The 140,221-nt window shown below is 49.7% G+C and overlaps 6 protein-coding genes and 1 long non-coding RNA gene across 17 annotated transcripts in view; 4 read left to right on the forward strand and 3 right to left on the reverse strand.

Moving 5' to 3' along the window:
• Positions 1–8,374, forward strand: part of TPM2 (tropomyosin 2) — an 18,855-nt gene extending 10,481 nt beyond the window's left edge. For 2 of the 11 annotated variants that reach the window (XM_063295925.1, XM_063295929.1), the window contains 7 exons: positions 1,365–1,498; positions 2,181–2,298; positions 2,403–2,473; positions 3,222–3,297; positions 4,529–4,591; positions 5,725–5,794; positions 8,138–8,374. In XM_063295925.1, coding sequence (XP_063151995.1) covers positions 1,365–1,498; positions 2,181–2,298; positions 2,403–2,473; positions 3,222–3,297; positions 4,529–4,591; positions 5,725–5,794; positions 8,138–8,220 — 615 coding nt within the window. In that variant the 3' untranslated portion in view covers positions 8,221–8,374. Of the gene's footprint in view, positions 1–1,364; positions 1,499–2,180; positions 2,299–2,402; positions 2,474–3,221; positions 3,298–4,287; positions 4,364–4,528; positions 4,592–5,724; positions 5,795–6,019; positions 6,536–7,262; positions 7,450–8,137 lie in introns of those variants that run through there. The other 9 variants (XM_063295927.1, XM_063295931.1, XM_063295926.1 and 6 more) reach the window with 6 other exon arrangements.
• Positions 8,375–20,319: 11,945 nt separating this feature from the next.
• Positions 20,320–29,483, forward strand: LOC134491889 (gamma-secretase subunit Aph-1b-like). The gene is made up of 7 exons (XM_063295937.1): positions 20,320–20,470; positions 20,543–20,713; positions 27,211–27,284; positions 27,664–27,786; positions 27,856–27,983; positions 28,568–28,691; positions 28,796–29,483. The coding sequence occupies exons 1-7, from the start codon at positions 20,358–20,360 to the stop codon at positions 28,825–28,827; spliced, it is 765 nt and encodes a 254-aa protein (XP_063152007.1). The 5' UTR covers positions 20,320–20,357; the 3' UTR covers positions 28,828–29,483.
• A 2,330-nt stretch (positions 29,484–31,813) lies between these two features.
• On the reverse strand, positions 31,814–53,243 carry CA9 (carbonic anhydrase 9). The gene is made up of 13 exons (XM_063293205.1): positions 52,493–53,243; positions 48,688–48,726; positions 47,714–47,884; positions 41,637–41,785; positions 41,038–41,130; positions 40,680–40,746; positions 39,900–40,057; positions 39,609–39,741; positions 34,272–34,316; positions 33,392–33,460; positions 32,636–32,724; positions 32,159–32,373; positions 31,814–31,926 (listed from the first exon to the last, which is right to left on the reverse strand). Exons 1-13 carry the CDS (start codon positions 52,911–52,913, stop codon positions 31,857–31,859), a joined length of 1,719 nt encoding a protein of 572 aa, XP_063149275.1. The 5' UTR covers positions 52,914–53,243; the 3' UTR covers positions 31,814–31,856.
• A 13,906-nt stretch (positions 53,244–67,149) lies between these two features.
• On the forward strand, positions 67,150–87,167 carry ARHGEF39 (Rho guanine nucleotide exchange factor 39). The gene is made up of 9 exons (XM_063295960.1): positions 67,150–67,312; positions 69,743–69,837; positions 71,891–72,011; positions 72,190–72,308; positions 72,586–72,656; positions 72,833–72,961; positions 85,514–85,743; positions 85,981–86,069; positions 86,357–87,167. Exons 1-9 carry the CDS (start codon positions 67,163–67,165, stop codon positions 86,400–86,402), a joined length of 1,050 nt encoding a protein of 349 aa, XP_063152030.1. The 5' UTR covers positions 67,150–67,162; the 3' UTR covers positions 86,403–87,167.
• A 466-nt stretch (positions 87,168–87,633) lies between these two features.
• Positions 87,634–88,316, forward strand: LOC134488807 (uncharacterized). The gene is made up of 2 exons (XR_010067053.1): positions 87,634–87,834; positions 88,167–88,316. It is a non-coding gene; the product is annotated as an uncharacterized LOC134488807 (long non-coding RNA).
• Positions 88,317–93,689: 5,373 nt separating this feature from the next.
• MRPL17 (mitochondrial ribosomal protein L17) lies at positions 93,690–94,511 on the reverse strand. The gene is made up of 3 exons (XM_063291147.1): positions 94,300–94,511; positions 94,128–94,196; positions 93,690–94,044 (listed from the first exon to the last, which is right to left on the reverse strand). Exons 1-3 carry the CDS (start codon positions 94,504–94,506, stop codon positions 93,772–93,774), a joined length of 549 nt encoding a protein of 182 aa, XP_063147217.1. The 5' UTR covers positions 94,507–94,511; the 3' UTR covers positions 93,690–93,771.
• A 2,783-nt stretch (positions 94,512–97,294) lies between these two features.
• Positions 97,295–97,822, reverse strand: LOC134490288 (FANCD2 opposite strand protein-like). Its single transcript, XM_063293206.1, has one exon. It carries the CDS (start codon positions 97,820–97,822, stop codon positions 97,295–97,297), a length of 528 nt encoding a protein of 175 aa, XP_063149276.1.
• Between the last annotated feature and the right edge of the window lie 42,399 nt (positions 97,823–140,221).

A 140,221-nucleotide genomic window follows, 5' to 3' on the forward strand; every position in this document is an offset into this window, starting at 1 on the left:
TGTGACACCACCATTATGCGAGCTGCATTGGGTACCAGTTTGCTTCTGGGTCCAATTCAAGGTGTTGGTTATCACCTTTAAAGCCCTACATGGCATGGGACCAGGGTACCCAAGGGACTGTCTCATCCCCATAACATCGACCCGTGCCACCCAGTTAGGCAGGGAAGGCATGCTACAGACCCAATCTGTAAAGGAATTTCATCTAGCGGGGTCCAGGAGGCAAGACTTCTCTGCAGTGGTGCCCGCCCTTTGGAATATCTTGCCCCCGGAGTTGAGATGGGTTTCCTCCTCCTTGGACTTCCGGAAGAAACTGAAGACCTGGTTCTGCTGCCTTGCTTGGGAGGGGGAGAGTGATAGCTCCACCTGGGGATGGCTGGTGCCATAGCACCTCTTAGTGATTGTGTTCCATCTCCACTTGGATTTTACATTTATTTTTATTTATATTTTAATGGTAATTTAGGTGGTAATGTTTTTAGCGTCATTTTATTGTAAACCGCCCAGTCTCCCACTGGGAGAGATGGGCGGTGATATAAATTTAATAAATAAATAAATAAATAAAAAGATAAATAAAAGCGCTAAGTCATGGAGCATGGGGGTGGGGGGCTGGGGCATTGTCAGACCCTCTAGATAGACCATACTAGGAAATCAACTTCACAGGAAGGTTAAAACTATTTTTATTGAGATTGGCTATAATAATGGAATCTTGCAAGCATGCTTGTGGGGTACCTCCCCCCCTTCTTATACTCCTGTGAATTAGTGTCTGTCTGAGCCTCTTCCGAATATTATCGGCTGTTGTGGACTTAAGACGTGTTCTACCCCTTTTCACTTTGCCATATCTCCATCAAGGTCATCTTCCTTACTGTCTACAGGAATGCAGGCTTGGTGTGATTGGGGCTTGCAAACCAGGGGTAGTAATGGAGTTCCTCAGCCCACTCTGAGGCTGGCCCTTGCTAAGTGAACAAAAAAACTGGGAGGGCAGCACTCAGGGTCAGGGCTGATATTCTGGGTGTAGACCTAGGTTTAATCCTGGAAGTTTCTCTGGGGAGGGCAGAAAATATGCTTCTCTGGGATCCTGTGGTGCTGTTGTTGCTCATCAGAAGGGACCTTGCCAGGCAGTTTCCAACATTCCTAGAAACCAGTCATCTTTCGGGCATCTTGTGTTTGACGGCTCTGGGGTGGGACTGCGGGGTGGTGGAATGGCCAACCTGACCTGGATCAAGGCTGGTGTTGGGTCCACGACTGGATGTGGAGGGAGTGAATCTTCTGAGTTATGAGTTGTGATGAGACTAGAAAGGCCCTCTGGTGGCAGGTGTAAGTCTTAAGGAGGGGCAGCAGCTGACCTTGGGGCACTAATTTCTTTGCAGGCCGAGTCAGATGTGGCATCTCTGAACCGCCGTATCCAGCTGGTGGAAGAGGAGCTGGACCGAGCGCAGGAGCGTCTGGCCACTGCACTGCAGAAACTGGAGGAGACGGAGAAGATGGCTGATGAGAGTGAGAGGTAGGACTGATGTTCATTTGGACGGGAGTGAGGACCCTCAAGCACGTGCTTTGATTTCTGTTGTGGACTACACATGTCCTGCAGGGGAAATGTTTCAGAGACATTTTAACTAGCACTCCATTTGGAGATGCTGGCTATCCTTCTACCTGAAGGGTGATAAATCCACATGAAGCTGCAGGGCCTGACTTCAGGACCCATAGGGGTGCTGGGAAGGACTGGAGGGTCCTGGCTGCTACTTAAAATATTCGGAGAAAATCATTGCAGCCCAAGAAACCTGTTTCCAGGAGAAGGCACATGTAATAATCCAAGTCCAGCCCAGTGTCCAGCCCCATTCTACCTGCCTAGCTGGCTGCAGAGAGTGATGTTGGGTAGGTAGAGATGCTTGGACTGAACCCAGGGCTTTTTATGCACAAAGCGTGTGGCCTGCCCCTGTTCCATGTGACAAAGGAGGGGGGTCGAAGGTGAGGCAGGAGCTGTGGGGACTGCAGTTGAAGCCCAGGAGACCCATATCCAGGGGTTGGGCATTGCCAGTCCAGGTTGTGAGCAAGGCAGGAATGAATGGCAAAAACAGGGCGGGCCCACGTGCACAGATACTGGTGCAGAAGTTGTAGTTGATCTGAAGGCCAGGTCTCGAGCCCGGGAGCTGCAGGACAGCTTTCTTGACCGGTGGTGGTTCTCCTAGAGGTATGAAGGTCATCGAAAACCGAGCCATGAAGGATGAGGAGAAGATGGAGCTCCAAGAGATGCAGCTGAAGGAGGCCAAGCACATTGCTGAAGAGGCAGACCGCAAGTATGAGGAGGTGAGCCGTGACTGGGGGAGGGGGAAGGTGGCAGTGGCTACGGCTGCCTTTCAGGCGGTCCAATCTTGCCCGCCCACCTGCCTGATGTTGCCTTTGTTTGTCAGGTTGCCCGTAAGCTGGTGATCCTGGAGGGGGATCTGGAGCGCTCCGAGGAGAGAGCAGAGGTAGCTGAGAGGTGCGTACAGCCACAGGAGCCGCCAGCTGCTTTTTCTGGCCTTGGGGTTGGGGTGCAGGAGGGACCACGTGCACCAGCCCATCATCTGGGGGAATAAGCCTGCTTCTCTTTCCTCCCGTCCTGGATGGTGGGGATAACACATGGTGGGGCGGGGCTGCCTCTCTGGCAGCCAGTCAGCTTCTCTGCTCCATTTTTAGAAAACGTTCCAAGCCATTGCTCAGTGGGTCCACCCCTTCTGTCCCATGAGAGCAGCCATCTCCTCCCCTCCCTTCCCCTTTGATCTGCAGGGAAGATATGGCCAAGGGCCAAGGTGGGGCTGGGAGGCAGCCCCTGCTGTCCATCAGGAAGGTGGGGCCTTGTCTGCAAGTGGAGAGTGTCCACTGTTTCTTCACACGTTTGGCCCTTCCATCTCCTCTTGTCTTGCTGTCAAGAAGACTGACTGCAATAAAGTTGTTCCAAGGCCATTTTTTTCCTCCATGTTAACTGAGGACCTGAATTCAGATGATCTCTTCTGGGTCTGTAGGAAGAAGCAAGAAAAATGGGGCCGATAGGATTGGCTCTCCAGAGGACCCAGGTTGCTTCTGTCTTCCAGAGTTGGCACATACATAATTTTTGCCCCTTTGATGGCATCTGCGTATTTTGGGCTCTGTAGACAGCCCATCCTTGGCCTACGCTGCAGGGGACCAGCCCCGGCTGGGTGGATCGCACTGGCATTCTCCTCTGGCTAATCCTCACATTGCCTCCCCAGCCGTGTGAGGCAGCTGGAAGAGGAGCTCCGCACCATGGATCAGGCCCTCAAATCCTTGATGGCTGCAGAGGAAGAGGTACTGAGTAGGGGGCTCTCGCCCCCTCCTCTCCCTCCTCTCTTTCATGCCCTTATGTGCTCTCCTCCTGCTTCTTGCCTAGCCCTGGTTCTTCAACTTCAAGTCCTCCTCCTCTCTTCTGCCTCACCCTGCTGAGTTTCTCTGGCTGGCATTTGTCTCCCCCCGAATGGAGCCTCGGAGCTGGGCTGGGTCCCCGTGGTAGAGACGGCAAAGGGGACACATGGAGGATCTGCCTAGCCTGTTTCTGTACCTCCCAGCCTGGCATGACTGCAACGGGGACAGTCCCTTGCTGCTGCCTGGGGCTGCCGCTTCTGTCCTGGCAGGGAAGGCAGACCAGCACTTTAGGAGCAACCAGGGGGCGGGGCTGGGCAGACTCAGGGCCCTGCTCATCCTTCAAGGGTGCAGAAGCAGCCGGGACCTCTGGACATCAGCATTCCCCCAGCAGAAGCCTGCATCAAACTGGGAAGGCGGGGCAGCCTTGTGTACGTGTGTTAATTGCCCCAGGTGCCCCCCCCCCGAGTAGAAAGGCAGGTCATGCTCCCACCTAGTTGCAGGCAGTCGATAGATGGGGGGTGCGCTCCCTGGAGTCCCTTGTGCTGAACTGGGGTGCCTGAAGCTACTGGTTTGGGGGAGACTCAGGAAGAAGGCTCTGCCCCTGACGAGTGGCTGGCTGGCTCACTGGGAGTGGTAAAGCCTGGTGTTTAGGTGGCCTTGCCAGGTACAGGCTCAAGTGCAGAGGGCTCCCAGGCTCCCGGTGTGGGCTGCCACCAAGGGCATGCCACCGTCTGCCAGAGAGGAGTCCTCCCTTTGCTGCCACCTGATCCGGCTGGTTTCCCTGCACCTCAGACTCCAGCCCCACAGAAAGCATGTCAGTGTCCCCCTTCCAGGGAGGGTCCCCCTTTTCTCTCCACTGATTCTTGCCCCTCCTCTATTTCTCTCCCCTTCCTTCCTTCCTTCTCCTGCCTCTCTCTCTCTCTGGCTGGGATACAGTAAATGTGGGGACCTTGAGGAGGAACTGAAAATTGTCGCCAACAACCTCAAATCTTTGGAGGCCCAGGCTGATAAGGTAGGGGGCGGGGCCAGGCTGGGGGGCGGGACTGGGGGGCCTTGAAGAGAGAGGGTCTCTCTGCGCACAAATGCTTCACATAGGGACCGTCTGTGGCAAAGAGGGGTGGGGGGGGCAGGCTGCTACATCTCATGATTCACCCCCTCCCTCTTTCTTCTCGCCAAGTATTCTACCAAGGAGGATAAATATGAGGAGGAGATCAAGCTGCTGACAGATAAGCTGAAGGAGGTGAGGGGCTTCCGAAATACTGCCTCTCCTCGAGGAGGGTGCACACGCATGGGGTGGACAACAGCGGAGGGTCCGGCTCCAAGGGCACTGCAGTCAGCCTCAGTGGCTGGACCTTTGCAGCAGAGAGGACAGGCGGCCAACGGCCCCCGCCTGCCCTGGAAAGTGGTGGGTGGCCGTGGCTTGCAATGGAAGAGAGCAGTGTCACAGCACCCAGCAAGGATGCAGAAAGGGATGAACCTGTCCTTGCCAGGGATTCTTCACCAGGAGAGCTGCTGAACCTCTTCTGGAGGGGGGGTGCTTTAGACAGAGGATCACCTGCACTGACCTCCTTGGCTCGTACCTCCTCTGTTGCCGTGGTCTCCTTCCTGTGGCCCGGCCATCCAGACCCACTGCTCTCTATTCCCCCTTGCCTAGTTTCTGCTGTGGGGAGACTCTCCCCTCCCTCCTTCTCATGAGCCCCCAGCCCTTTCCAGATTCTAGGCAGCCCACATCCCCATGGATGAGGTGGGTCATTCCCTGCTGTGGGCAGTGGAAGCTCTGCCTTCACCACTTAGCTCCAGATCTCTCTGGGAAGCACCTGCAGGGGCCAGCTTGGCAGGGATGGCTGCGTTAGGCCCCAGGCCCCCTTCGACCTTGTTCTGTTGTGGATGAACGGCACCCTTGCCCTCACCTCGAATGGCTGGGATGCTCGTGGCTGAAATGCCGGTGCAATCGCCTCCCTCCCCCCGTGTCACTGAGTAGTGCTGGTCCATCAGCAGGAGTGGAGGGGAGCCCCAGAGTCCTGTTTCGGAATGGGGCGAGCGTGGCAGACCATAGACTGGCAGCGCTGGGAACCGCAACTGTCGGTGCATTTATTCCCTTCAGCCGTACCCCTGCTTAGATGCTAATAAAGGGCAGCGGGGGGCAGGCAAGGCCGAGTGAGAGTCAGGGGAAGGGAGACGGGGGTCACTGGTCTGCTTTGGGTGTTCAGAGGAGGCAGAATGGGAGACAGGAGTGCCCCTTTCTCCAGCGGCTCAGGGTGGCTTCTGCCTATAAGGACAACGCCTTCATTTCTGGGCCGTGGTAAAATCTCCCCCCACCCTTGCCCCTTGCCCTTTGCCCCTTTTCTCTTCCCCCCTGTTCCCTCTCCCCAGGCTGAGACTCGGGCAGAGTTTGCTGAGAGGTCTGTGGCAAAGTTGGAGAAGACCATTGATGACTTAGAAGGTAAGCCCCCCTCCTCCCCCCGGACTGTTTGGCCTCTGGGTTGGGGGGGTCAATTCCCACAGGCAGCTGAGTGGGGGCTGTGCTGAGAGATCAGTGCCTCTGTGCAAGAGTCCCCCCCGTCTCTTTTCTTTCCTCTCACCGTCACTCTTTTCTCCCCCCCACACCATGGCCTGGCTGTGCCTCACCCCCTGCATTGTGTCCACCCCCCCTGCACGCTGGCTGCAGACGAGGTCTATGCCCAGAAGATGAAGTACAAGGCCATCAGCGAGGAGTTGGACAATGCACTGAATGACATCACCTCCCTCTGAGCCCCAGCATGGCTCCCCCCTGCCCTGCCCTGCCCTGCCCAGCCCCCTTCTCAGCACCCCCTAACCCTTCTGCAGATGCATGGCTGGCTCCTTTCTCCTCCCCACACTTGTCCAAGTCCACCCCGGGGGGGGGAGGGCTTTCCATGGAAGGGTTGGGCTTTTCCATGCCCAAGTGCCTCTAGAGCTGCAGTATTGGGGAGCTGGCTGTGCTGGCAAAGCAGCCTGCCTTACGTAGGGCAGGGGGACTTCGTGGGCAGAAAAAGGCCCCTGCCTGGGTGGGAAGGGAGGGCCGACAGGCAGCTTAGACCCCAAGCCCCTGCGGGACCCTCTTGGCTCTGCTTGTCTGTCTCCCTTGCCTTTCTCCCGTGGTGCCTTCCATGTTCTGTTCTCATTTTCTTCAGCCTTGGTTTCAATAAACATCTCTCAAGCTCTCCTTCTTCTCTCTCCATCTCTGCCTCTTCATTTAAGCACTTTGGTTGTGCCCATCACTCATCATCCCCATCGGCCCTGCCGCCTCCTTGCCCCTGAAGGTCAAGCAGAGGTTGGGGGAGGGACAGAGCCACGTGTCCTTGCCAGTGGTTGAGGCCTCACATTCCTCCGCCTTGGGAGCAGGATTCCAGGCATGGGGGGAGGGGGCTGAGCCCTCCTGTCTCCCCGAGCTGAGCAAGGAAGGGTCAGTAGGTGCTGGCCCTTTACTCATCTGGCTTCCAGGCAACGTGAATGGAGCAGCTCCAGGTCGTCCTGAGCTCAGCTGTTTTCCGGGGGCACCAAAGGCGGGACTGGGGCTGTCCTCCCTCCTGCAGGTTCAGCATCAAAAATCAGGGCTTTTTCCGGGGTGACCCCTCCCCCTCTGTAAGCAGTTGCTGCATTATGAATGTGCTCCTGCGCCTACCTCACCAGGCAGGTGTTTCTGTGCCCGCACTTGTTCGAGGAGCACAAGGCAGAAACAAGGGGCTGGAGTCGGCTTCCGCCATCCGTCCCAGGAGAGCAGCATCTGCCTTCTCCGGTGGTCTGGGGAGAGACTTCGGGGGACCGAGTGCCCGGCCTCCCTGGTTTCCATTTCCTCTGCATTGACAGCTGTGTCTTCCTTCCTTCCTTCCATCCTTTCTTCTCTCTCTTTCTTGCCGCTGCCACCGCCGACGTCTCTGCCTCCTCTCTAGCACGCTGCCAGCAGGAGTCAGAGAAAAACCGTCTTCTTGCTAGAGAACTCCAGCTGGTCCTCAACGGCCTCCACAACTGAGTTAGCGCCGCCATGCCCTGCCCTCTGGCATCCCCTTTCTTGGGAGGGTGTTTCCTTGTGTGGCCCACAGGAAGGTCCCACCTGGTCACATGGGAGGAGGGGGCTGTACAACACTTTGCAGTGGGAGGGGACGGGGGTTGGCATCCTTTGCTCGCTGGGATGCCGCTGCGGGAGGGAAAAGGGTTCGTGCCCAGGCTGCATCCAGGACAGAGGGCAAGCCCTTGTCCTCCACCACCCTGGCAGCAGAGGCTTCTGGGGTGCCCAGGGATGGCCTGTTTATTGGGGGGGGGGGCTGAACTCTGCACACCATTGCTACTGCTGGGAACTGAGGGGAGTTGAACCACGAAGCACTGGAGGGCCCCTGGGAGCCTCTCCATGGGCTACAGAACTTGGGGGGTGGGGCCCAGGCCTGGTTGGCAGTGCCTCCTCTCTGTCTTCCCACCTTCTCTGAGCTGCTGCCAGCCTCTCGCTCTCCTGGCACCCTCAACCAGCTGTGATGCATCTGGTTGGTGCTGTGGGCTTGGCCTGGCCCTCTCTTTGCAACCGAGGGCGAGAAGGCTGCGTGCTGGCATCTGGGGCAGCCCCATCCTAATTTGCCTGGCGTTCTTGTAGCTGCTGCTCATTCTTGGGAAGATGCATTCTTGTACAGGAGCAGCTGGACTGAAGTGCCCCCTGGGTGCATGTGTGTCTGTGTGCCCTCCCTCCCTCCCTCCCTCCCTCCCTCCCGGGGTGGTCCCGCAATCTGGCCGCGTGTGTGTTTGGATGCGTGTGCCGCTGCCCGCCTTGTGTTTGCAGAGAACCTGGCCAGTGCCAAAGAAGAGAACGTCGGCATTCATCAGGTCCTGGACCAAACTCTTCTGGAACTGAATAATCTCTGAGGGGCCAAGCTGTGCCTCCCCAACTCCCATTGCTCCTACCTGCAGCTCTGGGAGGAAGGACGGAAGACCTCCTGCAGCCCAGGCTCATGCCGGTCCCCGTACAGCTGTGTAATGCCGCACCCTCCACCGCAGATATTAAAGCAAGCTAAATAGCATGGGTGGCCTGTGCCTGTGTCATCCTTGGGGAGGTGCATTGGGGCCAGGGGGGCCTCCGGGGTGGGTGGCTGTCCCATGATCTGGAAGGGCGATCTGCAGGGGGGCTCCTGGCCCTGTGCTGTTGACAGTCCACTGGGTTGCTGGTGGCCAGTGCTGCCTTTGCCATCAGAAGGAGGGCAGCGTCTTGCTTGTGAGGTGACAGATAAGCGATCAGGCAAGGCTTGGGGTCCAGTCCTTGGACCATCTTCAAGATGAAACAGCTGTTACAACCGTTCAGTCCTGTGAACCAGAGTCGGCGTTCTTGGCATTTGACACGTGAAATGTTCCTGTGTGCTGAAGCGTCGTGCTGGGGTCCGACAAACTTTTTGCCATCCCATGCCTTTCAGGGTTGGGATCAGCCCACATCCCGCCCCCACTGTGACCCTAACCCACCTTTAACAGGGCAGGCATTGGCTTTTCCACTGTGGTCCGGGAGGGCGTGGATCGCCTCAGTGCCCTCCAGGCCACAGCCGAGAAATGGCTCTGTGCCTGTCTCCCTCCAGGAAGCAGATGTGGCGTGGCTGGGTCCTCTTGCTGGCATTCTCCCCCTCTAACCCTGACCCTAACCCTAAAGGCACTGGATCCTGGCGGAGGAGCCCCTGCCAATATACCCTTGTGCTTGAAGAGCGCTAGCCCTCCCTTCTTTCCGTGCAGAGAGGGGCAGTTGCCCTTCTGGATGAGCAGCGTTATGGAGAGCGCAGAAATGGGGTAAGAAAGGTTAAGCCAAAGGATTAGAGGCACAAGAGGAGAAACCTAGCTAAAACTGACTGGCTGACAGCAACGCCATTCTCTCCTTGCGCATTGCCCTTTTTTTCTCTGGACACCCCAGCTGGCCCTTGAGGATCTCCTCACCTGCATCCAGCCATGACTTTGTTGGTCTTCCCCTTTCAACCTGTTTCAGTGGGTTTACGAGCCACAAGTACTGTATGCACCCCGCGTGCTCTGAGTATTCAGTGAGGGCAGGAGCTACAGCTGTTGCCTTCTTTCATCCCCAGCCAGTGGCCCAGCCCTGCATTGGGGAGGGCCCGTCCTGCTCCTCTATCAGAAATAAGGGTATGTCAAAGGAAGCAAACACGGCCGTTAGGAGAATGCATCCCTGTCTCTGTGTAATATGGACGTGAGAAGTGGATATAACAGCAACGCGTGGCAGTTGAATAAAGCAGGAGAGGGATACGTAAGTGTGTGGGGTAAAAGAAGGGAAAGGGTCAAGAATGAACGGGTGGATTGAATTTAAGTCATGAATGTCTTAAAGTCATGTTATACACGAATGTGGATTGAACTTAAGTCAGTGACCAGTTTGAAGAAGGACGTTCAGTCGTAGGGCACTGAATTGGAAAGCAAACGTAGTGAAAGAATGGCTGAGAAAAGACAATTGAATGGAATTGATGAGATGTTCAGAGACATGAGAAACGTAAAGAGCACAAAGGGACTCATGAATCTGGCTGGATCTGGTGGGTGCAAGGGTAGCTTGGAGGGTAGATACAGAGATGTAAAGTGAATGGTGTCTAAATGTGCTTATCTGCTTCCTTTTTCTCATGGCTTTCATTTCTTCATTGTAATACTGCTTACTGTGAAAAAAGTGTGATGGCTATGTACAGAAAGTGCAATACATGAGAAACTCATCACAGATTTGTGATGTAGGGTATTCCATTCCACAATAGCTGTGGGCCACTAAGCATTACATCAAATGCACCCTTTAGGTTAAGGAACTACGACTTGTCAGATCCAAAGTTTTCTGCATGCAGGCGATACCAGTAATAGTGTTGTGAAAAGTGGTCCAATCACATACAGTCACTGAGACATGGGGGTACATAGTTTGGGGTGACCAAAAGCTGTTTTGGGATTCAGAGGTTCACAGGTTCATTTCTGCCCATTTTATTCAAAATTAACTTGGTGTCATGCACATACAGAGAACTTTGGACCAGAAAATATGTCATCCATCTCCTAGACTTTTTTCAGTGGCAGGTGTTTGATTTGGGGGGCAAAAGCTGCTTCGATGCAGAAGCCCATTTACTTATTCATTTCTACCTATCTGAAGAAAATAAGTGTTTGTCCCAAACTTACCAGTACCATGGACATAACAGTTGTAATTGAAATTATTCAACCCACATTGCAAATCAGGTTGATTGTCAAAATGTACAGACTTTCAGCTGTTTGCAATGAACAAATCAAACTAAAGCAATTGAAATAGCTCAACACAACCAATGCTTCAAGGGGTGTCCCCAAATTCAACTGAAAATGCAACTTATAGTGACTTCTCCAGTCTCAAAATTATTCAACCTTCATGGCAAGCATCTTCAGTACTTAGTAGAGCACCCTTTTGCTGTTATGACCCGCTGCAAACCAGATGCATAGCCAGACACCATCTTCTGGCAGTGTTGCTGAGGAATTTTAGCCCATTCCTCATGAGCAATGGCCTCCAGTTCAGTAATATTCTTGGGTTTGCGTGCTGCAACCGCCTTCTTCGAATCCCACCAGAGATTTTCTATGGGATTCAAGTCAAGTGACTGTGATGGACACTGTAGAATCTTGCAGGACTTCTGCATCCAAGCCTTAGTGGAATTTGAGGTATGCTTGGGATCATTGTCCTATTGAAAGGTCTAATGACGCCCAAGCTTCAGCTTCCTTAGAGACGGCATGACATTTTCTCCTAGGATTTCCTGATACTTCACTGAATCCATCTTGCTGTCCACACGCTGCAGGTTTCCAGTGCCAGAGGATGCAAAGCAGCCCCAGAGCATCACCGAGCCACCGCCATGCTTAACTGTAGGCAGAGTGTGCTTTTCAGCGTATGCGTCATTCTTCTTCCTCCAGACATACCGCTGATCCATCGGGCTGAAAAGTTCCAGTTTTGTTTCATTGCTCCACAGAACAGAATCCCAAAACTTCTGTGGCTTATTTACATGATTTTGAGCATATTGGAGCTGACTTTTCTTGTGCTTTTGGGTCAGTAGTGGTGCACATCTTGGCGTTCTGGCATGGAAACCTTCTATTTAGTACGCGCCTTGCTGTGCTCACTGAAACCTCAGTGCCTGTTGCCACCAAGTCTTGCTGCAGGTCTTTGCAGTCACTCAAGGGTTTCTCTCCACCTGCCTTCTCAGAAATCTGGTTGCAGCCATTGACAGCTTCCTTTTTCTGCCCTGTCCAGGTAGTGTCACCGCTGTTCCTTCAACTGTGAACTTGCGAACTGTGCTTCCAACGGTGTCTCTAGGAACGTTCAGTGCCTTCGCTATCTTTTTGTATCCTGTTCCTTGTTTGTGAAGGGCGATGATCTCTTCTCTTACCTTTGTGGACCATTCTTTTGACTTAGCCAGACTGTATTTCTAACATGCAGTCAAACGTGACACTCAACAAACCCTTAGCCACTTCAGGTTTTTCGTGTGTTCCAGTTCAGGCACACCTGGTGCAACTAATGAAGCCACTAATTAGTTGCATCAGGTGTGCTTGAGACAACATCAGGGAGTTGACTAATTTTGAGACTGGAGAAGTCACTATAAGTTGCATTTTCAGTTGAATTTGGGGACACCACTTGAAGCATTGGTTGTGTTGAGCTATTTCAATTGCTTTAGTTTGATTTGTTCATTGCAAACAGTGGAAAGTCTGTACATTTTGACAATCAACCTGATTTGCAATGTGGGTTGAATAATTTCAATTGCAACTGTACCAAAAACTTTGGGTTGGACAAAATGCAGCCCTTTCACCTCAAGGACAGTCTGCTAGTCTATAGGAGTATGGTTTGTCAGAGTGTGCTGGAAAGCATTTGGCCTGATTTCTGAGCTGCAAGGCTACAAAAGCGAAACTAAACAAGTCCAGAAATGTGGGTCAGAGCCATGGCATGTGAAACGTTACGATGTATACTGTACATTGAAACAGTGAACATGACAAATATAGACAAAGGAAGAAATTGATGAACCATGTTGGTATTTGTTTTTTTTCCCTGCTTTTGGCTGTAAAGTCTTTAAGGTTACATGGTAATTGAGTACTTTCTTAAGTATTGGCAGGGTGAAGAGGTCGAACTTAATTGTCCTCAGTTTGGGTGTTAATAGCTGCATTGCCTGGAGGAGGGCAGCTTGCCTGGACTTGTTAAGTTTCGCTTTTGTAGCCTTGCAGCCCAGTTCCTCCCTGTCCTCTCTGAGCACATGTGAATGCACAGCTTGAAAATATGTTTTTGTGCTTTCTGTAAATAAATTTATTTTTATAGAAATGCCTGGTGTGTGATTTTTCTGATCTCTCGGGCCAAACTCTTTCCAGCACATTCTGACAAACCATACTCCTATAGACTAGTATACTGTCCTTGAGATGAAAGGGCTGCATTTTGTCCAACCCGTTACATGATTTCCCCCTTTATTATCATATTTTTGATATATTGATATCTGATATCTATATGTTTTGTTCTATTCTTGCAAGCTTCAGATTTTGCCATTGCAATGCAAGCTTGATTATCCTCATAAATAGGATAATCCTATAAATAGGATTATCCCCAGTTATAGGCTGGTTCATTTCCATGCCTATGTCTTTTAACAGCTGTTTAAACCATACAACCTCATTACAGGTTTGTGCTAGGGAATAAAACCCCACCTCTGCTGTGGAAAGAGCAACAAGTGTTTGCCTTCTAGAATACCAACCTAAGCTTGACCCAGCAAATTGAATTAAAATCCCAGAAGTTGATTTCCTGTCACTGACATCTGCTCCCCAGTCAGAAATGGCAAAAGCCTGCAATTTTTCTATTCCATAGGCATTTAGCTTCAGGCAATAATTCTTTGTTTCTTGTAAATACCTCATTAACCTCTTCAATGCTGCTTTTCCAGTAGATGTAGGCTTTTCTACCTGTGCTGGCCACAAAGTGTGGTAAAGTATATAAGCCCAAAGCTCAATCTAATAAGACTCTGGACACGAGGAAACTTTTCTCCATTTTATTTGGTACCAAGTGAAATGGGTTTCCTCTCCCAAAAGAGGAACCCTGAACTTCTCAAAAACCAAGCAATTTATACTTTTTCAAGAAGGAGTGGTTACAAGCAAAAAGCAATAATTGGATAATTTTTGCTGCAGTGGTCTCAGGTATCTCTTAGGTATGCATATATTTGTGTTTTTACCTAATATAGTTATATTTTCTACTTCCTAAGAATCATCTCCACCTTAAGGCAGGAAATTACCTAATGGAAGGCGTGATTTTTTACCATGCTAATAATCTGTCCGGCTACTTTCGGACAAGATATTTCTTATATGCTCATACTTGCATTCTTTCCCATCTCTCTACTGGGCTCTATTTTATTTCACCCTTGCTATCTCCCCTCTGTGCCATCTCTGCTGCCCATATTATCTCTACTGTCATCATAAATCAGCATTCTTCTACAGGTTTCACAATTGCAACACTCATTTTTCTGTTCACCGCTCTCACCTGTCTACTTAAAATGGACACAGAATTTGAGATATCTGGGCAAGAATGATTTGCAATGTAGAGTAAGCTTCCAATTGCAGATCTATATTTCTCTGCCTCAGTTAGTTGAATTTCTCCTATTTTTTTCTGAAAATCTGGTATCATAAGGGTAGAGACTGGCTTACAGTCTTTCATGTTAAAATGCACTAGGAGCTTCTGAATTTTACTGTGTTGGCTTAACAAAAAACTACCATCCTTCTCTCTGTGTATTTCCAAGCCTAGATAATTGGTTACTGTTCCAAGGCTTTTTAATGTGAAATGGCTTTTCATGCAGGCTTCAAATTCAAGCCTTTGTTTATCTGTTGATGTGAACAGCAAATCATCAACATAAATGCAGATACATACAGCCTTGTTTGTCTTTCTTAACATAGACACATGGATTTGCTTTTCCTTTTTCAAAACCAAAACTTTGCAGTTTTTCATCTAATTTTTGGTTCCAGGATCTAGCAGCCTGTTTTAATCCATAGATTGACTTCTGCAGTTCACAGACCAGATTCTCCCCTTTTTCATAGCCAGGGGGCTGCTGCATATATAATTTGTTGTCTAAATCACCATAGAGAAATGCAGTTTGAATGTCATAGTGGTGAACTGACATTCCTTGAGTGCAGCAATTTTTAACAGTAATCTAATTGATTCACCTTTAGTAACTGGTGCAAAAGTCTTATCAAAGTCTAAATTTTTCCTCGGAATGAACCCTTTTGCAACCAACCTTGCTTTATGTTTTTGGATTTTACCATCAGCATCCCTTTTCAGTTTGAAAACCCACCTACAATCTAAACAGCGTTCATTGAGAGGTAGATTTCCCAGTTTCCATGTTTTATTTTCTTTCAAGGATGCTAGCTCCTGTTGCATGGCAGAATGCCAATTTTGTGCAATCTCAGGTGGTAAATCATTCACTTGTTCTAAGGACTCAGGTTCTGTAAATATGTGAAAAGCCTTTACTGTTTCAGCCTGAAAACATGATGGAGGAATGCCTTTATTACTCCTCTGAGATCTGCGAGGTAATACAGGGCTTAAATTTTGACTCCTATCACTTTCCTGAGAAGCATCTGTCTCATCAGACAGATCTTCAGTTTGCTTTTCTGGTTTAATGTCCTCATCAGGCAGAATATTGTCAGCAAGTCCTTGCTGTTCCCTTGTAGTTCGATCAACTGGAGAGCTAGAATTTAATCTCCCCCAGTTTTGTTCTGCAAAAGAAGTGCTTTTGCTAATTATTAATTTATCACCCACTATGAACCTGTAGCTCCTTTGGCTTTGTTCATATCCAACAAAGGTGGCTTTCTTTGTTGTGGGGCCTCCTTTCCTTCTCTGCTGTTTTGGTATATGAACCCAAACAGTGCTACCAAACACTCTAAGATGGTTTACCTTTGGTTTCACACCATAAAACAAATGGAATGGAGTGTCCTGAATCACACAGTTATACAGTCTGTTTTGCACATAACAGGTAGTGGAGATTGCTTCAGCCCAAAATTTAAGGGATAATTTGGAATCTTTAAGCAAGCATAACATTGCCTCTTGCAAGGTTCTGCCCTTTCTTTCAGCAACTCCATTTTGGTGAGCGGTGGAAGGGTTAGAAAGAATTTGTTCTATCCCCTTTTCTGCCAGGAACCTTTTGAATTTGTGAGAAAGGTACTCTCCTCCTCTATCTCACTGGAGTGCAGATACAGGCCTTGGGAATTTTCCATTCACCCATGTCACAAACCCTTTTAAATTTCTTAAATGCCTCATCTTTGTGTTTTAACAGATAGATAAATGTGTATCTTGAGAAATCATCAGTTATGGTCATTGCAAACCTGGCTTGTCCAAAACTCGGAGCAAAAGGACCAATAATGTCAGAGTGAACAATTTCTAGAGGTCTAGTTGTAACTCTGTCACTGTGCTTACTCACAGGAGCTTTTTGTATTTTGCATTCTTTGCAGACTACACAGTCTAAGTATTTATCACAGGGTTTCAACTTCAGGTCAGCACACAGCTGTGGCACTTATGCTATATACTTGAAATTAGCATGACCAAATCTCCTATGCATCAGGTGTACACACTGGTCATGAGTTGGAATGTTGCCAACTGCAGTTTTGCAGCTTGGCTTTTTTGCATTCTTCACAATGTACAAAGAATCTTTTTGTACACAAGTTGCACACAACTTACCATTCTTTCGTATTTCACAAGCATTTTTCTTAAATATTATGACATATCCAGTTGCTACTAATTGTGCCACAGATAAAAGGTTTGACTGTAGATTTGGAACATACAACACACCTTTCACAGTTTCTCCCAAGCAGGATAGATACATGTCACCTTGTCCCATAATTTTGGTCACAGACCCATCAGCCAAAGATACACTTTGTCTGTCAGTTTTGGACAGTGATACAAAAGAGCTTTTACAATTACATAAGTGACAATTGGCCCCAGAATCTAACACCCATATATCAGAATTACCCTTCTCAGCAACCTGTGCAATTTGGGTTGTCTGAAGTGCCTTCTTCTATGTTGCCCTTGTGTTCTTCTCTGTCTTTCTACTCTTGGGTCTCAAGGCACAGTCTTTCTGCAAATGTCCAACTGAACCACAGGTGAAGCATTGCTGGCTGGCTAGTGCTGTTGCCTCAGCTTCATTCCCCTTCCTTTTGCTTGCTTTCTGGTGCTGTAGCTTCCCAGAAGAGTTGGGGGGGGGGATCTTTCCTGTCTCTTCTCCCATTCTGCGAGTAAACACCCAGTTATATATGATGGGGTGAGGTCCACTTCAGGCATAGCCTCTAGGGTACAAACTAGTGTGTCCCACGTTTCATTCAGTGAGGACAGAATGATGTAGGATTTTGTCAGAGGTGCAAACTCCAAACCTCTCTCTTGTAATTCGACAAACAGCTGCTGAATATGATGCAGGTGTTCAGGAAGGCTATTTCCCTCTGCTAGGGAGGCCTTATACAGCTTTTTTGTCAGGATAACTTTACTCCCTGCTGTTGCCTTCACATACAAGTCTCAAAGCATCCCAAACTTGCTTTGCAGACTGCATGCCATGCACATTCACTAGCTGATTGTCCTCAACTCCCAAAATAATGGTCGTTCCGGCCCACTCATCCTGTCTAAGCCATTCAACACTGGGATTTTGGGGGATTTGCTTGCCGATTGGACTCCAAAGATCTTGGGTGTGCTGATACATTTCCATTTTGAGACTCCAATTTAGGTAGTTGGTCTCTGATAGACGCTCAAGTGGCATCGCTGAGGGCTGGTAGGCAGCCATGGCTTCTTTCTTCTTTCACAAGTCTCCTCAGCTCAGCTTCTTTGTCCTGCAGACCGGCAGCAGATAGAAAAGCCTCCAGGCGGCTCCAAGAAGAATCTTCACAGGTCTTTGTTACTTGCCTTTAAAATGTGAATGAGGTGCTGAGCTGATCTCTCTGCTCTCTCTGGGTTGCCTGGGTCCATAACCTGTTGGAGTTTGTGCAGAGTGCTGGAAAGCATTTGGCCCGAGGGATCAGAAAGAAGACACCAGGCATTTCAGCAAAAATAATTGTATTTAAAGAAAGCATAGAACATAAACAGTTTCCTCATCCAGAGCCTGGATGGGCAAAATCCCTAAATACAAAAAAGCATATTTACAAGCTCACACACATGCTGAGCAAAAGCCAGGCTGCTGAGCTGGGCTGAACAGAAACTGAAACCTCTGGTAGCAAGTCCAGGCAAGTTCCCCAAGTGTGCAGCAGCTTTTCCTTATTTGGTCATCCTTTTCCACACCCCAACCTGGGAACAATTAGGCCTGACCTGTTCACCCTGCTGACACTTAAGAAAATGATTTGTTACGATGGTAACCAGGGCATCTTTGAGTCTTACTCCAAGCAGAAACAAACAAATACCAGCACTCCTGAGCTCCTGATCATAGGCTGGAAACTAAAAGCTGGAAAAGTCCACAGAAGCAAGCAGAGGACCTTTGCTTCATGAATCCATTTGTTTCTGAGAATTAGGTAAACAAGTTTAGCCAGAAAACTGTTAGAATTTTAATATTTTTCTATGTGATGCTGTTTAAAAATTATTATTTTTCTCTATATAAGCTCAGGCTTTTATTCCTATTTCAAGTTATGCATGAAGATCTAGAATTTTCATTATGATCATCTTTATGTTAATTTGAAATTCTCTATCTTGTATCTTGATGGAAGATTTATAATGATTTATAGCAGCATCTTGTGGTCGATTTGGACCATTATGTTGTATTTTTTTAAAATCAAGCTACTGTTCTCCCATAAACTGCATACCTCTGCTATTCTGTTTTCCACATTAAATAATTGCATTTTAATAGTTAAAGTTTAACAAGTGATTTTTATATTTTGCTTTTATTGATGTTTGATTTTGTTTATCTTGAGAGATTGGCCTGACTCCCAAAAGGAGGGAGCCCAACTGGCACCCACTGGATTCTTTTAGGATTTTGTGCAGTCTCTAAAAGATGTTCCCAACCACATTGTTGTTGCCACAAGCTGCAGCTTCTAGTTGTCTTCAAGGCCTGATCCCAGATCCAAACATCTTTCAGGATAAAAAACCCAGTTTCTATTCCTTTACTTATTTTGAGTAAGATAGGCATGTTGACTATCATTTCTGGTGCCCAACACCACCAAAATCTTTGGACTAGACAAGATGCAGTTCCTTCTCATGAAGGACCATCTGCCAGTCACATGGATGTCCCAAAGCTACTGATGGGACGGAACACCCCAGTGTTCTGCTTATCATACAGAGCTGTTATGATGCACTACATCTACTTTTACAAAGACATGCATGGGGTGTTTCTCCTCTTGTGATAAAATATAGTCTTTTCTCCCTCCCAATTCAGGGAGAGCCATTAAATTTGCAGGACATAGTTCCCAAAACCTACACATCACTGAGACAGTACTATGGCCTGGGTTTTTATAACCCTCTTGGCCAAAACAGCTTTGGTTCATTTGTGGCTCAGGCTGACCTGCAAATCCAAGGATCTGGGCTAAGCGGTTACATCAAATAAGGGGCAAGTGTCTTGTACAAACGAAGCTTTTTCAAGGGACATATTTATTTATTTGATTTATCGATAAACTGTCCAGTTCCAGAATGACTGCATGGCTTATGCGTAGAACCACCTATGGGTCCAGTGAACCATACATCAAATAGCCACCCTACCCCAACAGGTTTTTTAAGAGTTCTGGAACACTGTCAGGTGTGCTATCCTGGGGGATAGCATTCCAGAGGGCAGGCAATGCAATGCAGAAAGCATACTTCTGGAGTCCCAAAAGATGGATGGCACTGTTTAATCAAGGGGACAGAGTGCGCCAATTCTGCCAATTTTACCAGGTGGGCAGAAATCATGGGAGAGAGGTGGTCCCTCAAATAGCCTGGCCCGACGGTGTGAAGAGCTTTGTAGGTGATAACTAGCACCTAGAATTGCACCTGGAAGCCAGCTGGTAACCAGCACAGCTTGCAGAATAGTGGGGTCAGGGCATATTGTGGCATGTCCACTACTGCTGCATTCTGTGGCCTCTGAGGGCAGCCCCAGGTAGAGTGCACTGCCCTAGTGTAACTGTGACCAGGGCTTGAGTGACTGGCTGAAGGGCCTCCCAATCCAGAAATGGGTGCCACTGGCACAGCGGATGAAGCTGCAAAGGGCTGCCTTTGCCACAGCTGCTGTCTGCTCCCTGAGTCGGAGCTGTGATTCCAAGATACTCCCCAGACTCTGCCCCAGTCTGGAACGGAGAAGTGCAACCCAATCTAAGTCCAGATGTGGAAAATCCCAGGTCCAGGGGCCCCAAACCCACAGCCATTCGGGTTTGGCAGAATTAAGCCTGAGTCTCTTCTCCACCAAGGCCTGTGCCGCCCGCGGGCACTGGGAAAGGACACTGGCCGCGTCTTTTGGCCAGCCTGGGGTCAAGATGCACAACTGGCTATCATCTGCATATTGCGGATGCCAGACCCCAAATCGATGGATGGACCGACGGTCTCACCCAGTGGCTCCATGCGGAGGCTGAACGCTGAGCCCCGAGTGAGGGGCGAGTGACCTCTTCCTCACAAACTCCAGCTGGAACCGGCGCCATCCTAAGAGGTGCCCCACTCCCAAACCCTGCAGCGATGCTGGAGGATGCCCTGCTCGAGCGGCTCAAAGCCACCGAAAGGTCGAGGAACATCAGGACGGGCGCTCCGCCCCCCCCCCCCATCCAGCTGCATTCCTTCCACGCGGGGAGCGCTCAGACAGGAAGGGGCGTCTAGGCGCGTTTAGCAGCCCTGCCGCTGCGCGTCTTTGCCAAGAGTGCCGTGCGCTTGTCTCCGCTCAGCACCTTCGCGTGGCCCGACGCGTGTCCTGCAGCAGAGCCCGGGTCCAGCCACGGCTTTTCGGGTCAGCCCCGCCTCGCCCGGGCTCACCCGCGGAAACGCCCGCGGGCGCCGTCCCCGCGCCCCGCCCACGGCCTGGCTGCTGGCCGGCGGGGCGCGGCGGGGCGCGGCGGGGCGGGGCGTCAAAGGGCGGAGGCGGAGCTGGGGGGCGGCCGCGCGCGCGCTCTCCGCCATGACGCTGCCGGTCTTCTTCGGGTGCGCCTTCGTGGCCTTCGGGCCGGCGCTGGCGCTCTTCCTGCTGACCGTGGTGGCCGAGCCGCTGCGGGTCATCATCCTCATCGCGGGGTCAGTCCGGGCCCGGCGGGGGGGGCGGCGGGGGGGCGGCGGGGCGGGGCGCTGACGGAGCTCTCCCCGCAGGGCCTTCTTCTGGCTGGTCTCGCTGCTGCTCTCCTCGCTGGTCTGGTTCGTGGCGGTGAAGGCCAGCGACCCGGCCGACCAGGCGCTGCAGAAGGGGCTGCTCGTCTTCGGGGTGCTCTTCTCCGTGGCGCTGCAGGAGGCCTTCCGCTTCCTCTATTACAAGCTGCTCAGGTGCGTCCGCGGCTGCGCCGGGGAGGGCGGCGCCGGGGAGGGCCCCGGAGCGGCCCCGGAGGCCTCTTCTGGGCCGCCGGCGGGCAGCCGGGACTACCCCCGCCGGGCCGGGCCGGGCCGGGAAACGGCGGCCATCGGAGTCGGCTCGGGCCGGCGTGGCCGGGATGGGAAGCCGGGCGGCCGCCCTGCTCCGAACATGGGTGCCTGGCGTTGCTTTTGCCGCCGGGCCTCCGGAAGAAGCGGGCCGCTCCCCTGAAGACTAGCGAACGTCGTTCCAAGCAGAAGCGTCGGCGCAGGCCCGGGCGGCTGACCCCCGCCCCGTCCGCGCCCCCCTGCCGAGCGCCCGTCGCGGTCGCCTTCGGGCTGCCCTGGAGGCAGCCGGGCGCTCGCGGGACGGACCCCGGCAGGACCGGCGCCCAAGTCGGTAGAGCCGGCTGGATTCCCAGGGAGGGAGCGCAGCAACAGAAGCCGCTACCGGTTCTCCCCCGGAGCTTCCGGCTTTGGCCACTCAGGCGCCTTATTAATAAGCTCCAGTCTGTACTGAAAAAGGACAGTGCATTTTCTCAGGTCCCTCTTCACAGTGCGGTCTCTTCCCTTGTTGAACAGCTTTTGCTGTTAGAGATTTCTTTCTGATGCCCAGCCAAAATCTGCCTCCTTGCAATTTAGGCCCACTGTTCCTTGCCACTCTCCTGGCACACCCTGGAACCACTCTGCCCTGTCTTCTGCATGACAGCCCTTCAGATGCCTCTTCTCCAAGCTAGACATACACAATATCATCTCCAACTGTTCCTAGTACCGTCAGTTTTTTTTCTTTCCAGGCCCCTCATCATTTTGGTGCAGTTTGTCAGTGTCCTCCTTAAAATACAGAACCCAGAACTTAGGGCATTGATGCACCCTAAGTTTGCATTTGACCTTATTTACAGTTGCATCATACTGTTGGCTCCTATTCTGCTTGGGATGCACCAAGGCCCCCAGATCCTTTTCACATACACGGCTGCCTAGGGTGATCCATCCCATCCTGTACTCCTTCCTTATTCTGTGCAAATGTAGGGTTTTGCGAGTCTGCTTCCCACCTCCAGTCCTCTGACGTTACACCCATCTTTTATCAGAAAGGGGCTCTAAGATGACTCCCACAAGCTTCTTCAAGAGCCTGAGGTGTAACTGGCCTGGTCCTGAAGCCTGGAGGTCCTTCTTCCCAGTAGCCACATGCTTCCTTTGGGTTGCTGTTCACCTCTTATCAGTTGTTCTGCTTTGGACCACGTGAGCCCAGATTGGACGATGGATGACTTGAACATGTGACAGAAGCCGAGGAGGAGTGGAGGAGCTCTGCCCTCTCCCCATCACCATTTACTGCATGTCATCATTTCCTCTCCTGGCTGACTTGCGCTGTTTTGACTTCCCATTTGAGCTATGTTCCTTGTGTGCCTTGGCCTTTCTGACTTTTATTTATTTATTTGATTGATTGATTGATTTCTGTAGCCGCCCATCTCAGCAAGTGACTCTGGGCGGCTTACAACAAATATTTTGGCAGATTTTAGCTATTTGCCAGCACACCTCCTTGGTGGACACATCCATTTCCTGTTCTTCTTTCTTTTAACTCTTAGTCAGAAACTCCCCATTTACCCAAAATGGTTTCTTAGTCTACCCTCATTTTTTCCCCTCAGTTGATGGTGTATTGTAGGTAGTCCTTCCTTACTGACTGCAACTGGGACTGGCAACTCCATTGCTAAGCAATGTGGTTGTAAAGTGAAATGTCACGTGACTGCACCAACTTAATGACGTCAGTTCCAGCTGTGGGTGTTAAGCAAATCACCCGTGGTGGATAAGTGCAATGTCGTGTGCCTGTGACTTGCAACTTCCTGCTGACTTCCGCATTGACTTTGCTTGTTGGAAGCCAGCTGTGGAGATTGCAAATGGTGATCACATGACCACAGAATGCTGCAACTGTCATAAATGTGCACTGGTTGCCAAGTGCCCAAATTGCGATCACGTGACGGGGGGACTTTTAGGACTGGTCATAAATCTGTTTCAGCGCCATCATAACTTTGAACGGTCACTGAACAAGTGGTTGGTAAACGAGGACTACCTGTATTGTATTTTCAGTATCTTATTTTTGAGATGTTCCCAAGCTGCCTTGCTCCCTGAGGATTCAATGTGTGGAATCATACCTGTACTTCTTCCCCTAAGCTTGTTGAAATTGGCTGTCTTGAAATCAAGTCTGCATGTATGACTGTGCTCCAGTTCCTTTCCTGTTGTGGTTTGAACCCAATGGTTGATTCTTCTCAGCATTTCTACTGCACCTCCTCAGCCAGATCCTCCCTATTGGTTAGGGTCAGATCCAAGAGAATTGATCTCTGCATTTCTTCTTCATCCTTCTAGACAACGGAGGAATCAGCAAGACCACTGAGGAATTTATGTGATCTTGCAGACTTGGTTTTCCAGTTACGTATCTTCTTCCTGGAATTTCTGTAATCTGGTCCCAGAGGGCATTACCCAGATCTTCTGCTCATCCCCTACTCCCCAAAATATTTTCTTTCCAATAGAAGAGAATATATGTAGTGCAGGGCTGAACTGAGGAGCCCTTGGTACCCTCTGAGCTTGGTGGTTGGCTTGCAGACCTGGGTAACATCATCAGTGCTAATGAGTGTGGGGTTTGCTCCCTGTTTATATACAGCAGTTTGCCTTGACAGTCTGTGGTTTTCTGCTTGGTGATTCCATGATTAGGGTATTGTTTTCTGCTTGAGTGTTGGTGTGGTTTTAATCCCTGCTTATGGCAGCTGGAGAGGATGCGTTCTGGTCTTTTTGCTTCCTTCCTTCTTATTGTCTCTTTTGAATGGTATGTAAATGTGGTTTATCTCTTTATCTTCTTTGTTTCCCCTTCCTGGACTGGACCCTTCTGCTCCTGGATCTCACTAACTCTGTGTGCCCTTCTTTCACATATAATGGCACTTCTCTTTCTCTTTTGTCTGGCTTATTCCTTCCAAATAAATTGTACCTTTTAATTAAAATCTCCCATCTCTACAGTTTCAGGCCACTTTGAAGGATCTGCAACTTACTTTTGGAAAGGTCAGTGTTCCCTAACCCACATACTCTCCTTGGTTGAGAGGTTGATAGTGGACATCAACACGTTGCAGTTGTCCCACCACTTGTTGTAATTCTACAGCATTGCCAGGTTCATGCATTTGATTCCCAAGCAGGAATGGAATGGATTTGGACATGCAATCATCTTACCAGGTCCTTGTTATTCATATAATATTGGCCCTTCGGTACTAAATGCTCGTGCTTATCGTGTCTATCTCCCATATTCTGAGCATTGTATATAGACAAGGACGTAAGATTTATGAACCAACGTCCTGTCTGACTTTTCACTGAGTAGTTCCAAACATGTTACAAGATATACCAGATCTTATGTGCTATGTCAGTGCATAGATGGCAGAGTGCCACTATACATGCCAGGAGGGCAGTTCCTCATTTCTATATTATTAGAACTTATTCTCCAAAGTAAAAATAAAAAAGTGTCAATACTTTTCTTCACCTGCTTCTTCAAAGTCCAACTCTCACTTCCGTACAGGATCTCAGGGAAGACCATGGCTTGCATGATTCTGATCTTTGTAGGCAGAATACATCACAGCATCTGCGTATTTCTTCCAAGGCCTTCGTGGCTGTCCTACCAAGTGCTAGTCTGCAGTGTATTTCTTGACCGCTGATTCCTGTATTGTTGACAGTCAGTCCTAAAAGGCAGAAGCTGTCCGCCACCAGTATTTTCTTTGCTGATTCTAAAGTTGGTGGCTCTACCTGTTGTCATTATTGGTCGTCTTTATATTTAATTCTAGTCCCATTTTTTCACTGCGCTCCTTAACTTTTATTAGCAGACTTCGCAGATCCTTTGAATTTTTGACTATTAGAGAGATGTCATCAGAGTCGGTTATTGATGTTTCTTTCTCCAGTTTTAAAACCATGCCCATCTTATTCCAATCCAGCTTCTCTTAATATATAGTATATAGGTTGAATAAATAAAGGGAGTATGCAGCCTTGTCTCACTCCTTTGCCAACCTGGAGTCAGTCTCTTTCAATATGTTCTGTCTCTACTGTGGCTTACTGACCTGTGTATATATATATATATATATATAATGAGGGCAATGAGATGTTCTGGGATTTCCATTTTTCTGAGCAGATTTCACAACTTGACGTGATTGACATCAAGACTCCAAAGGTCTTTCTGTTATACTGACTTCTTTTTTGCTATTCTTTGGCTTTCTCAGTTATCCAATGTGCATCAGCAATAATGTCTCGTATTCCTTGGCCTTCTCTAAAGCCAGCTTGAACATCTGGCATTTCCTTTTCCATGTATGATTCTAATCTGCATTGGATGATCCTAAGCATTATTTTGTTAGTGTGTGAAATTAAGGATGTTGTACAATAACTTGCACACACTCTTCAGTCTCCTCTTTTTTTTAAAAAAGTATTGGAATATAGATTAACCTCTTCCAAGCTGTTGGCCGCTGTGTTGTTCTCCAGATTTGCTGGCACAGTTTGGTTAGAACCTTCACTGATGCTTCTTCTGTTGCTTGCCTTATTTCAGTGGGTATTCCATCAGTCCCTGTAGCCTCCTGACTTTGTAATGACCAGAATGTTGATCTAACTGCATCTTCTAGTACTAGAGGTTCTTGTAAGTAGGGAATATCTTCTAAGGTATCTTGGATGTTGGCATCTCTACTATATGGTATTTCAGTATACTCTTTCCATCTGTTTCTGATCTTCCTTGAATCAGTTACTATCTGTCCATTGGTGTCCTTTTGAGGATGGAACCTCCTCCTGAGTTCAGAGATCTTTTGAAAGACTTTCCTTGTTTTCCCATGTCTGTTTCCATCCTCAGTGTCTTTGCAAATATTGTTGTAATACTGTTTCTCGTCTCTTCTAACAGTTCTCTGGAACTCTTTGTTAAGTTCCTGAGATTTTTTGTCTTTCATGGCTTTGGCTTCTCTTCTCTTCTTGGCAATTTCCAGTTTGTTCTGACATCCAGTTTGCCTTCTTCTCTCTCTTCATTTTTGGAAGTCTTTTTTCACATTCATCCTTAACGACTTCTTTAAGTTAATTCCATAATTATTCTAGTTCTCTATCCATGAAGTTTAGGACATTAGGATTCCTGATGTTCTCCTAGAAAATGGTGGGCATATGTTCAAGATCACATAGAGGAAACTGACTGGCTTTCTGCATCTTCTTTAGCTTAACTTGAGCAGTTTGAGCTTCTTGAGCTTGCACGTGAGCAATTTATAATCCGATCCACAGTCAGCACCAGTGTCTTTGATGCTATAATTGAGCTCTTCCACCTTCACCTGTAATACACACCCACGAAAGTGTCCCTTTTGTTTCTTTTGCCCTTAATATTCACCCAGATGCTTTCAGCAGGGTTTTCACCCTTGGGCTCACAAATTTCCTTCCAAATGCAGTCAGTCTTTATATATAATGCAACCCCCTCTCCTTTTATGAGTTTCTTTCAAACAAGTTATTCTTCTAGTTCTGTGTTCCAGTCATGAGTTCTATCTCATCAGGTAAGAATTGAATTGATGTGAGTTTTCTAATTGATTTAGGAATTTGGATCAAATTGTGATTTTAGCTTCCACTTTAATACTAATGTTAGAAATCTACTGACTTCTGTAATTCAGCCTCACCATCCCCAGGCCCACATCCTTTAAAAAAAAGCTTTCTATTGTTTGGCCTCATTTATTTAACTAAACAGAATAAACAGAAAAAAGAAAACAAAAGTTTTATATACAAGAGCATCTTTGTGTGTAATTTTACACTTCAGTAAAGTGTGATGGTATTTCATTTTAATTGTCCATGCATAGTCTGCTTCTGTAGGCAGCTGTTATACACCACATCGGGTCTTCACTTCACTGAAGAGTAATCGGGACCCTAAATGTACCTTTCCAATGCTGAAGAACAAGTCTCTTAGCAGTAAGACTGCCTTATTTACAACTTTGGGTAAAACTTTCTCAGAGTTTGTGTGCAGAGTAGCCCAGGAGAATTTCCTCCTGAGGAGAGGATGGTTTTGAATTCATCATCTGAAAAGTGTGGATTTTTTTCCCTTCCTAGCTAATACTCTCACTCCTGTCTTCATATCTTCAAGTTGACTGGATTCATTGTAGGGATCTGAAATTCCCCTGCTGGCTGTGGGCAGAAGCTACTACAAAGCAAGGGGGAATCCTTGGCCCCGTCTCCTCTCTCTTGGAGGCAGGGATGCCGCTGTTCAGCACAGATGTTGCCCTTCTGGGGCTGACCAGGGGCAACGGCACAAAGCCAAAAGGCAAGCCGGTACCCATGGCCAGCGCCCACAGCAAGGACGCTCCTTGTGGGCCTGTGGGGAGATGGGCTTGTCTTAAGAAAGAGGAGGCCTGCAGGGGATGCCGCCCCTCCCCATATAGCCAGCTTATGCCCTCGGTCGTGGAGGCGGCAGGGTGGCGCTCTGAAACACAGCCTGTGCTTCTCCTTCCCAGGAAGGCGATTGAGGGGCTGCTTGCCCTCAGTGAAGATGGCTGCTCCCCCATCTCCATCCAGCAGATGGCCTATGGTGCGTTTCCGGAGGGGTGGGTCAGCGGTCCCCGGGCAAAGAAAGCTGCTGCCAACTGTTTGTCCCAGGCGCTGGGGGCTCAGAGACCTCGCTGTGACTCCTGCGGAGGGAGGAGTTGGGTGGGAGGCTAGCGGCTCCTGGGGTGCTGGAGGGTTTGGTGGCAGTGGAGGGAGGAGGGCTTCATGCTGGTCCTCACTGATGGGCACATCTGCCAGCCCAGAAGGAAGCCCCCTCCCTGGGCAAGACTGGGTGGGGGAAGAGGAGGAGGCCAGGAGGTGCCTGATACTGAATTGGGCCAAAAGTCCTGCTGGGTGGGGGGATGGGCAGCCAGACTGGCCCCTCTGGCCCCTGCTCAGGGCAGGGCCTTCTGCCCCCACAGTGGCCGGCCTGGGGTTCGGACTCATGAGCGGCGCCTTTGCCATGATCAACCTGCTGGCAGATGCTCTGGGGCCTGGTGTTGTGGGCATCCACGGAGACTCCCAGCTCTATTTCCTGACTTCAGGTACAGCTGTCCCGGCTTGGGGGGGGAGGAAACCTCTGGCCCCTCCCCTGACTGTCTGTGTCCCCACAGCGTTCATGACTCTTGTGTTGATCCTACTGCACACCTTTTGGGGCATCGTCTTTTTCCATGGCTGTGAGACACGGCGCTGGTGGGAGGTGGTGGCCGTGGTGCTCTGCCACCTTGTCATCTCTGCCCTTGTGAGTAGCACCCCTAAAAATGGGGGAGGCGAGCACAGGGGCTGCTAGGCAGCAGCAGGTACACGACCCCGCTGGCACCCCAAGGCCCCTCTGCTTTAGCTGCCCCAGTTAATTGAGCCCTGTCCCCTGTGGCACCGTTGTGCTTGTGAGGTCTTCATGCCACTTTAGTATTGTGATGGTTCAGGTGCCTGCTTCCCACATGGCCCCAGCCAGACAAGGCACCCCCCAAACTGCCCACTGTTGTGGGCTCTTGCTGCAGGGGAGGCTTGAGGGCATTCAGCCCCCCCTCAACCAGCGGCATTCAGGTCACGGCCGGCTTAGGCCACTCCGCCTCCTGGTTTGGCAGCTGTGGTGACCCTGCCACTCAGCTCTGCTGGTCTCCAGCCACAGGGGAAGAAGGCAAGAGAGCTCCCCATTTTGCTTATGTGGACACCCCCCCCCCCCAGCATGGAGGGTGAGGGGCAGAAGAGATGGCTGCTTGAGGTGGGAAGGCCTTCTCTCTGCCTTCCCTGTGCAGTCAGAGGCCGGCTGGGGGCAACCTGGGCCTGCCTGGCGGAGGGCTAACCCTGTGTTTTGGCTTGCAGACCTTTTGGAACCCCCTCTACCTGGGCAGCCTTCTGCCGGCATACCTGCTCATGGTGGCCATGGCGGTGTGGGCCTATCTCCTCTCAGGAGGCTCAAAACAGAACCTGCAGCACTTCCTCCCATGTGAGTAGTGGTCCCCCACCCTGCTGGGTGGGTTGTCCCAGGGTTAGCCCCTTGCCCTGACCAGCTGGCTCGGCCCTCTCTAAGCACTCTTCTCCATTTTACAGGCCTACGGACCGCGCCACAGGCGGGATCCTGAGCCCTCCAGCCACCCTGCAAGGAAGCCGGGCCCCGGACTCTGAGCCTGGTGCTGCCCTGGAGGGCACATGATGTTTGTGCCTTCAGCATATTGGGGGCCACAGATGGGACCAGGACTGTGGAACAGCTATCCCCCGACTGATTCCAGGAGATAATGCTGCGAAGCCTCCAGGGGCTGTCCTCAGTTTGTGGTGCCGCCTTCCTGAATCCTGCCATGTCCCCCCTTTGGCTCCTGATGCTCGTTGGGGTGGGAGGGGAAGGGCCATTGGCTGAGGGCCAGGCGGAGGTGGCCAAGCGCCTCTGCAGGGTGCAGAGAAGAGCCGCTGACCACCTGCTGCTGCTGCTCTTGGGAGATGGGCGCAGAATGGAGCCATGGCTCCCCTTCTTAAGTAGTACTAATAAAGAGACTGGAGAAAAGCTCATGTGTGTTGCGGGGGGTGAGGCAGGTGCCCCAGCCTTGGCCTCCCATGGGGTTCCTGCTTGGTCAGCTGGTGTGGCCATAACTTTGCAAAAGAGCCATCTGCCTGTGGCTGGCGAGCTGGATGGGTGAACAGGGAGTGTTTGGCAGCCTCTGGGAGGCAGCAGCAGTGCGGCCCCATTCATGGGGAGCCCTTGGAACTGGGGGGGGGGGCGGTCACAAGAGAAACGACCCTGTGTGCAGCGGGGGCGGGGGGGAGCTGTGGCTTTTTGTAAGCCAAACCTGTACGGCCAGTTGTAGCTTCAGTGTATTGCAGGAATTCAAGCCAGGTTGATTCTGCCACCACGTTGGCCTGTTCTGCAGAGACAGCCAGGGGTATCTCCCCGGCCCTTTCCCTCCCCAGGCTGGACAGCCTGAGTCCCTTTCACCTGGCTTTGTTGGGTTTCCTTTCTGTGCCCTGGTCACCCCTGTGCTGGGAGCTGCTATACTGGTGAAGCGGAAGGTGCACTTCGGAGTTTGTGAACCAGAGCCAGGCTGCTGTGTCCAGACCCCCACTGGCTTTCTCTGCGAACATGACCGTTGGGGTCACTTGGCCTGGCCTAGCCCTTCCTCTGGGCAGTGCAGCTGCCACGTCAGCAACAGAACCGAGTGCCGGAAGCCTGAGTGAAGCTTAAGGCAAGCAACTGTTGCACTGGTAACCCCCCAACTCCCCCCCCCCATTCTGAGACATTCAGCATGAAGAAGCACTGTGGAATTTGGGTGGGGGAGAGCAACATTTGCCCTCCCCAGCCTGCTGCTGCACTTTCAAGGCCATGGATGCCAAGCCAAAGCTTTCCAGATCTCTCTGTGCGATCGGGGAGGGGGGGAGGAACAGCCAGTGGGGATGCCCAGTGTCCCAGTTAATGCCATTAACAGTGGGGGGGGGGTGGCAGGGTACAGGGGAGGAGCCTGTTGCAAGGTGGCAAGCCTGAGGGCCTCAAATTAGCCCAGAGAGCTTGGCTTCTGCTCGCTCAGGATCTGTTAGCCTGCATCCTTGTTCTGCAGCTCAAGAAGATCCTGCCTCTTTCTCTGGCATTGAGAAGCAGCTGCCCTGGAGATAAACGCACTACTATTACTGCCCTCCATGGACCTGCCAATTTCCCTTTCAAGACCTTCACCTCATCATATCTGGTGGCAGTAAGTTCCACAGGAGAACTCTGTGGCATGTGTGGAAGGCCTTCCTTTCTGCCAGTAGGCCAGAAATGCCACACTGCCCTGTTTGTTTGCACATCAGCGTTAGGGGGCAGAAAGCCTCTTCATGCGTCATGCACCGTTTTTGATGTTTTTTCCCTGTACATCTTCAGGGGATTTTTTTTCTTTTTTCAAAGTGAACCCAGCATTGGCCTCAGGTTGCATTTATCCACAGCTGCTTGGGGGGTGGGGGTCATCCTTAGCCTGTAACTCCTTAAGACGTGCCTCTGCCCGCCTGGGGGCAGGGAAGTTGTCTTTAGTCATGTGTGAATGTTCCTTGTGGCTTCTGCTGGAAAGGTGGCTTCAGCTACTACAGGTGGAGGAAGCCTCGTCCTCCAAATCAAGCGGGGTGGGGTGGGGGTGGGCAGGCCGGCTTCTCCCTATGTCTTGCCTACTGATCTCACTGGCTTCCAGGAGCACCTTGGCAGAGCCAATCAATGCCAACTGAATCTGTCCCACAGCACCTGCTTCCCAAGTGACTGCACCCCAACAGCTCTGCCTCCTTTAAAAATCATGTTTAAGTGGGTTGAGGAAAGTAGCACATTCTTTAAATAAACCTTTTTTAGAAATGAGAGAAAAATGTTTCAATTGGGATCTGTGTGAAAAAGGCTGAGCGTAGACAAGTTTCAGGCCACTGTCATTCAACAGCCACCATGCCATTGAGCTTGGTGTTCAGCTTCAGTCAAGGTAACAGCAGACCGGGTGAGGCTGCCGGTGTTTGTGCACGCCATAAAGAACCCATTAATTGGGCCAGCCCAACTTTTGGCCAATCAGACTTCCTAACAAGAAGGGAGTGCAAGTGAGCGACTGAGCAAAAGGGCTCAGCTCTCAGGAAACGACACAGAGTCCGTTCCCTGACCACCTGTGCACCAAAGCTCTTCACAGCAGCTGGGCAAGCCTTGTGCCAGGATGGCTTCCTGGGCAACCAGGCAGAGGTGCCGTCATGCTTGGAACAGCACACGGTTCTTTCCTGCTGAAGAGCCTGTGGGTGGGCCTGAAGGTAGGTGATGGTTTGCTGGCTGGATACACCTCAGGACCACAGTAGACTCTGCATTTCAGGGGCTGGAAGCTGGTCCTCTGGCAGTCCTGGTGTCATGCAAGTTCAAAGGGGGGGTCTCTTGCTGAAGCCCAACCCAGCTCTGCTGAGCAGGCCTCGTCCTGTAGCCCCTTGTCCTCTGCCAGGGCCAGGCTGGGGACCCTCCAGGCGCTTCAAACCCAGCCCTTCTCGTCCCTGGGCATGCTTTTTCTCAGCCTGGCCTGAGCACCACGCCAGCTGCTAGTGGGTAAGAGGCACGGGGAGTCTGGTGAGGCTGGGGCAGGAAGGAGCTCCGACGGGATGGCCAGAGGTTTCAAGACATGGAGAATAGGCGCTGGGCTGCAGACTAAAGCACGTTCTCATCAGTGGTGGCGGGTGTGTAGACAGCAGTCAGCTTTGTGGCCTGGGCCCTGAGCCTGGCAAAAGAGAGGAGGGAGCGGGTTGCGTCGTGATGGGCATCATCCTCCCTCTTACCCCCTTGGCCCTTCTTGGAGGTCCTCGTACCCTAGGCAGGAGGGAAGAGGAAGAGGGGCTGGGGCTGGGGCACCAAGTAAGAGGAAGGACCCTGCAGGCCTCCCCTCCAGTGGCTTCTGAAAGTTTTGCTGGCCTGAGAGATGTGCTGCCTCCTGCTCTGGATTGGTCTCCCACCTGGGTGTTTGGCTCCGGTGCTTGTGCATGTAGAAGAGGAAGGCGAGTGCTGTGACAGCAAAGAGAGATCCAAAGAGAATCGCCAGAATGTCCCCTGCCAAAAAATGTGGTGTGATAAATCTCACCAGGGAGTGAGTGAGGAGACCACCAGCGGGCCTTACGACGTTGGCATACTGTAGCGCTTGAAATGTTTTGAGACTGCGGCCCCCGCCAACCTGGCCAATATGAGAAATGCTGAGAATTCCTGCGCAGCAGCTGCTGAAGGGCCACTGCCCCACCATCTGTGGCTGTCAGTCTAGCCCCCCTTCCTGTGCTCAGGCTTCAGAAGCAGGAGAGTCACAGCCTCTGCTGACGGTTCGGGAAGCCGAGGAGCCTCAGGAAAGGGCCCTGTGAAAGGAAGCGTTTTCCTGGGCACAAGAGCTGCCACCTATTGCTGTTGGCATCGCCTTCTACTTGGGATGGGAAGGAAGGGCTGACGTGGCCCAGTTGGCGAGCAGGGAGTGCCCATTCTGCTGCCCAGGCAGTCTTACCTGTGTGAAGGGAGGAGCCCACCTGCTTCTCAGCACCTGGAAGCAAAGCAGAGAGGATGCCAGAGGGGCTCAGGAATTGGGAAAGAGCAAATCCGAAGGTGGTCTCCAAACTGCCTTTCCTGGGTTGGAGGTGCCCAGAGCATCCTCAGCTGGCCCCCTCAGAGTCGCTGGGAGTTGGGCAGCATATATATGTAATAACATATTGTTATTTGCAAGACAGAGACAGTGCACTGGGATGGATGGGTGTGTGGCAGCTCCACATGCTGCTCCCTGAATTAGCTTCTTTCCAGTCAAGCTTTGTGGCCGTGTCATTCGCACTGTGCTCCCCAGGAAGCCTTTTACTCCCCGGCCTAGCCTCTACCCCACTTAGCTCCAGAGCCTAGCTGAGGGTGACCTGGGGCTGCCAGCTGTTGAGACCCGCCCTGCTCCTCCCTATGCCCAGCAAGGGCTTTTGTCTGAAACAGACACACCACATCCAGAACAGCAGAGGGAGGCAGCCCAGGGCCTGCCAACACAGCTCGCGGGGGAAGGGGGACCTGCTCACTCCTTCTCCCCCTCTCCCCGGACCAGAACAGAAGGGTTCGACCCAGAGTGGCCACAGACAGCTCAGAAGGCGCTTGGCAAGACTCTGGCTCTCCCACCCCAGCCTCAGAGACTCTCGCTGAAGCAAAGCATGAGGAGGCCAGCTAGCCCAGGTGCATACCTTTTCCAGAAGTCGGGTCAGAGCCTTCTCTTGGGGTGCTGTCTGGCACAGAAGAGGGGAGACCTCTGCCTGGAGTGAGACCACAGGGACTCAGACCTGCTTCTGCAGCCAGCTCCTCCCTTGCCCCTTCCTCTGCTCCTTGCCTGCCCTCCCCCCCAGCAGAGACATCCATGTCCAGCTGCCTACCAGGAGAGCAGGGGGTGGGGGGGTGGAGCTTCCTACCATCTTGCCTACCAGGTTGCAGCTGAGAGGCATGTTCTTAACCAGCTTGGATCGAGGCTAGTGGCTGCATTCCCACATGAGTTTGGAAAGTTTGGGGGTGGCTTAGCATGCAGGTTTGGTCTGTTTACTGGTCAGTGGCCCATACAGCTGACCTGGCTGGCCAGCAGCCTCCCATCCCAGCCAATACTGTCTCCTTTAGTCCTCTTGGTGACTACCAAGGGGGCTGGAGGAGAAAAATGGGCAGAGCAGCCTCTGTGGAGAGGGTTGGGGAAGTACCTCCCACTGCCTGCTTCTGCCACTCCTCCAAGATTGGAGGACTGAGAGTAGGTCCTAGCCTGCCCCCCCATACATTGACATGTGTCTAGGGGGTGGGACTTAGCCCCCAACAAGACAGTTTCTGTGGATGGGCTTCAAGCTAACCCCCTCCGGCTTAATTAGCTGGAGTGGGGACTTCGCCTGGCGCAAGCTTGTCAGGCAAGCAGGATCAGTACTCTGCACAAAACGAAACACTAGGTTAATTTAATAACCAAATTAAAATTTAAAAATCAGGCCTCACCTTCCCTCCACAGACAAGAGGGATACCTCAACTCTGAACCCGCCAAGCAAAAAGCAGCCCCCGAGGCACTGCCAAGGAGAGCCAGGGTTTCTGCAACAGTACCTGCTCCAGGTTCTGGCTGGTCGCCTCCCTCCGAAGGCCCTCCACCTGCAAGGCACAATTGCAGGAAGGGCAATTGCACACCCACAGACACCCGTTGGATCTCTGCCATGCTCCTCCCAGTTCTGCTAGATCCTCTAGGGATTCCCTTCTTCAGCCCTCCTTAGCCCAGTGACCTCTCAGGAGTGTAGACTTCAGCTCCAGACCCCCGGGCCCTTTGGCCATTGTTGAAAATCCTGGGAGGGTGCCCCCACTGGGCAGCTGGCTCTCAGGAGCGTTGATCACAATGGGGAGGAATACCTTTACTCATGATCAGTCTTGCAATACCAACCCCCCACCCCACCGCAAAACCATGCAAACCAGGTTTGCTGTCATCACTTGCTCTCTTACATGTGCATGTGTCCTAACGTGTGCACATGCACGCAGAGCCAGCCCAGGAGTGCTTCAGCTCCCCATTTCAAACACTTCAGCCACGGGCACAAACACCCCTGCCCTGCCCTCATGGGGGGTGGTGGTGGCGCGGGGGGGGGGGTGGCGGCCCAGTCGGCTGCCTGTCCGAACCTCAGCAGGAAAGGGTGTGACCGGGCGCTCCCACGCAGACTCAGCCCACCCTCCTCCCCGTCTGGTGTAAAGGCCAAGTTAAGCCAGCGCTTGCTTCGCGCGTGGCCCTCATGGCCGTTTGGGGGATCCGCGAGGTCCAGAGCTGAGGCTGGGAGGCCCCGAGAGGGCTGCCCCTCCAGGCTCTCCCGCCGGTCAGACGCGTCCGCCCTTCTGCTGTCCTCGCGGGGACGGAGCCTGGCCGTTCTCGCCCTGGGGGAGGAGCCGGGCAAACACTCCCTTCGGGACTCCCCCCTCCCCGCGCCTTCGCCAAAGGAGCCCCATGCCCTGGATTCCGAAGGCCGGCAAGCTCCCGGCGACGCTGATAAGGACAGGAAAGGCACCTCCCGCGGAGGGAGCGGCTTGTGTGCTTTCCAGGGCCTGGCAGCGACCGGGCACCCACAGGCGCCCTGGCCGGCGGGCCTCGAATCGCAGGCGGGGTGGGGTGGGGATTTCCCCGGTGATCCAAGGAGAGGCCACAGAAGTCCAGCCTTTTCCTAAACCGAGTTTCTATCCAGCCGCAAGTGATTCCCTTTTGGGGGAGCAAGTTATGCAGAGTGCAGAAGAGAAGTAAGAAATAGCAAGCCAAAGAAATTAACGGAGGCAAAAGGAGGAAAAGAAAGAAAACAAAATCGAGGTTCTTCCAACACTGCCCCACTCTTCCCTATTCGTCTTGCTCAAATTTTTAACCATCTCTGTAAAAATTGCCATTTTTCATTCCTTTTTCCCTGTCAAGCACAACTCCTTTGCCTTTGATACCTTGACGTGCATTCTCTCTGCATCGTATACTCTGTCTCCCATTTGCAGCAAATCCTCTGGGTTCTCAGCCAGCAGGGCATGATGTCCTCAAACAGTCTTTCTGTGGCTGCCCTGCCCCACAGAACAATGTCCCCTCAGAGGTCCGTGTGGCCCCAGTTCTGATGTACTTTTGCAATCCATTAAAACCTGGCTTTAACAAGAGGCCTGATGCTGAGTGAGCAGCAAGACTCCCTAATACTGGACTGTGATTGGATTTCATTTTAATTTTTTCCACCAATGCTCAGTGGGTATTATTGTTTATTGGTTTTCTGTTTATTATTACCTTATTGTTTTTAATCCTAATATGTAGACTGCTTAGAGCAGCCTCCGTCATTGCAATGACATACCAATTGATCTGGCTTTCCCCATACATACGTCACAACTAGGGGACCCTGTATATGCAAGTCTTACTCCTGCTCAGTGAGGAATCATTTGTCAAGCATGCCATTTACTCTTTTGTATGCTCTCATCACTTGTGAACTGCTCAGAGTCGTGGGGAGTCGGGCAGTACACAAATATAATAAATCATCATCATCGCTCTTACCACATTCAGCTGTGAACCTTCAACCCCACCACATTCATACACAGCTCCATAAGTTGTGGGCACTGCAGGGTTTAACTTTCTCCCCCCACCCCCACCCCATTTTACACCTACATGAAGCCATTGGGTGAGCTCATCTGCAGGTTTGGAATTGGTTATCATCAGTATAAGAGAGCTGGTTTGGTGTCGTGGTGAAGGCACCAGGTTGGAAACCAGGAGACCCTGAGTTCTAGTCCTGCCTTGGGCACAAAGCCAGCTGGGTGACCTTGGGCCAGTCTCTCTCTCAGCCCCGGGAAGGAGGCAATGGCAAACCACTTCTGAAAAATCTTGCCAAGGAAACTGCAGGGACTTGTCCAGGCAGTCGGCAGGAGTCAAGATTGACTCAAAGGCACTATAAATAGGAGGAGGAAGGAGTATAAGGTATGTTTGCCACCTTGTGTTATTGATAAAAAATAATAAAGGCAGGATAGAAAATAAATAAATACATTGTATACTGCACAGATGGCTCTCAGTTATGTATCTTGACTGGGTCAAACAGGATGTGATTGAGGTGCTGTTCCAGTGTGAAGGTCTGGGTGGGGATGAACAGTTTTAGAGTCAATTGCAGAAAGACGGAATGGCCTTGGGTGTGGAAGCTTCTCATTCCAGAAATATTCCATCTTTGGTTCTGGGTGGGTCATGCTTCCCTATGCGGAGCTGGTTTATAATTTAGAAGTCCTCCTAGACTCACAGCTCCTGCTTGAAAAGCAAGTGGCAGCTGTGGCCAGGACAGCCTTTGCCCAGAATCGTTGTGTGTGCTGATTATGACTTTCCTTGGGCCAGAACTTTGTTCGCTGTCACTCATGCCTTAGTCACCACCTGTTTGGATAACTGGAGTGTGCTTTACGTGGGTCTGCCCTTGGAGGCACTTCAACTGCTCCAGAATACAGCAGCTTGAGCAGTTACAAGCATAGTTGATTTGCCCATGTAACACCTCTGCTCTGAAACTGCACTGGTTGTGACTTTTTGGGGGGGGGGAATGCAATTCAAGATCCTGTTTGTTACCTGTGAAGTCTGTGAAGTCTGTCTGCTGAGGACTGGATATCTGGGATGGTGTCTGGAAAACAAAGCTTCCTCTGGGTCTGGTCCCTTAGGAAGTATCTTCTACAGGGTCCCCAGAGTTGGGTCTTCTCAGTTGCTGACCCCTTAATATCCAATAGGCCCTGACCCTTTCTTAACACCATTAAGTTGTGGCCTTTCAGTAGGACTTTGAGGACTGAGAGTCATTTTAGTGTCTCCTGATAAGGAGGGTATTGTGGTGGTTCTTTTAGCATGTGGAATGTTACTTATTATGCCGCTATATTATTATTCTTATACCATTAAGTTTAGTTTAGTCCCAGTGAGTCATTGCCCCCCTTTCCCTCCCCTGTGCAGACTTTGGAAGATAGTGCAAGCATACTCCCGACCCTTTGTGCACCTGCCTGTGCACATTTCTTGGGGAGAAGGTGCTGGCAACGGCCTCCCATGCCCCTTACAGTTTCACAGGTGGATCACCGCATCTCACTCTACATGAGGCTGCCCTTGAAGACAACGTAGAAACTACAGCTGCTCCAAAAATGTAACTGCCCATTGTTGCCTGGTCAGTACCAGTCCAGTAGGAGAACACTTGTTTAGTGGAGGCTGTAGTGGTGGCCAGCCTGCTTTCAGGTGCTGGTTATTAGAAATCCCTTTTTGGTCTGGGTCCTCTAATCCGGACAGAATCTGTGCTTCCATTATATTCTCAGTGGGAATCCCACCTCCCATGATTTTGGAATAGCCTGCCTCCTGGGGTTTTAGAATGCAATGAAAATGGCTGTCTTCCAAAAAAGGAAGATGCCTATTAATAAATGGAGGGAATGTCTGGGGGCATCCCAATCCCTTCTGGAACAGACTGTTGGAAGTCCTGGCAAATCCAGCATGCCTCGTTAGCATGTGAATTAGCATGTAAATTGAATTGTCCCACCATGCAACTCTGAGGAAGCTGTTTGTTGCCACTTCCACTTCCTCTTTCTCTCTTTCCCCTTCTTCCACCCAGGGAGAAGCAAGCATGCTGCTCTGCTCTCCATTCATCAGGGCCACATGCTCAGGCCTTGATGAAGGATTCTGCCCTTTTCTTCCACACGGCTCTTGGCAGCTGTTGGGCTGAGAGTTTAGGGCAAACTAAGTATTTAGAAAGAACAGAAGAACAAAGGAACTTCATCTTTTCCACCAAGATGGATGTTACAGAACAACAAACAATAAAGTCAGTAAGAATTCTTTTACTTATCTTAACCTAATCTGTCTAAGCATGTGATTCTTTATGCTTGGGAGGGCTGAATGTGTAAGATCAATGACCTGTGTTTCTCTGGCATGCTCACTGAAGCTATCTAAGATAATTTTCTTTTTCTGTGCCAGCTTCTCAGCTGTGTTATAAGCTCAGCTCCATTTTAGTGGTTCTAGCAGGCCACTAAATTGGCTTTACAGACCCAACATCTGCTTCTTCCAGGCATCTCTACAAATCCTACAAAGGGACATAGATGTAACCTTCCCTGCTCTGTGTTTGTCAGCTTTGGAGAGTGTTCAGTGGGCTTGAAGGCCCCATCTAGCTTGGGACTAGTAATTGTTGCACCATCCCACCTTCTGCTCTGCCTACGAAATTCTACTGCAGTGTGGCCTGCTTGTGGAACCCTGAGAGGCATCTCACTTGTCATGTGGAAAAGACAGAACTGATCCCATTCCCAAAGTACTTCTGCTGATTACTGACATTGCCTGGACTTCAAAAAATTATGGAGTCATATTCTCTACTACAAGCTCATGAAAGACTTCCTTCCTGAGACACTCTTGCCATGCCATGCCTTTTCCTCACCCAGACAGACCTGATCTTGTGAGAGCTGAACCGTCTGATTAAAGACTGTACAGTTTACCATCTGATATTAAAACAAAGGCAGACCAAAAATGGGAGATTCATCTCCAAAACCTGAAAGACCAGTTAACCTTTAAGCAAATAAAAAAAAAAGATGGAGCAATGAGGGTGGATTACGATGAAACTACCAAAGACAGAGATAGAAGAGGAAGAAAAGGCAGGTCAAGCTGAGGAGAGAGTGCAATGTGGCCCAAGGAAAGAGAGCATTTCTAACTTCAGGGCCAGGATTACCACTACCTCCCATTCCACTAAGTGCTTGCTATATAGGATAGTAGGGTTTGATCGGGCCCCAAATGTGCCACACTAGAATCATACTGGGACAATTCTGGAGTAGGCTTGAATTGGACTAGATCATCTCCAAAGATATCCTTATAAATGTGACATTCTTGGATTCAGTGATTCTTGTATGTGAGGTCTACCTTACAGAAAATCAATTTTGGTCCAAACACCTGCTCTGAAAACAGGTGGTGCTTAGCTCACTTACCAGGTGGCTGAACCCTTTCAAGGCTGTGAAAACTTGAAAGGATGCTCCGGCCATAAAGACCCTGTGGCAGGCGGAAGTTACTCTGAATAGGCTCATCATCATCTCCTTGAAGGGTATCCTCCAGCACTGAGATCTGCAGCAAGAAGGGCCACCGATGGTCACCCAGATGGAGCAAAGTGTTATTTGGAGGATTCAAAGGAAGAGGATCAGGAAGAACACAGGAAACCAGAACAACCCCTTCCTTCCTGAGACACCCCTGCCACACCATGCCTTTTCCTCACCCAGACAGACCTGATCTTGGGAGAGCCGAACCGTCTGATTAAAGACTGTCCAGTTCACCGTCTGATAGCAAGGTGGGGTGGTCAATGAGCCATTGTAGCGGAAATAGCGATCAAAGTTGTCAGGGAGCAGCTTGGCTACATCAAAGCCAGCGACTACGGTTTCCTCTCCTAAGAAAGAAGAACCCTCTATGAGGATCATCCAGGAAGGGTGTACAGGAGTATGCAGACATAAGCCATCTAGCAGGACACTGCTGCCTAAATAGAAGGGCACCCCCAGAGGTCCCTGGAACAGCCACTAGAAAAATATCCCCAAGAGCATCCCATTCAGTGGAATGGGAGTTGGTGGCAATGCGGTGATCAGAGACACTGGCGGCACTCAGCTTGCACAAGGGGCAATGCTTGTGCTTAATCCAGACCATGTTGATGGGTCTGCTTCTTCCTTCTGCTGACTTCAGTTCTTTGCCCCATCAGCTCACCTAATATACTAGCTCTGCTTCTCTGGTTAGCAAGGGTGGGTGTGTCACATAGGTAACATGCTAAAAGAAGCCAGGGGCAGAGGCTGAGAGCCAGTGCAGCAGAGTCTGCTGGTCTGATCACAGCTAACTGTTATTTGCTGTCCTTGGGAGGCCCCCTGAATGTGGCCGTGCACCACGGAAATAGTGGCGTTGCCAGCCGGTGCCACTGGCCTTTCTCCTGCCTGGCTCCAGAACACCCAGCTCTACTGCAGGGGAATATTCTGCTGGGCCTAAAGCAGGAAATGGAGGGGAAGCGGCCCCCTACCCTTTTTTACCTTCTTCCTTGATATTATTCAGATGTTTGAGGATGTGCTGATAGGGTTCATTTGTTTCCAACCCAACCTGGAACAGGAGACAAAAATAACACTGCTGTGTGTGCACTCAACTTCATGTGATCAAGGGCCTGACTTCTCTAGAGTGAGAGTCAATGACCCCTGGTTTATTTACAAACAACATCACCCACTATAAATAAAAACACAAAACTAATATCTTCAAAAACAACAATAGACATTTCTGGGATCCTTCCTGCGGGGCAGCTGGTGGAAATGCTGCCCGTAAGCCAAGTGTGAGCCCAGCAGCACAAGCATTCTGTACCTGTGCTGCCCACCCCCCATCTCTTCCCACCCTGGTCACCTGCAGGAACGCAGCCAGCACAGCCAACCCTCCTGGCTCACTTGCAGCCTCCTGATAACTGTCAAAATGGGAGCTGTAATGGACCACATGAATCTGGAGGCAAACACAGAGGACACCACTGAGCATGCTCAAGGATGTGCCCCCGTGGTCACCTGAGGCACTCCCTGCAGATCATACATATATAACATTGTAGGATAACCCAAAGCATCTGTTTTATACGACCTGCAACAAAACCTAGGGAGGGATTAATGTCCCATCTATGTGCCCCCTATGAGGCAGAGGGAGAAAACTCTGTTTGAGCTCCTGAAAAGTAACTTTTGATCACAGAGCTGTGCCTTCTCAGCCACAGATAATTTGGAGGGCCTCACTGCGACCCTTCTGGGGTCTTCATTCTTCTGAATGAAAAGGCCCTCTACTACTCATCCCCAACCCCACACCTGTGTTTGGCTCCATGACCAGCAAAGCACCTTAACTCTACCAGCTGTGTAAGAGTAAGGACCTGGGAAAGTCCAGATGGGAGTAGATGCTGAGCAAGACGACATTGCTAATGCCAGCTGGAAAGCAGTGGCAGGAGCTACAGACAAGAGAATGGGATTTACCTCACCAGTGTAACGGTGCCCATCCACTGTGTGTTCAGAGCCAGGCCTGGTGTGCCCAGTTCCCCAGTGCAGGTGCAATTGGACCGCTTGGTATGGCTGTGGGAAGCCACCACCACTGAGTGTCATTTTCTTGGGCAGGCCTAGAAGAACTGGGGAAAGGAGGGGATGATTGTCAAGAGTCAGGGAAGCAAGGGGATTCTCCTGCTCATATTCTCCATGCAGGAGAGCAGCACGTCTTCATCAGCATCTCTTGCTTGCAAGGATGCTGTATTCACTGTACCCTTACTGTACTAACCTGACTGCAGGGCTGAACAATCAGGTTTTCCCCTTATACTTTCACACCTGTCCATGTCCATGACATCACTCAGCTCAGCTCAGTTCCACTCCTCTTCCTCTTCTCAAACCAGAGGGGATGAAAGACAGGGGGAGGGGGGAGATCCTCTAGCTAACTGTGGGAACGCCTGGCCTGGATTCTGGCAAGCACTGTGGGCAGCATTAGGGGAAGTTACTGGAGAGACCTTGAAGGGGGGGCCTCTAGCTGGCACATCCTTAACTCAGGTCAGGGCTCACCTCCTAGGGCAGAATGTATATCTTTACCAATGTGATAATCTGGAAAATCTTATTTTAAGATCTAATCTTTCCAGTTTCAGTGTCCCCAAGTAGGTGGCTGTTACCACCCAAAGAGCCATTGCTGGAAATGGGAGTTAGTAAAGGTAAAGGTTTCCCTTGACGTAAAGTCCAGTCGTGTCCGACTCTAGGGGGCGGTGCTCATCTCCGTTTCAAAGCCTTGGAGCCGGCGTTGTCCATAGGACACTTCCGGGTCATGTGGCCAGCATGACTCACGGAACGCCGTTACCTTCCCGCCGAAGCGGTACCAATTAATCTACTCACATTTTGCATGTTTTCGAACTGCTTGGTGTGCAGGAGCTGGGACGAGCAACGGGAGCTCACCCCGCCGCGCGGTTTCGAACCGCCGACCTTCCGATCGGCAGCTCAGCGGTTTAACCCGCAGCGCCACCGCGTCCCTAAATGGGAAATGGGAGTTAAACACCCAATAATGCTTTCTGACTGAAGACATCATCAACCATGCAGAATTTCTTCTTCAACTTGCAGAAGGCAGTGGGCAATGGAGCAAGATCCCATCTGCTAAAAGCTGTTGACACACACAAGGTACTGAGTCAATTGTCAGGCACAAAAAGTTTTTCATTTTGTGGAAGTGTGCCAGTTCTCAAAGCAATCTTAAGATTTGTACTTGCACTGCTGTAAAGTCCAAGTGGCACACCTATGCTGCCAGCAGAGGTCTTGACTGCTGAGGATCAAAGAGAATCCTCAAGGAATTCTATTCCTATGGAAGAAAGGAGGAGATCTGCCTGTGGGAAAGTAGATCCAACTGTTGGAATTATCAGGGATTAACTCAGCATTGTCTCATAAGCATAAGGGGGTCCCTCTAGCAAATCGCATCTCTATTGTGCTTGTGGGATGTCACATGGGTCACCTGACTTCCCCTTCCTCCTCCTTCTTGGGCTTGGGGATTAACAATCTCCATTACCTCATGGGCAAACATGCAAGCAGAGGGGCTGCAGAATGCAGCTCCTCGCCCTTTCTATTCCACATAGAAAGTGTCTACAAAGAACCAGTAATGATTAAGTGCTTTCTGCTATGAATCTACTTGAATCCAGATCTGGATAAAAGTAAGCAATCTCTATTTTCTTCATCTAACCACAGTGTGAAGACTGAATTTATTTCTGAACATAAGTAAGCTTAATGTGCAAGTTCCCTTTGGGTCATGCTTCTACTCTGCAAGATTGCTGTTAGTTACTTGGAGTTCTTTTATTAACCTTTAAAAACTCCATCACCAACTGCTGACAGGTTCCTTGTTAGTCCAGCTATCAGGGCCTTGAGTAGCCTGGGGCCTTCCAGGATTCCTTGGGCTAGTGAGGGGGAGGCAAGATGGATGGACTCTGTTACATTGGCAATGGGGGTACCATTGGAAGATCTGAAGGACCAGGATGGGGACTGGTCCTCCTGGAGAAAATCAGTCTGCGTGGTCACTAAGAATCAACATTAACTTGATGGCACATAATCAACCAATCAAGTGTAGGGAAGAAAACAAAACACGTTTTCTTGGATTCCAGGCTGTAAAAATCAGGAAATCCCTGCATTTGGGTTCACTAGCCTGTCAGGGAACCCCCTTGACTCCCATTTCCCAGGACAATTTATACTACTCTTATAATGCAGGGCAAACTTCATCCTTTGATAGAAGTGGGGCCATGCGCACCCGTCTCTGAGAAATGGTAAGCACAGCATCCTTACACTGGGGGAAATGAACATGTGAATGAGCCCTGAGTTGAGAAAATGCAAGTAGCAGGAACACCAATAGAAAGTGATCATGTAATGCAGCCATTCTTGATGCTTGGAAGAATCAAAAGCGATTTAAAAAGAGACCACCAGAAGACAAAGTGGTGAGATGCTATCACTGATTACGATGATGCTTACAAGAAGTCAAGGGAACAGTTACTGACAGACAATCCAATAAGGAGTTTCATAAGGATGACTATAGCCTCCTTCTTGATAAACTCGAGAAATGTGGAATGGATGGTCCCACTATCAAATGAATTTGCTGCCGAACAACTGTAGCCATCATATGGTCCTTAACGGATCTATGTCTACATGGAGGGAGGTGTGAAGTGGGATACCTCAGGGTTCTGTCCTGGGCCCAGTGCTCTTCAACATTTTCATAAATTACTTAGACAAGGAAATAGAAAGGATGCTCAGCAAATTTGCAGATGACACAAAGCTGGGAGAAAGGGATTGCTAACATCTCAGAAAACAGGCACAACATTCAAAAGGATCTCAATAAACTTAAATATTGGGTCTTACTTAACAAAATGCAGTTGAATAGGGAGAAACATAGGGTTCTGCATTTTATTGGAAAAATGAGATACACAGGTACATAATAGGAGACACATGGTTTGGCAGTAGCATGTATGAGGAGGATCTAGGCATCCTGGTAGACCACTGATTAAGCATGAGCCAGCAATGGGCTGCAGCTGCCAAAAGAATTAATGCAATCTTGGGTTGCATCAACAGAAATATAGTGTTGAGGTCACTGACAATTCTGCTCTATGCTGCCCTGCTCAGTCTGCAGCTAGAATACTGTGTCTTGCCACCACAGATGCTGAGAAACTGGAAAAAGAGCAATAAGGATGGTGAGGGGCTTGGGTCTAAATCATACAGACTGGTTAGAGAAACTTGGTATGTTTAGTGTACAGGAAAAAAAAGCTAAGGAGAGCCATGATAGTAGTCTTCCAATACTTAAAGGGGTGTCACAGAAAGAGGATGTAGATTTATTCTCCATAGTGCCCGAGGGTAGGACAGGAACCAGTGAAAGGGAGCTTTACAGAGGGAGATTCAAACCTGAAATGAAGAATTTCTTGACTGTGAGAGCTCTAAAGCAGTGGAACAGCCTGCCTCGTGGAGCCATGGAACCTTCATCACTGGAGGTTTTTGAGCAAAGGTTGGATAGCCACGTATCTGGGATGGTCCGAGGACCCCTGCCCTGGGTAGGGAGGTGAACTAAAAGACCAACACTATGATTCTATAAAATGCCATCCATTGGATCATAAGCATTGAAAGCAACTGAATGATTGCTGTGTGTAGTCAAATATATATCTTGGACTACCCCCCGCTCCCCAAAATAGATTTTAATGAACTCAGAGCAATGAGAAGTGAGATTCCATGGCAGGAGAAGCTAATGGAAAAAGGAACTCAAGAACAGACATTCCAAGAAAGGAGATTCTAAAAGCACAATGCAAATAATTCAAGTGAAGAAAAAAAAAAGGAAGGCAGCAGAACTAGTCAACGTGGATGTACAAAAAGCTTTGTGAAGTTTCGCAAACAGAAATAAAAGAGTCCCACATCACATGGAAGGGCACATACCTGGTTGAGAGGTGATCAGGGAAGTGAAAGCTCAGAATCTGCTGTGGCTGGCAAAGGGTGCCAAGAACAACAACTTTGGATAGATTCAAAATAAAAGGAAAAGCAAAGAAGGCATACAGGCTCAGTAAATGCTGACAGGTGAAAAAAGGCCAGAGCTGCTCTACTCCTCTTTTGGTTCAATCTTCACCAAGAAGGATGTTGGTGTTCTGCCAGAAAATGGAGAAGAGCAGGATATCGGGGGAGGAATGAAGCCTGAGATCAGAGGGTATCTATTTTACATGGAATATTTTAAAATATCCAGGATCAGAGTTCTGTGTCCTAGCTGACCACAGAAACTTATTGATTGTCTTGGTCAAACCCTTATGGGTGATCTTTGAGACATTCTGAGGTGCCAGGTGATTGGACAACAAATATCTGCACCTTCAAAAAGAGGGGACAGAAAGGAAGAGCCAGCAAGCTACAGACCCATCAGCATCACATCATCCCTGGGAAGACAATGGCCAGACAGGCTGCAAAGAGCCTGATCGATGAGAACCTCAATAACGATGGGGTAAGTACCTGAATTCAATGGGGAGTTCCCAAGAACAAGTCTTGCCAGACTAGTGTCATTTTTTTTTGATGGGGGATCGTCTGTAATAGATTGTAGGAAGGAGCTTGGATGTATTCAGGCCAAGACAGGGATGCTTTCAACTGAGCGGCCTGGACTTCACAATTCTAGGGTCCTTCTAAGATGGGTGGCAAGATTGCAAGAGGCTCTTTCCCATACATTGTGGACAGAGCATTTTCCTTTTCCTTCCTTTAACAAATATATTCATGTTTGCTTAATTGTAAAATGCTTAGCAGTCACTAAAGCACACTCTTTTGGCCTCATTCCAGTGCCAACCAAATGCCATCACTTGTCTGGGGGCTTTGCCTTCTGGCTAGTGACCAGTGTGTGGGAATCAGAAGAGGAGGCCATCAAACACAAAGATGGTGCTTTTTCCTGGCATTTATCACAGATCAACCCATCTTCTATCTGACGGAGTTTTTAAAGGTTAGTAAAAGAACTCCAAGTAGCTAACAGCAATCTTGCAGAGTAGAAGCATGAACCAAAAAAGGAACTTGCACATTAAGCTTAATTATGTTCAGAAATAAATTCAGTCTTCACACAGTAGTTAGATGAAGAAAAATAGAGATAGCTTACTTTTATTCAGTAGATCTGGATACAGGTAGGTTCATAGTAGAAAGCACTTAATCATCACTGGTTCTTTGTAGACACTTTCTATGTGGAATAGAAAGGGTGAGGAGCTGCATTCTGCAGCCCCCCTGGTTGCATGTCTGCCCATGAGGTAATGGAGGCTGTTAATCCCCAAGCCCAAGAAGAAGGAGGAAGAGGAAGTCAAGTGACCCATGTGACATCCCACAAGCACAATAGAGATGCGATTTGCTAGAGGGACCCCCTTATGCTTATGAGACAATGCTGAGTTGATCCCTGATAATTCCAACACTATCAAAGGACTAATATATTAAGCAAGGCAGCTTGAACAGTGGCCAGGAGTCCCCTGGGGGTAGTGGGGGGGTGGTAGTTAAAAGAAAGATGGCTGTGGTAGCCATGCAATCAGAGCCTCACCCTGTTACTTGTGATGCAAGTGACCCTGCCCGACAGCAGCCACTTTCTGTGAAGCAGTGAGTCCTGTAGTCTAGTTAAGTCCTTCTATCTTTCTGCTTGAGAGTTCTTTCCTATGTGGACTAGCCTACCAAGCAAGTTCATCTGTTTGCTCTCATGCTACAACCTCACAATCCCTTTCTAACTCCCCCAGTTTGGAAGGATTCCCTAGGTGATCCTGGGGAAACTGTAACCTTGGAGTCTGGGCCATCGTTTGTCAGGGAGCCTCCATGGGGCAAGAGCAGACTAGACTCAAGAGCTCAAGCTTAAACCTGGCATCAGGCACAACCCTCTCCCGCTGCATCACTAGCAGGCCCAGTTATGGGAAGATAAGGCCAAGATGAAAATGAGGTGGCCCTTGTCCAAAGAAGCAGGAAGAACTCTGAACGAGGAAGCAGCATGGTCTGCCAGTCACCTGCTGTGACCTTCCTGGGACCCCTGCCCAAAGATGCTGGCCCCAGTCAACCATTCTCATCAGCCATGTGATGCTCACGAGTGTGACCGTTGTTCTTCAGGGGAAGCGTCTCTTTGGGAGGCACATTGTGGCCAGACAGTAGGAGAGGCTTCAGCTTGGAGCTGAAGCTGGCAGCTGCTGTGTCGATGTTGATGGGAGATTGCATGTGACCCCTGCAGTTGGGAAACATGGATGCCCACTCTGGCATATCTGAAAGAAACAAGCAGGCTTTAGGGGCCTTGGAGCCATTCTTCTGACTCAGAGGGGTGGGAATGCTGGGTGGGCATCAGGGATGAGGAGAAAGCTCGATGAGGAAGAAGTGGAGGTTGGTCATCCTCACTTCTGCTGCCCTTCCAGCAAAGGCAGGATGGGGTGGGAAGGACACCACAGGCACTTCCGGGTGGTTTTTCTGGGGTAAAGGCTTTACATGCCTCTTCCTAGCTCTGGCTTTAAAGCAGGATGTGCCACCTCTCAACTGCTGCATGAACTGGCTGAATCTGGGAAGCAGCTGTTCCCCAGGATACAGGGCCAGCGAAGCAGCCAGATCTTGGGGTGGGTCTGGGCAGAGACCAGGAGGCTTGCCTCGAGCCTGTAAATGCAGGTGGGCTGACAACTCTGGGATGGGAGGGCGGGAGGGTGGAGGGAGCTACCGTGGAATGTAGTCAGGTGCTCTTGGGCACCGGTGTGTGTGTGTGTGTGTGTGCATGGTGGCAGCAGCAGCAGGGGGCTTAGTCCAAGGACAGCTCTTGCCTCTCCTCTAGGGATGAATGTGGGCAGGTGGGCATGAATGACGACCTGGCATTGGCTAAGAAAAGGCTGCAGGAGGGTGGGGAAGGGATAGCTATGGGTGTTCTCCACTGCCACAACCTCAGGCCCAGATATGCCCATGCAGGCTTTGGGCCAGGAATCAGCAGCCGAAGAGGGCAAGGCAGCAGGTGTGACCAGAGCTGGCTAATCATTAACCAGCGTGCCACCTAGCTAGGGGCCCAGGGAAGGGAGGCCAGGGCCTTTACCTCTATAGCTCCAGTGATGGTCTTTGTGGCCAGGAAGACCTGGGAAGGGGAGAAACGACGTGTGAGAGAAAGCTGCATCCAGCTGCCGCTCCCTCTCTGCTCCCCACAGAAGCAAAAGGAGGGGGTTCTCCTTGCCTCCCCCCACCCCATTTTAACTCTAATATGGGAGACAGCATGGTTTGGTCTCATACAGACATGGAAAAAATGGCCTTGAACAAAAGCCTGGGCCAGAGGTCGGATTATGAGCTGGTGAGACAGGGCACCCGCCTCCATCCTTGGCCAGGCCCCTTTCCCCACCTTCACCTGGCAACAGCAGAGGAGTCCTCAGGCTGGATCTGGAGCCCCCCCCCACCCCCGCAAGAGAAGCTGCTCCTTCTAGACCTCATTCTGCTTTGTGCAGATGTTTGGGTCTCAAAAGATTAGGCAGCTGCTTCCACCTGGGCACCAGTTGGCAGGGGCACAATTGTTGTGCTGCTGCCCCAGCAAAGCTGCTTTCTGCAAGATGGGGCGGGGGGCGGGGGGCAGGGGATGAATGATCCCAGTGTATGAAATCACGCACAGTATATAATGAGGAAAGTGCAGCTATAGATCTCCACGTGGCGCATAATAAACCTGGCAAATCATTTCTGTAAGAGGTAGAGATGGACTGGAGAAATTCATGGGGAATGGGCCTTGAAGACTCACTGTCACCTCCAGCGGGGGGGGGGGGGCAACTTGTCTCTCAGTGGCTGGGGAGCAGTGGCAGGCAGGGGCCACGTCTCCAATCTCCTGCTTGCAAACTCCCAACAGTATCTGGGTGGCCACTGTGAGACAGCCAGACTCAGGTGGATCTTGGTTTGATCCAGCAGGGCTGATCTCGTGTAAAGAAAGAAATGAAATGCCAATTGTGATATGGGCTCCCTTTTTCCTTCATGCCTTTATGACTGTACTTTTCCCTCCAAGAAGGCAGGGTAAGGGACATGCTGTCTCCTACAGGGCTTGGAATGCTTCTGACAGACAGCCTCTAGCTGCATAGCAGCCTTTCTGTCCATCCCATCTTAAAACTTTTGGTTTTGCTGGCAAAAAATGCCTGGGTGAGTTACAAAATAGAGGTGCCATCCTTGGGTCCCATAAAATCCCTGAACCAAGCAGAGCAACTGTGCACTAAAGACTCATCTGGAGGCCCTCTCCTGCTGGACTCCCCCTCCCCTCACGCCAGAAGTCTAGGCTGATCTGTGATGCTGGTCAGCCCTTGGAGCAGCTGCACACCCTCTCCAGAACAGCCCCCAGCTGCACTTGGGAGGGGAGTGCTGGCAGAAGCAAAGGGTGAATTTAGGCAGATGGTTAGGAGGCAGAAAGGGCAGTCCAAGATACCCCCCCCCCATTGGGAAGTCTGGGAGGTGCCCCTGAATTTAGTTATTTATTTAAAATATTTCCAAATCTTAAACCAAACTCTGGGTGGCTTACAATCAAGAATAAAATGTTGCTGACAGAACCCACCCATTTTCTCCCACTCTGACCTCACCCTACCCCAGTGCCTGGGGGAAGAGCCACTTCTCAAGTGCTCTCCTGAATGCTAGAAGGGTGGAGGTCTGTCAGAGGTGTTCCATAGGGCAGGGGCTCAGCAGAGAAGAGCGAGATTGGTTGGGGGAATGGATGGAATCATGAAGGAAGCATGGCAGAAAGAGGCCTTCTTGTCCTACTTGCCTTCATAAATCAGAGCTACCTTCTGAGATATTTTGCACGACCTTCTGCAGAGAGCAACTCCTGACCAAGATAATCCTCTGCTGGCAGCCTGGCCTGGCTGCGGAGCTGGAAAGTTCAGGCACCCAGCCTGCTGGGGAGAGTGGTGCTGTAGGCCTGGGCTGGGGCCAACTTCCTGCAAGGGTTCTTGCTGTGCTCAGGTGGGGGAGGCAGCAGAGAACTTGCAGCCATTCCCCCACCCCCCCTCCCAGTTTCCTCATGCAGGGTTTAGAACTCCCTGGCCTGCTTTGCTACTGAATTTTAAAAGAAGGTGAGGGGAGGGATCCGCGAGGAGTCTGAACTGGGCCAGAGGTCGTGGAAGGAAGGCAGCATTTCTCAGCACAGCCGCAGGGAGGGAGGGGCCTCCTGTGAAGCCCAGCATCCTCTTTGTGCAGGGAGTGGGGGGGGGGCACCTGCCCTGTTTTTGGGGATGTGGGTGGGAGAAATTGTCTAGGAGCTTCAGAGGCATGAAAGAGGGAGGGCAAGAGAAGACCTGGCAGAACCTGGTGTGTCCATGGTGGTCCAACCAGAGAAAAACCGCTCAGTCCCAAGCGGGGGTGGGAGCTTTTAAAACAGAGTGCTTCACCTGAAAAACTTCTGCCTTTGTCTCCCTATGAATGTTTGGGAAACAGCCCTTTCCAACTTCCTTCGGGTGTATCCTAACCATACACAGCAATGCAAATTCAACCAAGCACCATCTGTTTCCAGCAGATGCCAACGCAAACATAGCCGTATCATTCTACTGAAAAGAACAGAAATTAAATCAGAAGGAAAACCTGTGTTAAACCTTTTCTTGAGGGCTGACTCACGGTATGGCAGGATAAGCCAGGCCAATTAACCACTCTGCAATTAAGTCTTTAGGCTGCAATCCTATACCTGTTTACCTGGAGCTCAATAATATTGCTTTTCCAAAACCGCTGCACTAATGATGTTACCTAGTAGGACAAGGAAACATCTGCAATCCAAAAACCAAGATAAGAGAATCTACATGATGCAACAGACTTACTTTTGAGTCTTTTGGGTCCCTATGTATGCAACTGACCTATAAGTTGATTCCTTACTTAATCGGACTCAGACTAAGCACCATAAATTGCTCTGCCCCCGACCAGTGACAGAAGACAGACACTCAGTGGTAAAAGCTAGTGGGACTACATCGCTAGAGTAAGGGCCCTCATTGTGTTACCCAGCATGGAAAGTGGTGGGCGCTGCTCTAAGGCAAGACTTAGATCTAGAAATGGAGATGGCAGTGCCCAACCTTAGGAAAAGGCTCCCAACAGAAAGAGGCCTTCAGCTGCACGAACCGAATGGCCACCTGCATTCTGAAGCTCAGATTCTGCACTCCTCAGAGCTACAGCCGCGTAGAAAAGGGTACTATATTTTAAAGAGCGCGCGCGTGCGCACACCCCCCCCCCACACACTGAAGAAATCGCGTCCTTGGCCCCCATCGCAGCTGAGGGCGGCTGAAGATCCTAACACTAACACTCCAGGGGGGAACCAATGACCCAAGGTGGAGCTGGGGACGCTTGGCTCCAAGCAAAAGACAGGCGACCACCTACCACCAAGGTTATTTTGAGGCATAGAGTCCATAGTCCCCCTCGAGGGACCCTTTTGCTGTCGCTCTGTTCGCCTTGAAGCGCACTGCCAGCTTAGAACTTCGGCTTCGGAGCAGACTTTGCTCCAGACTCGCCGGGAAAGGGAGGGAGTCGCCGGCGGTGCCGGAGCAGCCAAGGGCATTCAGATGCCCTGGCAGTCGGCCTCGCCCGAGTCCTGCCTGCCGTTAGTGCTGCACCACGACAACCCTAATTCCTAGCCGGTGCAACCATACGGGGCGGCCGAGGCAGAATTTTCTAGTGCTTCCTGGGGTCGAAGGAGCGGGTCGGTCTCCCCTGTCTCTCCTCCACTGACCGGATTGACGGAGGGGTGTTGCGGGAAGGAAGTTGCCACCTCAGGCCGTCCAAATCAGGACTTGGAGCAGCCAATTCATTTTGCCCGCGGCCGCTGTGGAAGCCACGGGAGGAGTTGCCCCGAAACGAAGCCCGGGAGGGGGTGGAGGGGGGTCCTGCCGCCTCCTCCTCTCACCCACCTGCGTGGGACTCCTCGTCGTCCGTTGCGCAAGCTCTCCGGGCGGCCCGCAACAGCAGCAGCAGCAGCAGCAGCAACAGCAGCGAGGAGAACCGGAGCCTCTTCGCGGTGCGCATCTTCGTTTCCACCGAGGACGCGCCTCGGAGCCAACCAAGCCGAGAGTCTGTCGGAATGGCGTGTTTCCCAGAGATCGAAGGGACGCGCTTGCCCCCTTTTATAGCTGGGAGTTGCTGCGCCGTGGCCGCCCTGCCGTGGCCTGCGGAGGGAACCCCGAGCGCTCCGCGGGAAGAAGATGCCCCCTCCCGGCCCGGCCGAGGCTTCTCGCGTCTCCGCTCGACCTCGCTTGTTGCTGCTGTGGGCCTTCCACCCCCACTTTGCTGGCTATCTGTGGCAATCGGGCATCCACGCCCTCGCCGGAGCATGGCTCAGTCCGTCCTCAGACGCCGGCTGGCCTGGGCACGCCCCTCTACCCCCCTTGCTCTTTACTGGACGACGCGTCCTCTTGGACTTGACGCTGGTGTCCCCGGCCTGACAGAAGAGCCTCCTCCAGCACCTGATTTGGGCCGGGCCATTTCTGGAACCTTCCACCGCCAGCAGCAGAGGCGATAAAACCTCCCCAAGGCTTTGGGCGGATGCAGTTCTGAACCGGACCCCCACGGCAGCGGAGAGGCAGGAGGTGCCCGCGTTTCAGAGGAACGTTTGCCCCTTCCCCGGCAGGGGCCGGCGTCTTTCGAGGCAGAAGGAAAGTCACCCGATCCAATCCGGGAGATGCAGAAACCGAGAAGGATGCGCTCCGGTTCAGCAGTCCAACCCCCAAGCGGGACGGGACCTCCTGCCTGAGTCAATGTAGGCTCGGGGCGGGGGACTACTGCAATCCTCCCGCGCCCGGTGGCTTTTCCTCGCGCTCCACCATTTTCTGTAGGCAGAACCGCCCTACTGCTCCTGATGCGGCATTGCGGGCTTGAAGCCACCATCCCCTGTACCAAGACTGTCCAGTTGCCTAGATGCCGGGCGCTAGAACCTGCTTCTGGGTCGGAGGGCGCTGAGTTGAACCCAGCTCCCACCCTCCCCCTCCCAGAGCACGCTCAGAGACCACCCACCCACCCTGGAGGAAGGGGCGAGACAGTGTAGCAGTCGAGACGAGGCTTCCTAGCCTCGGATCCCGTGGGGGACTTGATTATGAAGGATCCCTCGAAGGCTAATCCAGCAAAGAATTTCCTTTTCTTTGCGGCGGCGGGACACTTGTTGCTTTCTTGGATGCGAGGAGCTAACTATAGAATGGACCCGAGACGTTCAACAGGACAGCCAAGGCCTCGGGATCCCCTAGTGGTTGATCCGATCCCGATCCCGGTTGCTTGGATTTGAGTAGGATTAGGCACGCTCAGAAAGAGCACAGGCAAAAATCTCCAGGAAGTGACCAATTCTCAGCCCTTCTTCCCGTGTCACAGGGCACACCAGGCAGTTCACCAACCCTCCAGAAGAGGCAAGAACAACCCTCCAGACTACCATGTACAATGTTACCAATCAATATAATTTATAAACTCTAGTTCCCTGCTGGGGTCAGCCTTAGTCAGGACAACAGTTTAAATCCGACAGCCCTGTCATGAATTAACCAATTTGACACTAGCGAGGCACCAGTCCTGATTTAACAGGATCTTATCTGGCATCTTTAAAGCCTCCAGGTTGGCTGCTACCACGTCGTGTGGCAGAGTGCTCAAGGTGAATCCTGCTTTGTCCGAATAACTGTTCTGAATCGATCCTGGATACCATCGGTGTTGGGCGAGGCTACAGAAAACCTCTGGCCGCGCCTTTTCCACATCACCCTAAGTTACTGGACCAGTTATTGAACTCCTCACCCCCCGCCCCTCCAAGTATGTAACCTTTTCCAGTGGAAGCTTGGCTTTAGTCCTTTGATCATTGGCGATTGCCATTTCGGCACTTGCCCCAGTCGTACAAGATCATGTCATTTCCGGAGTTCGGGTCAGCAGCAAAAGCCCTACTGTCCTCACCGGGGTCTTCCCGGAAGGCGCCTAAAGGCACCGCGAGCCGAGGGGCTTTCTCCCTGTGCGCTGCTGCCCGGCAGTGCCTCGCGCAAGAGGGGCTGCCGCTCAAAGTTCTCCGGGCCGGGCCGGATCTGGCGCTCCAGCCACACTAGCCTCAGTATCCGCGGGCCTGTTCTGGGGGGTCGCGTCGCGCCCCCCCCAGTCAGGTGTTTTCGATGGGGCCGGAAAGGGCTTCACCCAGCCGGCTCCTCCATGCCGCCCCGGCGCCCGCCCCCCACGGGCTGGTCGCGTAGGTGTGAGTCTGGGAAGGCGGGGGAGTCCCGGTCTAAGCGCCGCGAGTGACGCACCGACTGTGCCGCAGTCCTGCGGACGCCTTTCGGGGCCAGTCTTTATCTTTGCTGGGAATTGCCCCGCCCGGGAAATTGGCCGTCCCTTCGGGCAGCGGCTCGGCATTCAGCAAAGTAGACTCGGCAGTCGGGGATTTGCAGCCGAGTAGGCGCAAGGATGACCGAGGGACTCGGCTGGCTCGCCAAGAAAGGCCCTCCCGTCTTCTCGGGCTCGGGGAGAATATTCCCCAAAGACGACTTGCTGACTGCAGCCTCCAAGGTCCGCCCCAGCGGCGGCATTTCCCGCGCGCGGGCGCTTTCCCGCCTCCGTTCCCCCGACATATGGGTCACTCCTGGCTCCAAGTCAGGGACTGCGGTGAAAGAGAGCGATCTTCTTTTCTTCTTAGCGCCAGGCCTGTCCTTGGAGGGCTGGCTGGGGACCCTGGGCAAGATCCTGCAGGCTCTTGCCCAGAGAAATGAGAGGCAGTAGTGTAGGGTGGAAGTGACCTGCTGGCTTGGCAGTGGCCTGTATGAAAAGGCTGGAGCTCAGAAGAGGGCTACCAAGCGGGTGAAGGGTCTGAGGGGGGACGTCCAAGGGTCTGGTCTGTTTGGGGTACAACGGGAAGACTGCGGGGCTGGGGGAGGTAGGCAGTGGACTTCTGATCCCTCAGGTGTTATTCCACAGAAGAGACTGTGGCCTTTCTTTCTTTCTCACCCGGCATGGCAGGACCGATCCTGTAGGTCAAAGAGGCAGTGGTGGGGATGTGGGAGGGGGGAGGGAGGGTCAGGTATGTGGCTGATACTCCTTCTCCATCCAGGCTGAATAGGTAATACGAAGGAAGTCCTCTTCTGGGTCTTGGAGGCTGCTGTTATGTATTTATATATCTAATGTACTCTGTCTTATTGGCCTTTTGGTTTGGTTTGGCTAGCTTTGTTTTTTTGGGGTGCGAGTCAGTCTTGACTGTACGGACTGCCTAGACAAGTCCCTGCAGTTTTCTTGGCCACGTTCTCAAGTGGCTTACTCTTTCCTCCTTCTCAGGGCTGAGAGAAAGTGCCAGGTCCAATGTCACCCAGCTAGCTTCATGCCTAAGGCAGGACTAGAACTCAAAGCCTCCTGGTTTCTAGTCTGGTGGCTTTAACTACTACACCAAACTGGTTTTCTACTGGACTTTTAGGCTGGTCCAGTCCCCAGCTTCGGCATTCCAATCTCCAATTACAAGCAGCATTGTAAAACTCATCAATATCCTCTTCTTCTGCATCATTGGTTAGAGCATAAACCTGGAAGATCGTCATATTAAAGGGTTGTCCACAAAGTTTAATTGATATTATTTGCTCACTGATTGCACTGTAATCATATATTGTTCTTGCTATACCCTTCCTAGCTATAAAAGCAACACTGTTACTTCTTTGTTTTTCATGTTCTGAGTAATATACAGTGTCAACTTCTGACTGAAAGTGTCCAGTCCCAGTCCATCTCCATTCACTGATGCCTAAGATGTCAATTTGTAGTTGTTTCATTTCATCTTTCACTGAGCTGAGCTTTCCTGCATTTATGCTGGGAATATATATACTTATATATATACTCTTGGCATACACTCCTGATGTTCTTTGCTCATCCCTCCCAGCCCACCCTCCGCGCCGCCGCCAGTTAAGTAGCACAACAGGATTTGGTAAGGGGGTGGGGGTGGGGACTCTAGAGCAAAGCAAATAATCCTTAAAGAATAAAGCAATTATTCAGCACAGATTTGCCAGACCTTATTGCATTGATTAGGTAACTTCCTTGGTAGATAGTGAGAATTCTGTAGACATAACATAAGTTGTTTTCAACAAAGCATTTGAGAAACTAGCCTATGGTATTCTGGTTAGCAAGCTCTTTATGTATTTATTTGATTCAGAAGGCTGCCCAGCTCCATAAGAATTTGGGTAGCCTACACCATCTTTGTGGGCTAGATGGCATGATAATTAAATGGATACATACCTGAGTCAAAACTCATACTCAAGAGTGCTCATCAGTGGTTCCTCGTCAAACTGAATGGAGGTATTGAGTGGGTGCTACAAGATTCAGTCCTGAGCTCTACAGGCTTCAACATTTTTATTAATTTCTTAGATGAAGAGCTGGAGGGAATGCTTGTTAGATCCATAGATAGTATAAAATTGGTTGCAATAACTAATATTTGGGAAGTCAGAAATCAAATTCAAAATGATCTTGATGCGTTAAAATGGAGTAAAAGAATGAAATCATAGACAAATGCAAAATCCTTTACAGGTAGTCCTTGTATAGCAACCACAATTGGGACTGGCAACATGGTTGTTAAGCGAACTGGTTGCTAAGTGAAAAATCATGTGACTGTGACTGTGCTTACAATTCAGCTTTCCTTTGCTTTGCAGCATCAGAAGGATACGACCCCAAGTAGCCTGGTGAGCCCAAACAGCAGGGAACGTTTCTGGAACAGGTAAAAAGGAAGCTGGGTAAAAGGGCAAATCTTATAGCCCTTTTCCCACACTCCCCCCCCTTGGAATCCTCACCTTGACACTGGGATGATTAGCAAGAAGAGATTTAATGTTTGTATTTATGTGTATTGGAGAGGAAGGGATTACAAAACAGTACGCAGGCACACAACGGGAAAACACATGGAAAGGAATGCACTGACACCAGCTGTCTGCTTAGCCTGCTCCTTAGGAAGCAAACAAAAGCCTTTAGTGTGAAATTGATTAGGGTCTTGCAGGTCAGGCAGGAGGATTCTAATCAACTAATTAAGGTTACAGAGCTGAGCTTGTTAACTTGCCCCCTGCGCGGGGGAGAAAAGCAGCTCAGGAAGAGAGAGCTTTTTTAGGCAAGTGTGAAAGGTGAAAGGCCCCCTGTGCAAGCATTGAGTCATGTCTGACCCTTTGCGGGGACACTGTTTTCATGATGTTTTCTTGGCAGACTATAGTGGGGTGGTTTGCCATTGCCTCCCCAGTCGCTACCTTCCCCAGCAAGCTCAGTAGTCAGGGCCACAACTAGGGTCTGTGTCACCCAGGACAAACATGGATTCCGTGCCCATTTTGGCACCCCCCAGCGCGGCACCCGGGGCACATGCCCTGCTTGCCCCCCCAGTTGTGGCCCTGTGGGTACTAATTTTACTGACCTTGGAAGGATGGAAGGCTGAGTCGACCTGAGCCAGCTACCTGAGAATCCGGCTTCCGCTGGGATCGAACTCGGGTTGTGGGGAGAGTTTCAGCTGCAATACTGCCGCATAACACTCTGCGCCACACGAGGCACATTAGGCAAGTAGCTGATTACAAATATGTAACAGATAATAATATTCTATATGTAATAGATAATAGATCTGTTACATATTACAAATAATATTCTATAATTTTCTAATTAATAATTAGAATTAATTCACAGGACTCCACCTCCACCTGGTACTTACGAAACACTTCCTGAAATGTGAATGTTCCTTAATCTTTGATTGGATCAACAGTTGTATCTTACAAGGTTGCTTTTGCATCTTGGTGCTGCTTTTTAAAATGTTGCGTAATACCTACTCAGCTACATCTAATTTTTAAAAATCTACCACCACCAGCACCATCATTTGGTGTGACCTGGAGACCAGCCGCTAAGGCAAGCAGGTGAACAGGCTTCCAGGTTCAGATAAATGCAGAGAGAACAGAGGTTAGAGATTAATTGGAAACCAGGAAAAGGAACTCTCTGGAGAGGTCAGGGAGACCTTGGAAAGAACAGTAAGCGGGGAAGGAAGCTGTGAGACAGGAAGCTGGATTCTGGTCCTTGGTTTGTTAGATTTGTATTCCACCTTTAGTTCAGAAGCACAAGGTGGCATCCACAGCTTGTTCTCCTTCTTCCACACCACCAGAAGCCTGAGAGGTGGGCTTAAAGTCACCCAGGGAGCTTCTGTGGCTGAGAGGGGAGCTCTATGACAGGAAGACCAATGACACTGAGGTTTCACTATCTGTGAACAGATCATGAATATTAACCATGATATCTCCTAAGCTTGTCTTCCCAGCACAGTGCACAATGAATGAAGACAAAATTGAGTCCCACTGGCTTTTGAGAAAGTTAGCTTAGGATGGGCCTTCACAACTGTTTTGTGTATTCCACTTCATTTTGGCATATGGCCGTCCTCCTCCTCCTCCTTTTTTCCACTTATTACAATAAATATTTCAATAAATGGAAGCCATAATTTGTTAGTCATTCATAGCTAATCTATATTAATCAATTCTGCAGACCACTGAATAGTTGGAGCCATGTGTTTGTCTTTCCAATGCTGAACAGTAAGTCTTTTGGCTATAAATAAGGTACAGAAATCCGATGTTCTAAGGATCAACACACCATTGGAACCTGGAATGTAAGATCTATGAGCCAGGGCAAATTGGATGTGGTTATTGGTGAGATGTCAAGATTAAAGATAGACATTCTGGGCGTCAGTGAACTGAAATGGACTGGAATGGGCCACTTCACATCAAATGACCACCAGATCTACTACTGTGGACAAGAGGACCACAGAAGAAATGGAGTAGCCTTCATAATTAATAGTAAAGTGGCTAAAGCAGTGCTTGGATACAACAAAAAAAACCGATAGAATGATCTCAATTTGAATTCAGGGCAAGCCATCTAACATCACAGTGATCCAAATATACACCCCAACCACAGATGCTGAAGAAGCTGAAGTAGAGCAGTTCTATGAGGATCTGCAGCACCTACTGCACAACACACCTAAAAGAGATGTTATTTTCATCACAGGAGACTGGAAGGCTAAGGTGGGCAGCCAAATGACACCTGGAATTACAGGTAAGCATGGCCTGGGAGAACAAAACGAAGCAGGACATAGGCTGATAGAATTTTGCCAAGACAACTCACTCTGCATAACAAACACTCTCTTCCAACAACCTAAGAGACAGCTTTATACATGGACTTCACCAAATGGACAACACTGAAATCAGATTGACTACATCCTTTGCAGCCAAAGGTGGAGGACATCTATACAGTCGGTAAAAACAAGGCCTGGAGCTGACTGTAGTTCAGATCACGAACTTCTTCTTGCACAATTTAGGATCAGACTAAAGAGATTAGGGAAGACCCACAGATCAGCTAGATATGAGCTCACTAATATTCCTAAGGAATATGCAGTGGAGGTGAAGAATAGATTTAAGGGACTGGACTTAGTAGATAGGGTCCCGGAAGAACTCTGGACAGAAGTTCGCAACATTGTTCAGGAGGCGGCAACAAAATACATCCCAAAGAAAGAGAAAACCAAGAAGGCAAAATGGCTGTCTGCTGAGACACTAGAAGTAGCCCAAGAAAGAAGGAAAGCAAAAGGCAACAGTGATAGGGGGAGATATGCCCAATTAAATGCAAAATTCCAGAGGTTAGCCAGAAGAGATAAGGAATTATTTTTAAACAACCAATGCATGGAAGTGGAAGAAGACAATAGAATAGGAAGGACAAGAGACCTCTTCCAGAAAATTAGAAACATTGGAGGTAAATTCCAGGCAAAAATGGGTATGATCAAAAACAAAGATGGCAAGGACCTAACAGAAGAAGAAGAGATCAAGAAAAGGTGGCAAGAATATACGGAAGACCTGTATAGGAAGGATAACAATATCAGGGATAGCTTTGACGGTGTAGTCAGTGAACTAGAGCCAGACATTGTCCTGGTCACCGTTGCGATGTTCGCTCCATCGTAACGGTTCGCATGCCAGAGTGTTGATACGTGTTCCTGGCTGGGAGGGTGCTGCTGATAAACCTTGTATGGGGAGATGTGTGGGGCTGTGCCAGGAAGGAATGTGTTTGGGTTATCTCTTAAATGTCAAGGTCTTTTTGCCCGGATCAGCAGAGCTCGTTAAGAGCACCTGGGAATGTGGGATTGTTCTGTATGCAAAGGGGGGGGGGTCGTTGTTGGAAACGGAGCTATTTAGTTTGAGTTTAGGCGCACTTTTCTCATTCTCAGCTTTCTCTCTGTTTGCACCTTATCCTAAATAAAACCAGACCTTAAACTTAGATTTGGAGTCTGAGCATTTTGTTTGAGTAGGGCAATCGTTACAGACATCCTGAAGAGTGAGGTTGAATGGGCCTTAAGAAGCATTGCTAATAACAAGGCAGCAGGAGACAGCGGCATCCCAGCTGAACTGTTCAAAATCTTGCGGGATGATGTTGTCAAGGTAATGCATGCTATATGCCAGCAAATTTGGAAAACACAAGAATGGCCATCAGATTGGAAAAAATCAACTTATATCCCCATACCAAAAAAGGGAAACACTAAAGAATGTTCAAGCTATCGAACAGTGGCACTCATTTCACATGCCAGTAAGGTAATGCTCAAGATCCTGCAAGGTAGACTTCAGCAGTTCATGGAGCGAGAATTGCCAGATGTACAAGCTGGGCTTAGAAAGGGCAGATGAACTAGGGACCAAATTGCCAATATCCACTGGATAATGGAAAAAGCCAGGGAGTTTCAGAAAAACATCTATTTCTGTTTTATTGACTATTCTAAAGCCTTTGATGTGTGGACCATAACAAATTGTGGCAAGTTCTTAGCGGTATGGGGATACCAAGTCATCTTGTCTGCCTCCTGAGGAATCTGTATAACGACCAAGTAGCAACAGTAAGAACAGACCACGGAACAACGGACTGGTTTAAGATTGGGAAAGGAGTACGGCAGGGTTGTATACTCTCACCCTACCTATTCAACTTGTACGCAGAACACATCATGCGACATGCTGGGCTTGAGGAATCCAAGGCTGGAGTTAAAATTGCTGGAAGAAACATTAACAATCTCAGATATGCAGATGATACCACTTTGATGGCTGAAAGCGAAGAGGAACTGAGGAGCCTTATGATGAAGGTGAAAGAAGAAAGTGCAAAAGCTGGCTTGCAGCTAAACCTAAAAAAAACCAAGATTATGGCAACCAGCTTGATTGATAACTGGCAAAATAGAGGGAGAAAATGTAGAAGCAGTGAAAGACTGTATTTCTAGGTGCAAAGATTACTGCAGATGCTGACTGCAGTCAGGAAATCAGAAGACGTTTAATCTTTGGGAGAAGAGCAATGAGAAATCTCGATAAAATAGTTAAGAGCAGAGACATCACACTGACAACAAAGGTCCGCATAGTTAAAGCAATGGTGTTCCCCATAGTAACATATGGCTGTGAGAGCTGAACCATAAGAAAGGCTGAGAAGATAGATGCCTTGGAACTGTGGTGTTGGAGGAAAATTCTGAGAGTGCCTTGGACTGCAAGAAGATCAAACCAGTCCATCCTCCAGGAAATAAAGCCAGACTGCTCACTTGAGGGAATGATATTAAAGGCGAAACTGAAATACTTTGGCCACATAATGAGAAGACAGGACACCCTGGAGAAGATGCTGATGCTAGGGAGAGTGGAGGGCAAAAGGAAGAGGGGCCGACCAAGGGCAAGATGGATAGATGATATTCTAGAGGTGACGGACTCGTCCTTGGGGGAGCTGGGGGTGTTGACGACCGACAGGAAGCTCTGGCGTGGGCTGGTCCATGAAGTCATGAAGAGTTGGAAGTGACTGAATGAATAAACGACACAACAAGGTACAGAAAATCAATTTCTTTGTCTGGATGTCAACTCCTATGTGATAGAGATAAACCTCAGAAGAATATAAACATCTGAAATATTAAATCTCAAAGTTGAGTTAATGCATATCATAACTTATTTTATTGTAAAGCTATAGTAACAAATCTTGCAAGTCTGAATGTGCTTCTCCCTTCCCTCCCTTAATCTTTGTGAGATCTAGGGAGGGTCTGAGCTGTTTACTCAGGTTACAGTCCTGCCCCAGACTCAGCCCTCTTTTATCTGACCTTTGTTTTGGTAGTGGCTCTTCCTCCTGTCCCTCAAGGCCATTCCTTCTTCCCTCTACAAATATAATTTCTTGTTGAAAAAGATGTAATCTAAAAATATATTGATGGTTTTGACTTTTAAAAACATTTTTATTCATTAAGTAAAACATGCAAACAAAAAAAGCAGAATCAAAAATGATGTACATACACAAATGATAGTTGTAAAAGATTTTGAAAAAACAGTTTTAAAAAAGGCAAAACAAAAAATATTAAAATATTACAAAAAGGGAATTCTGGTAGACCCCTCTCTTTCTCTCTCCCTCCCCATTCTCCCCCCAGCCACTAATTGCTTCTTGGCTATATTTTATACTTTATATTGGACATTGTTTGGATCATAATTATTAAACAGTGTTTTTTTCTTCAAAAAGTGTTTTTTTCTTCAACACTTTTCTTCTGAGTGTTTTAGCTTGCCTTGCTGTGTGGTATGTTGTATATAAAGGAACCATTCCTGCTCGAATTTAGACTTTTGCTGTGAATATATGCAGTCAATTTTTCCATTGTCAGGTATTCTTCAATTTTTGTCTCCCAATCCTGTATAGATGGCAAGGTTTCTCTTTTTCATTGTGGCAGATTGATTATTGCCACTGTAAATATATATCCTAATAAATTGTGATGCTTTTCATTTGTATTCTCTGGGAACATACCCATTTAAAAATGTTCATAGTTTTAATCTGAATTTTATTTTCAGAATTTTCTGAACGTTTTGGTATACTTTTGAAACTTTTTGCATACATGATAAAACATTCCTTCTTTGTTGTGGCATTTCTAACATTTATTGTTGTATGAGTTATCCATCTTGGCAATTATTGACAGACTTATATACTATCTGCAGAACATCTGTGCTACAGACTGCCCCCACCTTCAGACATGGTTGCCAAAGGTCTCTGAAGGCAGTTTTTCTTGGGACAGAACATTCAATATTTTTATGTCCACATTCAACAGAGAGGTTGGACAATGGCTTGGAGAAAGAGCATGGTCTTGGTCAACTTTCAGTCACAGTTATATAGGCCTCATTAAAAGGGAGCGGGAGAAATAGAGTATTATTTTTTAAAAAGCTTTGTTATAAATTTCCAGTAAAATCGGGGCAAAGAATCACTGCTTTTTATAGATAAGACATTTGGGGGTTGGACGTTTCCTGATTTCATGAATTTAATGACACTGATTATTTCTTGGAGAGATAAGTGTATTTTAGGAATACGCTTGATTATCTTAGGAAAAGCTACTAACTGAAAAGTTACTAATTTATCGTTGATTCTGTTCTACAAAACCTGGAATAACAATTGTACACATTGTAATGGTTGCCTAATCCCAAACACTCAGTCTCACAAGCTCGGGCTTAAAGATAACTGATTTATTAAGGAATAGTATGCAAATACAGAGAAAGCTGAGAATGAGCAAAAGCGCGCCAAATACAAACTTAAAAGCCTTGCCTGTGAGCAAGTTCCACCCCATCCCTCGTCAGGGCGCTCCCCCTCCCAGGTGCTAGAAGCCGTTAGACGCGCCTGGGAAAGTAACCTTGAGCAGGAGCGCAAACCCAAACATACATTCCAAGCCCTCAAAACAACGGAGGGTGAAGGAATGGAAAAACCCCGGGTGAAGGAACACGGAACAGAAGATGACATGTGAAACGTTACAATGTTAGCAGCACATTGAAATGAGAACATGACATATTGCTCCTCCAAAAAAAAAAAAATTATGGAGCAGGTTTGTCAGGATAGGCAGAGTGGAATTGGGCTACCAGACGAGGGGAAAACATGTCTGGAGCAGCAATCCATTCAGGATGAGGGAAATGTTTCCAGCGGACGAGGTACTGTAAAGCGGAGCGCTGGCGTCGGGAGTCGAGGATGGACGTCACCTCGAAGTGTTGCTGGTTGTCGATCATGAGTGGAGGTGGTGGAATGGGTTGTGGATGCCAGTGGTCCGACGACAGGTAGGGCTTGAGCAAACTACAATGGAAAACAGGATGTAAACGTTTAAGGTTGTGAGGCAAATCAAGTTTAAACGTAACAGGGTTGAGTTGAGCGATAATTGGAAAAGGTCCGACAAATTTAGGGCCAAGTTTCTTAGAGGGTTGTGGGGATTTGATAAACTTAGTTGATAAGTAGACTTTATCCCCGACAGCAAAGGATGGTTCTGGGGAACGCTTTGCATCGGCATGGCGTTTATAAACAGCCTGGGCATGGAGAAGAGCTTGTTGAATATTAGACCAGGAGTTCTTGAGAGAGTCCGCCCAGTCAGCAAGGGAGGCTGGCAGCGGTTGTGGATGGGGAAGTTCAGGAATAGGAACAAACTCACGTCCAAAAACTGTTTTAAAAGGAACTTGACCAGTGGTTTGATGAACGGCATTGTTGTAAGCGACCTCAGCAAATGGGAGTAGGTCGACCCAATTGTCCTGTTGGTAGTTAACAAAAGCCCTGAGATATTGTTCCAGTGTAGAATTAACCGCCTCTGTAGATCCGTCCGTTTCCGGATGCCACGCGGTGGAAAGTGACTGTTTGGTACCCAAAAGTTTTAAAAATGCCCGCCAGAATTGTGACGTAAATTGTGTGCCTCTGTCACTCACCAAACGGGCGGGGATACCGTGGAGGCGGTACACGTGGATGAGGAAGAGGCGTGCCAGCTGTTGTGCGGTGGGGATAGAAGCGCATGGGATAAAGTGGGCTTGTTTGGAGAAAAAGTCTTTGACCACCCAAATGACAGTTTTGCGTTGACTAGGGGGTAGATCAACGATAAAGTCCATGGAAATGTCCTGCCAGGGGACAGATGGGGTGGCAACGGGTTGAAGGAGACCTTGGGGTTTGCCTGTTTTGCGCTTTATCGCGGCACACACAGGGCACGCAGTAACATATGCCTTGAGGTCTTTGAGTAAAGTTGGCCACCAGAATTGTCGGCGAACAAGGTGTAGAGTTTTTACATAGCCAAAATGTCCAGCCAGCTTGTCATCGTGGCAACGCTGGAGTACGGTTTTACGCATAGCATCGGGTACATAGAGGCGATCGTTGTGCCAGGCAAGATCGTCAGTGAAGGTTAAAGTGTTTCTATTGGTTTGTAACCAAGTATCTGTTTTAAGGTGGAAAAGCAACTGTTGTTGCAAATCGGATGGAATTGACAAGCGCGGCGAGCGGCTGGAAGGCAGAGCGGCTGGAGGTTGCGTTGATTGCGTTCGGGTCTGGCTGCGAGTCACCGCTGCCAAACTTAATTGTTTGTCGGTCCAGACGGTGCCTTGGACCGTTGGCCCTGGGCCAGCATCTTGGGGTCTGCGGGAGAGTGCATCAGCTAAAAAGTTTTTCTTGCCTGGTATAAATTTAAGGGTGAAGTCGAAGCGGCTGAAAAACTCAGCCCAGCGAAGCTGTTTGGGACTGAGTTTTCGACTGGTGCTTAGAGCTTCCAGGTTTTTATGGTCAGTCCAGACTTCAAAAGGGTTGGAAGTGCCTTCCAATAGGTGTCGCCATGTTTCTAAAGCCGTTTTTACAGCAAAAGCCTCTTTTTCCCAAACGTGCCATCTTCGCTCAGTTTCAGTGAATTTGCGAGAGAGGTAGGCACAGGGTTTTAAGGCGCCAGAGTGGTCAGATTGTAACAAGATTGCTCCTATGGAAAAATCAGAAGCATCGACTTGTACAACGAAGGGTTTAGAGGGGTTTGGATGCTGTAAAAACGGGTTTGAAACGTTACAATGTAACGTGAAACGTTACAATGTTAGCAGCACATTGAAATGAGAACATGACACACATTGTGACTGAATTCGCCACCAGCAGTTCGCGACGGCAGCGTACGGCACAGCACTCTCTTCCAACCTAGAGGCCACCGGTGGGCTCTTCGCACCGTTCTCGAGGTTTTCGCTTGGCACCAGCCGGGATTAAATGCAGCGAGGAAGTGAACTCAGAAAAGCGAAGCCACTCTTGTGGGCAACGAGGCTCGCATTCAGCCCAAGACGAGCACAACGCGGGGGGAAGAGGGCGCACTTCCAGGGGGAGGCGAGGCTGGCCCAGCTGGATCGTCTCCCAAGCTCGGGTCTGGCTGGAGGCGAGTCGGACTTCTACCGGCCAAGCTTAGAGCCCCCACTTTCTCCGAGCGGGGGGGGGGCGCCAGGACCGCGCCGCCCCCGCGCGGAGCGCCCCGGCTTTCCCGGTGCCCTCCCAGGCCCCTCGCACGGAGCCAGCTGCTCGACGCCCCTTGACAACTTCAACAAAGCCCCACCTCCTTCCCTCCCAGCGGCTCCGGGCGTGACTCCGGAAGGGGCGGCGCTGGGTGACCGTTTGAATGCCAGGCGGGAGTTTCGGCGGCGCAGCTCCGGGGCCGACTCAGCTACCTTGCCCGAGAAGGGCGGCGGCACAGGCAGCCTCCCACTTCCAGGCTCCCGGCCAGTCCAAAGCCGAGCCCGGGACGGAACCCCCTTCCCGGTCCGGTGCGCGGATAAGGGCGCCGGGCAGAGCCGAGGTCGCGGCGACCCTTCGGGGTCCTCCTCTCCACGTTCCCGATGAGCGCCGCCGCTCTGGGCCTTCCCGAGCCCGGCTCCAGCCCTGCGCAGGAGCGGAGAGCCGGCTGGGAGCGAAAGCGCTGCGGGGGAGTTGAGGCGCTGCTCCGGACGGAAGGGAAATACCTCGAGCAGCTCGAAGGGGTTGCCACGGTGAGGAGGCGCCGGGCGCGTGGCCGCAGGCCAGCGGGGCGCAACGCTCCCGCGCCTCTTTCTGCGGGGCCGCTGGCTGCGGGCTTTACCCCACCGAGCCACGCTCGAGCCGGCATGCTAACTAGGCGTCCGTGGGTATGGAGGTCGCGGGAAATGCGTGTTGCAAGCGCGGCGCGGGGAGCGGTATGTCAGGACGCCTCTACCCACCCGGGGAGATGGGGAGGGCGCCGGGAAAGCCCTTGGTGAGGGCTCACCCCCGAGCGAGCGAGCGCCGGTGTCTTGGGATCTCTCCCTTGGAGCAGCGGACCCCCAGATATCCAAACCACCTTCCGAACTGTATTTTCCGGGAAGGTGCCTCCTCAGAAAAACATTAGAAGATGAGTAAGATCACACTACCCCAAAGGGGTGAGCGGACTGATTGATTACAGTTAATTTGATAGGTGTTTTTAATCTTTATTAAGCTACTCAGTCTCTGGAAATGCAGTAACATACAAGTTGCACCAGTAAATAAATGCATTTATGTCTAATACATGTCTACTTCCACTTATGTAAGGCCACTGAAAACAGCAGTTTACTGAAATGTTTAAAGCAGAAAATAAAGCAAAAATAAATTTAATAGCAGCAGTTTCTCTCCCTCTCCCAGGTCTATAAATATTCCTGCTAGGAAGAGCAGGAGCCCAAAGAGAGGGCTAGCCCATTTCAGAGGGGATCCTTTCAGAGTGGAGGGTGGAGGGGGCAGAGCAATCCGGGTGCTGGCTCAAATCCTGGTGCCTTGAACACTGGGCTTGGATTGGTCAGGCAACATTGCATCTGGGGAGATACATTACAGAGGAGACTTCAGGTAAGAAAGAAAATAGGGAAGTTTGCACCAACAGTATTTATTTATTTTCTACCCCTTTATTATTTTTATAAATAAGGCGGGGAACATACCTATTCCTCCTCCTTCCTCTTTTCCCCACCACCACAACCCTGTAAGGTGAGTTGGGCTGAGAGAGAGTGCCTCTCTATTTTTGCAAGCCATCTTTGCCTCTACCACTTCATGCATTGTTTTTCTACTTTAAACTTAGTTCATTCTTTTTCAGGATCTCTTCAACCATCCAGTCATGACATTCTCAGTGTTCCCCTTCCTTTTGAAACATTCACTCTTCTTTCATATATTTATTTTGCAATTTGATCCTTGTTCATTCTTTCTATTAAGACATGCTGAGCTGTGGAGTCCTTGATGCTCTCTGAGCTTAATTGTTTGCTTGCAGATGTTTCATTAGGTAATGTCAGTGCTAATGAGTGTGGGGTCAGTGCTAATGAGTGTGGGGTTTGCTCCCCGTTTATCTACAGTGGCTTGCCCTGCCGGCTTGGGTGGGGATGTGGTTTTCTCCTTGGTAGTTCCTTGATTAGTTATTATTTTCTGCTTGATTGTTTGGTGTTAATCCATGCCAGACAAACAAGCAAGCACACAGAAAACAATACCCTAATCAAGGAAGTACCAAGGAGACACACAATCAAGCAGACAAACAATACCCTAATCAAGGAACTACCAGGGAGATACCACACCCCCACCCATGCTGGCAGGGCAAGCCACTGCAGATAAACAGGGAGCAAACCCTACACTCATTGGACTGATGAAGCCTGCAAATATTTTAATGGATACAGTTAGGATTAAGGTATTGTACTGGGTACCACTGAAACACTGGGGACTTCACCAAAATTGGAGGACCTGGTGTGTTCTTCCTAACGATTGCTTTCTAATTAAAAAGAACCCCCTCTTCTTTGCTAAGACATATGAACAAAGCTTGGATTTGAATTTCTTCCACCATTTCACACAATCAGATTTCCTTCCACAATCAGATTTATTATGCATTTTTCTTTTCCCTTAATTTCACAGATACACATATCTATTTTGATTTCTTGCATTTTATTTGGTAATTCATGCTCTTTACCATTTACTCTTATGTTCTGAGTTATAATCTTCCAAACAGCATGGTCATCACCAAATGGGCCCATGGATTTGACTTCCACTGCCTGCCATGGCTTTAGTCAGTTGAGGCTTTCACTAAGTTACCAGCCTTAGTTGTACCTCTGCCACACACAGCATTCTAAAGAGACAACTGGTTGGCTCAGCACATTTTAGCTAATATATCATAGCGTAACCGAAGCCCAGTTTTACCTTAAGCATGCTCAAGTAATTCTGTTTAAGACAGGCTTTCTAAAGTTTACCTTGCAAGATACCATAGTGTTGCTTGCATCACCTACAGAGTATATGCACTGTGTAAACTATTCTGAGATTCATTTGACTAAAAAGCAGTATTAAAGTAAAGAACCAAACTGTAGATATCCAGCAAAGCCAGATTTTTCCTTGCTGCAGGAAAAGTGAAAACAGGAATGTTTTATTCAATTGCAACTGAATAGTAATGGTGGTATGTCCCTTTTCAGTACTTTGTGGTCATCCTGAAGGCCAAGGGGATCTTGAAGCCAGAAGTACATGAGGCTGTCTTTGGATCCTGGGAATCCATCTGCTCTGCCAGCCGGTAAGATCTGCAGTGAAGCAGTGGTGCAGGTTGGGGTGGGGGGCAAGAATGATGTGCTTTCATCTGCCTTCCTCCTGTACTTCATCCATTCCTTTAAACCGAAAACTGAGTGTTCATACCCAACGCTGGACTGATTAATCAGCTACAAGAATACTCCACAGTATTTGGATGCTGCTATGTGCAGACTAGAGCTGTTATGTGCTGAATATGGCTTGAAAAACTAAAGTTGCAGAACTGTAAATTATTTAAAGAATTTGTTTTTCACATGAAAACAAATGCATACAATGTACACAATTCCTTAGCTAAACACCTTTGTGCAGTGAGTGGAGTTAGCCAACATTTTGTTTTGAAGAAACATACTTTCACATCCTCTAAAATGGAAGCAGTTCCCTCTTCCTCCAGCCCACCAGAAGCAGCAAGTGCCTGGAAAAGTATCTGTCTGTCTCGAATAGGATATTCAGGGTCCTTCCTTTTGTGGAAAAACAGGAGTGTTTTGAGGGCTGGCAGCAACTCTCCCCAGGGAGGAATGACACCCACGCAGGGCTTTGGAGCTGTGGCCGCTGAAGGCAATTGAGTTTGGTGGGACTTTTTGCCAGATCTTTTGCGGAGGTAGTGCCAGAACCAGACAAGTTGAGAGCGCCAATCAGAAAAGATGCTTATCACCAAAAGCAGCAGCCAAATAAGGATTTGGGTTTGTTTCTCATATCCTTACCTTCGGTCTAGATTGCCCTATCTTATTTGTGATCTAATTCTACTTTAAATTCTTTTGCAGTCTGTCCATGTACTCTGGTTTTGTATTTTAAGTACAGCCTGTTTTACTATTAGGTCTCTTTTCAAACTAACCCAATCTGTTCTCCCATTTAATCTGGATGGCGCTGCTGCTTCTGAGCCTTCTACCTCCCCACCCGCTCTGTCTTGCATGACCTCGGCAGCTGGGCACTGAGGGACATTCTCCCTTGCTTCTGGACAGGTGTAGCTGGGCCTTTAGCACACCTGGCTGTTGGTGGCTGCGGAGTTGCTCGGGACCCTTCTGGTGGCATTTTCCCCCTTGCTGGGTTCGTTCAGTGACTGTTTGAAGTTACAATGGCACTAAATGAATAGTGGTTACTATTGATCCTTGGATGTCCCAACATCCCCATGGTCACGTTTGCACTTGTGACTGGTTGCCAAGTGCCCTGTGATCACATGATCACCATTTGCAATCTTCCATGCCAGCTTCCCCAGAAAGTCAAAGGGGAAGCTGGCCGGGTAAGTCTCCCCCACCTGTGCACCCTTTCTCAGCCCCTCTGCGCTTGCGCTGCATTGGCTACTCACACAGCCCCGCGCACCCTCCTTGACCAGCGTGGTGCCTCCTCTGCACTCTCGCACACTCTCCCCCACCCCCTGCCCACCCCCTCGCTCCCTCCCCCATCTGGCAGCATCCACTTACCTGCCTCCGAGTAGGGCCTGGAACTTGCAACTTCCTCCTGGGTGCCCCACTGACTTTGGTTATGGGAAGCCAGCAGGAAGTTGCCTTGCCTAACAACTGTGGGATTCAGTTAATGATGGCAACCGGGACTGCAGGGGTTGCTGTCGCTAAGCAGTGTGGTTACATTTTATGACTGCATCGCTTAGTGATGGAAATTCTCATCCCAATTGCCATTGTAAGTCAAGGACTACCTGTACTAACTTTGGTCTGAACTGAATGGGACTTGCAGTAAGCTGACTGCAGAGAGGCAGGTGCAAAGTGGCTGGTTGAGGAGGGAGTGTGCTTTCTTCTGTCAGATGGTAGATTCTGCCCTGAAAGGTGTTAAATGGCTTTTTCTTTAAAGCAAGTGTAGTCGGTCAGGTTCAGCTAAGAAACTTTAGAGAGCCTCACAAGGAAGCAGGGTAGATCGAGTGGAAGAAGTTGGACTTCTGAGCAGTTTCTGCTTCTCTTTATGCCTTAACCTTAATTCTTGCACACCCTGTTGGGCAGCTGCCTAGGATGGCCTCTTTTCTCCAGGAAGGAGGTGGGTAGAAAAAGGCCACTGGCCCTGGCCATTTCCTTCAAGGCTCCTCTCTGTGCCTGCAGGACACTCCTTTTTCACCTGGCAAGGGGTCATTTTGCACTTGGACTACAGGGTTTCTGCCACCAGCTGGTGTTCTATGTCCACCATGCAGAAAATCTGGAGCAGGCTCAGAACACCCTGGAGGTATGCCTGTATTGCTTACTGCAGGTTCTTCCAGCAATCTGCTCTTGGCAGTCAGGAGCATCTTTGGGTTGCTTTTTGCCCAAGACCTTGGGATGGAGGTGAGCTTGGGGATCTGTTCTCAGAACCTCCTGGCCGGCCACCCTTACCCGCTTCTCCCTCTGCTGGGCTGCATCTGCAGAAACTGGTAAAGAAGAACCAAGCTTTTTCCCGCTTTAAGAAACTTCAGGAATCCCGCCCAGAGCTTAAAGGTCACCGGCTGGAAGAGCTGCTGCTGCTACCCCTGCAAAGGCTCCATCAGTAAGTGGCAGAAGCTCTGTTCCCAGAGCTGAGTCTCCCTTCTCTAGCTGGGAAGCCATCCTGCAAGGGGATGCTGACCCACCACTCCTCCCTGAGCTCCAGAGAGAGGCTGCTGGGGGCCACGGCAGAAAAAGGTGAAGCAGAAGAGCCTCACCTCACAGCAGCCTTCTGCTTGGCTTGCAGGGCGGGGAGATGTGCGGGGGAAGGCTGGGGCCTCTGATATGCAATTGAGAGGCAGTTGCTTGCATCTCCCCCACCCCTGGTATCTGTTTGTCAGGTATAGGCACCTGCTGCAAGATTTGGTGAAGCATACTCCCCCAGAGAGCTCTGGGTTTGATCAACTTCAAGGTAGGACTTTTGGCAAGCCCACGATGTGCTCCTGAAGTTGAGTCTTCAGCTGTGCAGCTCTTGGCCACAGATTCTTGCCTGGCAGCATTTTGCAGTGGTGGCTCTCCTCCTCCTCCCCATTACCCAGCCAGGAGAAGAGGTTACTGTGTGCTTGGGTGATACGCTGTCACTTGCAGGGGCTCTAAAGTCTGTCTTGGAGGTCCTGCACCGAGTCCAGGAAATTGCTTGTGTCCGTGAGAACTTGGAGGTGATGAGGCAGGTTCAGAAACGGCTCAAGGGACAGAAGACCCAAGTGCTGGCTCCAGGTGAGTCCTCTGAGTTGGTTGTCAAGTACTTATTCTAGTCAACTAAATACAGTTCAGATGTAGAATAAAACCAGCAATTAACACTATTTATTTATCTATTTATATTTCAAATTTTGTCATTGCCCATCTCACTCAAGAGTGACTCTGGGCAGTTTACAATAAAACTAAAATAAATATAAGTTAAAATACAATAAAAACAGTATTTTTAAATAGCAATATAAATATAAAATCCAAGATGGGGATGTTAAAAAGTTCTTAATTAAATTCATGTAATTCATGGGGGTGTCTTCAAGGCGCTAACCACCCCCCAGGATTGATTACCCCTCCTCCCACCCCAAGCAAGATGGCAGAGCCAGGTCTTCATCCCTTTCCGGAAGGTCAGGAGAGTGGGGGCCTGCCTCACTTCTGGGGGAAGAGTGTTCCACAGGGTGGGGGCCACGGCAGAGAAGGCTCTCTTCCTGGGCCCAGCCAATCGACAGTCCCTCATGGATGGGGTCTGCCTTACCAGGTTGGATGGGTTGATGTAATGGGGATGATCTGCTTCAGATTAGTGGGTAAGTTGGCAGTAAGAAAAAGGGACGCGGTGGCGCTGCGGGTTAAACCGCTGAGCTGTCGATCGGAAGGTCGGCGGTTCGAAACCGCGCGGCGGGGTGAGCTCCCGTTGCTCGTCCCAGCTTCTGCACACCAAGCAGTTCGAAAACATGCAAATGTGAGTAGATTAATTGGTACCGCTTCGGCGGGAAGGTAACGGCGTTCCGTGAGTCATGCTGGCCGCATGACCCGGAAGTGTCCTATGGACAACACCGGCTCCAAGGCTTTGAAACGGAGATGAGCACCGCCCCCTAGAGTCGGACACGACTGGACTTTACGTCAAGGGAAACCTTTACCTTTACCTTTACCTTGGCAGTAAGAAGGTGCTGGCTTGGGCATTCAGAAAACTAGAAAGTCTTGACACATGGAGCTCCCAAGGGTTCTTTTTGCAACCTGTGTCCCCTCACACACTGCCTTTCCAGAGCTGGCTGTACCCTTCACACCCAGCATCTAGAACAAGGAGGACTTTTTCAAAGAAACACTGAATTTCTAGTGTCCCATTAGGTTGCGGTTTTTTTTTTACAGTCTGGTCAAGGACCAAGTTCTGTAGGAGAGCTTTGGAGTAGTTTGTGGGTTATTTTTGTTTTTGGGCTGCATGTGGCTTTTAGGAGTTGAGAAGCTACTTCAGTTACCATCTTTGGGGAGACAACTTCCAAGAAATTCCTGACTTGGCTTGCTGACAACTTTCTCCATCAGAGGGTGGAGGAAGGCAGAAGATCAGCTCACCTTGACACTAACCAACAGAAAATATTTAGCTGAGGAAGTAGACATAGCAGGAATACTGGGGAAAGTGGCCATATAATGGTGGAGAACTTCATTTTAAAACTGAATTGTTGGGAGTTGGGTGGTGTCCAAGTTTAATAAATAATAATATAATAGTAATATTGTATAGTTAAATGCATATAATATTGGACTATAAAAATGTGGATCTAACTTACAGCACTGATAAGTCATGGCAGGAGAAGCTAATAGGGAAGAACAAGCACAACATGGGCGGGAGGTCCTAGGCACTATAAGCACCATTGCAAACAATTCCCATGAGGAAAGAAGACAGCTGTAGAAGCCAGTGTGGCTGCACAGTTTAGTGAAGCCCATGGCCAGTCACCCAGAGAGAGTATGTACCAGTACCCTCGTGGCAGTTCTGGAATTTCTGGAGACCAAAGGTTCAGGATGAGCTGAGGGGAAGGATGCTAACAGCAGCAGAAGGGCTTCTTTAAACATGTTCCAAATAAAAGGAAAGGGATCAGTATACAAGCTGCCCCATGTCAGATGTAAAGTGCTGACGGGTAGCCAATACCAAACAGCAACACAGTACCTGTTTTGTCTCACAGGTGGGTGAGTGTTCTGCCGTGTACTTGTGAGGAGAACTAGGGACACAAAACACGTTGTGTGCATGAACCCTTCTGTATATGGAGCAGCTGTTTTGGGTGAGCAGTGCTCAAACCAAGCCAGGCACGTTTGGATGTTTTGGTCTATTTTGTTCCAGGTATGGACAGAAGTGGTTGTTCTGAGCAGAAGGGAAGGCGGGGGGGATGGAAAATAACCAAGATTGAAGGGTTTGCTTAACAATGTTGCTTGTGGATATTGGTGGCAGATGGGGGAGAGAGAGGGAAAATACTGGTAAGATTAGCAGGAGGACTCATGAGATATGCTGCACAGAGTGCAAGGGAAGGAGCTGGGAAGATGGAAAGATAGTGGGCCAGCACATAGTCCATGTGGGGAAAGAGGGTGACAAAAGGGATGGCATGTTCCAGCCTTACCCTACACACCTAGTAAATCAATTCAGGATCTCAAGTTTGTTTTGTATGAAACCAGAACAACCAAAATGTTCTGGGTTTTGTTTCTGTGAAACTTTGGCCAATCCAAAACAGTTTGGCAGAACATCTGACATAGTATGGTTTGTTTCGGGTTCTGAAATAGAACGTATTTCCCATTTTGTGTGCCATTAAAAGAGGAGCAGGATGGAAGCTTGAGACTGATAGAAATAAGTTGAGGAAATGAATTTAGATCTCCACGATGAGATGAATGGCATCCTAGGGCACTGTTTGGCTCAGCTTTATGGATCAAGAAAGCCTGGAGAATGGATGATGGGCCCAGACATCAGAGGAAGGCAAATGCCCCTGACTTCAAACAGAGGGAAAGGAAGGCTCTGGGAAACTATAGAGCAGAAATACCAGAGGAGACTCTAGAGCATATCCTAAAACAATATATTTTGATTTCAGCAATGGATTTGAAAAGTACCGTTTGACATTTCTACTAGCAAACTAGGTAGATGTGGGCTGAGGGACATGATGACTGGGTGGATATCAAATTGCCTTGCAAATCTTTACTTAAGAGTGCTCATCAGAGATTCCCCATCAAAGATTCAGCTCTATTCTGCAAACTTCTTTACTTAATAATCTGAAATCAAACATGCAATATAGAATAAAGGATACTTTAGAGTATTATTAGTATTAAAGTACTAGTGAAAAAGATTCTGCAATAATAATTGATTGAAAACGGAGTCAACAATGTGATGTGGTTGCAAGAAAAGAGAAAGGCAATTTTAGACTCTACCAACCGAAGTATAACTTTTAGGGCGTACAGCACTCTGGATCTGAAGGGAGAAGGTCCTTTGAAATGCTCGTGCACAATGTGTACTACCTATGGGCAATCCTTTAACCCAAAAGAGCTTTTGCAGGATCATGCCACAGCTGTTGAGATCCTGGTAAAAGAAGCAGTTGTTTAAGGAGTTGCCCACAATTGATGTGTGTGTACCCTGCACGTTTGTGCTGTTTGAGGCCAAAGCAACTTTTTCCCACTGAATCTGAGGCACCAGTACACTAATAATTACAGGAAGTAATAATGCCAATTATGCCTTGCCAATTATCAAGGTCCTGGAAACTAAGTACAATAAAGAGAGCTTGAAGCTTGGCTAATCTCTGAGAAATGAGAGCAGATATAAAACACGCAAAGAAGGTGATCCAGACCTGCTCTCCATCCAGAGTGCAGGACACGGAATGCTGGGTTGGCCTTAACTCCACCCTTTAGCTTTGCCTTCCAGAAAAAAGGCTATAGGGGATGAGAAACTACAACAATAGTAATAATACAACCACTATATCCAGCAAAGAAGAAAATGGAAGAAGAGGAAGGGTGTCAGGCTCTGCCTGCTACCCAGCAAAAACGCAGACGCTAGTGTAGGCTTAGGTTCTGGTTTTATTTGAGTAACAGTATGCGTGCCCTTTAAGAAAGCTGAGAGTGAGTGGAGCGCGCCAGAACGGGATTTAAATAGCCCGCGCTGGTCAGCGCTCCACCCCTTCTTACTCTGGGTGCGCCCCCGAGCCCCGTCGGTTCCGTCTTTGGTAGGTGAGGGGTCGTGGAGCCCCTCCTGTGCTCTGGGTGTTTCCTTGATTGCTTCCCTGGCCGGTGATGGTTCATTGCCGGGCGATCAGGTTCGTAATCTCTTTGACAGCTCGGGGGCGCCTTGTGGTCTGGTCTTGTCAATCACCTTCTTTGCAACATTGTATCTTTCTCTTCTGTGCCTCTGCTAGAGTTGATACTTTGTTGCCAGCACCTGTTGTTCTCTTTTGTTAGCTAGTTGCCTTTTCCCTTAATCCGCCCGGTACCCATTTCCCTGCATTGTCATGCGAGCCGTTGCGATGTCACAAGCATCGCAACGGTGATCATGACAAAGGGACACAGAAACTCATAGTGCCATATGTTCACATGAAGATGGAGGCATGGGTGATGCAGCCAATACAAAAGCCTTGTGGAGGCCACTGGAGGAGACAGCGATGGGGTGGGGGGTAGGGTGCCCTTATCAGCTGGCTCTGCCAAACTTTATGCAGCAAACTGGCAGGAGCAAGAAGCAGCTGAAGGAGACACAAGCTGTGAACCATGGCAAAAGCCTTTCTCCCTTATTGCTGCAATTTCATGGCATAGCCTCCAGCCAAGCCACAGAAGTCAGACTGTAGTGCTGGGTAGCCAGGAGGCAGGCAGGGGGTAGCATCCCTGGGGGAGCTGCAAAGCTCCAGAAACCAGAGGTATTAAATATGGGGAGCATCCTCCCTGCCCCCACTTCCAAGGCAGTGGTAGAGGTGGTTGAGGATGTGGCTCTGGGCAGCACCAATGGTTGGTTACTGCTCTGCACTGGGCAGAGCAAAGCAGAAACCAAGCCATACAGGCTTAATAGATTAAAGCCAACACTTTAAATTGTACCTGGAAGTGAATAGGCAGCCAATGCAGGGCCTTCAGTAAAGATGTTACATTGTCCTGATGATGACTACTGGTGAGCATCTGGGCTGCTGCATTCTGTACTACTGAAGCTTCTGAATGGTCTTTAAAGGTAGCCGCAAGTGGATGGGTGGCGATGAGGGCATGAGTCACTGTTGCAAGGTCCTCTTGACCCAGGAAAGGCTGCAATTGATGCACAAGATGAAACTGGACAAAGGCTCCCCTGGCCACAGCCTCCACTTGCTGCTGTGAGTCCAGGAGGACCTCAAAGTCATGGAGCTGCTCTCTCAGAGGCAGTGCCTCCCCATCCAGAGTAAGCACTGGGGCTGAAATAGAACTACAAACAATAACTCAGTTCTGCTTGGGTTCGGTTTCAACTGGTTCTGTCCCACCCAAACCCTCAAACCCTCACAGCCTCCAGGCATTGAGACGTGATCAGCAGCATCTCCAGCATGGCCCAGGGTTGTGATGTAAAGCTGGGTATCCTCAGTGTACAGATAACACTGGATGCCAAGTTGCTGAAAGCCATCCCCGAATGGCTTCATATAGGTATTAAATATGGGGGAGAGAACCAACCCCAGTGGAGCCCTATATTGAAGCAACCACCAAGCCAATCTCCCCTTCCACCACTGGTTGGAATTGTCAGCTGAGGATGGAGTGGAATCACAATGCCCTCTACCCACTTTTTAAGCTCTCGATGTGAGCACTGAATTTATTGCAGTTGTTTCCTTTGCAACTTGCTTCTCTGGAGATAATGGTGGAGGGCCTTTGTTACATTTTGTTTCTATAATAGACAGGCCTTCAATCTGGGTTCCATCCTGCTAGCCAAATACTTGGGCACCCATACATGCATTGCTTTCTCAGGGGCGCCAGTCTCATCCCCGCAACTATGCACCATTACCTGGGAATACAACACACTGCCTCCTTTGCCAGCAACAAAGAGCCCCCTTGGCAACACAGCCAACTCCATCAGAGGAGTAGTTACCTGAACTGCCATGTCAGGAGGGACCCCCTGGATAGACCTGAGTAGGGCTGCAACTGGAGGGGATGCAAGTATTTCCATTAGACCCTGTTACATAGACAAATTTGCTTTCCAGTTGTGGCCTCTGGGCACTCTGTACTGCAGAAGGTGCCTTAATGTTTATCCCCACCACCACCCCAGGCCCTGCTAAAGTAGATCCCTTTCTTGTAGGCAACTGAGAATGATGCTTGGAGTTACTGTAGGATACCATTCTGGTCTCCAAAAGGTAAGCCCAACAGTTTCACTTAACAGAAGAAATCGCCTATTATGATACTGGAAACAACAAGTTAAAGTACGGTCAGGACCAGAAATATTGGAACAGGGATAACTGTTTTGGCATTTGGCCTCTACACCACCATACTGAAGTTGAAAGGAAAGACACCCAGATGGGAGTGAAGTCAGGACTTTCAGCTGTCATTCAAGGGGTTTGACAAAAGTGGGGCACTAACCATTCAGGAAGTACAGCCAGTGGCATACACCCCTCCCCCCATCGTTGGTGGCTCATAAGTAATGGAACGAATGGCTGACAAGCAGCTGCATGGCCAGGTGTGGCCTGTTTCCTGGGTATCCCATGACCAATCAAGCAGATAAAAGGCCTGGAGGTGGTTCTGAGTGTTACATTTGCATTTGATAGCTGTTCACTGGAACTCTCAACATGAGGTCCAAAGAGGTGTCCATGCAAGTGAAGGAGACCATCATTAGGCTGAGAAAACAAAATAAACCCATCGGAGAGATAGCAAAAACATTGGGAGTGGCCAGTACAACAGTTTGGAACATCCTGAAAAACAAGGAATTGGCAAGCTCAGCAACAGCAAAAGGCCTGGAAGAGCACAGAAGACAACTAAAGTGGATGACCACAGAATTCTGCTTCTGGTGAAGAAGAACCCTTTCACAACATCTAGCCAGGTCAAGAACCCTCTTGAGGAGGTAGGCATGTCATTGTCAACATCAACAGTCAAGAGGTGACTTTATGAATGTAAATACAGAGGCTTCACAACAAGGTGCAAACCACTGGTAACGCTCAAGAACAGAAAGGCCAGATTAGACTGCCAGCAAACACCTAAAAAAGCCTGCCCAGTTCTGGAATAAGATTGTTTGGACTGATAAAACCAAGATTAACTTGCACCAGAATGATGGGAAGAGAAAAGCATGGAGAAGGAAAGGAACAGCTCATGATCCAAAGCATACCACATCATCTGTCAAACATGGTGGAGGCAGTGTTCTGGCATGGGCATGTATGGCTGCCAATGGAACTGGGTCACTGGTGTTTATTGATGACCTGACTGCTGATCAAAGCAGCAGGAAGAATTCTGAAGTGTATAGGGCTATAGTTTCTGCTCAGATTCAGCCAAATGCTGCCAAACTGATAGGACACCACTTCATATTGCAGATGGATAATGACCCAAAACATACAGCAAAAGCTACCCAAGAGTTTCTCAAAGTGGGATGTTCTTCAATGGCCAAGTCAGTCACCTGATCTCAACCCAACAGAGCATGCTTTTCACTTACTGAAGATAAGACTGAAGGCAGAAAGACCCACAAACAAGCAGCAGCTAAGGCAGCTGCAGTAAAGGCCTGGCAAAGCATCTCGAGGGAGGAAACTCAGCATTTGGTCATGTCCATGGGTTCCAGACTTCAGGCAGTCATTGACTGCAAAGGATTTTCATCCAGGTATTAAAGGTGAACCTCATGTTTGTAATGATGTCGGTTTGTTCCATTACTTATGAGCCACCAACGATGGCTGTGTGTGTATGCCACTGGCTGTATTTCCTGAATGGTTAGTGCCCCACTTTTGTCAACCCCTTTGAATTACAGTTGTAATCGAAATTATTCAACCCCATTGCAAGTCAGGTTGATTGTCAAAATGTAGACTTTCAGCTGTTTGCAATAAACAAATCAAACAAAAGTAATTAGAAATAGCTCAACACAACCAATGCTTCAAGTGGTGTCCCCAAATTCAACTGAAAATGCAACTTATAGTGACTTCTCCAGTCTCAAAATTATTCAACCTTCATGGCAAGCATCTTCAGTACTTAGTAGAGCACCCTTTTGCTGTTATGACCCGCTGCAAACCAGATGCATAGCCAGACACCATCTTCTGGCAGTGTTGCTGAGGAATTTTAGCCCATTCCTCATGAGCAATGGCCTCCAGTTCAGTAATATTCTTGGGTTTGCGTGCTGCAACCGCCTTCTTCGAATCCCACCAGAGATTTTCTATGGGATTCAAGTCAAGTGACTGTGATGGACACTGTAGAATCTTGCAGGACTTCTGCATCCAAGCCTTAGTGGAATTTGAGGTATGCTTGGGATCATTGTCCTATTGAAAGGTCTAATGACGCCCAAGCTTCAGCTTCCTTAGAGACGGCATGACATTTTCTCCTAGGATTTCCTGATACTTCACTGAATCCATCTTGCTGTCCACACGCTGCAGGTTTCCAGTGCCAGAGGATGCAAAGCAGCCCCAGAGCATCACCGAGCCACCGCCATGCTTAACTGTAGGCAGAGTGTGCTTTTCAGCGTATGCGTCATTCTTCTTCCTCCAGACATACCGCTGATCCATCGGGCTGAAAAGTTCCAGTTTTGTTTCATTGCTCCACAGAACAGAATCCCAAAACTTCTGTGGCTTATTTACATGATTTTGAGCATATTGGAGCTGACTTTTCTTGTGCTTTTGGGTCAGTAGTGGTGCACATCTTGGCGTTCTGGCATGGAAACCTTCTGTTTAGTACGTGCCTTGCTGTGCTCACTGAAACCTCAGTGCCTGTTGCCACCAAGTCTTGCTGCAGGTCTTTGCAGTCACTCAAGGGTTTCTCTCCACCTGCCTTCTCAGAAATCTGGTTGCAGCCATTGACAGCTTCCTTTTTCTGCCCTGTCCAGGTAGTGTCACCGCTGTTCCTTCAACTGTGAACTTGCGAACTGTGCTTCCAACGGTGTCTCTAGGAACGTTCAGTGCCTTCGCTATCTTTTTGTATCCTGTTCCTTGTTTGTGAAGGGCGATGATCTCTTCTCTTACCTTTGTGGACCATTCTTTTGACTTAGCCAGACTGTATTTCTAACATGCAGTCAAACGTGACACTCAACAAACCCTTAGCCACTTCAGGTTTTTCGTGTGTTCCAGCTCAGGCACACCTGGTGCAACTAATGAAGCCACTGATTAGTTGCATCAGGTGTGCTTGAGACAACACCTGTTTTGCATACTTTATGTGTGCTGTTGTGATGGATTCTGTTCAGGGGGTTGACTAATTTTGAGACTGGAGAAGTCACTATAAGTTGCATTTTCAGTTGAATTTGGGGACACCCCTTGAAGCATTAGTTGTGTTGAGCTATTTCAATTGGTTTCGTTTGATTTGTTTGTTGCAAACAGCTGAAAGTCTGCACATTTTGACAATCAACCTGATTTGCAATGCGGGTTGAATAATTTCAATTACAACTGTACAGCTGAAAGTCCTGACTTTGCTCCTATCTGGGTGTGTTTCCTTTCAACTTCAGTGTGGTGGTGTGCAGAAGCCAAATGCCAAAAGAGTTATCCTTGTTCCAATATTTCTGGTCCTGACTGTAGTACCTGCCTCATGGGGGATGTGCTTTTGTTTTTGTATATATTGTTTTTATGCATTTTAGTTTACATCCTATGCTGGGGCAAGTTTTTTTAATCGGCATTACGGGGAATTTGATTTTTAAAAAATGGTTAACCTAGTTTCAGGTGAAGCTAATACACACTGAAAAGTAGAACGGCAAAAGACAGCCCAGAAGAGGTTGAGCTAATTATTTGCCATCAGATCCATTTTTGAGTGACCAGAATGTTACCCTCTGGCAAGTCCAAGTACTGTGCCCTATCCTGAGTCTGTGTCAGTAGACTTATACAGGTCCTACCTAATTGGTGGCTGGTGACTTGCAAGGAAGCCTCTGTATTAGAATTCTAGCTTGTACAGCACTGTGGGAGGATGCTTGGGGTAAAATGGGGTTTTGGTTGTGCTTGTGACTTCCCGATTCACGTATGCCAAACTCACCAGTCAAAACGAATTGACATGAGCATAGAAGGGAATCGTGCTATTAAGGATGGTAACATACTTTCTCCTAGTATACTTTCTCTTACGATCTTACTATTTTATTTATTTATTTATTCTGTCTTTATTATTTTTATAAATAACTCAAGGTGGCGAACGTAACTAATACTCCTTCCTCCTCCTATTTTCCCCACAACAGCAACCCTGTGAGGTGAGTTGGGCTGAGAGGGAGGGACTGGCCCAAGGTCACCCAGCTGGCTTCCATGCCTGAAGTGGGACTAGAACTCACAGACTCCTGGTTTCTAGCCCAGCACCTTAACCACTAGACCAAACTGGCTTGTTTTGTGGGGGGGGGGGGAGTCCGCATGTTGGTTTATGAAAGGAAGAGCTAAAATGTGTGTCAGAAGGTATGAACTGATGTCATATGCAGGGCTGTGGTTGCATAAAAGGGGGATAGTTGTAGGTAATGCCCTGGTAAATGGTGAGAATGGAAGAACCTGAGATGTGTTTTGGAAAAAATCATACAACACTAGAAATTGATGTGATCTAGGAGAAAAAGTATTGCATAGGTGATTATGAAGGGGTGGGAATGAGACGAGAAAGTATAGAACAAGTAATTGGAGAGCCAAGAATGAATGAAAATAGCGATTGCTTGGTGAGTATCTGCTTAGAAAGACCATTTACAATTCATGATTTAAAAACATGCTAAAAATCTGGCATAGGGAAATGACAGCAACATGTCAAAGCATAAAATTAAAATTAATGATACATTAGTATGCTACACAAATGAAAAATAAGTTGTATGCTATGTTGAAACATGGCAACAGGTTAAAAATATGCTGAAGTATGGAACTGAAACGAGTGATAGGAATGTTAATGTCCAAAATATAATTGATGAAAAGTCATCAATTCTGTGAGAATGTTGAAAAAAAATATTTTTTTTACAAGTTGCACATGTAAATTATGTATCTGGAGAAATGGTATGGGTGTGGTTTGCTTATCTAATGGCTTTGACACATTTTTAAGCTGTTGGTGAAAACTGCATCTGTACCTGGCAATTGGAAGAAAGCCACCATTGGTCCTTTTATACAAGAGAAAGTTAGCAAGACTGAGTGTAAAAACTACAAGGTATTAGTTTGTGAACTGCCTGGGAAGGTTTTTAACAGAATTCTGATTGCAAAGGTACAAGTGGTGACAGTGAACAAAAACTGAAACTGCAGTATGGCTTTAGTCTGGATAGGGAGTATGCAGACAAGACTTCTCTCTTCAGCAGATCATTGAGAAGTGTACGAGTATGAGAAACAAAGTTTATTGTATGTTCATTTAGAATAGGCATATGATAAAGGATGTTCTGCAATATGGAATTGAATGTTAGTTGCTGAAGTTAAGTGAGATGTACGATGGTGGTAAAACCTCGTGAGAACAGATGGAACGTATAGGCAGTGGTTCAGCCAAGTAAAGCAAGGATGTGAAACGCCACCTTGGTTTTTTGATGTATTTATGGACAAAATGGAGGGAATACTTATGGTGATGTTAGAGTTATGTTGGTTGGGGATATGGACATACATGCACTTTTAATTGCAGATTATGCAATTTTGTTGGCTGAGAACCCAAATGATTTACCCCAAATGTTAGATTATGTAAGGTGGAGTGTGGACCTGAAAATTAAGGTAGGGTTTGACAGGGAAAATAGAGTGAACAGTTAGAAATTATACATATATGGCAAAAAATACCTCTATAGCATGTAGCTGAATATGTGTGTGTTTACTAAGGATGAGAAACATAGATTTGAGAAATTTCAAAACGTGCAAATGTTAGTCAAAAGAAGCTGTGTATAAGAGCATATTTTAACCCATTTTATTACTGTGTAAGGGAGAGTTGGGTATTGCAGGGGAAACATAAAAGTCATTGAACACAATGGGAATGGGGTACTTAACACACTCACCGTGTGTTAAAACAATGAGTTAATGAATGGATGGGCGCTGAATGAATGAGGTTTGAATAGAAAAGTGGGTGACCAGTGTGAAAAAAGTATGAAGTGACTTGGTCGTTAAGAGAAAATGAATGAGACTGAAATGGCAAACAAGTACATAAAGGACAAGTGAATGGATCAAGAGGAAGGGGAGGACTGAGAAAGCCATGATTGAAGGACATTGATGAAATCCTGAAAAAGAGGCCTGAAGTTTAAAGAAAAGGCAATGTAAGTGCATAGTGGAAACAAGAATGATTTCCAGGGATAGAGAGGTGTATTAAATGGTTTTGATACATTTTCTGGCTCTAGAGTTGATTTCACAATACAGTATGGTGTTTCCTATTGTAAACTGTTCATTTGCATTTTGCATTTGTATATATCTTCAGATTTTGATGTTTTTGTATTTCTGTATGATGCTTTGAATCTATTTGATGGAGGAAAACGGAGTCTAAAGTAATTCTTCCGACACGTTAAGAACCCAGTTATTGCTGGGTCCCCCGAGTGGGGGAGATGGGCGGTAATAAAAATACGATAAATTAAAAATATTGCCTGGAAATAAATTCTGTCTCATGGTGTTTTTTGAAGTCAACAGGCTGACTTTTGGGATTCATGTGCCAGTGGTTTGCCTCAGCTATTGGTGTTGATCCCTCTGCAGCTCCCAGAGGAACACACACCTGGTGTCACTGATGGACCTCAGATGGTTTCAGAACTTCCTTAATAAGTTCCTGGGGTTTTGTGCTTCTACCTTGCAGGGCGCTGGTATCTTCAGGAAGGGTGGCTGATGGTTGTACCCTCCAAGGGAAAGGAAATGAAGCACAGGATGTTCTTCCTTTTCTCTGATATCTTGTTGTTAACAAAGCCTTGCCACCCACTCCACCCCTGGAATTCACACAAGTTTGCTTGCCGGGCAGTATATCCTCTCAGTCACTGCGTTGTGGAGAAGGTGTTCGGTCACACCCAAAGCCAAGGAGGGCTGCTCAGTGTAAGTACTCTTCCCCCACTCCGAGTTCCGCAAGTGGGCTTGTCCCTCTCCCCTGAAACCCATGGCTGATCTACAACTAATAGTAATGTGGGAGGCACAACTGTGGCTAGTGCCAAGAAGAGATGGCAAGCACTAGTAACTCCCCGGCCATGGAGTCTGATGTGGGTGAACTCTGAAGTCTTCCTTTTGACCCCAGAACGGCTTTCTACCCTTCTGACAACCTTTCTCCCTTTTCAGCTTTCCTTCCCACAAAAAAAATTACTGTTGATGTCTTGTGATCAGGAGGACTTTGACAAATGGCACCAGAACCTAGTGATTGCTATCAGGTAGACTACACTCCTCCTACTTCTTTTCTAAAGTGCTCCGAATAATGCTCATGGAATCACTTATTGCAACCCAGCAAGGCTTGATTAGGCTGAGACAGTGACCGCACCGAAGTTGCCCAGTAAGCAGCACAGCTGTATGTGAGTCTGGGGCTCGCCAGTTCAGCTCCTTCACTATAGCCACTGACTCTTCAGTGGACATCTGTCTAAAATGGTCTCTGGTTGACCAGACCCAGAGATTGTGGTCTGGTTCAAGGGAAGGTATTATGATTGTTTCTCTTTACCTACAGAGAATTGCAAGTCAGTGCCAGCCCACCCTCCCAGAAGGTTGAGTGACCCAGGGGAACGTGCAGCAAGCTGCGAAGAGGCCTGTGTATTATTATAGATGTAATAAGCAAATCACTGAAGACTTATTTTCAAATGTATCTTGTTCTGCAATGTCTGAATGTAAAATCCACTTGAGGCACCCTTTCCTTCATTGATTGCACTCCCAATAGGTTGGGGCTGTCTGCAGTGATACTGCCTGGAATGCTGAACACTGTAGAGAGAGGATGGATAGGGAAAATACAGTTTTGTAACTGTCAAAGGAATAAATGTTTTCAGAATATGCATTTAATTTTCAAGTTTATGCACAATATATTTTGATTTTAAAATGTTTGCAATATGTTAAATCATTTTTTTAACAGACACTTGCTTTAAGAAAATGTTAGTGATGACTTAAAGACAGCCTAATAATATAATAATTAGTAGGTAACTGTACTTTTTTTTTAAAGAGAAGGCCATGTGAGGAAATAGATATCAGAACTACAGGAAAGAAGTCTAATTTACTACATTTGCCAGATTTTGGTATTTAGTGTATTTTCAAGAGGAACAGCTGTATCCACTTGTCATAGCAACACTGTAGGAAATCACACAGCCTGCTGTGGATGACAGAGGACAAGCATCCAATCTTGTGTTATCGAAGTCCATGCTGATTCAAGCATTGTAAGTCATATGCTTTTTAAAAAATGCACAATGCAAAAAGATATAATAAATATTCAATACAACAAATGTTTCATGCTTTCCCCCCAGAATTTTATTTATTCGATTTGTATGGCTGTCTATCCCACCTTAGTGACTCTGGGCAGCCATACAAATTGAATGAATGACTGAATAAAGAAATGTTACATTTACGTTATGTACTATATTAATTTTAACTTTTCAAAAGGAAAAGTGGATGGGGAACAATTGAAAATATTAAATATATTTGAACCAGAAAACAGAGCAGGTAAGTGCAGTGAAAGATCCTCAAAGTGTTATGGAGATTGCAAAGAAATTTAATTGAGTTTTCTTCAAAATATAGGACAGATATATGACCCTGTGTTGACTTTCTCAGGGAGGTGACAAAGTATTCTAGAACATGTTGAGTATCAAAGTTATGAATTACCAAGCTTTGATGGCATCCAACAAAAATTATTTAATGAGAAACTGCTGACCTAGGAAAAAATCAGTTTGTTCTCCACAGATAACAGTGCCAAAGGACTTAAGGGTAACCAACGTTAAGGGTAACCAATATAACACATCTTAGAGATCTGGACACCTGAAGTCTGTCAGCTTAATGTCTGTCCAAGATGAATTGTTAGACTAATTTACGATCTTGTTAATGCTGTTTAATAAGACTCTCCAAAACCCTTTGACAAAGTCTTCATCAAAGGCTGTCGTAAGCTTCATGATTGTGGGATAAGATGACCTGTCCTTTTATGGACTGTTAACCCATTAAAGGGACGCGGTGGCGCTGCGGGTTAAACCGCTGAGCTGCCGATCGGAAGGTCGGCGGTTCGAAACCGCGCGGCGGGGTGAGCTCCCGTTGCTCGTCCCAGCTCCTGCTCACCTAGCAGTTCGAAAACATGCAAATGTGAGTAGATCAATAGGTACCGCTTCGGCGGGAAGGTAACGGCGTTCCGTGTCGTCATGCTGGCCACATGACCCGGAAGTGTCTATGACAACGCCGGCTCCAAGGCTTAGAAACGGAGATGAGCACCGCCCCCTAGAGTCGGACACGACTGGACTTTACGTCGAGGGAAACCTTTACCTTTACCTAACCCATTAAAAAACAGAAAGCATACAGTAGAAATCAGTGTTGGGACAGGTGTCTTTTGACTTGTTTATAAATGGTCTTGACTTGGGAAGAAGCTATTTGTGGTAGTGAGATTCCAAAGTGATTATGAAGAACTTGAGAAGGATCTCCTTAAACTGGTTAACTGCTGTGGTGGTAAAAGGCACCCTCCCACACGTGAGAGCACCGAGCAGCACCCACTACGGAGTCTATGAGATGCGGCCCCCCCTGCCCAATACATGTGAACTGCTTAAAGTGCCCTTGCATTAAAGCATTCCCAGCAAGTTGAATCGATCCTGAGTGGTGACAGGAGGAAGAATCAAGGAACCAGTGGCTCAAATGGTTTCTATTCACTAGCCACATCTCAGAGAAAGTATAGCTAGCATGCTGACCTAGTTGGAAGGGATAAATAATATGGTCACCCAGATGGGTTTATCAAAAACATTTCAACGTCTTGCTGTAATTTAGTGTCTGCCTTTTTCTTTGTCTTGTCTTTGTAATTAGTAGGGCAAAGGTTATATAAGCTGTGGTTCTGCTTTTGCTCAAGGCTGCTCAGCAAGCTGCCAATGCTTTGCTGAGAGCCAAGAGTACACTGTAACTTGTTTGCACACTTAATAAATGTATGTTGTATCTTCAAGTGATTTGGTTGCTCTAGGTGTGCCAGGTTTTGGTTACAACACTGCTTAACCAAATGGTAAATACACTTCAATTTAAATGTAAAGCGATACACACTGGGTGAAAAAACCCTCCGCAAAGACACTGATGGGGGACCAAGTCGTTTGTAACTAAGAAAAAAATCTGGTGCCCACAGTGGACAGCACAATGAAGATGTGGTAGTTGTGAAGAAAGCAAAGTTTATGCCAGGAATCTTTAGGAAAACGATTAAAATTAAAGCTGCCACATAGTAAGGATGTGTTTGAAGCTGGAATACTATAAACAGTTCTAAGTTGATGCATTGGAAAAAGGTTGGAAAAACATACAAAACAGAGCAACCAAAATGATTACAGGGCTTGAGCAACTCCCTTAAGAGCAAGTCCAGACTTCAGACTCTAGCTTAGAAAAATGGAGGTGAAAGATATTATGGAGGTGAATAAACTCATGAATGGCAGGGAGTTTCTCTCCAGTGGAACTGATGGAAGGCAAGTAGAACATAGAAAGCATTTCTTCACATCATGTATCAGTATCACACAGAATTCATTACTACAAGACACATGGTGACAGCTACTGGATTGCATGTCTTTAAACAGGCTGGATAAATTCATGGAGGACCAATCAACACAGATTAAAGCTTTACATGGAAAGGAAAATGCTGAATGTTCAAGCTGATTTTAGAAAAGGTGAGGAACAAGAATTATTGGTGACGTAATAAGGATGATTAAGAAAGCCAAAGAACATCTAAAGTAAGTCAACATACAGGTAGTCTTCAACTTATGACCACAATTGGGACTGGAATCTCAGTCGTTGAGCAAAGTGGTCATTAAGTGAGATGTCACGTGACTGCTTTACTCAAGGACCGCAATTCCAGCAATTCCCCTTGCCGTTGTTAATAACCTGTACTACACTTATAACACTACTCTGATAGCTGAAAATACGAAGGATCTGCAGACTCTAGTAATGAAATCCAAAGACCACAGTGAAAAAATGGGACTAAATTTTAATATAAAGAAGACCAAAGTAATGACAACAGGTAGAACAACCAGTCTGAGAACTGACAATGAAGATATCGAAGTGGTGCATAGCTTGCCTTTTAGGATCAACCATCAATAGTGAAGGAACAAGCAGTCAAGAAATACACCACAGACAGACTTCCGGTGGGAACGTGGCCGACTAAGCAGCTGTGTCTGCGGGCTCTGGCAGGCACAGTTGGCAATGTGTGCTTTTTTTTCAGGCTTACAGGCTTTTTCCTAGAGCCCAGAGCTTTTCCATGAGAAGAAAAAGCTTGGAATCACTCCTTTTGCTCTCCAGAATGCCGTCTTGCAGCCAGAGATTGCAGCGTTTGCTCTGCTCCAGTAAGAGATGACAGGAGAAACCATCTCTTCCTAGCTGCGTTTGTAGCCTTAAAGGGACAGTAGGTTGAGCCTCCCATTTCTAAAACACCCAGTTTATATGGTTTTTTTTTTTAAGCTTATGTACCCTAAGAGAGGCTTTTTACATCAGGAAAAAGCAAAATCTCTTGGTGCTTATTATATTTTTTAATCTTTTTCTTTTTAAATTTCTGGCTTCTTTTCCCGTTTAAAAGAATAAGGATTGAGAATATGTAATTGCCTTCCTGTTATTATCTCTGCATTGAATTTGAAGGATTGTGTATTTTCCTCCATGTTGGACTTACTGTTTTCAACTTCAAGTTTTCTGCTCACTTTTGAGACCTGTTAGTGTTTTTTTTTTGTTGCTAATTTTATCTGGAAGTTGTTCATTCTTTCCCTTTTTTTGCTCCCTAACCCATTAGGTCAATAGGTACCGCTTCGGCGGGAAGGTAACGGCGTTCCGTGTCGTCATGCTGGCCACATGACCCGGAAGTGTCTATGACAACGCCGGCTCTAAGGCTTAGAAACGGAGATGAGCACCGCCCCCTAGAGTCGGACACGACTGGACTTTACATCGAGGGAAACCTTTACCTTTACCTAACCCATTAACTCCTATCTGTATGAATTAAGTATTTAGGGGGTGCCATAATCTACTGCCTGAAAAATGGGTGATTTTAAAGAGCTTCTATCAGAGTTCTGTTGCGAGCTTAAGCAGAGATTTGAAGAGATCCTCTCAGAGTGCCATCAAATTGTTCTGCAGAATCTTCAAGACATTGGGGAAAAGATTTTTTCTAAAGTGTCAGCTGGCTGAAGAAGGAGGTCTTGGCAAAGAGGGAAACACTGACTGTGAAGTTGAAATAATGCCAGGCAAAGAGGGGTTAAAGTGACAGACTGAGCTGAAGATTACACAGAATTTTTTTTGTCTGGGGTATTGTTATGGCTTTCCATGGGATTGTTATGGGAGAGAAGAGAATTTGCTTTGTGGGAATTTTTTTGCTCAGCAGTTTGAGGCTTTTTTGGGAGGGGCAGTTGGGCTGTGTGATTTTTGTATGAAAAATGCCTTTTATGTAAAATGGGGTATATAAATGTTTTGGTATACTTCGAGGTGGGGTAAAAAATTTAAGATAGTCTAATCGATAATGAGGTTTTTTAATGTCTTTGTCTTTTTAAAGATTTGGAGTAAGATTTACTGATTTCTTCATATGGTTTGTTAGATTTTTAAGATTCCTAAGGAATAATAATTAATAATAATAATTGTTTGGCTTTAGGTCAAATAGGGTTAGGATTGTAGTATTATTAAATATAAAAGTAGACAACTTTACATGTTTTTATAATTTGGTTTTTTATGAAACACTTATAGTTTGATTAAGTAAATGTTTTGATCTATTTCAATGTGAGAAGAAATTAAGACTATGTATATGGATTAATATTAAGGTTTGTATGATTTTATTAATTTAAAGTTTATTTGATGTTTTCAAGACTTCTAAGATATAAGAGTAAGTTTGGTTTTAGGTTCAATAGGACTAAGATTGTTATAGCATTGTTAAGTATAAAAGTAGACAATTCAATGTTTTATAATTTGATTTTTATTATAGTGGTTAGAAATATATAAAACAGTGGTAGGAAGGAATTACTTAAATAAATGGGTTTCTGTGGGAGGGGGGAAGTTGAATAGGTTTAAATAGTTGTTTAATTAATATGGGAGGGAACAATTGTTTTTGGTGATGGAATGATTTATAGAAATAATGGGCTTTTGGGTGGATTTAGAATAAGGGACTAATTATGGAAATTGCTGTATATACTTGCTGTTGAAAGTCGGAAGTCACTGTAATCTCTTTAAAAAAATCTCTTTTCATTTTGTTTTTCTACTTTTTCTTTTTTGTAGTTTTTTTATCTTAAGCTTTAAACTTAATAAAATTTGTATTGAAAAAAAGAAATATGCCACAGACTAGCACTCAGTAGACCAGCCATGAAGGTCTTGGAAAAGATATTCAAATGCTGTGATTATGGCAACCAGCTTGATGGATAACTGGCAAACAGAGGGAGAAAATGTAGAGGCAGTGACAGACTTTGTATTTCTAGGTGCAAAGATTACTGCAGATGCTGACTGCAGCCAGGAAATCAGAAGATGTTTAATTTTTGGGAGGAGAGCAATGACAAATCTTGATAAAATCGTTAAGAGCAGAGACATCACACTGACAACAAAGGCCCGCATAGTTAAAGCAATGGTGTTCCCTGTAGTAACATATGGCTGCGAGAGCTGGACCATAAGGAAGGATGAGTGAAGGAAGATAGATGCTTTTGAACTGTAGTGTTGGAGGAAAACTCTGAGAGTGCCTTGGACTGCAAGAAGATCAAACCAGTCCATACTCCAGGAAATAAAGCCAGACTGCTCAGTTGAGGGAATGATATTAAAGGCCAAACTGAAGTACTTTGGCCACATAATGAGAAGACAGGACACCCTGGAGAAGATGCTGATGGGGAGAGTGGAAGGCAAAAGGAAGAGGGGCCGACCAAGGACAAGATGGATGGATGATATTCTAGAGGTGATGGATTCGACCTTGGGGGAGCTGGGGGTGGCGACAACCGACAGGAAGCTCTGGCGTGGGCTGATTCATGAAGTCACGAAGAGTTGGAAGTGACTGAACGAATAAACAACGAACAAATATCAGATTTGTGCAAGCCATGGTATTCCCTGTGACACTCTATGGAAGTGAAAGTTGGGCTTTGATGAAGCAAGATAGGAAGAATATTGGTGCTTTTTAATTTTGGTGTTGGAGAAGACTCCTGATAATACCTTGGATAGCCAAGAAAACAACCTGATGGATCATCAAATGAATCAACCCAGAGTTCTTACTCAAGGCACAAATGACCAGGCTCAAATTATCCTGCTTTGGACACATTATGGGGGAAACAGCTCTCAGGAAAAGGCTGTAATGCTGGGAAAGAGGGAAGGAAAGAGGAGGAGAGGCAACCACAAGGGGGATGGACTCAGTTACAGATGCGATGAGTGCACCTTGGGGGGACATGAAAGAACAGGTTAGGGATAGATTGTCCTGGAGAAAATGTCTGGAGTGGAAAACAACTTCGTGGTACATAAAGAGTCAACACTGATTTGATGGCACATAATCAAGTGCTGATAGTCACAGTAATGAGATGGGCAACAATATAAATGGTTTAAAACAAAGGTGATGGAGCCTGCTAAACATTTTGTCCTTTCTGGCACCTTTCCCAGCTCTTAAATACCCTTTTTGAGGTGACCCAACTGGAACTGTGAACAGCTTTCCAACGTTTTCTTATCAAAGATTTATATAAGGGCATTACTATATTGGCTGGTTTTGGTTGACCTTTCCACTGAGTAGATATGCTCTTTTTACATAACCTCCAGTTGCTGCCCTCCCCACCAATCTCCCGACTGTTGATGGGAAGCACTGGCTCCCCCCACCCAACCTCATTCACCCAGCCTTCTCCCACTCTCTCGCCTAAGAGACCAAGGACACCCCGGGTGCTTGCACAGAGATGCATTTATTGACAAGCCTCCCCGCGGCAAGGCCAGTCCGGTCAGCAGAGAAAGGAGCGGCGCCCGCTACACGGCCGTGCCCGTGGGGCCCCGGGCTCCTCGCGTCCGCAGCAGCTCCTCCCGGTAGCCCTTCAGCAGCTGGTTGACCAGCGTCTTCTCGCTGTCCCGGCGGGGGAGCGGCAAGGGAGGGAGCGGGTTCCCCTTGTACTCTAGGACCGCCCTCTCGGCCCGGTCCAGGTTGTCGTTCTTGGGAATCCGCATCATCCGCGTGTAGCCGCCCTGGTGGGGCGCGAAGCGCGGCGCCAGCACTTTGAAGAGCTTGTGCACGAGGTCCTTCTCCTGAAAGGCAGCGCCGCGCTCAGTCCCGCGCCCGGCTCCGCGCCCCGCGCCCGGCTCCGCGCCCCGGCCCGCCGCCCGCTCACCGTCAGCCAGAAGTCGGCCAGGCGCATGGCCTGGGGGTCCGCGTCGCCGCGCTTGGCGTGGTCGATCAGCTGCGGGGCAGAAACGACAAGAGGTGGGGTGGGCCGAGGCTCCCCGCCTGCCCGCCCCCGGCCCGGCCCGGCCCCTCGGGCAGAGCCGCCCCGCCCCACTCACGCGCTCGGCGTAGAAGCGCATCTCGTCCGCGCGGGCGCGCGTGGTCTCGATCCGCTCGTGGCGCACCAGGCCCGTGACCAGGTTCCGCAGCATGTCGAGGCGCGAGCGCGGCCCGAGCCCGAACCGCCGCCGCAGCCGCCCGTGGGAGATACAGGCCACCGCCGTCAACCTCATGGCAGGATCGCCGCCGGAAGCCACCTTCGTCATCGCGCGCGCACGCGCGCGGCGGAAGGGCCGCCTCGCCGGGGCGCGAGCGCTTGATTGGTGAGCACCGGCGCGGTAACCGGGCAACGGGGGGCGGGGCGTCCGGCCTCCGACGGGGGCTGGAGGTGCCTGCTCGCCCCCGAGGGTGGGCTCCCCGCGGCGCCGGGGGGTGGGGACACGGAGCGTTGCTGCCACCTCCCCGGCGCGAGAGGCCTCGGGGGCAGAGCGCTCCCGACGGGGGAGGCGGGAGGTGCCTCGGCCCGGGAGTGGAGGGAGCGGGGTCCTCACTTGGCGACCGGGCCCTCCGCCTCCCGTCCCATCCGGAGCGGTTTCCAGACGCCGCGCTGAAGCCACGCCCGAGGACAGTTGGCGCCGAGCCCGCAGGGACCGTGGACCCGGGCCCCTCGGGGCAGCAGGCTCCTGGCATGAGGGGGCTGCTGGGGGCAGGTTCAGAGCCCTCCCTCGCCTCGACCCACTGTGGCGCGAGGCCCCTCTTCTGGGGCCCCCGCACCCGAGGCGGCCCCGGTGGACATCCTCCTGCCCCGGTGGCTGTCCAACCTCTCCTTGAAACCTTTCAGTGATGCAGCCCCCGTGACTCCAGGAGCCGCGCCACTACGTAGAGGCTCTCGCGGTCAGGAAACTGCTGAGTTTGGATCTTCCTCTGTAAGGCTTCCGTGGTTCTAACCCTAACCCTTAGATAGTCCTTCAGATGTTGGCAGACTGCTATGATGCCTCCCCTCCTCTTTAGGATAGATGTGCCCAGTTCCTTTAATTATGCTTGATAGGATTTAGCCTCTAACCCCCTGGGCTTCACTGACGACAGTTCTGACAGTTCTGATAGTTCCTCGGCATCTTTCTTGTTAGGAGTATGATTAAAGGCATTTTTGCATTGGCTGGTAATGCTTGATGAAAGGGAAGGACTCTCAAAAAGGAGACGAGGTTGTGCTTGTAAACCTATACTGGCTTCAGCCAAACTGTATTATTTTTTAAGAGGACCAGTGTGGAGTAATGGGGAAGGGGTTGGAGTAGGAGCAGGGACCCAGGTTCTTGTTACCTATAGCCACAGAAACTTGCTGGATTAGGGCTAACTGGGTCCCTAGATAATGACTGCAGGGGCCCCTTAAGACTTTCATCTAACTTTATTTTGCAGGATGGAGAAGGTGTGGACTGGGTTGGCAGCTTTAGTTGCACCCCTGCCACATGCAGCATTCCTTGCCCCTGGTCGGTTTGGAAATGTTTTGGCCTTTGTGCACCAGTGCAACCAAACCCCAATTTTATTCCAGGCATGTTTATATTATTCTATGCCAATTAGAGTTCCTACTCTGCAAGACCGCATACTCTGCATCCCCACCAACACAGAGATCATGCAGTATACTGATAAACACAATTGTTGTTTTATCATTTTGAATAGGGGTTAATGTTCACATTAGTCTTAACTGTTTCTGAATGTTTGAAACATAAATTTCTCTTGGGAGGAGCATGATGTCTTCTGCAACTAAAATCTACAGAAATTTTGTTCTTACTGTCCCACTTTTTTTGTCTTAGAATAGCCAAAAACAACAATTCTGTAACAATTTCATGCAGAAACTGAAATTCTTGACATAATATTGGAAGCAAAAATAAAAGTAAAAATAAAATATTTTAGATATGAAAAGTTTCCCTCCCGATATCAAGGTACTATTCAAAAATATATGAATTATTTAAAAGTTGACAGAGGTGATAGAACAAATAATATTCAAAATGTTTATTCTAAATGTAAACTTCTCATATTTCACTGCTAGTACATGTTTAATATTGGTGTTTCAGTTATATTGATAGATTTATTTATTTATTTAGTTCCCTTTTTGGGGGAGATGGGCAGTGATGGAAATTTGAAATATAAATAAATAAATATTGATATATGCTTAAATTAGAGCCATTCATAAAGGTCTGGCATTCACACCAAAAGATCAAGGTAGGTGACTGGGTGCTGTGCATCTTGCTTTTTAAAATTTCTATCAGAGCATTTTGTCTACTTAGCTCTCTTCGTAGTTTACTGAAAACAAAGCATAACATTTGTTTAAACCATTGCCCCAGGCTTATTTATTAACCATACCAATACAGTAAGCATTGTTTCAGTTTAGGAATCATGATATTCTAAAGTGAGTTCTAAACAATATTTTCAAATCTGGTTGAGATAATCACTTTATTTAGCAAGTGATACAGCTTGTTTTAGAATACCCTCAGACTTTCATTAGGCAATCTACAAAGATCCCTGCTATCACCATTTGGTATCTAATCCTGGCTAATTAATAATAAATTTGATACAGATTTATTTCTCAGTCTCATTCTGTAGTACCATTATGGTTTTTATGTTGAAATTTGCTTTAATACCCTTTCCAGTATTAAAAATATTCTTGATCTTCATGTAGATCCTATCTGGAAAAGCAATTATTTCACTGCTGATACTGTGTGAATGTTATTTACCATGTGCAAATATGTGACTATTATTTCTCAAAGGGGATATGTAAAATTTTGTTGGAGTTTTAGAAGTTCTTCCTTCATTGATTCTGATAACTTGAAATATTTCATTTATAATAGTGATGAATTATCACATTGGCAAGTTAAAATGGAGTATTACTGTACAGCTGTAGATGTTCTCTGGGTATCTCCAGTCAGTGGGAGGTGCTAATTTTTGGAATAGACTGGAGGGGAGGAAGTATATAGGTCTCAAATAAGGTGTAACAGAGGGAAAGAGATTCTCATGGTTGTAGCAAGGATTTGTTTCCTTTGTCCCTTCTCAGATAGGCCCTCAGTGGGAATGTTGCAATGTGAAGGTACACTTCTTGTAGGCAGTGTAGAGCAGGAGCATTGCATGCAGAATTTGCCAGCATATGGCCATGGCCATGCGCACTTGGGGCTCCTGGAGCCCACGGGGCCAGCGCTGGTGTGTGCTTATGACTTGACAGAAGACTGAGTGCTCTGACACCCTCAGTGAGCCAGTCCAACGTGGGGGCTGTACTGTCACAAGGTGTCCAAATACCAAATCAATCCCTGTAAGATGCACAGCCTGGGGTTTACGCACAGTCCCAGTGTGACCCCTTGTCTCTCCAGCTGCTCCAGGTGGCTGTGACTGTCCTGTTCCCATCTTTGCAGTAGGCTCCAGTACCAGGCTGAGACCCTGGAAACAAAGCTGTACTTCCAGATCAGCAGCAGCTGGGCTCTGGACACCTTGGAAGATAGGCTTGGAAGCCCCAGGCCTGTGTATGGTGCCCCTCAGCCATTGCAGAGATTCATCTAGTGGGGACCAGGGTGCCCACAGCTGGTACCCCCCAGCCATAGCCAGGGCCACCAAGTAGCCATTACCTTATGCTACCCCTTACTCTTGATGCATCTTTCTACTAGTTGGTGCCCTTGGCAACCCTTTATGAACATGGGCAACTTAGAACTTTGATTGATTCAACATTCCAGAAATTTCTCTGCCAGTTTATGTTCTCTGCTGCCAATTACACAGACAGCTTCTGGTACAAACTCAAGGAACAAATTGACATTGTAAATCTTTACCTGGAGTAACATGAGAGCATGTTACAGACTTAAAATTGTATGGTGTAAGCACATAGAAGACAGGGAGAAGAGCCGCTTTTTTCAGAAGAGACCAGAGAGACAAATCACAGTTCAGGAAGAATCCAACAGTAGTCATTTTCCTATGTGGGTAATCCCACATAGCATATAAACAGGGTTAGGGTTAGGAAACCAGACATTTTTTGGAAACCAGACATTTTTTATTGAAATAAGTCCGTCCTACAATGACCACCAGTGCTCTAAGCACAGCTACTGGTGGCCAGGCATGTTAAAAGCCAACGGTATATAAAATTGTTGCGTCTGACCCGTGAAACCCTCCAAGTCCATGCCATCCCAGTCCTGGGAGGTACCCGCCATAAGCTGCTGGTGCATAGTTACGTCACTGGTGGTAACGTGGGATCTCACCAGCGCAAGGGCCAGAGGCGTCGCCACCCTCCTTTGGGCAGGTGCTCCAGCTCCACCTCCCGGATGCAGGCCACCCGATTGGCCACCTCTTCCGCCACCTACTCCACCCAGTCTGGCGGGACTGAGCCTTCATGCCTTTCCATCACCTCATGGTGCCTCCGGATGGAGCAGAGGATGAAAAGGATGACAGCATTGATCTGCACCATCAACCAGGAGGCCTCGTGCCAGGTCACACACATCGCCCTCAGCCGCACCCACAGTGCGCGTTGTTCCCTGGTCGACAACACAGAGGTGTAGACTACACACAGGTGGAACACCCGTTGCTCCCTCTGCTTCGACCTGGCTCCCTCTTCCGAGCCTGCCGCAGAGAAATCAAGGACTGCGAGCCTGCCTGGCACCTCCTCTACCCGCTGGCAAAGGCAGAGCCTGGGTCCGGAGCGTGTGAGGACCCCAAGGCCCACCTGCCCCTCCATCCTGTAACTCCAAAAGGACACGCCACCCCGCCAGAGACACTGTGCTGCTGTCTGGTGGTGCTCAGTGAAGTGTGTCTCCTACAGGACAACATCCACCTGCAGGCTGCTGGTGGCCCGCAGGATCTCCATGCTCCAACGGTCCTGTCAGAACCCATTGATGTTCCCTGTGGCCACCAAAAGAAGTGCCCTAGGACCTTGGTGCACCCCAGCGCCCCCGTCCCCAGTCAGGCGCCACTGGGAGGCAGAGGAGGGGGCACACACCTCCCCTCTCCCCTAGAACCCGTGGACTGTGAGAGCACTCTGGGAGCCAAGGATGCAGTCCCGGTGCAGTCTGGGCCATCATTGGCCAAAGTCCCCCCGAACTTTAGTGACTGTTGTTCCACGTCATCCCTCCTCCGTGGGACAGCGGCTCTGAGGCCGATGAGGCCATGGTACCCCCGCAGGCCCACCCAGCACCTGACAAATGGCCGTCTGCCTCCTGAGAGGACACTACCTCTGGACCCTCCTGCCCCTCGATGGCGTCAACTTCCTCCTCTCTGCCTGTGGTCAAATGCAGGACCATGGAGGAGGGAATCCCCTACCCCCTGAGTCCTGGGGAGCGGCCCATGGCCCCTGCCTCCTTGAGAGCCTCTCCAACAATGGCAGCGATGGAATGGCTATGCGGGAGGTGTCTGCCCCCTGTCTAAGGCCGTTGGTGGAACAAGGGTCAGGAGCTCCATCTGCACCAGACTAGGCAGCGCTGTGACACTCAGCGGATGGACCCTTGCCCGGGTCTGGTGGGTCTGTTGGCGCCCTGCCCTGCCCGCACTTGGAAGCAACTGGTGGAAGGAGGTGGCCCCTGTTGTCCCAGTTCAAGGTGTCTGGCACGTCAGCCAGGATGAGGGAGGGTGACGAGGCCACTGTGACCTCTGGTGCCTGCACGATGAGCTCCCAGAGTGTGCTGGAGAAGCTGCCCACTTATCCCTGCTCTGCCTCCCCCCCCCAGCCTCTTCCACTGATGTGGGAGACACCAGTATCATGTAGTAGTTGCGCTGGGGCTGTGGGGGTCCCTGAGCACCATTGAGAGCATGCATGATCCACTCCATGTACCCGCTGCATCCCTCGTGCCTTCTTTGGGACGCCCTCCTCCTGCAGGCGGCGTATGTGTCCCCACATGATGTCCCCCGCCTTGATGAACTCCATGTTGGCCTCACCCTATGCCATCCCTTCCGGTGAGCCTCCATCCCCCTCATGGTTGCTTCAGTCGGCTTGCCTGGCCCCTGCTCGAAGTCCCACATCCCCAGTGCGGTCCCGCATGCCCCTCCTGCTGCTATGCACCTCTCCACCTTCAGATGCATGATGTCCCTCTCCTGGGGACCTGCTGCCTAGTAGCCCCTTTCGCAACCATCCCTGACCACTGGCCCTATCAGTTGGGTGACCTCCATAGCCACTCCCCATTGGCAGACTGGCTGTCCTCACCTCCTCCGCCCTGAGTGCTCTTGCGGCCTACAGAGGTTGCAGTGGATTATATCCCTGTATGCAGCAGCCTGGTGGCCGTGAGCACTGCAGCGGGTGCACAGTGGAGTTGTGCAAGCCCACCGGTGATGCTTGTAGGAGCCATGGGTGAAGCAGGCACGGGGCGTGTCATCCCCTGGTCGGCACCCAGGTAGTATTTTGGCAGCCACCAGGTGCCACCCGGGGGGAACCGCACCAGTGCCCGCACCTCCCCCATCCACAGGTTCACCTCATCGCGGACCTTCTCTAGGTGCAGGACAACCTGTCCAAACTGCCTGAGCCATGTAGCACATCCTGCAGTAGGATGGTGGGGGTCTGAAAGATCACAAAGACCAGTTGGACGTCACCCTCCACCACTGCTGCAACCTCAAACTCCTGCAGTAGCTCAGGCCATGCACTCGTGAGACCATAGCAACCATGGGCAAAGCAGCAGAATGCTCTGAAGGACAGGAAGCAAATGTCCACCTATCGTGAGTCTGGCGGCTGGATGACTGCTGTGAGAAGGGACAGCAGGAAAGCCGGGCAGGAGCAGATTTTCATGTTCACCGTTCCGGTGTTTGTCTACATCGTAACGATTCGCTTGCCAAGGTGCTGATACGTGTCCGGGCTGGGAGGGTGCTGCTGAGAGCCTTGTACAGGAGACGTGCTGATCTGTGCCCGGAGGAATGTGTTTAGGCTATCTCTGAAATGTCAAGGTCTTTTTGCCCGTTGATCAGCAGAGCTCATTAGGAGCACCTGGGAATGTGGGGCGAACTGTATGTGAGGGAGGGGGTGGGGTGTTGGTTGCAAAGACGCTATTTAGTTTGAGTTTAGGCACGCTTTTCTCATTCTCAGCTTTTTATCTGTTTGCACTCTTTTCTAAATAAATCCAGAACCTGAATTGACATTTTGAGTCTGAGAGTTTTATTTAGAATAAGGCAATCATCACATAAAGCTGAGAATCATTTTTCAAACCAACCTCGCTACTCTTTACCAGAAAATTTTCTTGTGAAAGAGGAATTAGCGATGGCTGAAGGGGGAAAGGATCCCACAGAGCTCGAGGAGCAGGCGGAACAACTCCCTGAGTCGATGTTCCCGAGCAGGGACCCAAGCCCTGTCCCAGCCCAAGCCACACCTCAGTCCGGGGACTCCTACTCTATCGCGGGGTCGAAGAAACCCCCGCCGGATGACATGGAGGCACAGGAACAATTTTTATGGGATGCCCTGGTGGACCCCCGACCAGGCACGTCCCGCTCCACATGGAAGCTCCGCTGGCCCGACACTCCTAGAGAGGTGCGACCAGATGTATCAGGGAGCCCACCGCTGGAAGGTCCAGCGCTGGAGGACTCTGCTACACCTGACAGGATTAGGGTCCTGGAGTCCAAGATCGAATCCATGGAACACGTCTTGCGTTCTATGTCGGCTGCCTTTGGGGACCTAGTACGGATCGTCCGAGGTCCTGGGGCAATGAGGGCACCTAGCCTCCCGCCTTCCCCATCACCGGCTGCTGGAGGAGGGACCCCGCCTCGAGCTTTTCCATTGGGTCCGTGTGGATCCACTCCCATAGGGGTGGCCCCAGGCAACAATCAGGTGGGGTCCCGCAGGTTGGGGGAACCCTCCGGGACTTCCCGGTGAAGTTTGATGGTGACCCCGCTAACCTGTCCTTTCTCACCAATGCTGCCAGCTTCATGAGACGGCATGGCCACCTCTTTCCTTCGGAGGAAGAGAAGATAGCTGCAGTGGCCATGAAGTTGAAAGGCAGGGCTGCTGACTGGTATGTACAACTGTTGGAGATTGGGGCCCCTGCCCTGGCCACATTCGATGCCTTTTTGGCTGCGCTGAAGTGCTACTTTGAAGATCCCTTGGCTAAAGAGAGGGCTAAGGACGCTCTTAAAGAACTGGTTCAGGGACAGAAGCCTGTGGCTGACTATGCACTTGAATTCAAGGTTTTGGCAGGTAAAGTTCCTGAATGGTCCGAGGCCACCTTAACTGATTGCTTTACGGATGGACTCAATCGTGAAGTCTTGTGCTGGGCACTTGGCTGGGACGATCCCAACTCATTACATGATTGGATTTGCCTTGCTGGTAAAGCAGAACATGCCCAGCACACTTTTATGATGGCGACCAAAGAAGACAAGCCTGTCACCACTACCCGAGCTCCGGTTCTTCCGTCGACTTCTAGATGGGATGCGGAGAAGCAACGCCTCTTTGTCTGCGGGCAATGCATCACCTGTGGAAAACCGGGTCACCGCGCTGTTGACTGCCCTAAAGCTAAGGTACCGGATCTTTCCGCAAAAGTGCCTCAAAAACCAACCAAGAAACCGACCAACCCTCCTCGTCGGTTGACAGGGGCGCTGGCTACTGTGGACGACGACATCTACACCCTGGGAGATGAATTAGCGGCTTTGGAACAGCTGGCGGGAAACGACTTCCACCTGTCTTAACCAGCGCCACGGGGCAGGTGGTTCGATCCGGGCTCAATCCTAACATGGTGAGTGCTGATTGCCCTATCCTCGCTGTCAAAATTGAATTGGGATTTCAATCCAAATCCCTCGAGGTCTGGGCTTTATTGGACTCAGGCTGTTCTCGATGTTTAATACATCCTGACTTAGTCAAGGCATTGGATTTGCCCTGCTTCCCTCTCCCAAAGCTGCTGATTTTTCAACAGCTGGATGGCTCCACAGCAGGGGGGGGGGCTACCCAGTTTACTGGGGACGTAGCTTTGCGTATGGGGTCCCGTTTCGAACTCATTCAGTTCATCACACAGATGACCTCCCATACCAAACTGCGTGGCTGGAAGCCTCCCATCCACCCCATGTATTTGAAATGGAGTACGTAGTGCTCCCGGCCTGATGTATCCAACGTCTGCAGCTACCCCCCTCTCCGGGGATGCTCCCTCCTCATGTGAGTTGCCTGTGTCTGGGTCAACCCCCACCAAGGCAAGGATCAAGGTAAACTCTGCTGCCGAGCAGCCTTGCTCCATCACCACTGCCCACCTAGCCCACACAGATGGCTGCACTCCTCCCGCCACCGAAGCATAGGAAAGTGCCTGCCTTGCAGCACCTGCACATGACCCCTTCACCATTGTAGTCTCTGCAGTGTTGGATTCTCATGGAGCTGGAGCCTGCTTCGTCCCTGCTGCACCCCCGAGGTCTCCACACCCCGACTGACCCACAGAGGTGAAGAGCGCGGAGTGATAGACCTCCCTGAGCTGCACTCTGCTGATCTTGAGGCTCTGTCATGTTCGCCATTGCGATGTTTGATTTACATCGTAACGTTTCGCATGCCATGGTGCTGACGCGCGTTCCAGTTGGGAGGGAGCTCCTGGGAGACCTTGTACCAGGCTGTCTATCTGTTTTCTTGGGGATGGAATGTGTTTGGGTTATCATTGGTGTTCAAGGTCTTTTTACCCATTGATTAATAGAACTCGTTAGGGGCACCTGGAATGGGGAACTTGAAACGGTTGTACGGGGAGAGGGCTTACATTCGCACCGAGGGTTTTTAGTTTGTATTTGGCGCGCTTCTGCTCATTCTCAGCTTTCTTTGTACTTGCACACTATTCTTAAATGAACCAGATTTGATTCAAGCTCTTGCTTGTGAGTCTGAGTGTGTTTTAGGATAGGCAACCATTACATAAAGCTGAGAATCTTTGTAATTCCCGTTAACTCCTTCCAAGGCTATTCCTTGCAAGGAAATTAGCGATGACCAAATCAAGACCAACATCCGAGGGGCTGGAACCGCAAGCTGGTCCAGCACCGAAGAGCCCCCTTCCCCCTGACCTTTCGTTCTACCCGAGGGGCTCCAGCTCAAGCCCTGAGCTGGGGGGATCCAGCGATGAGGGTGAACCCAAGGAAGAGGCGGCTGGGACTTCCTGGAAGTATTGGTTCCCTTTGACTCCCGAGGGAGAGTTGACCAAAGTGGCCCCAGAGAAACGACCAGACACCCGATGAGGGGAAGGATCACTGACCCCTGAGAGGGTGAGGAGGTTGGAGGTGAAGGTGGAGTCGATGGAAGACCTGCTGAAAACCCTGTTGATTGCGATGGGTGACCAGGGAAGCCGCGACAAGAGTCCTCGCTCTCCACAGCCCTCCTCCCCTCCTTCTAGCGGACCGCAGCTGGCACGAGGCCAGAGGAGACATCGCGACGGAGCCTCACCATGGAGAGGGTCCTCTGGGGTGTCCTGGGCCCCTACAGCTCAAACCACAACTGGGTCCCCTCCAACTGGGAAGGTGGCGAAGGACTTCGCTGTCAAATTTGATGGAGACCCCACCAAACTTTCCTTTTTCATAACCAACGTGAAAAACTACATGAAGCAATACGGGTCGTGCTTCACCTCTGAAGAGGCTAAGATATTGGCCATCACCCCTAAGCTGAAGGGCAGAGCAGTGGACTGGTATGTCCAACTGACGGAAGCAGATGCTCCTGAGCTCAGGTCGTTCGATGACTTCATGTTCGCCTTGAAGCTGTTCTTTGAAGACCCCCTAGCCAAAGCCAGGGCTAAGGAGGCACTCAAAGAACTCACCCAAGGACCCAGGTCAGTAGCTGATTATGCCCTTGAATTCAAAGCTTTGGTGGGCAAGGTTCCCGACTGGTCCCAATCAACACTCATCGAGAGATTCAAAGAAGGGCTCAACCGAGACGTCCTCAGGTGGGCGCTGGGCAGAGATGATCTGGAGTCACTGTATGAGTGGATCTGCCTGGCCGGAAAGGCTGAGCACGCCCAGCGCACCTACATGCAGACCTGTCGAACCGAGAAGACAACAACCCTATCACAGGGACCCCGGAGCGGAGCAACAGCTGCCCCACTGAGCCACCGAGCTGGAGACGAGGAGAGGGATCGCTGCTATGCGCGAGGGCAATGTCTCCGTTGTGGGAAAGGAGGCCATCGAGCCACTGAGTGCCCGAAGCTCAAGTCCGGAGAGCGGACAAATGAAAGCCTCGGCTAAATTGCCCCAGCCAACATGCCGAATGACCACAGCCAAAGGTGCCACTGATCTGGAGGAAGCCCTGTACCTCTACGCAGAGGTCGAAGAAGATGCAAAAGAGCCGGTGGGAAACGCCAGCCACCTGCCCTGAACGGCGCCCTGGGGCAGGTGGAGGAAGATGGGTGTGAGGACGCTATGGTGAGTGCTGATTGCCCCACCCTGGCAGTGAAAGTGAAGCTGGGCTCCCGCACCCGAACCACAGAAGTTTGGGCTCTGGTTGACTCTGGCTCTTTGAGATGCCTCATCCACCCGGATCTAGTGACTGCCCTAGATCTGCCCAGTTTCCCTCTCCAGCAGTCTTTACTCTTTACCCAGCTAGACAGGTCAACAGCGGGAGGGGGTCCAGCAACTCATTTCACTGGGACTGTAGCAATGCAAATGGGCAGCCACAAAGAGGCTACCTAACCCTAACTGGGACAGGGCGGCGGAGTGCTGGGTGGCGCGGGTGGGGCGGTGGCGGCGGGCGGGCTGGCGCCTCGGCCTGTACCACCACGCCCGCTACCTGGCCACCTATCTGCTGCCGCAGGTGCTGCAGCTGGCCGCAGTGTTCCCCCCGCCGGCGGCCTTCGTGCGCTCCATGGATGGCCTCCTCTTCTGATTCCTCTGGGGGGCGGAGCGCTTCCCGCTGGCCCGCGCCGCGGCCCATCAGCCGGTGGCCGAGGGCGGCCTGGCCGTGCTGCAGCTCTCCCTGGCCCTCTGGTCGGTGTTCCTCACCCAGAACTTTGGCGGTGCATCCGCCGAGCTAGGTGGGGGCGCGGCGGCGGCAGCGGGGGGCGCTGGGGCCGCGGGTCGGCTCGGGCGCGCCCGCCCCGCCCGCGGCGCCGGGGGCCGGGGCCGAGGGCCCGCTCTGGGCGGGGCTCTTCCTCGCCCACTGGCGGAGCGAGCGCTGGGCAGGCCGCGAGTGGTGGGACGCGGGCCGGCTGGACTTCCGCCTCTTGGCGGAGGCGCGGCGCCACCTGCCCGCCTTCCTGGCCAAGCTGCCGGATGCGCTGTGGTGCTTCGCCATCCCCGCCGCCCACTTCCTGGAGTTGTTCTGGGCGCGGCGCCCGCCGCCGGTCCCGAGGGCGCCGGCGCCAGCGGCGAGCACCCGTGCTCCCGGGGCGGCGGAGGAGGTCCGGCAGCGGAGGCGGGCCATGCGGCGGGACATTTATGAGGAGGCGCTGGAGCGCGCGGTGGTGGGGCCCTGGCGGGCGGCCCAGCTGCGGGGGCGGCGGGCGCGGGGCGGCCGGGGCGGAGGGGGGGGCGGGCACGGGATTGCGGGCTGGCACGGGTGTGGGGGCGGGCGCAGGTGGGGTGGCGGGCACCGGTGGGGTGGAGGGCGCGGGGGGGGCGTGGGTGGGGGGATGGACGACCCCTTCCTGGAGGCCTTCCGCGACCGGTGTGTGCCCTACGCGCTCTGGGAGGTGCGCTGGCGCTTCCACCATGGAGTGCTGGCTGAGCTGCCGGCGGCGGCGCGGCCCTGACTGACGGGCGAGGTGCGGCTGTGCCCGCGGGCGCTGTGCCGGCGCAACGCGCTCGCCCGGGGGGTCGCGCTGGAGGGCTTGGTCGCGCACTTTGTGCGGGAGTGCTGCGTGGCACGGGCGGTGTGGGCGGCGCTGGCGGGGCTGCTAGACTGGCCGGACCTGCTCCGGCAGCGCTGGGAGGCGGTCGCCACCGGCGTGGAGCTGGCCGGGCTGGTGCCGCCCTTGCGAGGGCCGCGCCGCCGCGGACCGGCCGCGCCGGCCTCCATCTCACGCCGTCCTCTCCCAGCAGGGCATCGCCGGGCGGCAGGCGCCGCGGAGGAGCGGCGAGCGGCCGAGGCGGAGGAGGCCAGCGGAGCGGGAGCCGGAGCGGAGGAACAGTCGACCCCCGTGGGGAGGAGCGCCTCCGTGGTGCTGGAGCGCCCGCGGCAGCCCCGGCCTGACCACCAGCAACGGCAGCAGTGGCGGGTGGACCCGGACGCGTCGCGGGGGAGGAAGCGGCCACGGACGGCGCCCCGCTGGGGCCGCGGGCGGCCGCGTAGCCCGGGACCGGAGGACGGCGCCCGCGGTGCGGACAGCGCAGCGCCTGCGGAGGAGGACGGCGGCGGAGACGGTGGCGGTGGCGGGGGCGGCGGCGGGGGTGGCTTCTGGGCCGTGCCGTGGAGCACCGTCAGGCTCCTGAACTACGTCGTGCTGGCGGTGCTCCTGGCCGAGCGGCGGAGGGAGCTGCCCCGGGAGCGGCGGCGCGGAGGCGTCGTTTCGCCGGACTGGTCGGCGACCCGCGCGGCCAGGGACGCGGCGGCGCAGCTCGACATCTGCGCCGCCGAGCGGGACAGACTGCCGGCCGCGCGGTGTCGGCGCTTCTGGCCGTGGAAGTCGGCGGCAGCCACCCCGCCCATCACCTGAGGGGCCGGGCCCGCGTCGGCGGGCCGGCGGCGGGGCAGGCTGCGCCGGTGGACCGCGGCCAGCCGCCGGGACGTGGATCGTCGTCGGAGTCGTCGTCGCGTGGGGCGTTGCTGCCCCGGACTTGCGAGAGGGGGCCGCAGGACTCTGCTGTGGCGGCCCCCGAGGCCCTTTTCTTTGTGGCCGTGGCTCCCCCCCTCCTCCCTCCTCCCGTTCCCCCCTCCTCCTCCTCCCCTCCTGCCGCTCCTCCTTTCCATCCCACGGCAGGGGCCGTTGGGGGGGTTAGGAAGGGGATTGCCTGGTGGGGTTCTTGAGGTTGTGCACAGGGGTTCTGCGGGTGCGGAGTTGGCCGGGCCTGCGAGCCGGCCGGGGTGGGTGCGGGATAGGTGTGGGGACTGTGTTTGTGTTGGTGTTTCTGTGGGGGGTGGGGCGGGTGGGGGGGCTCATGGCTTGGTGGGCGGGGGCGAGTGGGGGACGGACTTTGGTGGGCGGTGGGCTCGGTTTGTTTTGTTTTTTGTGGACTTCGGGGGGTGGTGGCTTTCTGTGTTTATTTTTATTTCTGTCTGCCTGCGTGCAGTTTGTCGGCCCGGCCGCCCGTTTAGGGGCGGCACGGGTCTTGTAGAAGGGTTTTATTTTCAATAAAAACAAGTGTGATTCCCTAACCCTAACCCTAACCCTAACCCGTCGGCGGGCCGGTGGCGGGGCGGGCTGCGGGCCGGCGGCGGGGCGGGCTGCGGGCCGGCGGCGGGGCGGGCTGCGCCGGCGGACCGCGGCCGGCCACTGGGACCAGGATCGTCGTTTTTGGTACGTCGTCACGCTGGGCGTTGCTGCCCCGGACTTGCGAGAGGGGGCCGCAGGACTTTGCTGTGGCGGCCCCCGAGGACCCTTTTCTCCATGGCTGAGGCTCCTCCTTCCCTCCTCCCTTCTCCCATTCCCTCCCTCCTCCTCCTCCCCTCATGCTGCTCCTCCTTCCCATCCCACGGTGGGGGGCCTGTGGGGGGGATAGGGAGGGGGTTTCCTTGTGGGGGTTCTTCGGGTTGTGCACGGGGGTTTTGCGGGTGGGGAGTTGGCTGGGCCTGCGAGCCGGCCGGGGTGGGTGTGGGATTGGTGGGATTGGTGTGGGGCCTGTGTGTGTGTTGGTGTTTCTGTGGGGGTTGGGGTGGGCGGGGGGGCTCGTGGCATGGTTGGCGGGGGCGAGTGAGGGATGGACTTCGGGGGGAGGTGGGCTTGGGTTTTGTTCTGGACTTCGGGGGGTGGGGGGTTTGTGTCTTTTCTTTTCAGTCCCTGCCTGCGTGCAGTTTGTTGGCCCGGCCGCCCGTTTAGGGGCGGTGCAGGCCTTGTAGAAGGGTTTTATTTTCAATAAAAAAAAGTGTGTTCACCTAAAAAAAAACTGTGTTCACCTAACCCTGACCCTGACCCTGACCCTGACCCTGACCCTGACCTGCAAAGGGAAGGGTGTTTTCCAAACTCGACCTCCACGAGGCATATTACAGAATCCACATCAGGGAGAGGGACGAGTGGAAAACAGCATTCAACTGCCCCTTGGGCTCCTTCCAATACAAGGTACTACCATTCGGTCTTGCGGGCACCCCGGGGGTCTTCATGCAACTCATCAATGAGGTACTGCATGAACACCTATTCAAGGGCGTAGTGGTTTACCTGGATGATGTCCTCATCTACACGAGGACGCAGAGGGAACATGAGAGGTTGGTGAGGCAAGTTCTCACTAAGCTACAGAAAGCCAAACTCTACGCTAAGCTGTCCAAGTGCGAATTCCACAAATCGTGCTTGGACTACCTAGGGTACAGAATCTCTGACAAAGGCGTAGAAATGGACCCCGTGAAGGTCCAGGCAGTTTTGAGCTGGGAACGCCCACGGACCAGGTGCCAGCTTCAAAGCTTCCTTGGTTCACGAATTTCTATAGGTCCTTTGCGAGGGGGTTCGCGGAAATCACCCTACCCTTAACCAATTTGCTCAAGACCAAGGGCGTCGGGAAGATGCGCAAGGTAAAAAACCTGGAGGCCATACTTAATTGGACTCCTGCCTGTCAAACCGCGTTTGACAGGCTAAAAGCGCTGTTCACAGCAGAGCCAATCCTAGCTCACCCGGACCCCAAATGACCTTTTGTGGTGCAGGTGGATGCCTCTGACTTCTCAATAGGCACCATCCTGCTGCAAAAGGATTCCGTGGGAATCCTGAAGCCATGCTCCTACCTCTCGAGGAAATTCTCGGAGACAGAGAGGTGCTGGCATGAATGGGAAAAGGAAGCGTTTGTGGTTAAAGCAGCGCTGGAGGCTTGGCGTCACCTTTTGGAAGGGATGACTTGCCTGTTTGAGGTCTGGACAGACCACCGCAACCTCGAGGCGCTCCGTACGCCCCGGCGCCTCAATCCCAAGCAAATACGATGGGCTCAGTTCTTCAGCCAGTTCAACTTCCAGCTGAAGTTCATACGAGGCAAAAAGAACTTCCTGGCAGATGCACTCTCCCGACTGCCCCAGGATGCGGAGCCTATCTCCAACATTGTAGGGATGGTGCTTTCCAATTTTCCAAGGTTTTGGCGGGCTTTTTTGAAACTGATAGGTACCCTGCAAGCCCTGTCAACCTCCTGGCATCCCCAGATGGCGGATCCACAGAGATCCTTAATGCCACACTGGAGCAATTCCTCCGCTCCTACATAAACTACCACCAGGATAACTGGGTGGACCTCCTCCATTTTGCAGAGGTCGCATACAACAACACGATACACCAAAGCACCAGAAAAACCCCCTTTGGGGTGGTGTTGGGTCAGGAGTTCATCCCCATCCCTGAACTACCTCAGCCTCTGTCCCCAACAGTGGCTGCCTGTGATTGGGGTGAGAAAATCGCAGATTCCTGGCCGGTCATCAAGGATGTGCTTAAAGAGGCACAAACAGCATACAAATCCCAAGCGGACAAACACCGGCACCAGCAACCAACGTTTCAGGTGGGAGACATGGTCTATCTATCCACCGGATTCATAAAATCGCCGCAACCGTCGAAGAAGCTGGCTCCCAAGTTTATTGGACCATTCCAGGTGACACAAATAGTGAACCCAGTCATGGTGCGCTTGGACCTGCCCCATAATCTTAAGAGACTGCACCCGGTATTTCACTGCAGCTTACTCAAGCCGGCAAGTGATCCCTCCCAGTGGCACCACGCACGCCCCCCCCCCACCAGTGATGATAGACGGGCAGCAACACTTCGAAGTAAAGGAGGTGCTTGACTCCCGCAAGTGGCGGGGCTCCCTCCAATACCTAGTAAAGTGGAAACACTTTCCCCAGTGTCCAGGCCCCCGACCTGATCCGCACCTTCCATACCGCCTATCCCTCCAAACCCGTGGCTTAACCTTCCCAAAGGGGGGCAGTATGTCATGATCACTGTTGTGATGCTTGTGACATCGCAACGGCTCGCATAACAATACAGGGAAATGGGTACCGGGCAGATTAAGGGAAAAGGCAACTAGCTAACAAAAGAGAGCAACAAGCGCTGGCAACAAAGTATCGACTCTAGCCAGAGGTGCGGAAGAGAGAGATGCAATGTTGCAAAGAAGGTAATTGACAAGACCAGACCACGAGGCGCGTCCGAGCTGTCAAAAAGATTACAAACCTGATCGCCCGGCAATGAACCATCACTGGCTGGGAAAACAGTCAAGGAAACACCCGGAGCACAGGAGGGGCTCCACAACCCCTCACCTACCAGCAACGGAACCAACGGGGCTCAGGGTGCACCTGGAGTAAGAAGGGGTGGAGCGCTGACCGGCGCGGGCTGTTTAAATCCTGTTCCAGCGCGCTCCACTCACTCTCAGCTTTTCAAAATGGCAAGCATTCTGTACTATCAATAAAGCCAGAACCTAAGCCCACGCTAGCGTCTGCGTCTTTACTGGTTAGCAGGCAGAGCCTGACAAACAGGGAACATGACATACTGTCCCCCCCCAAAAAAGAAAGCATTAAGTGGAAGGTTTCAATGGGTAAGCCAAATGGAAATGGTTAACTAAATCAGGAGCATTAACGTGGCGAGCAGGCACCCATTCAGGATGAGGAAAGTGTTTCCAGTGGATCAGGTACTGGAGGGTGCCTTGAAGCTTGCGAGAATCAACAACTTCAAAGTGCTGTTCCCCATCAATCATGATCAGAGCAGGAGGAGGAGGTTGGGGATGCCAGTGGGAAGAGTGGTGGACAGGCTTGAGCAGGCTGCAATGGAAAACAGGGTGCAAGCGTTTCAAATTGTGAGGCAGGTCCAACTTAACAGTAACTGGATTGATAAGACCAACAATAGGGAAAGGACCAATGAACTTGGGAGCAAGCTTTTTCGAGGGCTGTGGGGACTTGATGAATTTGGTAGAAAGATAAACCTGATCCCCAATTTTGAAATCGTGTTGCAAAGAATGTTTGTCGGCTTGAAACTTGTAAGCAGCCTGGGCATCAGCCAAAGCCTGTTTAATCACTGGCCAGGAATCAGCCAGCTTAACAGCCCAGTCAGAAGCAGAACAGGCTTCGGGAGGGGTTTGTGGTAGCTCAGGGATGGGAACAAAATCATGACCAGCAACCACATGAAAAGGGGTTTGCCTGGTGCTTTGATGGACAGCATAGTTGTAAGCCACTTCAGCAAAAGGTGGCACCCACGCACGCCCCCCCCCCCCAGTGATGATAGACAGGCAACAACATTTGGAAGTGAAGGAGGTACTTGACTCCCGCAAGTGGCGGGGCTCCCTCCAATACCTAGTAAAGTGGAAACACTTTCCACACCCTGAGTGGGTCGCTGCCCACAACATCCAGGCCCCCGACCTGCTCTGCACCTTCCATACTGCCTACCCCTCCAAACCCGTGGCTTAACCTTCTCAAAGGGGGGCAGTATGTCATGATCACTGTTGTGATGCTTGTGACATCGCAACGGCTCACATAACAATGCAGGGAAATGGGTCCCAGGTGGATTAAGGGAAAAGGCAACTAGGTAACAAAAGAGAGCAACAGGTGCTGGCAACAAAGTATCAACTCTAGCCAGAGGCACGGAAGAGAACGATACAATGTCGCAAAGAAAGCAATTGACAAGACCAGACCACGAGGCGTGCCCGAGCTGTCAAAGGGATTACGAACCTGATCACCCAGCAATGAACCATCATCAGCCAGGGAAGCAATCAAGGAAATGCCCGGAGCACAGGAGGGGCTCCACAACCCCTCACCTGCCGAAGACGGAACCGACGGGGCTTGAGGGTGCACCCAGAGTAAGAAGGGGTGGAGCGCTGACCGGCATGGGCTATTTAAATCCCGTTCTGGTGCACTCCACTCACTCTCAGCTTTCTTAAAGGGCACGCATACTGTTACTCAAATAAAACCAGAACCTAAGCCTACATTAGCGTCTGTGTTTTTACTGGGTAGCAGGCAGAGCCTGACACCGTCAGTCTCAGGATGCGACGATGTGGACAGTGCCTGTTTGGTGCCAATCAATTTTTAAAATGATTTCCAAAACTGGGAAGTGAACTGTGTCCTGCGAACGGTGACCAAACGGGAGGGGCTACCATGGAGATGGTAGATGTGGATGAGAAAAAGGCGGGCCAATTGCGGGGCCGACGGGATAGACGCACATGGAATGAAATGGGCTTGTTTGGAGAAAAAATCTTTTACAACCCAAATGACAGTTTTCTTCTGACTGGGAGGTAAGTCCACAATAAAATCCATAGAAATCTCATCCCAGGGATGGGATGGGCTGGCCACTGGCTGCAGAAGCCCCTGTGGTTTGCCCCCTTTTCGCTTTGACATGGCACAAACAGGACAGGAAGCGACATAGTCCTTTACATCACGCCTTAAAGTTGGCCACCAAAATTGATGGTGAACCAAATGCAAGGTTTTTACAAAACCAAAGTGTCCAGCAAGCTTGTCATCGTGGGAATGCTGAAAAACATCAGCCCTCAAAGTTTCAGGCACATAAAGGCGGTGTTCCACCCACGCTAGACCATTTTCAAAAGAAACATTGTCTCTATTAGCTAGCAACCAAGTGTCAGATTTCAGTGCCTGGAGAAAGTCCTTCTGTAACTGACAAGGAACTTGCATTTTTCACCTCCCAGACAGGGCTGAGGGCGGGGTTGCCTGCGCACGGGTTTGGCTCCGGGTGACAGCAACCAAGCCCAATTGTGGTTTAGTAAGAACAGTCCCCACTATATCTGCCATGTGGTCAGAGTCCTGAGGTAAACATGACAAAGCATCGGCCAGAAAGTTTTTCTTTCCTGGAATAAATTTTAACTGGAAATTAAAGCGACTGAAAAATTGAGCCCAGCAAATTTGTTTAGGACTGAGTTGCCGGGGGGTGCGGAGGGCTTCCAAATTCCTGTGATCCATCCAAACCTTGAAAGGGCATTTAGCGCCTTCCAAGAGGTGACGCCAGGCTTCCAAAGCAGCTTTTACAGCAAAAGCCTCTTTTTCCCAAACATGCCACCAGCGTTCAGTTTCAGAAAATTTTCTAGACAAATAAGCGCAGGGTTTTAAGTGATTGTCAGAATCCCTCTGTAACAATATAGCCCCAATTGAGGAGTCAGAAGCATCAACTTGGACCACAAAGGGGCGTTCAGGATCGGGGTGCTGTAAAATAGGCTCAGCAGTGAAGAGGGTTTTTAACTTCTCGAATGCCACCTGGCATTCAGGTGTCCAATTCAGCACTGCCCCAGGGTTTTTCACCTTGCGTGTCTCTCCCAAATCCTTGGTACATAGCAAGTCAGTAAGGGGCAAAGCAATCTCAGCAAACCCCTGGATAAACTGCCGATAATAATTACTGAACCCTAGGAAACTTTGTAGTTGCCTCCAGGTGCAGGGACGTTCCCAACTTAAAATTGCCTGAATTTTTTCAGGGTCCATCTCAATGCCCTTGTCAGATACCCTATAGCCTAGGTAGTCAAGTTGGGTTTTGTGAAATTCACATTTGAAAAGCTTGGCATAAAGCTTGGCATTTCTAAGCTTACTTAACATCTGTTTGAGAAGGCGTTCGTGTTCCTCCTCAGATTCAGTGTAAATGAGCACATCGTCCAAATAAACCAGGACCCCTTTAAACAAATGATCATGTAATACTTCATTAATCAATTGCATGAAGACTCCAGGTGCCCCTGCTAACCCAAAAGGGAGGACTTTATACTGAAACAAACCCAATGGGCAACTAAAAGCGGTTTTCCACTCATCTCCAGCTCGTATGCGGATGCGAAAATAGGCTTCGTGAAGATTGAGCTTGGAAAAAATCTTGCCCTTTGACAAATGGGCTAACATGTCTTTCATTAGTGGTAGAGGATATTTGTTGCAGATTGAGATGGAATTTAACCCCCGATAGTCCGTACAGAGTCTAAGGGTGCCATCCTTCTTTTCCCAGAATAGCACAGGGGCCCCAACTGGGGAATTTGCAGGTTCAATAAACTCCCTTGACAGATTTTTGTTGATAAAGTCCTGTAATGCCCCAAGCTCCTTCTGAGTCATTGGATAAATTTTTGGCTTGGGCAATTGAGCATTAGGAACCAACTCTATGGGACAATCAGTTTTCTGATGGGGGGGTAGTTGATCTGCTTCCATTTCTCCAAAAATGTCTGCAAAATCTTGGTATTGATCGGGCAAGCCCTCTAAACATGCCACACTAGTATGCGGCATGGCCATTGCAGCCCTTCCAACCCCCGCACTTGAAGTTCTCTCCACGGTAGGGGCTGGGTAGAACCCATCCTTAAAAGTGAGAGTTCTGTGTTCCCAATTTATATAGGGGCTTTGATAAGTCAACCAGGGAATTCCCAGAATTACTCAGGTTGCCAACGAGTGCTACTACAAATTTTAAAGACTCACGGTGGCTGCCCATTTGCATTGTGACAGTTTGTCATGTTCACCGTTCTGGTGTTTGTCTACATCGTAATGGTTTGCTTGCCAAGGTGCTGATACATGTCTGGGCTGGGAGGGTGCTGCTGAGAGCCTTGTACAGGAGACATGATGGACTGTACCAGGAGGAATGTGTTTGGGCTATCTCTGAAATGTCAAGGTCTTTTTTCCCCGTTGATCAGCAGAGCTCGTTAGGAGCACCTGGGAATGTGGGGCAAACTGTATGTGAGGGAGGGGATGGGTTGCTGTTTGCAAAGATGCTATTTAGTTTGAGTTTAGGTGCGCTTTTCTCATTCTCAGCTTTTTACCTGTTTGCACTCTTTTCTAAATAAATCCAGAACCTGAATTGCCATTTTGAGTCTGAGAGTTTTATTTAGAATAAGGCAATCATCACACAGTTCCAGTGAAATGGGTCGCTCCCCCCCCCCCCCTGCTGTTGAACCATCCAACTGTGTGAAGATCAAAGGATGCTGGAGGGGAAAGCTAGGCAGGTCCAAAGCAGCAACCAAATCAGGGTGAATCAGACACCTGGAACACCCAGAGTCAACTAAAGCCCAGACCTTGGTAGTCTTTGTGCGGGAGCCCAATTTCACTTTCACTGCTAGAGTGGGACAGTCAGCACTCACTATAGCATCTTTGTGCCCATCCTCCTCCACCTGCCCGCAGGCGCTTTTCAGGGCAGGTGGCTGGCATTTCCCGCCGGCTCCTTAGAGTCATCTTCAGCCTCTCCCGAGAAGTAGGGTACTTCTTCAGCGTCGGCCGCCCCCTTGGCTGCTGTCATCCGCCAGGATGAGGGTGGCGATTTGGCCAGCAGTTTGCCTGCTCGGTCTCCAGCCTTGGCTTTTGGGCAATCAACTGCTCGGTGCCCTTCCTTTCCACAACAGAGACACTGACCCTTTGCATAACGCCGATCTCTCTCCTCTTCCCAGGCTCTATAGCCTGGCTGGGTAGCAGTTGTGGCACTTCGGGGTCCCCTCATGGTAGCTGATTGCTTTTCAGGTTGTTTGGTTTGCATGTAGGTATGCTGGGCATGCTCAGCCTTGCCGGCCAGGCAGATCCATTCATACAATGTCTCTGGGTCATCTCTACACAACGCCCACTGCAGGACGTCCCTGTTGAGTCCCTCTTTAAATCATTCTATTAAGGTTGACTGAGACCAGTCGGGGACTTTCCCAGCTAAAGCCTTAAATTCCAGGGCATAATCAGCTACAGACAATTGGCCCTGGGTAAGATCCTGCAGTGCCTTTTTAGCCCTTGCCTTGGCTAGAGGATCCTTAAAATGCAGCTTTAACACCCACATGAATTCCTCAAAATCCTCAAGCTCCAGGGAACTAGCCTCACTTAATTGAACATACCAGTCAGCCGCTCGTCCCTTCAAATAATGGCAGTTATTTTAGCCTCTTCGGAAGGGAAGCATGGTCCAAACTGCTTCATATAACTTTTAGCATTAGTGAGAAAGAAAGAACTTAGTTGGATCCCTGTCAAACTTGACAGAAAAGGCTTTCACCCCGCTCCTGTTGGAGCCAAATTAGCACATGCTTGAGTGGTTGGGCCCCAGGTTACAGTAGTTCTCCTGTCTCGGGGTGGGGACACTGATGGACAAGCTCTGCAGGGTGGAGATTCATCCCAGCATCATCTCTGGCCCCACTCCGCCGGTGGTCTGGATGAGGGGATGGAGGATGATTGCGTAGAGCTGGAATCTCCTTCGTGCCTCAGCTGCCCCCCCCCCCCATGACAGAGACAGGGCTTTAAGCATGTACTCCATTGATTCCAATTTAGCCTCTACTACTCTTAGCCTTTCAGAGGTTTGAGATTCTTCCCTCCCCCGCATGTTAGGCTGTCTCCTGTGATGATTGCCTTAATCTAAATAAAACTTACAGACTCAGAATCTTGATTCAGGTTCTTGATTTATTTAGAAAAGAGTGCAAACATGTAAAAAGCTGAGAATGAGAAAAGTGCACCCAAACTCAAACTAAATAGCATCTTTGCAAACATCACTCCACCCCCTCCCTCACAAGCAGCCCTCCCCACATTCCCAGGTGCTCCTAACAAGCACCGCTGATCAACGGGCTAAACAACCTTGACATTTAAGAGATAGCCGAAACATTCCTCCCTGGCACCATCCAGCCTGTTTATTGTACAAGGTTCCCAGCAGCACCCTCCCAGCCAGTACATGTGTCAGCACCATGGCAAGCGAACCGTTACGATGTAATTCCATCTGAATGGTGAACATGACATACCGCCCCCCCAAAAGAAATTTCAAGCAGCGGGTCTGGAAGGATAAGCATCATGAAAAGCTCTAAGCAAATCGGGAGCAAGAACATCGCATGCAGCAACCCATTCCGGATGAGGAAAATGCTTCCACCGGACGAGGTATTGAAGAGACCCCTGCAGCCACCGGGAGTCGAGCACTTCTTTAACCTCGAAATGCTGTTGTCCATCAATCATGATCGGCGGTGGAGCTGGCGCGTGGGGATGCCAACGGGAAGAATCCTGAGCAGGTTTCAGCAAGCTGCAGTGAAAAACAGGGTGTAAACGCTTCAAATTATGAGGCAAATCCAAGCGAACAGTCACAGGATTAATTACAGCAGTGACAGGAAAGGGTCCAATAAACTTAGGAGCCAACTTTTTCGAAGGCTGAGGGGACTTCAGAAACTTCGTGGAGAGGTAGACTAGATCTCCAACTCGAAAAGCCGGTTGCTGACTCTGGTGGTGGTCAGCGTGTTTTTTATAGGCAGTTTGAGCGTCACGAAGAGTGGTTCGAATAACTGGCCATGAAGCAGAAAGCCTAGAGCCCCAATCGGAGGCATCGACGGCGGGCGTGGGTGGTTGAGGAAATTCTGGGATGGGAACAAAATCTCGACCAGACACAATCCGAAATGGGGTCTGCCCAGTGCTTTGGTGAACTGCATTATTGTAAGCCACCTCAGCGAATGGAAGCAAGTCAACCCAGTCATCCTGATGATAATTTATGTAAGATTGAAGAAACTGCTCCAAAGTTGCATTGAGGACCTCAGTGGATCCGTCAGTCTGGGGATGCCAAGCAGTAGACAGTGCCTGCTCCGTGCCAATGAGCTTTAAAAAAGCCCGCCAAAACTTAGAGGTAAATTGTGTACCCCTATCGGTCACCAAATGAGAGGGGCATCCGTGGAGTCTGTACACGTGTACCAGGAAAAGCTTTGCCAGCTGCTGTGCCAAAGGTATGGAAGTACAAGGCACAAAGTGAGCTTGCTTAGAGAAGTAGTCCTTGACCACCCAAATGACAGTTTTCTTCTGACTCAGAGGCAGATCAACAATGAAGTCCATGGAAATCACATCCCATGGGTGTGCAGGGTCAGCCACTGGTTGTAGGAGCCCTTGTGGCTTGCCCACCACCTGCTTAGACATAGCACAAACAGGACAAGAAGCCACATATGCTTTGACATCCTTATGCAGGGTGGGCCACCAGAATTGCCGACAAACCAAGTGGAGGGACTTCAGGAACCCAAAATGCCCCGCCTGCTTACTGTCATGGGAACGTGCCAGTATAGCAGAACGTTGAGAGTCTGGGACATATAGATGGCCCTTGACCCAAGCAAGACCATGGCCAAGGGACACTTTTTCCGGATTAGCCAGAAACCAGGGATCGGACTTCAGCGCAGCCCCAAAAGTAGCGCGGAGCGCCGATGGCAGCAGTGGCTGTTTGTGCACTGGTGGGAAGGGAGGCGATTGGTTGCTCCGAGCGCGGCTACGTATAACAGCCACCAATCCTAATTGGGGTCTGGACAAGACGGTGCCAACCACGTCAGGCACCGGACCCTCGTCCTGTGGCAATCTAGACAGGGCATCAGCCAAAAAATTCTTTTTCCAGGGATGAATTTAAGATGGAAATTGAAGCGACTGAAAAACTGAGCCCAGCGAATTTGCTTCGGACTGAGGCGCCTAGGAGTACGGAGCGCCTCGAGGTTGCGGTGATCAGTCCAAACTTCAAAAGGGGAAGAAGCCCTCTCCAATAAATGCCTCCAAGCCTCTAAGGCTGCTTTGACAGCAAAAGCCTCCTTCTCCCAAACATGCCAGCGTCTCTCCGATTCAGAGAACTTGCGAGAGAGATAGGCACAAGGCTTGAGAATCCCAGAGGGATCCTTTTGCAACAAAATAGCTCCAATAGAAAAATCCGAAGCATCCACCTTCACTACAAATGGAAGGTCCGGGTCAGGGTGAGCAAGGACCGGCTCCTCAGTAAAAAGAGCCTTGAGCCTATCAAAGGCAGCCTGACAATCAGGAGTCCAGTTGAGCACAGCCCCCGGGTTTTTTACTTTACGGGTCTCCCCGGAACCTTTAGTTTTTAACAAATCAGTGAGGGGGAGGGCAATCTCCGTGAACCCCCAGACAAAGGAGCAGTAAAAATTTGCGAAACTGAGGAAACTTTGAAGTTGCCGCCTGGTCCTGGGGCGTTCCCAATTATGCACCGCCTGAATCTTTACAGGATCCATCTCAACGCCTCTATCGGAGATCCGATAGCCGAGACAATCCAAGGAAGATTTGTGGAACTCACACTTAGAAAGCTTCGCATACAGTTTGGCGTGCCGAAGCTTTGTGAGAACCTGCTTAAGAAGCCGTTCATGTTGCTCCAATGAGTCAGTATAAATGAGAACGTCATCCAAATAAACCAAGACCCCCTTAAACAAATGTTCATGTAAAACCTCATTAATCAGTTGCATGAAAACACCTGGAGCCCCTGCCAGACCAAACGGGAGAACCTTATATTGGAAAGAACCCAAAGGGCAATTAAAAGCTGTTTTCCACTCATCCCCCTCCCTAATGCGAATACGATAGTAGGCTTCACGAAGATCCAATTTAGAAAATACTCTGCCTGTGGACAGATGAGCAAGCATGTCCTTGACGAGGGGCAGTGGGTATTTGTTGGAAAGGGACGCGGAATTCAATCCCCGGTAATCCGTACAAAGTCTTAGGGTGCCATCCTTCTTTTCACAAAACAGCACGGGAGCCCCCACCAGCGAATTAGCTGGTTCAATGAAGCCCCGAGCCAAATTTTTGTCAATGAAGTCTCGTAAGGCAGAAAGTTCTTTCTTAGTCATGGGATAAATCTTTGGTTTGGGTAAGGGGACGTCTGGGAGTAGTTCAATGGAACAATCAGTTTTGCGATGGGGGGGTAACTGGTCGGCCTCCTCCTCCCCAAACACATTTGCAAACTCAGAATATACAGCCAGAAGACCCACCAAGATGGGTGAGGGCGGCACAGCAGGCACTAGCTCAGCCCGTCCAGCGGTTGGAGGCCCCACACAACTCAGAAAAGGTGCTTGATAGAAGCCATCCTCGAAAGTAATGGAGCGGGAGCGCCAGTTGATATAGGGATTATGAGCGGCAAACCAGGGAATACCCCAAACCACCAAAGGGTTACCAACTGGGGAGATGATGAACTGAATGAATTCATAATGGGATCCCATTCGCAAAGCCACTTCACCCGTAAACTGGGTAGCCGGCCCTCCCCCTGAAGTAGAGCCATCTAGCTGCTGGAAAACCAGCGGCTTAGGGAGGGGAAAGCATGGTAAATCCAATTCCCTGACCACGTCAGGATGGATCAAGCATCTGGAACAACCAGAGTCCAGCAAAGCCCAGACTTCAATGGACTTGGATTGAAAGCCCAGGTCGATTTTGACAGCGAGGATGGGGCAATCAGCACTCACCATGTTAGAGATGCGCCCGGATTCCACCACCTGTCCTGCGGCGCCACTTAGGACAGGTGGAAATCGTTTCCCGCCGGTTGTTCAAAGTCTTCCAATATGTCACCCGGAGTGTAGATGTCCTCATCCTCTGCGGTCACCAGAGCTCCTGTCAGCCGCCGTGGGGGGTTAGCTGGTTTCCTTGGCGGCTTTTGTGGTGCCTTGCTGGAGCGTTCCGGAGGCTTGCTCTTAGTACAGTCAATGGCACGGTGACCAGGCTTTCCACAAGTGATACACTGCCCCTGAGCAAAACGGCAGCACCGCTCCGCATCCCATCGTGCTGACGGTAGTGGCCCTGGAGCACGGGCAGTTGCGACGGGTCGGTCTTCCTTGGTGGCCATCATGAACATGCGTTGGGCATGTTCGGCTTTTCCCGCAAGGCAAATCCAGTCATGCAAAGAGGTGGGATCATCACGGCCAAGCACCCAGCGCAAGACTTCGCGATTGAGGCCATCCTTAAAACATTCAATTAGGGTGGCCTCCGACCATTCGGGTACTTTACCTGCCAAAACTTTAAACTCAAGAGCATAATCCGCAACTGTCTGCTGCCCTTGCACAAGTAATTTCAATGCATCCTTAGCCCTTTCTTTGGCCAAGGGGTCTTCAAAGTAGTGTTTAAGCGCAGCCAAAAAAGTATCGAACGTGGCTAGTGCTGGCGCCCCAATCTCCAAGAGCTGCACATACCAGTCTGCAGCTCTGCCCTTCAGCTTCGTCGCCACGGCAGCTATTTTCTCTTCCTCCAACGGGAAAAGGTGCCCATGGCATCTCATGAAACTGGCAGCATTAGTAAGAAAAAAAGACAGGTTAGCAGGGTCGCCGTCAAACTTGACCAGAAAGTCCCGGGGGGGGGGCAGCCTGAGTAACTCCAAGGGACGGTCGGCTCGGTTCACCCCGATAGGAGTGGAGTCTCAGGGCCCTGAGTCCTGTGGTGGAGTGCGGCCATCACCTCCTGGCAATGGGGAAGGCGGGAGGCTAGGTTGCCTAATCGGTGCGGGACCACAGACGATTCTCACGACGTCCCCCAAGGCAGTAGACATGGAACAAAGAACATGTTCCATTGATTCTATCTTGGACTCCAGGACCCTGATCCTGTCCGGGGTAGTGGAATCCTCGAGCGCTGTCCCCTCAGGCCGCGGGCTTCGCGGCACCCCGGGTTGCTCGGAGTGTCTGGCCAGCGGAGCTTCCATGTGGTACGGGACGTGCCAGCTCGGGGGTCCATCAATGCATCCCACAGGAATTGCTCCTGCCCCATTATGTCGTCATCTGGAGGCGGGGGAATTCGCTTCTTAGATCCAGTGGTCAAAGAAGAATCACCCGACGGAGGTGTAGTTTGGGCAGGAATGGGGCTTGGGTCCCAGCTCGGGAACATTGACTCTAGGAGTTGTTCAGTCTCCTCCTCAAACTCCACAGGATCCTTTCCACCTTCAGCCATCACTAAATCCTCTTTCGCAAGAAAATTTTCGGGTAAAGAGTAGTGAAGTGGGTGGATACTATGATTCTCAGCTTTATGTGATGATTGCCTTAATCTAAATAAAACTTACAGACTCAGAATCTTGATTCAGGTTCTTGATTTATTTAGAAAAGAGTGCAAACATGTAAAAAGCTGAGAATGAGAAAAGCGCACCCAAACTCAAACTAAATAGCGTCTTTGCAAACATCACCCCCTCCCTCACAAGCAGCCCTCCCCACATTCCCAGGTGCTCCTAATGAGCACCACTGATCAATGGGCTAAACGACCTTGACATTTAAGAGATAGCTGAAACACATTCCTCCCTGGCACCATCCAGCCTGTTTATTGTACAAGGTTCCCAGCAGCACCCTCCCAGCCAGTACACATGTCAGCACCATGGCAAGCGAACCATTACAATGTAATTCCATCTGAACGGTGAACATGACATCTCCCTTCTAATACCGTGATGTTTGGGGATAGCGGGACCCGATACTTCCAGGATGCCCGGGACGTCCCTGGCAGGGGTTCTTCCATTTCATCCCAGGTGATCAACTCTGTGGGCAATTCGCTGGGTGCCGGTTGCTCTGGTGCCCTCCCATCTTTGAACTCCTCTCCCTCAAGGCTGGAACTTGAATCCGCCCATAACCCTGAAGGTTCTGGGGTGAGGCTCTGTTCTCCACTCCTGACCGTTGACTTGGGCATCAAGCCAGTCGGCTCCTCAAGTCTCCCGGTCATGGGTTTGGATTTGACCATTGTTAACTGTTTTCCCTCACAAGAAACTAATCTGGGTAGGAGCTAACGGTACAAATTTGGTGATTCTCAGCTTTATGTAATGATTGCCTATTCTAAACACCATCAGACTCATAAACAGGATCACAAAGATATCTGATTTATTAAAGAATAGTATGCAGGTTCACAAAGAAAGCTGAGAATGGAAAAAGCACGCCAAATGCAAACTAAAAACCCTCAATACAAACGAGATCCCTCCCCCCGTAGCATCTTCCCAGGCTCACAATCCCAGGTGCTCCTAACAGCTTCTGATGGTCCGCGGGAAAAGTCCTTGAGCAGAGCACATAACCCAAACACATTCCATTGAAATGAACATAGATACAGAGCTTGGCACAAGGTTTCACAGCAGCTCCCTCCCAAACAGAAACGTGCGTCAGCACCATGGCATGTGAAACGTTACGATGTACAGTGCACATTGAAACAGGGAATATGACACCCCCATCCTCCCATCCAGACCACCGGCGGAGCAGGGCCGGAGATGGCTCCGGGATGAATCTCCACCCCACAGAGCCCAGCCATCAGTATCCCCACCCCGAAAAGGGAAAGCAACTGTAACCTGGGGCCCAACCAATCAAGTGCTGGCTGGTTCCACTCCAACCGGAGGCAGAGTGAGAGACTTTTCTGTCAAATTCGATAGGGATCCAACAAAGTTATCTTTCTTTTTAACTGATGCTAAAAGTTATATGAGGCAGTTTGGGGCATGCTTCCCTTCTGAAGAGGCTAAAGTAACTACCATTGCCACCAAGTTGAAGGGTTGAGCTGCTGACTGGTATGTTCAATTAAGTGATGCTGACTCCCCTGCACTTGATTATTTTGATGATTTCATGTGGGCATTAAAGCTGCATTTTGAAGATTCTCTGTCCAAGACAAGAGCTAAGAAGGTGCTCAAGGATCTTACCCAGGGCCAAATGTCAGTAGCTGATTACATCCTGGAGTTTAAAGCTCTGGCTGGGAATATCACTGACTGGTCTGAGTCAACTCTAATAGAGCGTTTTAAAGAGGGACTCAACCGGGATGTCCTGCATCGGGCATTGTGCAGAGATGACCCCGAGTCATTGTACGACTGGATCTGTCTGGCAGGAAAGGCTGAGCATGCTCAGCACACCTTCATGCAAACTAGAAAACCTGAAAAACCACCAGCCACCATGAGAGGACCCCGAAGTGCTGCGACTGCTGCCCAGCCGAGCTATAGAGCCTGGGATGAGGAGAGAGATCGGCGCTACACGAGGTGTCTCCGATGCAGAAAGGAGGGCCATCGAGCAGCTGATTGCCTGAAAGCCAAGGATGGAGATCGAGCAGGGAAGCCACCAGCCAAATCGCCCCCCCCCCTCGTGGCAAATGACAGCAGCCAAAGGGACAGCCGACGCTGAAGAAGTAATCTACTTCTCCAGAGAGGCTGAAGACGACTCTAAGGAGCTGGCGGGAAACGCCAGCCACTGCCATGAAGGGCACCAGTGGGCAGGTGGAAGAGGATGGGCGCAAAGATGCTATGGTGAGTGCTGACTGTCCCACTTTAGCAGTAAAAGTGGAAATTGGGTTCCCGCAGATCAATTACCCCCCCCCACACACACACTGGAAAACTGACTGTGCAATAGAGTTGGTCCCCAATGCTCAATTGCCCAAGCCAAAAATTTATCCGATGACTCAGAAGGAGCTTGAGGCATTACGGGACTTCATTGACAAAAATCTGTCAAGGGGGTTTATCGAACCTGCTAATTCCCCAGTTGGGGCTCCTGTGTTATTCCGGGAAAAGAATGATGGCACACTTTGACTCTGTATGGACTATCGAGGGTTAAAGTCTGTCTCTATTGTCAACAAGTACCCTCTGCCCCTCATGAAGGACATGTTAGCTCATTAGTCAAAGGGCAAGATTTTCTCTAAGCCCGATCTTCGCGAAGCCTATTTCCGCATTCACATAAAAGTTGGGGATCAGGTGTATCTATCTACTAAGTTTATCAAATCACCTCAACCCTCTAAAAAACTTGCTCCCAAATTCATTGGCCCTTTTCCTGTTGTTCATCGTGTCAATCCAGTTACTGTTAAATTAGAACTGCCTCACAATTTGAAACACTTGCACCCTGTTTTCCATTGCAGCTTGCTTAAGCCTGTGCACCACTCATCGCGTTGGCACCCTCAATCTCCTCCTCCTGCTCCAATTATGATTGATGGCCAGCAACACTTTGAAGTCAAGGACATCATTGATTCTCGCAAGCTTCGAGGCACCCTGCTGCATCTGGTCCGATGGAAACACTTTCCTCATCCTGAATGGGTGTCTGCCCACCACGTTTCAACTCCTGATTTAATTAACCATTTCCACCTTGCTTATCCTTTGAAGCCTGCTGCTTAATATATTCTTTATTTTGGGGGGCAGTATGTCATGTTCACTGTTTCAATGTAGTTTATACATCAACTACAATGTAGTTTCACATGCCATGGCGCTGACGCGCATTTCTGTTTGGAAGGGAGCTGCTGTGAGACCTTGTACCAAGCTCTGTATGTGAAATCAGTACAATGGAATGTGTTTGGGTTTTGTTATCTGTTCAAGGACTTTTCCTGCAGACCATCAGAAACTGTTAGGAGCACCTGGGATTGTGAACTTGAGAAGATTCTACGGGGGGAGGGATTTCATTTGTACTGAGGGTTTTTAGTTTGAATTTGGTGCACTTTCATCATTCTCAGCTTTCTCTGTGATCCTTCATACTATTCTTTAATAAATCAGATATCTTTGAATTCCTGCTCGTGAGTCTGATGGTGTTTTAGAATAGGCAACCATTACAACACCATTCAAAAGAGCTATGGAGGAAAGGAAAAGACCGGAACACCTCCTCCCCAGCAGCCAACGCCCAGATCAGCAGGGATCAACACCAGATAAACAGGCGAGACACAATGCCCTCACCAAGGAACTACCAAGGAGAGCGCCCCCCATGCCCACAGGCAGGGCAAGCTACTGCATATAAACAGGGAGCAGACCCCACACTGATGGTGTTGCCTTGTTGGGTAATGAAACATCTGCAGAGCAAACTGAGGTCTGTGCCAAACAAGGTCCCTGATAATGCCCGCTGGAGCTTTTCTGTCTGGCCCTGCAGAGTCAGAAAAGTCTGAGGCGCCTCGTGACTGTGCAGTATTGCCTGTAGTGCCTGGCTAAGATGAGCAAAAGCACTGCTGTGAGGAGGATGGGCATGAGCAGCTTCAGGAACTGCCCCGGGTGTTCTCTGAAAAGGAAGGAGAAGAGAGAGCAGCTCATTAGGACAGACTTTGCCAATCCACAATGCCCACTAACCCAACTTCCATTAGGCCTGCCTTCTCAGTCTAGGCGACATCCTCTGTACCCACAAAGCCATGTTGGTGAGGAATCCTTGGAGCTGCAGTCCAGCCTATCTGGAGGGAATCAGCGCAGCCTGACTGAGGGCCTCTCAAATCCCCCCCTTCATGCAGGGCATCAAAGGGGACCAAAGTGGTCTCCAGAGCAATAGTCAGAGCACCTGGCGAAAGGGCAGCTAGCCCAAATGGGGCACCAAGCGTGGGGCAGCACCACTCCCAGGAAAGCCTTGCGGGGGGGGGGGACGGACACTTTCATTTCTGATCCAGACCTTTCAAGGGGCAGGGCCATTCCCAAACATTTGGAGTGGGAGCTCTGGGTGGCCTTTCCACCAAGGAAAGTGGGCAGCTTTCCTCAGTTTGGCCCTGGCCCTTCTAGCCTTTCAGAAGGTCCTGGAGACACAGCTTTGCCCTTGGGCCTGGGGATCCGGGGGAGGTATAGAACCTGCAAAGCAGCTGCCCTCTTGGTGGGGTACGGATGGCGCTCTCCCGCAGGTGGTTCTAATGGCTTTAGTTATATTTGCTTTGCTGATCTGTGGTTTGTGTGTGTGTATGTGGTTTTGTCTTTTGTTATTTTTTGTTATTTAAACTGTGAGCTGCCTGGAGTCATATATGTGAGATGGGTGGCTATATAACTTGAACAGATAAATAAATGCATTTGATGATCTCCAGTTGTTTGGGGTCTAAATCTTCTAGAATCCCTGGCTTGTTTGGCCATTCATCAGTTCAAATAAAGTTTAAGAATGCCAGATGGTCCAAGGCTGAAAGAGGTCCTCTAGATTTCCATTTTGCTCTCCTCTTACAAAAGAACAGAAGGGAAGATTTAGGTCTAAACAGAAGGGGGATTATAGAGATCTTCATCACCATCTGAACTGTTCCTTTTCTCCAATTTTTTTTCTTTTTAGAGGATCGTGTGAGATCCCTCACAAGTAGTCCAGGCATAGGGAGGAGGAACGTAATGCTGTTTTGCATTTTATAGGTTTTTAAGGTTGGCCTGTTTGTGTTCTACTGTAGTCATTATTTAGCAGAAAATAACCTAGAAACCCATACAGAACTTCACAAAGGCTTATCACTTCCTAAAATAAAAATACAGAACACCCACACTCAGAAATTTCAGCCATGATGTTACCAGCAACCAGTCACAGTATGGGTTGGACTTTGACCCATGCTTTAATCTAGTTTTATTTTCAAGAACACTTGCCTCATTTTAACATTATAAACTTTGTGATGAAACATTAGGAAACTTTTTCACAGGTGGCTTTAAGTGAAGCCTGAGTATACTCAAGTCAGGCAAATGAAATATATCTATGCATAGAGCCTGTATTTATGAGAATGAGGCCTACCTGACCCATGAGATGCAGTTGCGTAGATGATTCATGAACATCTGAAAGCAATGAGGGGCAAATAACAAAGAAAACAACAAGTGAATGTAGATTTTCAGGCACATATATTACTTTAGTAACTATATTGATTGTAGAGTCATGCATAAATTACGTGATAATAATAGCAAATAACTTAATTTGATGATTCAGGTTTTGATTACCAGCCAGCCCCTAAGTCCTATGGTTGCCTCCCACCCCACTCCATCTCTTTCAGATAAATTCTGATCCTTCTTTTAGAAGTAATCTGGTCGCCCCTTTTCCAACTAGCAAATTTTATTAAAAGGCAACTTTTATTCAATTTGTTAGTCAGAAAAGGGGCTTCCAGACTCCTCCTGACTAATACGGCTCTCCCTCTATAATGTCAGATACTTTTGTGCAATTCTTCTGAGTCTTCCCAAGTAAAAGTAGTATTTTATTTGTTTGTTTGTTTATCAAATTTTGCCACTACCCATCTCCCCCAAAAGAGGGACTCTGGGCAGTTTACAATAAAGCTAAAAGAATAAAATACAGTAAAAACAAAATATAACACATTAAATATAAATATTATAAAATACACAGTATAAAATGGGATCAAGATGGCAGATGAAATTCTAATTTGGTCCATACATATATGAGGACCACTTTAAGGCACTAGCCACCCCCAAGAGTGACTACCCCCTTCCAGCCCCAAGGGAGATGGCAGAGCCAGGTCTTTAACTTTTTCTGGAACATCAGGAGAGAGGGGGCTTGCCTCACCTCTGGGGGAAGAGGGTTCCAAAGGGCAGGGGCCATGGCAGAGGCACCACCAATCAACACTCTCTCACAGACATGGTCTGTAACATGCCCTCTGTCAGGCTCTGCCTGCTACCCAGTAAAAACACAGATGCTAGTGTAGTCTTAGGTTCTGGTTTTATTTGAGTAACAGTATGCGTGACCTTTAAGAAAGCTGAGAGTGAGTGGAGCACGCCAGAACAGGATTTAAATAGCCCGTGCCGGTCAGCACTCCACCCCTTCTTACTCTGGGTGCGCCCCCGAGCCCCGTCGGTTCCGTCTTCGGTAGGTGAGGGGTCGTGGAGCCCCTCCTGTGCTCTGGGTGTTTCCTTGATTGCTTCCCTGGCCGGTGATGGTTCATTGCCGGGCGATCAGGTTCGTAATCTCTTTGACAGCTCGGGCGCGCCTCGTGGTCTGGTCTTGTCAATTGCTCTCTTTGCAACATTGCATCTCTCTCTTCCGCACCTCTGGCTAGAGTCGATACTTTGTTGCCAGCGCTTGTTGCTCTCTTTTGTTAGCTAGTTGCCTTTTCCCTTAATCTGCCCGGTACCCATTTCCCTGTATTGTTATGCGAGCCGTTGCGATGACACAAGCATCACAACAGTGATCATGACATACTGCCCCCCTTTGGGAAGGTTAAGCCACGGGTTTGGAGGGATAGGCAGTATGGAAGGTGCGGATCAGGTCGGGGGCCTGGACACTGGGGGCAGTGACCCACTCAGGGTGTGGAAAGTGTTTCCACTTTACTAGGTATTGGAGGGAGCCCCGCCGCTTGCGGGAGTCAAGCACCTCCTTTACTTCGAAGTGTTGCTGCCCGTCTATCATCACTGGTGGTGGGGGGGGCGTGCGTGGGTGCCACCAGGAGGGATCACTTGCCGGCTTGAGCAAGCTGCAGTGAAATACTGGGTGCAGTCTCTTTAAATTATGAGGCAGGTCCAAGCACACCGTGATTGGGTTCACGATTTGTGTTACCTGGAATGGTCCAATAAACTTGGGGGCCAGCTTCTTTGACAGTTGCGGCAATTTTATGAATCTGGTGGATAGATAGACCATGTCCTCCACCTGAAACGTTGGTTGCTGGCACCAGTGTTTGTCCGCTTGCAATTTGTACGTGGTTTGTGCCTCTTTAAGTGTGTCCTTGATGACCGGCCAGGAATCTGCGAGTTTCTCACCCCAATCACAGGCGGCTACTGCTGGGGACGGAGGCTGAGGTAGTTCAGGGATGGGGACAAACTCCTGACCCAACACCACCCCAAAGGGGTTTTTTCCCGTGCTTTGGTGTATCGTGTTGTTGTATGCGACCTCTGCAAATGGGAGGAGGTCCACCCAGTCGTCCTGGTGGTAGTTTATGTAGGAGTGGAGGAATTGCTCCAGTGTGGCATTAAGGATCTCTATGGATCCGTCCGTCTGGGGATGCCAGGAGGTTGACAGGGCTTGCTGGGTACCTATCAGTTTCAAAAAAGCCTGCCAAAACCTCAAGGTAAATTGTGTGCCCCTATCGGTCACCAAGCGGGAGGGGCATCCGTGTAGGCAGTACACGTGGACTAGGAACAGTTTCGCCAGCTGTTGGGCTGACGGGATCGAGGCGCAGGGGATGAAATGGGCTTGTTTTGAAAAGTAGTCTTTTACAACCCAAATGACTGTTTTCTTTTGGCTAGGCAGTAAGTCTACTATGAAGTCCATTGAGATTTCATCCCAAGGGTGGGAGGGTTCAGCCACGGGTTGCAGCAACCCCTGGGGTTTGCCAGCCTGTCGCTTGGCCATAGCGCACACTGGGCAGAACGCCACATACGTCTTGACGTCCTTCCTCAGCGAGGGCCACCAAAACTGTCTCTGAGTTAGGTGTAGGGTTTTCAAAAACCCGAAGTGACCAGCCTGTTTGCTGTCATGTGATCTGTTGAGGATCGCCTGCCATTGTGAGTTGGGTACATATAACCTTCCCTCCACCCATGCGAGGTCCTGTTCCATATTGACCTTGTTGGGGTTGGCGAGGAGCCAGGGGTCAGATTTAACACTGTTGTAAAATCTGCCTGTAACCCACTTGGCATTTGAGGTTGCCTGCACCTAGGGGCGGGTTGCACCATAGTTGTTGTCAAGGGGGGGGCAGGTTGTCTCCGAGCGCGTCCCCGGGTGACAGCTGCCATACCCAGTTGGGAATCAGAGAGCACCGTCCCTACAATGTCGGAGATAGGCTCTGCATCCTGGGGCAGTCAGGAGAGCGCGTCTGCCAGGAAATTCTTTTTGCCTGGTATGAACTTCAGCTGGAAGTTGAACCAGCTGAAGAACTGAGCCCAGCGTATCTGTTTGGGGCTGAGGCGCCGGGGCGTACGGAGCGCCTCGAGGTTGCGGTGGTCTGTCCAGACCTCAAACGGGCAAGTCGTCCCTTCCAAAAGGTGACACCAAGCCTCCAGTGCTGCTTTAACCGCAAATGCTTCCTTTTCCCACACGTGCCAGCGCCTCTCTGTCTCTGAGAATTTTGAGAGATAGGCACATGGCTTCAGGATTCCAGCAGAATCCTTTTGCAGCAGGATGGTGCCTATTGAGAAGTCAGAGGCGTCCACCTGCACCACAAAAGGCCGTTCGGGGTCCGGGTGAGCTAGAATTGGCTCCGCTGTGAACAGCGCTTTTAGCCTGTCAAACGCGGTTTGAGAGGCAGGAGTCCAATTAAGTACAGCCTCTGGGTTTTTGACCTTGCGCATCTCCCCGACGCCTTTGGTCTTGAGCAAATTGGTTAAGGGCAGGGCAATTTCCGCGAACCCCCTCACGAACCCTAACCCTATAGAAGTTCGCAAACCCAAGGAAGCTTTGAAGCTGGCGCCTGGTGCGTGGGCATTCCCAGCTCAACACTGCCTGGACCTTCACGGGGTCCATCTCTATGCCTTTGTCAGAGATTCTGTACCCTAAGTAGTCCAAGCGCGACTTGTGGAATTCGCACTTGGACAGCTTAGCGTAGAGTTTGGCTTTCCGGAGCTTAGTGAGAACTTGCCTCACTAACCTCTCATGTTCCCTCTGCGTCCTCGTGTAGATGAGGACATCATCCAGGTAAACCAGTACGCCCTTGAATAGATGTTCATGCAGTACCTTGTTGATGAGTTGCATGAAGACCCCGGGGGCCCCCGCAAGACCGAATGGCAGTACCTTGTATTGGAAGGAGCCCAAGGGGCAGTTGAATGCCATTTTCCACTCGTCCCCCTCCCTGATGCGGATTCTGTGATACGCCTTGTGGAGGTCGAGTTTGGAAAACACCCTTCCCTTTGACAAGTGTGCTACCATGTCCTTTACGAGGGTAGTGGGTATTTGTTGGATAGGGAAGCAGAATTTAATCCGTGGTAATCAGTGCATAGTCTCAGGGTGCCGTCCTTCTTTTCACGAAATAGGACGGGTGCTCCAACCGGCGAGTTCGCTGGTTCTATGAAGCCCCTGGAGAGGTTTTTGTCCAAGAATTCCCGCAGCGCCGCTAATTCTCTCTGGGTGATGGTGTAGATCTTGGGCTTGGGTAATGGGATGTCTGGGAGTTCAATTGCGCAGTCCATCTTGCAATGGGGGGGTAATTGGTCTGCCTCCTCTTCTCCGAAGACATCTGCAAAGTCCACGTATTGCTCTGGCACTCCTTCGGGGGAGGGGGCGTGGGTTTGGTCGACGACCTCTGCCCTCCCCACCATCAGAGCAGATGGTTTGTCCGGTGTCAGTGCCTGGTAGACCCTGTCTTTGAACTTGATGGAGCGTGTACTCCAGTCTATGTGTGGGTTGTGGTGTGCTAGCCAGGGGATCCCCAGCACTACTATGGGTTTCCCCACCTGGGTTACCACAAAGTCTATGGATTCCTTGTGGGTGCCCATTGTCAGGGTGACCTTTCTGGTCCTCTGGGTGGCCGGTCCCCCCCCCCCCCCGCCCGCTGTAGAGCCATCGAGTTGTTGGAACACCAGCGGTTTAGGGAGGGGGGAGCAGGGCAGTTTTAATGCAGCAACAATGTCTGGGTGGATCAGATTTCTGGAGCATCCAGAGTCCACCAGAGCCTCGACCACGATGGCTCTAGGGCCGTACGAGAGTTCAATTGTCCCTGCCAGGCTGGAGCAATCGTCACTCACCCTGGGGTTGTTGCGCCCCTTCTTCACCACCTGCCCAGTGGCGCTGCTTAGAGCAGGTGGGGGGCGTTTTCCGCCGGCTGTTCTTGGGTGTCGATCACGTCCCCTGCGAGGTAGGCATCCGCGTCCTCATCCGGGGTTGCTAGCACTCCTGTCAGACGTCTGGGGGGGTTGGATGGCTTGTGCAGTATCTTCGGTGTTGGTCTGGGCAGGCGATCTGTTGTCCTGTTCTTGAAACAGTCCACCGCTTGGTGGCCCGTCTTCCCACACCTGGTACATTGCCTGCAGGCAAGCCTCCATTGTTGGTCTGCGTGCCAGGTTGGGCCCGACTGTGGGACTGGTCCTCTTGTGCTGGGAGGGACTTTGTCATCTGCGGTTGCGAGCAGGAATGTGTGCTGAGCGTGCTCCGCTTTTCCGGCTAGGCAGATCCACCCGTGAAGGGAGGCTGGGTCGTCCCTGTAGAGTGCCCATTGTAGTACCTCCTGGTTGAGGCCACGCTTGAACATGTCGATCAGGATGGCCTCAGACCATTCTGTGATTTTGCCTGCAAGGACCTTGAACTCGAGGGCGTAGTCAGCCACCGTTTTTCTTCCCTGGTGAAGCACTTGAAGTGTGCACTTGGCCCTTTCTTTCACCAGGGGGTCCTCAAAGTGATGCTTCAGCTCGGCTAGGAAGTCATGGAAATTGGCCAAGGCTGGGGCTCCGGACTCGGACATCTGCACGTACCAGTCCGCAGCCCTGCCTTGGAGCTTGGTGGCCACTGCCGAGATTTTGGCTGCTTCCGTGCTGAAGTAATGGCCGTATTGGGCCATGTAGTCCCTCGCATTCGTGAGAAGGAAGGACAGTTTCGTAGGGTCCCCGTCAAATTGTACGGGGAAGTCTTTGGTGAACCCCCCAATTTGCAGGACCCTTACCTGTGGGTGGTGAGGGATGGCTCCCACTGGCCTGGGTCCACGAAGCCCTGCGACAGAGTCTCGTGCTTGGCCCCTTCCACTCGGGGTTGTTGGTGGGGTGGGGTGGGTAGGGTGCCCCGATCTCCTCTTGCCCCCTGTGCCTCCTCAGTCTTGGAGCGCTCGCCTACGATCGTTGCCAGGGACTGGAGCATGTGTTCCAGGTCTCGTACCTTGGCTTCCAGGGCCGTGACCTTGTCTGGCGTGCCCTGGTCTGCCGATGTCGGGGACAGGAGCAGGTGCTCAAGGTATCGTACCCTGGCTTCCAGGGCCGTGACCTTGTCTGGCGTGCCCTGGTCATCCGACGTTGGTGCTGCCGGATGCTGTTCGGTCTGTAGTCTTGCGCCTTCCTGCTCAGGTGTTTGGGGGTAGCGGAACCTCCAGGTGGAGTAGGGTGTTCCCATCCAGGGTCCTGCTCCACCGGCCCATGTGAGGAGTTGCTGGTCCCCGACTTCATCTTCCGTCGGGGCTCTCCCGTCTGGGTTGGAGCTCCAGGTCTGGAACTGGGGTGCGGTGTGGGCAGGGAGGGTGTCCGTGTCCCATTTCGGGTGCGCCGCCTCCAGCAGCTGACGGGTCGCCTCTGCCTCTTGCAGGCCGTCCTTCACGCCTCTGGTGTGAAGTGCTGGCTCCATTGCTGTCCCCGGTTCCGTTTTCGCCAGTTGATCTCTCCCGCGGAAAATTTTTGTCCAGTGGAGCTTGGCGACTTTGGTTTGGTGACTCTCAGCTTTATGTCAGGCTCTGCCTGCTACCCAGTAAAAACACAGATGCTAGTGTAGACTTAGGTTCTGGTTTTATTTGAGTAACAGTATGCGTGCCCTTTAAGAAAGCTGAGAGTGAGTGGAGCGCGCCAGAACAGGATTTAAATAGCTCACGCCGGTCAGCACTCCACCCCTTCTTACTCTGGGTGCGCCCCCGAGCCCCGTCGGTTCCATCGTCAGTAGGTGAGGGGTCATGGAGCCCCTCTTGTGCTCCGGGCGTTTCCTTGATTGCTTCCCTGGCCGGTGATGGTTCATTGCCGGGCGATCAGGTTCGTAATCTCTTTGACAGCTCGGGCGCGCCTCGTGGTCTGGTCTTGTCAATTGCTTTCTTTGCAACATTGTATCTTTCTCTTTCGTGCCTCTGGCTAGAGTTGATACTTTGTTGCCAGCACCTGTTGCTCTCTTTTGTTACCTAGTTGCCTTTTCCCTTAATCCACCCGGGACCCATTTCCCTGCATTGTTATGCAAGCCATTGCGATGTCACAAGCATCGCAACAGTGATCATGACACCCTCTCTGCATGACTGGTGGGATGGGTCGATGTAATGGGGATGAGGCGGTCCCTCAAGTAACCCGGACCCATGCCATGTAGGGCTTTAAAGGTCATAACCAACACCTTGAATTGGACCCAGGTTAGGGTTAATATGCAGATTATTAACACATAGCACTATTCTCTGAAATGCAAGACTTAAAAAAAGAAATCCTAGATTTCACATATTTGCAATAGGCTCTGTGACAATCTTAGAATTATTTTTTACTGGTCTTTTTGTTTCCTTCTTAGCTTTTTCTTTCCCCCTTTCTCTCTCTCTAAATCAACCTTTCTCAACCTTTTTACCTGGAAGAACCCTTGAAATGATTTTCAAATCTCAGGGGACCCGTGCATAAAAATTATGATATCTACAGCTAGCATTGCAAGGAACGCAAAGTTAAAAAAATGTATGTTTTTTATGATCTCTCATGAAACCTGTAGCGACTTCTTGTGGAACCCCATTTGAGAAAGGCTGCTCTGAATTATCTGCTATGGGGCTACATCTGTGAATCTCCTGCACACAGAGAGGGGATTAAAGATGTCCTCCACAGGATGTATCTACCGCAGGAAAAGGTTTCCATTCATAGCCAAAGGCCATCTGAAGGTGGTGTTTCCATCAATCCTCCAGCACAGAAAAAGAATAACCACTCTCCTTAAGTGTGGGGGCCCCAGTCCCAACTGGGCTCTTGAGTCAGAGTTCAAAAGAGAAAGATGCAGTGTTCATCCATGAGACCTCTAGTGAGGAATATAGAAGTGAGTCTCTTGGTCAACATTTTGAGTATCCGCTGCACCAAGGATGGGGCACATGTAGCCTTCCGTAAGTTTTTAGTCCAGCTCCTCCTAGCCCCAGCCAGCCAAGGGGAAGGATGCGAGGACTACCCTTCAAGAACTGAGGAGCCACCTGTTCCTAGTCTATGCCAGCCTTGGGAATAGTTTTGCAAGGTTTCACAAAGGAATCTTTTCCAAGCAATGTGGGGGCTTGAACAATCTATATTCGGAATCACTACTGAACTGGTGGTAAAAAATCAGGAGGAGTCTGGGGAGCACCTTTTCTGACTGACATGAGTTAGTACAAGGCATAAGCTTTTGTGAGCTGCAGCTCACTTCATCAGATCCCTTTTGTCCTCCTCCTCTTCTTCCTTCCTCCTTCAAACCCTCCTTCCTTCTTTTGTAATTTGTTTTGGCCTATGCTTTTCATTGTTCTAGCTTAACCTAATTAAATTCTGGTTCTGGATTAAATAGATTTTTTTTCTGAAACTCATTTCATGCAGACATTTGCTATGTCATCTTCCTTTCCAAGTTCCCCCTTGAAGACCTCTTGCTACACAGAACTAGAAATAAACCTGGATCCCTTTTGGCTCAATATGTAAGGAAAAGAGAGAGAAAACATGAAGAATTACCCCCCCCCCCTTTTAATAGGACTAATTCCTTTATTTATGCCGGCGCTTCACATACCTGTTTTCCTCGCCAAAGAACTCCATTGGAAACACGAGGCAATTCTTTGGCCTCCACTTGCTGGGTTTCTTCGTGCAGAGCTCCCAAGGATGCTTCCAGCCACTCCTCCACATTGAGGTAGGTGGTCCCGGGCCCTTCCTCCTGGAGGTGATTGATGGATACCTGCAGCCACTCACGCACATCTTGCCTGGTTGCCTCGGGATGTTCCTCCTGAAGAATTTTTATGGATTCATTGAGCCATTCCTCCAGGTTCCTCCTGGGTTCTTTGGTGGATTCTTGTCTGAGTCTTCTCAGAGATGCTCGTAACCACTCTTGGACATTCACGATGGATGCTTTAGAGCCACTCTTTTTCAGGGCTGCTACAGATGCTCGAAGCCATTCCTTCCTTAAGCAACTTTCAGAGCAAGCAGATTCTACACAAATCACTCTCTCATTGCTCCTTCCCATGCTTGCTGTTGATGGCTTAGTATGTTGGTCTTTGAAATCCTGGAGGCCTTCAATAGATGCTTCCAGCCATCCCTGAGTACCTAGAGGGGGTGCCTCAGGTCCGTCCTTTTGGAGGTTCTTTGCAGCTATTTCAAGCCACTTTTTCGCATCTTGGTTGGATACTTCAGGACTCTCCTCTTCAAGTTTTTTAAAGGCACCTTCAAGCCATTTTTCCAGAATTGGACTGGGTGCTTCAGAAGATAAGAGGCCTTCCAGGGATCCTCGAAGCCACTGCAGTGTATTCTCCACAGATCCTTCAGAACCTTGCTTCTTGAGGTTCTCTACTGATTCTTCAAGCCACCCATTTCTTAGGCTGTTTCGAAGCTCTGCCTCAGACTTCCGCAGTTCCTGCAGGCCTTCAATAGATGCTTCCAGCCATCTCTGAGTACCTAGAGGGGGTGCCCCAGGTCCTTTCTTTTCAAGGTTCTTTGTGGCTACTTCAAGCCATTTTTTTGCATCTTGGTTGGATACTTCAGGACTCTCCTCTTCAAGTTTTTTAAAGGCACCTTCAAGCCATTTTTCCAGAACTGGACTGGGTGCTTCAGAAGATAAGAGGCCTTCCAGGGATCCTCGAAGCCACTGCAGTGTATTCTCCACAGATCCTTCAGAACCTTGCTTCTTGAGGGTCTCTACTGATTCTTCAAGCCACCCATTTCTTAGGCTATTTCGAAGCTCTGCCTCAGACTTCCGCAGTTCCTGCAGGCCTTCAATAGATGCTTCCAGCCATCTCTGAGTACCTAGAGGGGGTGCCCCAGGTCCTTTCTTTTCAAGGTTCTTTGTGGCTACTTCAAGCCATTTTTTTGCATCTTGGTTGGATACTTCAGGACTCTCCTCTTCAAGTTTTTTAAAGGCATCTTCAAGCCATTTTTCCAGAACTGGACTGGGTGCTTCAGAAGATAAGAGGCCTTCCAGGGATCCTCGAAGCCACTGCAGTGTATTCTCCACAGATCCTTCAGAACCTTGCTTCTTGAGGTTCTCTACTGATTCTTCAAGCCACCCATTTCTTAGGCTGTTTCGAAGCTCTGCCTCAGACTTCTGCAGTTCCTGGATGCCTTTAATAGATGCTTCCAGCCATTCCTGCACACTTAGATGGGATGTTTCTGACCCTTCCCCTTGGAGATGATTTATGGATACATTCAGCCACTCATTCACATCCTGCCTGGCTGCTTCAAGACCTTCCCTTTGAAGATTTATCTTAGATCCTTTAAGCCATTCTGCCAGGGTGTGTCTGGATGCTTTGGAAGAATCCTTTTTCAGGTGTTTCAGAGATTCCTGAAGCCATCCCAGTATATTTTGTTCGGATTCCTTGGAATTTTTGGTTTTGAGACAGTCCATAGATGCTTTATGCCATCTCTTGTTTAGGCCAGTTACCAGCAACTGAGGTTTCATCTTTTCAAGACCTTCTGTCTTGTCTTCTCGTTTTTTAACATCTGCAGTTGTTTGCCATACATACAGAACACATCTTTTCTCCTCTCTATTGATACACGATGTTAAATGGTCTTTATCTCCATCCATCCGTGACCTGTAACAGTCCTTCCTCAACTCATCTCTCTGTCTATAAAAATCAGAAGGTTAGATATGAATCAGGGACAATAACAAAATATTCTTGGTGAACTCTAATGAGAACTGCTTTGATGTCAGGAAACTCTCACCCTAAAAGCACATAAACATTTGTTTGTTTGTTTGGTGGAGGGAGTTCCCAAGACCAATCCTATACATATCTATTGAAAAGCCCATTCACTTCCATGAGACTTACTCCTAGATTTGCATATGTAGGATTGCAACTGTAATGAGCTATAATACATTAATTTCTTTCCCTTTTTTTTGAGGGGGGGAATATTACTTTTAATATCTGGTCAATTATTTTAAAGTTTTATATGTAACATTCAGCTAACGATAATAATTAGCCACACTGTCCTTAAACATCTATTGCAATTTATCTAAATATTTATAAGATGGTATTTATATTTAATAATCCTTATATGTTTGTGTCTAGGAACAACAATAGTAAGAATATCATTATAGCAACTAAGATTCTTTTTGCTCTTTCAGGACATTTTTACATAATTGTGGATGTTTATAGTATAATAACATTTACTAGTAACTGTCTGTTCCAATGTGGCCTCCAGAAGTGATGACTGTGAAGGCTCTGGGTCGTGGGAACTGGTGTTTAGCCCAGTGCAATAATCCCCTTGGGGATGCTGCCTGGGGTGCAGTAATAGGAAAGAAGACAACAGGGAATCCATGATGGCACTGGACGAGCGGTGACTCCTGGGGTTCTGGCCATCCCAGCACCCTCATGCTGCCCTTGTAGGTTGAGGGCGGCCTGTCCGCTTACCTGAGCTGCATTTCCCATTCTTGTGCCCATTCCTCTAGCCTGAATGATCCTTCGGGACAACTGTATTGTTTACTTACTTACTTATTTGAGGTATATGCTGCTTTTCTGTTGAATAGCCAGGGCAATTTATAATTTAAAGTAGCATAAAAATAGAAGCAAATAAATAATGTTCCTGTCCTAAAGGATTTTTTAAACTAGAGGAATAGCCACAACAATGAACAATATGATTGGTAAATTAATATCCAAATAATAAAACGAAGAAATTCATGATCTCCAACACCGCTCCGGTACCCAGTGCTGACTTCAATTCTTTTACTGCTGCCTTAATCAAACACGATGTCTCTGGGAGGAAAAGTCTTCTAGGGAATGTTCCACACGCTGCTCCCAGGTCCGACTTATGGTCATTCACACGCTGTCAGCCCTTCCAGGTAAACCAGACAGGCCACAGGACTAGAGGAACTAATTCTACTTCACTGGAAGGCTGCATTAACAGAATCTGGCAAGGCTGAAAGGACAAATCTCCCGCCTTCCCTATTTATCATTTGAGTGGTCAGGGCAGGTCTTTCCTAAGCTTCTTTCTCAGACCGTTACCC

The sequence above is a fragment of the Candoia aspera genome, chromosome 2 (genome assembly GCF_035149785.1).
Source record: "Candoia aspera isolate rCanAsp1 chromosome 2, rCanAsp1.hap2, whole genome shotgun sequence".
Classification (NCBI taxonomy): domain Eukaryota; kingdom Metazoa; phylum Chordata; class Lepidosauria; order Squamata; family Boidae; genus Candoia; species Candoia aspera.

Coding starts and splice junctions, on each gene's coding strand:
- LOC134491889 (XM_063295937.1), top strand. CDS start 20,358: ATGACGCTGCCGGTCTTCTTCGGGTGCGCCTTCGTGGCCTTCGGGCCG. Junction 27,787..27,855: donor GCTCTATTTCCTGACTTCAG/GTACAGCTGTCC, acceptor GTGTCCCCACAG/CGTTCATGACTCTTGTGTTG. Junction 27,984..28,567: donor ACCTTGTCATCTCTGCCCTT/GTGAGTAGCACC, acceptor TTTGGCTTGCAG/ACCTTTTGGAACCCCCTCTA.
- LOC134490288 (XM_063293206.1), bottom strand. CDS start 97,822: ATGGCTGGGGGGTACCAGCTGTGGGCACCCTGGTCCCCACTAGATGAA.
- CA9 (XM_063293205.1), bottom strand. CDS start 52,913: ATGCTCCGGCGAGGGCGTGGATGCCCGATTGCCACAGATAGCCAGCAA. Junction 34,317..39,608: donor TGAAAGGGTTCAGCCACCTG/GTAAGTGAGCTA, acceptor TGTGCCTTGCAG/GTGGAGGGCCTTCGGAGGGA. Junction 32,725..33,391: donor TGACCCGACTTCTGGAAAAG/GTATGCACCTGG, acceptor CTTTGCTTCCAG/GTGCTGAGAAGCAGGTGGGC.
- MRPL17 (XM_063291147.1), bottom strand. CDS start 94,506: ATGACGAAGGTGGCTTCCGGCGGCGATCCTGCCATGAGGTTGACGGCG. Junction 94,197..94,299: donor TGCGCTTCTACGCCGAGCGC/GTGAGTGGGGCG, acceptor TCTGCCCCGCAG/CTGATCGACCACGCCAAGCG. Junction 94,045..94,127: donor TGGCCGACTTCTGGCTGACG/GTGAGCGGGCGG, acceptor GCTGCCTTTCAG/GAGAAGGACCTCGTGCACAA.
- ARHGEF39 (XM_063295960.1), top strand. CDS start 67,163: ATGAGCGCCGCCGCTCTGGGCCTTCCCGAGCCCGGCTCCAGCCCTGCG. Junction 72,309..72,585: donor CCCCTGCAAAGGCTCCATCA/GTAAGTGGCAGA, acceptor TCTGTTTGTCAG/GTATAGGCACCTGCTGCAAG. Junction 72,657..72,832: donor TGGGTTTGATCAACTTCAAG/GTAGGACTTTTG, acceptor TGTCACTTGCAG/GGGCTCTAAAGTCTGTCTTG.